This window comes from Peromyscus eremicus, chromosome 7, assembly GCF_949786415.1.
Source record: "Peromyscus eremicus chromosome 7, PerEre_H2_v1, whole genome shotgun sequence".
Lineage (NCBI taxonomy): Eukaryota > Metazoa > Chordata > Mammalia > Rodentia > Cricetidae > Peromyscus > Peromyscus eremicus.
Genome location: NC_081422.1, coordinates 11,152,560 through 11,296,241, shown reverse-complemented (window position 1 = coordinate 11,296,241; position 143,682 = coordinate 11,152,560). Strand labels below are relative to the sequence as shown.

At 45.2% G+C, this 143,682-nt stretch overlaps 5 protein-coding genes and 1 pseudogene across 8 annotated transcripts; 3 read left to right on the top strand and 3 right to left on the bottom strand.

Annotated features, from left to right (window-relative positions):
* Positions 1 to 9,371: 9,371 nt before the first annotated feature.
* Gpr83 (G protein-coupled receptor 83) lies at positions 9,372 to 18,022 on the bottom strand. Of its 2 annotated transcripts, XM_059266659.1 has the most exons (4): positions 17,639 to 18,022; positions 13,745 to 13,870; positions 11,456 to 11,589; positions 9,372 to 9,996 (listed from the first exon to the last, which is right to left on the bottom strand). In XM_059266659.1, the coding sequence occupies exons 1-4, from the start codon at positions 18,020 to 18,022 to the stop codon at positions 9,372 to 9,374; spliced, it is 1,269 nt and encodes a 422-aa protein (XP_059122642.1). The 2 variants fall into 2 exon arrangements, with proteins under 2 accessions (XP_059122642.1, XP_059122643.1); XM_059266660.1 differs by lacking the exon at positions 13,745 to 13,870.
* A 20,885-nt stretch (positions 18,023 to 38,907) lies between these two features.
* Mre11 (MRE11 homolog, double strand break repair nuclease) lies at positions 38,908 to 93,943 on the bottom strand. Of its 2 annotated transcripts, none has more exons than XM_059267339.1 (20): positions 93,815 to 93,943; positions 93,091 to 93,204; positions 91,524 to 91,656; positions 87,335 to 87,495; positions 82,624 to 82,711; positions 81,234 to 81,375; positions 77,937 to 78,051; positions 74,142 to 74,327; positions 71,995 to 72,166; positions 68,471 to 68,551; positions 66,012 to 66,138; positions 64,482 to 64,585; positions 62,510 to 62,683; positions 59,789 to 59,851; positions 53,598 to 53,820; positions 52,109 to 52,189; positions 49,348 to 49,406; positions 48,041 to 48,105; positions 43,518 to 43,593; positions 38,908 to 39,976 (listed from the first exon to the last, which is right to left on the bottom strand). In XM_059267339.1, exons 2-20 carry the CDS (start codon positions 93,108 to 93,110, stop codon positions 39,920 to 39,922), a joined length of 2,127 nt encoding a protein of 708 aa, XP_059123322.1. In that variant the 5' UTR covers positions 93,111 to 93,204; positions 93,815 to 93,943; the 3' UTR covers positions 38,908 to 39,919. The 2 variants fall into 2 exon arrangements, with proteins under 2 accessions (XP_059123322.1, XP_059123323.1); XM_059267340.1 differs by having other exon boundaries at positions 93,761 to 93,872.
* Positions 90,260 to 90,661, bottom strand: LOC131914582 (large ribosomal subunit protein eL34-like; annotated as a pseudogene).
* Ankrd49 (ankyrin repeat domain 49) lies at positions 93,935 to 98,961 on the top strand. Of its 2 annotated transcripts, none has more exons than XM_059267342.1 (3): positions 93,935 to 94,104; positions 95,716 to 96,064; positions 97,100 to 98,961. In XM_059267342.1, exons 2-3 carry the CDS (start codon positions 95,807 to 95,809, stop codon positions 97,559 to 97,561), a joined length of 720 nt encoding a protein of 239 aa, XP_059123325.1. In that variant the 5' UTR covers positions 93,935 to 94,104; positions 95,716 to 95,806; the 3' UTR covers positions 97,562 to 98,961. The 2 variants fall into 2 exon arrangements, with proteins under 2 accessions (XP_059123325.1, XP_059123324.1); XM_059267341.1 differs by lacking the exon at positions 93,935 to 94,104 and adding an exon at positions 94,117 to 94,488.
* A 9,865-nt stretch (positions 98,962 to 108,826) lies between these two features.
* C7H11orf97 (chromosome 7 C11orf97 homolog) lies at positions 108,827 to 123,987 on the top strand. Its single transcript, XM_059267338.1, has 4 exons — positions 108,827 to 109,050; positions 112,440 to 112,544; positions 120,887 to 121,012; positions 123,689 to 123,987. Exons 1-4 carry the CDS (start codon positions 108,912 to 108,914, stop codon positions 123,691 to 123,693), a joined length of 375 nt encoding a protein of 124 aa, XP_059123321.1. The 5' UTR covers positions 108,827 to 108,911; the 3' UTR covers positions 123,694 to 123,987.
* Positions 123,988 to 137,339: 13,352 nt separating this feature from the next.
* Fut4 (fucosyltransferase 4) lies at positions 137,340 to 139,557 on the top strand. The gene has a single exon (XM_059266658.1). It carries the CDS (start codon positions 137,340 to 137,342, stop codon positions 138,639 to 138,641), a length of 1,302 nt encoding a protein of 433 aa, XP_059122641.1. The 3' UTR covers positions 138,642 to 139,557.
* Positions 139,558 to 143,682: the final 4,125 nt, after the last annotated feature.

The following is a 143,682-nucleotide window of genomic DNA, read 5'->3' as shown; positions in this document are numbered from 1 at the left end:
ATATAGGTAATTCTAGAAAAACTCAAGAAATACACAAGGTGAGTCACGAGCATACCACAGTTTCAGAAAGCAACAAAATTCTAAAGCAAATCCAAAAAGCTGCATCCCAGCCTAGACCGATGGGAGCATGCCAAACAGACGTGGGGCCTGGGGAGATGGGTTTTCTAGAAAAGCCTACAATGACTTAAGCAGTAAAATAAATGAAACAGCATTGCTACAGCCCAAACAGTTACAGTTACAGTCTCTAGTGATAGGAAGATGGTCAAGAAGTAGAAGCCATGAATCTTCCATGTAACAGAATTACAAACAGAGATTAGGAACTCACAGAGACCCACCTGGCTCTGCCTCCCGAGTGCTGGGGTTAAAGGTGTGCGCCACCACCGCCCAGCTTATGGGGGCCATTCTTATTCAAACCATTATAGTCACACGGAAATCCTGGGAGCAGAGCCTCAGTGAGACAGTCATAATTACTATTGGTGGTGGTGATTCATGTCCAGTGTTCAGCTTTGGTAGGATGTGATGAGAACTCACTTTGTGTTAATTATCTTTCTCCTAGGGAATCATGGGAAATATCACAGAAATCCCAGTCATGTGACATTCTGCACAAGCCCTCAGACAGTGCTCCTTAAAGTTACTGAGGTCACCAAAAGCAGGATAATCTGATACTGTTCTCAAGGAGGCTCAGAATGTAAGTGAGCTGTAGTATTCTGATGGGCTCCTGAGACAGAAAATGGCTGTTCTAACAGCATGGCATGTGTAGCTGTCATGGTATCGCAGGCCTGTAAGACCAGCACTCAGGAACCTGAACAAGAGAAAAACCTGGACCACAGAGCAAGACTGTCTCAAAACAAAACCTTAGGGAACACGGAACATAAACTTGTTAAGAATGACTTACCAATATTAGATAGTTAACTGAAACACATACGATGTTGGCATTCAGGAAAATTAGTTATGGTATATAAGTGAGAATGAACTGTACTGGCTTTATAATTTCCCTTAAGTCTGAAGTTTTTATTTCACAAAGGCATGAAACCTCTTCATGTAGGAATGGGGAGAATGACATAGTAAAACTTAAAACTATGATAGAGTGAGGCACTAAAATTGAGTAAATCACAGGGCTATTCATCAACACTGTTGATTCATTCATCAGGGCACCTGTGAGAACCTGGTGCCTCCAGTCTACAAAAAGCGATTCTTGCCAAAGACGTATCAGGCAAAAGTCACCTTCTTCAAAGAGAGCGGGAAAGCTGGCCAAGGGGTGACAGCTACCAGCTTGATCATCTCTCAGGGATTTTAACACAAAATGACCAAGCTGTTGCAAGGGGTAAAGGGGGAAATACAGTCTATAAACAAGGAAAGGAAAGAGAAAAGGGGGAAAGGGGGAAATACAGTCTATAAACAAGGAAAGGAAAGAGAAAAGGGGTAAAGGGGGAAATACAGTCTATAAACAAGGAAAGGAAAGAGAAAAGGGGTAAAGGGGGAAATACAGTCTATAAACAAGGAAAGGAAAGAGAAAAGGGGGAAAGGGGGAAATACAGTCTATAAACAAGGAAAGGAAAGAGAAAAGGGGGAAAGGGGGAAATACAGTCTATAAACAAGGAAAGGAAAGAGAAAAGGGGTAAAGGGGGAAATACAGTCTATAAACAAGGAAAGGAAAGAGAAAAGGGGTAAAGGGGGAAATACAGTCTATAAACAAGGAAAGGAAAGAGAAAAGGGGTAAAGGGGAAATACAGTCTATAAACAAGGAAAGGAAAGAGAAAACATAGACATAGTTCAAAAACGAACTATGTAGCTCGGGGCTGCAGAGATGGTGCCTCAGTAGAGAGCACTTGCTGCTCTTGCAGAGGACCAGAGTCCAGTGCTCAGCACCCACACTGAGCAGCTTATTACAGAGGGATACGATGCCTCTGGCCTGAGTACCTAAACACGCAGGCACATGCAGGCACACACATGCATGTATACATACATACAAATCTTAGATATGTAGCTATACTAGGAATACAAAAAAAATATTTAAATTTAAAAAATGAATAAGGGAACTAGATTCAGGCAAATAAAATGAGTTAAAATATTATTAAAAATCACAGAGGGTGCAACCCAGAGACACACAGAGATGGAAAAGAAGTGAGGCGTCAAAGAGGATCCGGCTGTGCTAGTGAACGAGCACCTGGAGGGAGGCAGGAGGATCAGGAGTTCAAGGTTATCCTTGGCTACAAACATGAGTCTCTGAGGCCTTTGAAAAACTAAACAACAACAAAACAAACAAGAAAAGGAGGATCTAATACAATAAAAAAAATAATAACAAGAGCTACAGAATGAGAAGGGAAAGCAGGAAGAGCTAATATTTGAGGTGATGTTATCAAGTGAGTTTGCAGAACTGAGAAATAAAAGACAAATCCTCAGGGTAAAGGATTAAACAGAATTCTAAACAAAATAAACTGAAACAAATACACACCCACAAACTTAGTAGCAGAAGTCCAAATGTCAAAGACAAAGAGGAAAAATAAATAAATAAAATAAAATAAAAGCTGCCTACGAGGAAGCTGGCAGGCATGTTAAGTGAAATAAGCCAGGCACAGAAATAAAATGACAGCTTGTGGCCCTAGCTTGTGGAGTCTAAACATTGGGCTCACAGAGCAGAGCCCAGAATGGTGATTGCTATGGTGAGGGACATGGGGATGTGAGAGAACTGTGATGTCAGTTAAAGGGTGCAGAAGTCCGTGTCAGGGACAACACAGCACGGTGACGTCAGTTAACACCAGCAGACTACAGACTTGAGAAATGCTAAAACAGTAGATAGGAAATAAAGACTCACCACAAGCAACTGATAGTTATGTGAGACAATATCTACATTTTTGATGGCTATATAAGATTAGAAAATTTAAAAATAAAGTAACATAAAACACTTCCTACAAATGAATGCCACTCAAGTAGCAGACCCTTGTCACAAACACTAGCTGTCAGAAGCAACACAATCATGTCTTCCTAGTACTTAGGAAAAGTGACAGCCAACTTTGTTTTCATTATGCAGCCTATGTGTCAGATTTCTGCTATTATAACAAAGTACCCGAGACAGTCAGCTTACAAGGAGCAAAGGTTTATTTTGACTCTGATTTCAATCCATTGCTGGCTGACCTGTGACCTGTGATGAGGCTGTAGATCATGGTAGGGGTGGGACATGATGTGGAGCAGAGCAAAGGGAGAACAAGAGAAGAAACTGGGCGCCCCACGTTTCCAGTGACCTACCTTCCTCCCATTAGACCCCACCTCCTAAAGGTCCCCACTTCCAGAGAACTAGAGCCGCTAAGATCAACCCTTTGACACGTGAGCCTCTGGGGACCCTGATCCAAATCATAGCTTGTTAAACTGTCATGAAGACATTGCTGCTCAGGGAACCAAACCTCCACCACAAGTCAGTGTACCTGAGCTATAAAAAAAAAAAAAAAAACACAACAAAACCACTGATAAACAACAGATTTGTCCCCCACGTGGAAGCAGGATATAGACTTTCAAGAAAATGCATCTGAAGTTGCCTTTCTTCATGGATTTTGAGACACTGAGGATCAGGATGGCATTGCTGGATGAGGAGGCACTAGTCTCATGGCACAGAGTAAGCAATATTCTCTCCAAGTGACTGGACTTCTGAGGTCATGGGATCAGGAGAGCTGGGCTCCTGAGCACTCACTGTCTGTTCTGTGATCGACTTCTGAGCTGCCAAGCAGAGCTGAAATACTTAAGCAACTGACAGATTCCAAGTGTGAGAGCGGTTCATGCTAGGGAGAAGTCCCTGAAGTCCCTCCTCTCTAGAAAACAGTGAGCCAACGCCACAACACATCCTTGAAGAACCACGGCACCTGTGCCAGCATCCACTCTTGAGCCGCGCAGAGAGAAAGGAAAGCATCAGGTTTTGCAGCAGGAGATAATGGAGCCCCAGGCTGGTGGGCAGAACTATGGCCCTCCCCCCAAATGCCCACCTTTCAATGTCCAAGCCCTGAGAGTATTTTCAGGATGAGGTGGGTTATGTTTGTAAATGGATTTAAGATTTTGAGTACACTGGATTACCCAGGCGGGGGGAATACAGTCACACAACCCTGAAAAATGGTGATGGAAAATCTGAGAGAGAATCCAAGGGAAATGTGGTCACAGAAGCAGCTCAGATTCAGTGCTGCTGGCTTCGAAGTTGGAGGAAGGAAGCCAAGCAAGGCATGCATGTGGCCTCTGGAAGCTCGGAAGACCAGGAGGCCTCCCCCGGGACCAGCAGAAAGAAGCACCCGGTGTGTGTCAGACTTTGCAGCCTTGATGAGCAATTTTGTTGTTAAAGCCACTAAGACTGTGGTAATTTGTTATAGCAGTAATTTAAAACTAATTCAAATGCCTTCAAAATTGCAAGAGAAAATTATTTTAACCCATTACCTAAATTCAGACACACTACTGGTTAAGCATGAATTTAAGCCCATTTTCAGACAAATAAGGTCTCGAAAAACCTGAGCTCCTAAGCACCTTTTCTTGGGGAAGATGTGGTCTCCCAAAATAAGGGAACAGACGGAGACAGAGGGCACAGAAGCAGCTGACTTACCCTGGAGCAGGTAGGGTGGAGGCCCTCAAGAGCAGATGTGGGTGTGGAGAACAAGCCTGTCATCCGGGGACTGGAGGAGGCCGTGGGAGCTCTGATGGCCCAGCATAGCCAGCAGGGTACTCAGCCTGACTCTCACGAAGGCTCCTGTCCCACAACAGATCTTCACTATTGTGAAAGATCAGGGGAATTAGTGACAATGACGTAGAAGCCAAGCGAAGAGCAGAGGCAGCTTCAACTCCAGGCAAGCAGGTTGTTTTGAGAAGAAAGAAATGATTGCTCCATCCCTGTTGTCATGACAGTGAGCTCTACTTGCACATTAAAAATAGTTTTACCAATTCTTTAAGAATTTCGTACCTCCCCACACCTCCCTCTAACTTTCTTTTTAAATCATCAAATCCAATGTGTGCTTCCTATATACTCCTGGGTGTGGGGCCATCGCTGGAACATGGTCGACTAACCAGGGTCACACTCTCTAAGAAAACCAGCCCTCATTCTCCCTTAGCAGCCATCAGTTGCCAATAACCCTGTAACTAGGGGTGGGACTCCGTGACTCCCTCCGCACTCCGTTCTGGGATTCTGTCAGGCCAGATCCCTGCACAAGGCTTGTGCACGCTGGTAGAACACTGTGATGGATTCGTATGTGCAGCCGCCCACTGTGCCTGGGAAAAACACTGTTTCAACGTGGTCCTCTACCCTCTTGGCTCTTACTGACTTTTGGGCTCCTCTTCTGATATGATCCCTGGACCTTAGGAGAAAGGGCGTGATTGATTTGTGTATTGTAATGATCCAGATGTGGGTGTGGCCTGGGCCTCCGGCTCTCTATTTCAGTGGGTCTGCTATTTGGGCCTTTTGTTGGTGGGTTTGATGGTGTGCAGGCCACAGAGTCATGATGAGGTTAATTGCAGTCCTTGGTCTATGGCACACTCTAAGCAGAGTCCAGGTGTGACTCTGCTCTTTCCCATCTGATTAGTGATTTGATTAATTACTTTTAATACATAATAGATCCCCTACTGCCCTAAGCTAGAGCGAAAACCTGGAGAATAACTCCTATCTAGCACTATGGTCCATGTCCTGTCCTGAGACCAACTCTTCACCCGAACTGTGATACTCAATGTCATGAGTTTCCTGTCTGTGGTACCTTGCTGTCTCCTCATATGCAAACTGAGCACCTTAAACTCTTCACCAATCTGACAATGGTCCCTGCTGGGTTGGAAACAGACATAATGGAGAGGTTGTTGAAATCAGCCACTTTGCCCCTTCAAAGCTGCAAACAGCACAGTCTGCGAGACTGTTTCTGACAGCTCAGGAAGAGACTTAGCCCAAGCTTTGCTGAGGTGAAATACCACTGCTTTGCACCTTTTTTTCCTCTTTTCCCTAACTACTACTTGAAATGAGAGAGAATTGGCCCTAGAGGGAGCATGGAGATGCCAAAGATGCTAACAGTTGGTCTCTCCGGCACCGGAGCCTGGCAGCGTGGGCTCTGTGTTAGTCGTTTTGCTACTTGATGTTGCCAGATACTTGACACAAGTAACTTGAGGATGGGTTTGTTTCGGCTGGTGGTTTTAGGATGTAGCCCATCAGGGTACAGAGACGTGGCGGCACACGCTCCAAGGTGGGGAGAGCTGCTTGCTCACATCACACCTGATCGGGAGGAAGGGAAGGGGGAATGCTGGCACTCTACCAGCATTCTCCTTTCCTCTCTTCAATCAGTCTAACCCCGCCCCCGCCCAAGGGATTATGCTGCCCACCTTAGAGCGGGTCTTCCTTCCACAGTGAATCCTCTCTGAAAGACCCTCATAGATGCACCCAGAGGCTCAGGGTGGTTACTGACCTTAGCAACCTGCCAGTGTCTCACAGGTGCCAGCAACATGGGAATGATTCTTGCCAGGCCTGTGCTCTGGAAGCAGCCACGCCATGCTGCCTGACCCCTGATCTGCTGATCCCTGATCAGTGGAGGCTTTAGGACTCATTCAAGGGTTTCCCAAAATATGTAAATCAAGCCCTAGTTTTTAGGGTTGCTAACATATGTTGCCCTCAAATATAAAATAAAACCTTGCCATCAAGACACTTTGGAGAATATGGATCAAAATAAAAACACAGGATTCTTTTCTACACTTTCACAGAACTTGACTTCCTAGACGGCAATATTTTTCAGTTTAGAGTGTGATCTTCGGAAAGTTATCTAGGTTTGCTGAGCCTCAGTTTCTTCCTCTGAGACACAGAAATGCTGATGCGCAGCCCACAGAGTGCGGGGAGGGTGTGACGATGAGCTTGAAGGCTCTGGCATCCACTGGATGAGGAAGCCTCCGCAAATCTGAGTTTCCATCTCTACCACTTTTTGCTCTTCTTTTCAATTTTCTTCTCGGTCATTGGATCACCTTCGTTTACATCTGTCTTTAAAACTGACTTTATCGGTTGCATGGGATGGCATCAGGGTATTTCTCTACAGAGGACCTCCAGGCCTAGGATGGCATCGATCACGGCACACCCAGGGAAGGCTGTCTACCGGGTACTGCTGTCCAGCAGCCTCCAGTAGCGGCTGTGAGTCTCTCCATCAGCAGAGGCAGATGTAGCTCAGAGTCCAAGCAAACAGCACAGATGTATCACCACCAAAGCGGACATGGCAGCTCCTGACAGAGTCCGAGGTCTCTCTGCCCTCTCTTCACCTTCTCTGTGCCCAGACTTCCTAAGCTAAAGTCCTGGGCTTTGCATTGAGAATCTCCATGTACTCTTCGTGTAACCCATGCCAACCCCTGTTTTTAAGGTTACCGACTGGACACGGTCACCAGTCCAAGAAGTACAGCCTGCACACAGAGTAGAGCTTTTACTGAGCAGAGAGTGATTTACAGTAAAGCACACTTTACAGCATATTGGACAAACTCGGCTTCACAAAGACCACATTCACAATTACCAGTCACGTTTGCTCAGAAGCGTATAGGGGACCAGGGCAGGGAGCAGACGGGTACCATCGGACCTGAGGCCTAACTCTGTGATATGGCACTATCTCTAGCTGCCCTCAGGGGGGCGTGACTGGAGCTTTTCCCACAATTCCCCGGGAAGACACACTGTAAGAACCTGCTGCCTGTCCTCAAACTAGTAAACTCTTTATGGTCACATGGAAAATGTAACTCACAGCTACCAGCTGAGATCACAGACACCAAGACAGATGCAGAAGCTGTGGCCCCCAAACCCACTTTATGTTTAGAAATCTCCTTCTGCCCTCTCCAAGTCACTAAAAAGAAATCTGCTGTTCTGTGGGGGGTTTTTGTTTTTTTAAATCTTGGGAATTTTCTAGCATTCTTGTGGATAGACTAGTCTAAGAAACTTCCACCGTTCATTACAGGGAAGCAGAGGTAACCAAGCTGTGCTGCAGTTAGCAACTGAGAGTTCTAAATAAGTCTTGGAGAAGCCTCTTCTCCCTCAGACCTCAGTTTCCCACTCAGCTCCACCAAGACAGTTTGTGTCTGAGACTTCTCTGTGACAAGACGGGAATCTGAACCAAGCACAGCAGCCACAGAGGCTGCTCTGGACCTGAGGTCCCAGAATCTCTTCGTCCCACCGGACACAGCGCTCTCTGGGTGATACTGGAGCCACTGAGACCACATGCAAGGTGACGAGCACACTGGCTACCTGGAATGCGATTTCTCTGACAAATGGGCCCTCACGGAATAAAGTTGCTTCAAGAAGCCTGTAGGTTTTGGAAAATGACACATGAATTTTTCAGGTGATGCTGACAGGGGAATCTTCTTTCAGGAATTGGTGTGAATAAATTTCATCTTTCGGACAACAAAGAGAAATGTCCTGTCTAGACAGCTCGGGCAGATGAGGTGTCTGAGCACAATTATTTCCAGCTTATTGGACAGAGAGTTCCCTCATTGCCCATGAAAACAGAACAGTGCTTCACCGCATCTCATTTCTGAGGGCTGGAGGCCAGGGATCCCACCTCTCAGCTCTCCTGTGCTCAAAGTCCATCTTGATGGCTGCTACCTAGGACAGGGCCGGGCCCCACCCTCCATTGCCACTAGAAGGAGTCAGTCTTCAGCTTGCTCTCCCCTCTTCTCCTCAGTTGTGCTGAGGGACCCCGTTCATCATGGAGGAGTTCAATAGCACTGTGATGTGCCCCATTTCTTGCTAATTATCACAATCTAAATGGACACATGTAGTTTAGGATTTTAAAACTACAAACACACAGGCAGGCACACAGAGGGCCAAGTTACAGACAAATTCACAGCACATTACAGGCATTTTTACAAATTGATGGGCTAACAGGGTGATCTTAATTCATTTCTGTACTTTCCTGAACTTTTAAAAATGGTGACGCTAATTAATTTCTCTTTATTTTAAGAAACCAAAATGGGTCCTATCTGGTCACAGATAGAGCCACTGCCATTGAATATCTGTGATTACACTTGGTCCGATAACTTTAGAAAGCCTTTGAGTCCATTCTTCCTGACTTGTGAAGCTGTTTTCTGGGCACATGGGTCAGACCCAGCAATAGCATGACTCGGGTCCCCCTGCGGGTGCTCAGTAGTAGGAGGGACAAGGTGGCAGGTGCTGGGCAGCAAAGTGGTGGACTGAGCCAACCTCTTTTGGAGCTGAGGCGGCTTTCAGAGATCTTGCTCAACAATCATTACAACACCTGTGGCATCTTCAAGATGGTTTGCACATCAGATGGGGAAGGAAGCTGGATAGGTTCCTAGGAACTCAAGCATCTTCCTGCTTCTGCAGGACCTTCCAACACTGTGAGCATTAAGCTGGTTGTGAGTGAGCCCTTCCCCACCTCTTCCTGCTTCTCCTAACTCATCGCCACAATGGGTTCCACAGAGGAAAGATCTGTCTTCCCAGACTTGATCTGGGAAGAGGGCAGGTGGTGACTGGCTAGCGGAGCCTTCCGACTGTGGCTCTTCTCTGTCCATGCCACCCTGAAGGAAGGAACTGGGGAGGGCAGCCTGTCTTCCTGAGGCTTGGGTGGCCTTTGGCACATGCTCAGTAATGCCTTTAGCTCAACTCTAAAGTTCTCATTGAGCCAGCAGTAGATGAAGGGGTTGTAGCAAGTACTGCTCATGGCAAACCAGTGGAAGGCAAAGTAGAGGGCGTTGTTGGTGTGGATGGCCTTGCTGGACAGGAGGAGGACGTAGCAGTTGAGGGGGAACCAGCAGAGGGCAAACAGGACCACCACAAGCACCAGCATCTTCACAGTGGTCTTCTTCTTGCGTCGCAGGGCGAGGTACTGCTGCGTGGTCACGTCACCAATGGTGTTGCACAGCCACAGCTTCTTGGCCACACGGGCATAGGCCACGGAGATGATGAAGAGTGGAAGGAGGTAGAGCAGGATGAAGGTGGCCAGGTCCAGGTACTTCCAGAAGAGGTCAGCCGGCTCTGGGAAGTCCGGCAGGCAGAGGGAGCGCACAATGTCCTCACTGGACCAAGAGGCAGGGAAAAAAGATGAGGACAGGGCAGGCTATGAGTGGGGAAGTATTGCCACTTCCTGCCAAGGAATGCTGGCCTCCCTACCCCAGGCTTAGGCACATCTGTTACGGTCTTTTGACACTGTGGCCTAATCATCCCATCATGCTTCAGTCTCCCCACAAGGTAGGGCATTTTACAGAGGTTGGGAAGACTCCAGACCCTGTGCCTCCTGAATTTGACATCATTCTCTGCACCTAGTGGGCCCCACAGATATTCACAGAATGAATCAACGAATAATGAATGAATGAATCAATGAAGGAATGAAACAGCAGTATTCCTGCTCAGAAAAGCATCACTTTCTTGGGGAAATCTTAGAGTCCTCTTTGTACTCAGCTCTCACCCCAAAGAGAAACTGACAAATCATTAAAACAGATGAAAGGCAGGGAAAATACGTGGTAAAGTAAACATGTCTCTAGCCGTGTCTATGTCTTATTAACTTTTTACACATTCTAGAAAGAAATAGAAGAAGGGAAGGATCTGAATCACTGGGAACCAGCTGAAACCACTCAAAGCCCCTGCTTTGTTCACCGTCTGCGCATAGGAACTGCAGTATGTGATGATGTGGACACATGAACTGCAGGTCTGTGATGATGTGGACACATGAACTGCAGGTCTGTGGTGATGTGGACACATGAACTGCAGGTTTGTGATGATGTGGACACATGAACTGCAGTATGTGATGATGTGGACACATGAACTGCAGGTCTGTGATGATGTGGACACATGAACTGCAGTATGTGATGATGATGTGGACACATGAACTGCAGTATGTGATGATGTGGACACATGAACTGCAGGTCTGTGGTGATGTGGAGGCAGTGAGTCAGGTGTTCAACTCAGACAGATCTCAAGTTTCAGAATGAGCAAGCTCTTCCTTCCATTCAGTCTGCATTGAGACAGGCTATAATGAAGCAGATTGTAGTTTCTTAAACTGAGTGTTTGAAGGAAGGAGTTTCTCGTTTGGCGAGAGTATATGTTAAGGACCAAACTGGGTATTGGCAGAGACACCTGTCTCGGAATCCTGCCTCACCAGCATATACTCATGTTTATTTTGATTCTAAGTTCTGCAAGACTTGAAGTCTTGCTCATTTAAAGCAAGGCAGAGTGGAGACCCATCTCAGTCTGTATGAGCACACGCCTCCTGGTGGCAGAACTGATAACAACTTCCTTGTCCTTGCCAACAGCCTGGAGAGTAAGGCAGAGCTAAAGTTAAGAAGAGTGGGGGGGGGGGGGGGGGACCAATACAGAGACTAGGCATGGGCTGGGAGCAAGAACAATTCAGTAAGGCAGGTACCATATCAGGGGGGCTCCAGTCGGGTTCCTTTGATTGTGGTCCAGGTCCATTCTGGAGAAGCCCAGCATGGTACAATCTCCCCTGTGACCCTCGCTGCTCCCCGGAACATGTCTCACCTGTACTTGAAGGTAAACAGTTTCTGGCAGATGGCATGCGGCAGTGAGAAGAAGGTGGCCATGACCCAGATAACAGCAATATAGATGACGCCCTTGGTGATGGAGATCCGAGGCTTCAAGGGGTGCATGATGACCTAGGAAACAAGTGAAAGGCGTCTCCACTCGAGTCGGAAACAGAAGAGTGCAGGCGGCAAGGCTCAGGGTCAACTAAGGCGGGTCTTGTTGACCAAAGGTTGAGCACCCTTTCCATTCCTTGGTGGCCCCTGGGCTGCCCCAGGAAGCTGAGGCATCGAAGGGAGGTCCCTCTCCCCACAGCTCAACTCCAGGGATGGGAAGAGGGCTTCGCGTGGACTCCGTGGCTCCTGGCAGTCCCAGGGCTTCTTGCGAGTGAGAAGAGCAGGGTGCAGGGAGGAGGGTACAAAGTTGGGAGAAGGGCCCCGGGCTGAGCCCACCTCCTGGAGATCTGACCCATCTTTCAGTGGCTCCAGACCCCGGGCGCTATCGAACGTTCTGACCACAGGGAGCAATTTCTTGTCACCCACTGCAGAAAGCTGATTTGATGCCACCACTAAATCCCAACTCAGACTGGCTTCCATGCACTTAAAAGGAAGCCAGTACCACAGGTGTGGGGCCAAAATGCAGCTTGGAATTGATACTGTGCCAGCCAAACAACTCTCTAAGAAGCTTAAATAAAGAAGGAAGTTGAAAGCATTTCCATTTGTGAGGCTGGGTCCTGTGGCAAAGGTACGCAAGAGCTCTGACTGAATTAGTGAAGGTTGGCCAGGGATAAGGAATAGCTGTGTACAGACTTCTCTCAGCTGGCTTTGATGCACCTGCACTGTATGAAGACCTGATTCTAACACGATCATGGCATTTTGGAAATAGAGAGAGATCTCAAATTTGGGCAGTCCATTCCTCGTCTGATGGGCAAACTCCTTCAAGACTATCCTTATCAAGTTGTCATCCAGATGCACTTAGATGTGACTAGTGACATGAGACACCGTGTCCTAGGCAGCTCTGTCCACTTGGACCATTTATCTCTACTAGAAAATCATTCCTCACTCTGAATGATGCTTTGAAGTGTGAGTCTTTGAAGACATTTCTCTGTTGGCTATTAATGCTTCTCGGGTCATCTCAGAGCAAACCTTGGTTCTCTTTGTCCTGAGAATACTTATCTTGTGGGTCTGCTTAAATCATCACAGAGGAGGACAGACTAGTAGTCAGACCATGTCTTGGAGCTCCAGACAGATGTTGGTCCTCATTTTAGTTGTTCACATGGTCATGGGAAAGCTATGTGTGTACATTTCTGAACCTGTTTCCTGATTTAACACGGTCTAATCTAGCAGTCCTCAACCTGTGGGTCATGACAGGAACTGAAACACCACTCAGTAGCAAAATTAAGTTAAGCAGCAATGAGCGGAGTAGTGGTGTCACAGACCTTTAGTCCCAGCACACACTAGGGAGACAAAGGCAGGCAGATCTCTGTGAGTTCAAGGCCCGCCAGGTTTAGAGTGAGTTCCAGAACAGCCAGGACTACACAGAGAAACCCTGTCTCTGGAGAAGGAGGAGGAGGAGAAGGAGGAGGAGGAGGAGGAGGAGGAAGAGGAGGAGGACGAGGAGGAGAAGGAGGAGGAGGAGGAGGAGGAGGAGAAATGGAAATAATTTTATGGTTGGGGGTCACCACAAATGAGGAACTGTATTAAAGGGTCACAGCATTAGGAAGGTTGAGAATCACTGGATAATCAACAATGTGCTCATGGGTCACGGAGTTGGTAAGTGCAATGTACCTGGCCCAGAGCTGGCCTCTTTCACAGTGGATGTTCTTGGGTCCTCTTTGAGTGCCTAACACCATGGGGCATTAGCCCATATACTCACTCCTGTGCTACCACACCCTACTTGCTCCTGGTACTGGGACACCCGGGCTTCTGCTCCTCCTACACAGTCTGGGCCAGAGCCTCTCCATCTCCCACTTGACAGCCTTCTCCGATCTGTAGTTATTTGCTTCTTCCTTTTCATCTGTGATTTTCTAGGTTTGACTTTCTATCACCAAAAAAATTCATTAAATTTAGAGGTGGGAAATGCCAGCAGTGAGTCTTCACTCCAACAACAAAGTGGAAATAACCTTTGCAACTACCAGAGGGTTGACCATCCCTCATGTCCTCACCAGAACTGATCATAAGGAGCCAAGTGTATACACTGACAGCCGGGTTGAATGAGTCATGAGAGTATTCCCTACACACGCCAGGCAGGCACAGCCGGAGGGGAGGATGATCCAGGGGTGGGCCTCACCTGATGCCGATCCACAGCAATGGCTGTCAGTGTCAGTGCTGAGACATGCAGAGAGCAGTACTGGGCAAAGCGGCTGACATGGCACATGCCCTTCCCAAACACCCATGTGCTGTTCACAAAGCGGACCTGTGGGTAGAGTACAGACATCATGCTCTGCAGCCTTGGCAATAAACTCGGATTACCTCAGTTTTCCCATTTGCAGAAAATGGTTTCAAAATCTTTACCTGAAAGGCTTGTTATGAGATCTGTAAAGATGGGAGAAATTGCCCAGCAAATTGTTAGAAGGTGATTACTAAAAAGTGGAAGCTGACATTTTTAAGTGTAATAAAATTCTTGGCTGAATGGAACCCAGCCTAATGGGGAAACATCTCCAAAAAGTCACAATATACTGTGTCGACTGTGCTTAGAAGGTGTGTGTGTGTGTGTGTGTGTGTGTGTGTGTGTGTGTGTAAGTGATGCAACTCAGAGCCACACACAGTGTGCATGCGGTCCACCACTGAGCTACACCCCAGCCCCATGTTTATGCCCATCCTGAGACACCTGGAAAGGTGAAGGTTAGGGTGGAGAGAAATGGGACCCTGGGGGGGGGGGGAGACAAGGTCCTCCTTCAGCAGCATGCAAAGCTGTATGCGCTCACTCAGGCCTGGGACAGCTCCTGTGAGGAATGTCTTGTGCCCAGGAGAGATGGAGCATCAATTCTGACCAAGGCATGTCTGATCCAGGAGGGGACTGAATGTAGAGCATGCCCAATAGAGGGTCAGATACAGGGCAAATGGGTCACCAGGTGGCGGTGGAGTGGGCAAAGGGAGAAGCTGGCAGCGGAGACAGAGGAGGCAGTTTAGCTGGACAGGAGTTCTCTCACCACTTGGATTTACAGGGGAGGGTCTGCCACTTGGTGCTGTCACCTCAGTGGACCAGGAGGTGAAAGACAGGTCAGAGGGTGGACCAGCCCTGACTGATACACAGTTAGGCTCTATTTGGTATCTGAGGAGCATCCTCTCAGGAGGCTTCTTAGCCCTCTCAGCCAAGAAATATTCCAGGTGCTGCGCTGAGGTCTAGACCACGAGGCTTTCCCCAGCAGAGCTGATCGTTGCCACTCTGGGGTCTCTGAGTCTTCACCCCTTGCGTCTGTGAAGCAGGCTCACACTTTCACATATAGTGATGAAAACCATACCTGATAGAAAACAGGTGTAGAGTAGGTACAACATGCCATCATTAGCAAGTACCTTAGCATCTAAACTGCCATCATGACTACACGGGGACGTGTAAGATGAGCAAGGACTCACGTATGTGGAGACCAGGATAAAATCCATCAACTGTGGATCAGGGGCTGTTGGGAAACGTGGAGTGGGGTGTTTGCCTGGCATGTGTACAGGAAAGTTGGGTCAAGTTTGGCTACATCTCCACAGGGAAACAGAAAATCCAGGGCTTTGTCCTGTGGCTGGGAGGAGCCATTGAAGCTACAGAGCAGGACATCCACAGCCCCTCTGCCTCCCACCCACAGTCAGCAAGTGAGCCCACCTAAATCTCTGACGGGCCACCCCCCTTGCTACCTCCCAGGAGGCCCCCCGCTCTTGATCTTGCCCCCACACACGGGGGGAACACTGCTGCTGGCTGTGAGACTCACCAGACAGACACGGGTGCTTCAGGAGGTCCCAGGCCTGACACACCTGGTCCAACCTCTCTTTCTGACCCACCTCAGCTTCCCTTGGCCCGCTCTGACGTGTCCTTTGTTTCTGCCTCTCCACCTTCACCCAGCCACTCAGTGTCCTCTCAACACAAGGTGAACTTGAGTGGCTCCTCTCTTGTGTTCCGCCTGCCCCCTCGTCTGTACTGTCTGTACTGGTCGTTCGTCTCAACCCAGGAGATCTGGCTCTTGCAGAACTGTTGAAATGTCACGTCCTTTGCAAAGTCTCCTTTGACCCTCTGGTGAGTCAGAAGGAAGGCCTGCCTCCTCCAGGCTCCACTACACTGTCCGCGTGTCTCTGTCATGGGAACCATCAGCAAGTGTTTGTTATCGTCTCGGTGAGCAGAGCCAGGCTTCGTGATGACTGCAGTGAGAACAGTGGCTGGAAGAGGGGCCCAGGAGGAGGTTACTGTCACCAAGCAGCCAAAGTCAATGCCTTACCCTGTGGGAAGGCTGTGCTGAGAAGGTGGAGGGATTTGAAGATCCCCTCTCCCAGTACTCACCACCTGTGTGCACATGGCGACACCCTGGAAGCTCTAAGGGAGCTTGGACTGGGGAGGTTCCATGGGTCAGGTTCAAAGCCAGGCTGCTCTAGTTTGTCATGTAGGAAGGATGGAAAGTCCCTTCTCACAGGAGGTCCCTGGGGCATTCAGCTCTCAGTTGTCACTGCTTCTTTGTCCCCTCGTGTCTACATATATCTAACCCTGCAGCCTGCCCCTGAACAGCAGCGACAAGGCCCTGGAGCCTTGCAGCTCTTATCCAAGACCCACCCCAGCTTGTCCTTTCTCCGATGAGAAGCCCAGGGAGAAGCCACAAGAGCCAAGATGTAGCTTTTCTAAGGATCAGGAAGGCACAGGGGCATTATTGGGAAGCCCTTATGTCCTTGGTCGGTGCCTAGAGGCTGAGTGGCCACCGATCGGTCAGTATAGGCTGAAGAAAGTTGGTGTCTCAGAGTGGTGGAATCAGAATTTGAGTCATGAGTCCCCACTCCACTGGTGGCTTAGTGGACACAGCAGTGGACTTGAGTGCAGTGGCACAGTTCTCCTGGCTCTGCAGGCGGCCTCAGACAAGAACTGGACTGCGGTGCCTTGGTTTCCTTATCATATTATGTGAATATGCTCTCATAAGGGAGAGTGGGAGAGAGAAGGAGAAAGCTTTGAAGATGGAAATTTTGGAAGGACATCACATGGGCCAATGGACTTGCAAGGATCTATTCATCTTTTTGTTGTCTATTATTTGTGTATGAGATTAGATAGATAGATAGATAGATAGATAGATAGATAGATAGATAGATGATAGATAGATAGATAGATAGATAGATAGATAGATAGATAGATATTCTGCTTGGCTAATAATTCTAATAATAAGTCATTCCATACGTTGAAAGGGATGTAACTCTGCTATAGAGATGAGCTGTCTGTCACTGGGATTGCTCAGCCACACCCTCATTGTTTCAAACTGTCCATGAGCTCCCTAGTCACTAAGGGACAGAAACAGCACCAGTAATGCTGAAGAGCAGAGGCTTGGGGAGGGAGCCACTTGCTTACCCTGTGCAAATGTCCCAGGCCCCAGGCTCCAGGCCAACTCCATGTTATTCCCTCCCAGCACAAGCCTCCCACAGGGCCTCCCTGTCAAGCCACCAAGGAGACACAGCTTAACCCACCAGCATCTAGAAAGATGCTTCAGACTCCATTAACAACCAACACCTGCTGCTTCTGATGACCCAGCAGCACCCAATGCGTGGGAGGCAGGCTTTTCACAGACTGACTTGAGGGACAAGAAGTGACTTAATAGCCTCTGCTAACATTTCGGGGACCTGATTTACTGTTTGCTCATTCCAAATGCCGGTGACCAGGGAGGTTACACAGTGAACGGTCAATCCTTCAGAGCCAACTGCAGACACTTGACTCTGAGTCAGTGCAACCAACTGCAGAAACTCTGGCTTGGAAAGAAAGGGGGGAAAGAAAGAAGAGGGGTAACAGGGGTGGAAGGAATATTGGTGAGTGACAGGAGAGAAGAGACACGCAAAGATTAAGACATGAAGACAAGACCAAGGCTGAGGTGACAGAGGAGAGGAGGTAGAAGGAGGAGGGTGGAGAGCCTGGGGATGGTAGGACTGGACGAGACAGAATGACAGGAGAGAGAGGAGAGAGAATAGACCCAGTGCTTCAGGAAAACAGAGGCAGCCCTGGAGGGCCCATCCTTACCAAAGTGAAGGGCGTGTTGAGCAACGTAATCATGATGTCTGCCACTGCCAGGTTGACGATGAAGAGGCTGGTGGCGGAGTGCATGCGCTGGTTCTTGAAGATGACATGACAGACTAGGACATTGCCAAAGAGCGAGAAGATGATGATGAAAGAGTAGGCCACGATGAGCAGGGCTTTCACCGTGGGGTTCTGGGACTCGGCCCCGTAGCGTCTCCTGCCCACGAAGTTCTGCCAGTCGGAGAAAGTGTAGTTGGTCCAGAAGTGCGAGGCATTGGGCCCGGTCAGGGATACCTCCATGCTGGGATGCTCAGTGCCGACCTGCGGCTGCTCAGTGCCTCGTACCGAGGACAGGAGAAAGAACAGCAGGACAGGAGGGACCGTCATGCCCAGCCACTGTGGCTCCGGGGCGCAAGGGTCGGACTCCCCACCGGGCTCGGTGCGTGAAGGCTGGGCGCGGGGCGCTCAACGCACCGGGCTACAGGGCTCCGCAAGGCAGAAGGAAGCAGGACGCGAGGGGCACGGAGCACAGAGGAAGCCCCGACCTCTGAGGAACCTGGACCACGCCGGGTCCCGACTGGAGAGGCAACGGAGATCTTCGGGGAGTCGGGACCGCAGAGGGACTCGGGATCGTGCGGACTGCCACCCGTCTCTGTCACCCCAGCCCTCGGTGGCGCTCGCCCCGTGTCTCGCAGCACTTTTATACCTCTGCTCCCGCAGCGGCCAGAGCGCCTCCGCCTATAGGGCTGTGCAGCGTCTCTTCGCTCCCGTGACGCGCTCGGCTCGGCTGCCCTTCTCTCCGCTTGCGCTTGCGGCACCGCAGTCCCCAGCGCAGCCTGCACCGGCCCCCCAGCACTGCAGCCCGGACTCGGGCCGCCCCCTCCCTCCCGCTCACCAGCTTTCTGTACAGCAAGCCAGGGAACAGGTGTAAGCAGCCTTGGGGACTATGTGAGGTCACACTGCAAGGCTGGGTTTGTGCAGTCAAAGGACCCACCACCTTGGTTTCCATCTGAACTGTAGCCTTGGCACATCCCCAATACTGAGGTGGCTCCTGATCCAAGGGGATCCTTGGATGTGGCAAATCCTGAAATAGACCTGGAATATTTCCTCTCTAGCTAGCCCTTAGACACACTGAAGGGCTTAGTCAAGGCCTATTGCTTCACTGACAGCCCTTGGGAATGTGACATGGGTACCGATGTCTTTAAAGGAAACTTCAAACACTTCTTGACACATCCAAGAAACGGAAGAAATAACACACAGCGGGCTCTGTGTCCACTCCTCTGCAAACAGTAGCTTTGCTGCCATAGAGGCCGGGAAGCTGCCCTAAAAGGGAAGCTGCCTCTCAACCACCCACCGGCTTCTCCTGTCAGACTCCAATTTTGTTAAAAATTATAGTTAGCACACAGAGTGGGGGGTTTCATTATGAGACTCTCATGCATATATATCACACTTCATTCTTGCTCACCCTCCTCCTGGCTTCCCATCACCCCTCTTTCCGGTCCCCTTCTTCTGGCAAAATAGTTCTTCCCACTTGCACACCATCCGTACTTTGATTTGCTCTCTCGGCCTTCACCGTCCCTCCAGGGCCTCTAGGTCTCTTTTTACTTTTGTATCTACCTAATCTTGACAGACAGTCCCCAACTCCTCATTCTGCCAGTTAACCCCCTGGAGATTTTCTAGTCTCAGGTGGCTCCAGTGAGCAATCCTCAGGTTGGGACTGGAATACAAACGTCTCCAACATAGGTGCCCTTGGGTCACTTGGACCCATGAAAGCATGCATTTTGTCTCACTCAGACCCTGAAAAGCCGGCCCTTTCCATCAAGGCTTCACTCATCTCTCACTATGGACCTTCTCCTGGACAGTGGGCGTTACCCTGTGCACTCTCTATAGCTCCAGGGACACAGGCCAAACTCTCTTGCTGATAAGCAATTTGAAATGGGTCTAGTAAATGTCACCACCATAAAATACAAGATGCACTTATCTGGGTTGGAAAGAGTCAGGGAAGTCTTTCCATGCTGAGTGACACTTAGCCCAGTCCTTTAGGAGACAAGTCACGGCAGAGGCAATGTGGGTAAGAGAGAGTTTGGAGGAGAGCAGTAGTGTGACACAAGGTGGGAACTGTGGACCGTGTGGGAGAGAGGGCAGGGACCCAAACTTAAGGGTGCGCTAAGGATATGGACAGTTTCCTGAGAGTGATAGCAATGAATGGTGAGCTTGACGTGATCTGATCTGCATTTTGGAAAGGGCGTGTCAGCACGTGGGGTGGGTGTGTGCAAGGCTGTGGCTTAGAACAGGTGGGGAGGCTGTTCAAGTGACTGAGGAGCGCCGCTGTCATCCGGCCCTCAAGGTGCTGGCAGGGGCTGAAAGGATGACAGATTGGAGGGAGGAATCAGGACGACTGTCCGATTTTCAGTTTGGTTGAAGTAAGTCCAACATAAAAACCATAAAGAGGGTGAGGCTGGAGAGATGGCTCAGTTAAGAGCACTGGCTGCTCTGCCAGAGATCGTGAGTTCAATTCCCAGCAACATCTATAGTGGGATCTGATGCCCTCTTCTGGCATAAAATTGTACAGGCCAGGTGGTGGTGGCCCACACCTTTATTCTCAACACTCAGGAGGCAGAGCCAGGCGGATCTCTGTGAGTTCGAGGCCAGCCTGGTCTACGAGTGAGATCCAGGACAGGCACCAAAACTACACAGAAAACCCTGTCTCAAAAAAAACAAAACAAAAAAAAAGTACATGCGGATAGAGCATTCATAAACATAAAATGGACAAATAAATCTTTAAAGAAAAATAATAAAAATATTTTAAAAAACACTAAAGGATCCTCCTTTGATCTCAAGCCTCCCTGGAGTTTTAGTCCACATTTCTCCATTATTTTATCAGCAAGTTCCAGAAAATATTCTCATTTTCACATTGCCTTCATCTTTTAAGCCACTACACTTGGGAGCAGGACGGTGAGAGGAGGGGACTCGCCCAGTCCTGCAGATGGACCTGATAGGTCCTACAGGTTTGGCAGGTTAGAATAGGGGGATTGTATGACTGATCCTAAGGGAAGGCTTCAGACAGAATAAGTAGCAGTTACTTTGCCAAAGTGGGTCTGAGAAGCAGAAGGCCCCTGGGTAAGTCAGTTTTGGTGCTGCAGATAGAAGCTGCACTGTTGTGCTCTAGGGAGAAAGGATCTACTGAGCATGCCCAAGAGGAGGCATGTAGTCCAAGCCGTTTCCTCCTCCTGCACACAGCTAGGCTGGACCTCTGAGCACTCCCCGATCCCTAGCATAGCAACACAGTTTACCCTGACTTTGCAACTACCTGACCTTTGACAAAGCAAGAGCATCCCTTCGCCTAACCCCACACCAAGGCTGAGCTAGTCCATCTTTCTTCAGAGGCTTCTTTGTTAGTCTGTAAGTTTCCATCACACTGAGCTGATGGGGAGACAGGAGCTGTTCTTAGCAAAGGAGCCAACTCCTTTTGTGCATTCTGAATAAAGAAATTGAGGATGTGCATATATGCAGTCAGAATGTGAAAATGGTCCTTAGACGTCTACATCTCTAGTCCTGATTACACAAGCAAACACACCCAAGTGCAGAGTCTAGGGTTTATTTCAAGTGATCTTGAAGAATCATAGTCCATCACTTTGTAAGACAAAAACTTAGAGGATACCACACAAAGGTTCAAAGAGGTGTTTCTAAATTATAACAATAAATAAACATTCAAAGTGAAAAGAGAAAAAAAGTTAAAACAAAGAATTTTCTGAGAATCACATTGTGGCAGTTTGAGCAAGAATGGCCCCTGATACACTCATGTATTTGACTGCCTGGTCACCAGGGAGTAGCACTACCTGAGAAAAGGAATTCAAGAAAAACTTAAGCACTGAAGGAAATGATTAACAACAGAAAGCTTATGCAGATGTAATTCAAGGAGGGGCCATGTTCCAGCCCCAGCAAGGAGCAGAACCTGGCAGCTTCAGCCATGTGGCTCTGGCTTAAGAATCAAGGATACAAGAAAGGGACTGCAGAGTCTCCCTTTGAGGCTAAGGAAAGTCACCGAGGCCAGGCGTGTGTCAGGGGTGTCCCTGCATGAAGCTGTGACAGTGAAGCCTGGATGATGGTGGAGACCCCAGATGTTGGGGAAGTGAGAGCTGGGCTACCTGCCAAGGAGAGCTGCTAACAGGGAGCAGAACCAGACCAAGAGAAAGAAGTGCTTTGCAGTCAACCAAGCTGAAAGGAGTTGGAGATCTGAAGATCTCTTTGATATCGGACATGAAGTGCAGAGTTCTGTGTTTGCCCTGCTGGTTTTCAGTCTTGCTTTGGTCCAGTATTTCCTCACAATGCTCCCTTTCCTCCCTTTTGGAATGGTAATGTATATTCTATGCTATTGTATGTTGGAAGTATTTGATCTGCTTTTTTATTTTGATTTTACAGGGGGTTACAGTTAAGACATTACTATAAGCCTCAGAAGAGACATTGGACTTCAGACTTTTAAACAGTGTTGAGATGGTTATAGACTATGGGGACTCTTGAAGCTGGACTGAATGCATTGTTGCATTATGTTATGGCTACAAGCCTTTGGGGACCAGGAGGTGGAATGTGGTGGTTTGAATAAGAACGCCACCATAGGTTCATATATTTGAATACTTAGTCACTAGAGAGTGACACTACTTGAGAGGTATTAGGAGGTGTGGCCTTGTTGGAGGAAGTGTGGTCTTGTTGGAGGAAGTATGTCATTTAGGGCAGCTTTAGGGTTTTAAAAGCCCATGCCAGGCCCAGTGGCTCTCTCTTCCTTCTGCCTGTGGGTCTGGGTATAGAGCTCTCAAAGCCTGCTCCCAGTGATACACCACTTCCAAGGCCACACCTATTTCTTTCCAAACAGTTCTACCAACCGGGGACTAATTATTCAAATATATGAGTCTATAGGAGCCAATCACATTCAAACCACCACAGGGGATTTACTGTATTGGCTCATACAATTGGAGGCTAGCCAGTATGCTGGGTGAAGCAAAGAACCTGGATAGCTGCTTAATTCAGAAGCAGGAAGCCTCCAGATACGGGAACCAATGACACACAGCTCAGCATGAAGCTGAAGGCCTAAGACTGTCTGAAGACATGCTGTTTGGAGTCTGCAATGGAAGGCTGAAGAAGGTGGAGTGTGCTGTCCCTAGTGACAGCAGTGGACCAGACACACCTACTCAGGAAGAGTGGAGCATGCACCTGCTGGCTGACAGCCTCTTCTAGTCTTATCCATCTGGGTTGCCCCACCTAAAGAATGGCTCGCCCACATGCACGGTAGGCCTTTCCCCAACAGCTTCGCAGCATTTCAGACCTCTCCAGAAGTGCCTCCACAGACACACTCACAAGTGTATGTTATTAATTCCCTCGGCATCTTTCAATCCAGTCAAGCTGACAATCACGATTACCCATCACAGGTGACAACATTCCGGCAAAGGAACCAAATAAGCCTGAAATACTAAATGCTACTGAAGAAATGCTCAAATATATGCAAAAAAGTTAAATAAGCCCAGAGGCCAAGCAAGACACTGGAGCCAGAGTATAAGAGGATGCTTAGTGTGCAGAAAAGGAACTATACCCAAGGCCTGCCTACAGTTTGTACATCCAAATTGAACTGGACATGGTTAGCACATTCCACTTTGGGTGAGTCTCACTCTGCAATCTCAGTTGGCACAGAGCTTGCTCCACAGAACAGACTGGTCCCACATGTGTGGTGATGCTTCTACCTCTGCCTCCTGAGTGTTAGAATTACACATGTGTGCCATCACACTCAGCATTAATTTGTAATATATTAATATATAGAGGAAATTTTGTGGATGTATGAATGATGCTCACATGTGCATGTGTGTGCATGTGGGTGGTGTTCAGGGTGCCATGGCATGTGTGTTAGGGATGTATGAATGATGCATGTGTGTGTGTGTGTGTGGGGGGTGTTCAGGGTGCCATGGCATGTGTGTTAGGGATGTATGAATGATGCATGTGTGTGGGGGTGTTCAGGGGCCACGGCATGTGTGTTAGGGATGTATGAATGATGCATGTGGGGGGGGTGTTCAAGGGGCCACGGCATGTGTACAGGCCAAAGGACAATCCTGAAGACTTGCTTCCATCCTTCCACCTTTACTTGGGTCATGGGGATAGAACTCAAGTCACCAGGGTTACACGACCGTCACCTTTACACACTCAGCCATCTCACAAGCCCGCTTTCCACTTTTACGTGTAAGTTTTATAAATGGTGGCATGAGTGTTGAGCCAACTCACATCAAAATGTCTAATCAGTGAAGTGGCGTAAGGTGTTTGCATCCACGGCCTGGGTTTCCAGGGTACCATCCTCCATGATCGGCTTCACTTGGTTCAAATGTATCTTTTGGGTAACCCAGCCACCTCTATTGGTTTATCATTCCATCACCACCAGAGACTCAAGACCTGTATCTCACTGGCCATCTCTCTGCAAAGCCCAGACCTGTACTTCACACTGGTAGCTGACCAGCCATTTTCACCTAAAATACTCACACTCTTAGTGGGAAGCTGCAAACTGGACGCATCCTCTCCCATCCTTCCCTTACTTTCTCCTAACTCTCCCTTCTCCTGTCTAACCTAGTGAGAATTTTGGATTACCCGCATCTCATCTGTTTTTTGATGCACTTGAAAATGCTGTTTCTACACTATGGTCATTGCCTCTGCTACGGGAGGGCCAGAAACACCTTTGTTCATTTTGTGTGTGTGCAAGTGTGGGTGCATATTTGTATACACATGAGCATACGTATGGAGGCCAGAAAACAGCCTTGGTGTCAGTCTTCTGGCTCTATTCACCTTGGTTTTGAGACAGGACCATCTTTCTCTGGGACCTGGAACTCACCAACTTGGCTAGGCTAGTTGGACAGCGAGTCTCCAGATGCCCTGTGGTGGGATATCAAACCAACCTTTCTATGAGTTCTGGGACTCTAGCATGTCCTCAGGCTTGCACGAGCACTTTGCCAACTGAGCCACCTGGAAGCAAACCAATTCCTCTCTTTTTCAAGACCCGGTTCTAACGTGGCCTCCTCCCTGAAGAATCTCTAAACCCCTTTACCACCAGACCGAAGGACAGGAAGGCATGGGCTCCCAAATCACCCTGTGTGGTGGTACTCTCTAACACAAGAGCCCGTCTCTCACACTCCTGTCCTTGTTGTCAGCTTGCTGTAGCTACACAACTCTTTCCCACCTCACTGTGAGTTTCCTCAGGTCCTAACACCATCTCCTACATGCGGTGCAGAACCCAGGCGGGGCATATCCGGAGGCAGGCAGGGTACCAGGCTGCAAACTATCATTTCTGATACTTTGTCTATCAGGTAAGCTATCGTGTTGCATATGTAAGAGGACCAGAATTCAAATCCAAGCACCCACAAAAGCCAGGTGTCGTCCTTTGAATGACTGTCACCCCAGAATAGGGGGACGGAGACAGGAGGATTGTTGGGGAGCTGAGGATTACTGGCTTCCAGTTTAACTAAAAACAAACAAAGAAGTAAGAAATTGACCATGAGTTCCAGGTTCAGTGAAAGAGTGGCAGAGGACATCTGGCTTCCCGTTTGGGCCTCCATGTGCACGTACACCTGTACAAATATGTGTGCATATACCATACACATGTACACTCCGTACACATACACCACATACATATACCTCACACACACATCATACACCCCTACATACTTGTACATGAAAAAGTTAAAAAGCAGATAAACCTCCATCTTCTATAAATGACTATTTTCTGATTCTGCTGCTAGTTAACCACTTGGACACTTATTCACTTGATCTTGCAAAGACACAGTCCCTCTAAGGCAGAGCCCTGGAACTGATGTCACAAGGAATTACAATTCCATGTTGACACGTTCTCTTCGGCATCAGCTCTGATTTTATGCTAATTGCCATTGAGCTATTTTTCTACTTCAGTTATTCCTGCTGTGTGCTTTGTTTCAAATAAGCCCCTCAGAACGTGAGAGGATAATTACTCGGGATTTTTAGGCCACTTGAGTAATGCTGCATTTTACAGAGGAAGAATGGTGATCAAAGTATTTTAAAAAACAACAAATCAAAATTTTGTTAAAGCTGTTTCTGGGTGGGGCTGGGGGGATGGCTCAGTGGGTAAAATGGCTTGCTATAAATCCCAGGACCTGGGTTCAATCATGAGTTCTGATTGCTAGAAGCTGTTCTCTGATCTCCACGTAAGCACCAATGGGTAGATGTGCAGTCATCCTCTGAAGATGAAGCTATACCTGTCACTTGACACACGCTTTAGAAAAAATGCTTTAATAAGACTTTTTTAAAAATACCATTTGGGGGGCATTAATTCTGAACTCCAGGAAGGAAAACTTGTCTTTTTTCACATTCATTTTATAGACTTCTATTTTATAAGATTCATCTGTGATAAAGACAAATTCTAGCAATTATATCTGAGACTCCTGCTTGCAGGCAGTGGACTGAGAATGGCCACTGTGGGGTTGGAAGCCTGATGACCATGTTTCAGAATTAAGAAAGGCTCACTATGCAGCAAACACAGATCAGAATGTGAGTCAGATTTTGGCCCACCAGTCAGACTATTCCAAAAATTCACTTGACATTTTGAAAGACTGTAATTAAGGGTAGAGTAATAGAATATAATTTAAATTATGTGAGAAAAATAACCATACCACTTATATGACACCTAGTGGCTTAATTGCTAAATAAAAATTCTGAACACCAAGTGAGTTCCTCAAAGCTCCTGGACTCCTAGCTGGACTCACCCTGCCCTCTCCTCCTGGACTCCTGGCTGGACTCACACTGCCCTCTCCTCCTGGACCCACTGGACTCACCCTGCCCTCTCCTCCTGGACCCACTGGACTCACCCTGCCCTCTCCTCCTGGACCCACTGGACTCACCCTGCCCTCTCCTCCTGGACTCCTGGCTGGACTCACACTGCCCTCTCCTCCTGGACCCACTGGACTCACCCTGCCCTCTCCTCCTGGACCCGCTGGACTCACCCTGCCCTCTCCTCCTGGACCCACTGGACTCACCCTGCCCTCTCCTCCTGGACCCGCTGGACTCACCCTGCCCTCTCCTCCTGGACCCGCTGGACTCACCCTGCCCTCTCCTCCTGGACCCCGCTGGACTCACCCTGCCCTCTCCTCCTGGACCCCCGGCTGGACTCACCCTGCCCTCTCCTCCTGGACCCGCTGGACTCACCCTGCCCTCTCCTCCTGGACCCCGCTGGACTCACCCTGCCCTCTCCTCCTGGACCCCGCTGGACTCACCCTGCCCTCTCCTCCTGGACCCCGCTGGACTCACCCTGCCCTCTCCTCCTGGACCCACTGGACTCACCCTGCCCTCTCCTCCTGGACTCCTGGCTGGACTCACCCTGCCCTCTCCTCCTGGACCCACTGGACTCACCCTGCCCTCTCCTCCTGGACCCACTGGACTCACCCTGCCCTCTCCTCCTGGACCCCGCTGGACTCACACTGCCCTCTCCTCCTGGACCCACTGGACTCACCCTGCCCTCTCTTCCTGGACCCCGCTGGACTCACCCTGCCCTCTCCTCCTGGACCCCCGGCTGGACTCACCCTGCCCTCTCCTCCTGGACCCCGCTGGACTCACCCTGCCCTCTCCTCCTGGACCCCCGGCTGGACTCACCCTGCCCTCTCCTCCTGGACCCCGCTTGACTCACCCTGCCCTCTCCTCCTGGACCCCCGGCTGGACTCACCCTGCCCTCTCCTCCACACCAGCCTTTTGTTACATGGTGTAATAACTGGCTTTGGTGGCTTCCCTCACAGCTTTCTTAAGGGGAGGCGCCCGCTCCTGCCTTTTATACCATGACTTGGCATGATGTCTGGCACAGAGCCAGCTCTCACTAAACACTTAATGTAAGAATATAAGAAAACGTAGACTCTGTTGAAAGAAAAGCATGCGAAGTGTTCCGAGAACCCCAGCAGAGCTGCGAACTTCCCCCCGCCTCTTTGAGCACACATGGCTGTTCTGTAGGAAGTACTGGAATAAACTAGAATCCTCTCTGCAAGCCTCTCCTGTCAGAGTATTAAAAGCCTCTTTTTCCTGGATATAAATGGTATTTGTGAAAAAAGAAAGCCCTAGAAATACCAAAGAACATAAAGAAAACCATCACGGGGCTGGAGAGATGGCTCAGTGGCTGAGAGCATGGCTGCATTAGCAGGGGATAGTCCACTTCCCAGCATCCACTAGCTCTAACTCCAGCTCAGGGGCAGTGATGCCTTCTTGTGTCCTCCTCAAGGCACCTGCACTCAGGTGCACACTTGATTTTTCTGTTTTTTTAAGGCCCCACAATCTTACCAGTAACATTTTGGTGTTCTTTTAATGTTTTTTTTTTTTCTTTCATATACTGGAAATGCAATTTTATCAGTTTCATGTCAGGGTTATATTATTCTTAAGCATTTTCCCCATTCTCAAGTTTTTCTCAAAAATTTTAATTCAAAGATTAAAACTTAAGAGAAATGAAAATTTTCTTATAAATGGCTGGATAGGCTGGGCGGTGGTGGCGCACGCCTTTAATCCCAGCACTCAAGAGGCAGAGGCAGGCAGATCTTTCTGAGGTCCAGGCCAGCCTGGTCTACAGAGCTAGTTCCAGGACAGCCAGGGCTATACAGGGAAACCCTGTCTCAAAAAACAAACAAACAAACAAACAAAAAGCTGGATAGTATTTTATCTTGTGGAATACCACAGCATAATATAGTTTTCATTGTAATGAATAATGCTTGGTAATGTTTTTATATCATCTTTCTAGACTTGTTACATGGAGACATACATTTATCTCCCAGTCTCACTCATTGCCTGATCCAGATTAGAGGCTGGGATAGAGTCCAAAACACACAATTCTAGGTAACAGAGATGAAATGTTCTAAGGCTTATGATAATTTGTTAGATTGCTTGGTAGGAAGGATATATCTTTTTACACCCCCACCAGCAGCAGGAGAGAACACCTCGTTCACTGTACCCCACCCAATACTTCATCATTACCCGATTCAGTGAAATGCATTGTAAAAGGATGCTTCTCTCCATTCTGGGCTCTAAAATCCTTCCTCACCCATAAGCTAATGGTGAGATGCCTGGTCAGTGAGACCTGGGCATTCACCTTCCGGAAATTAGAGTTGTATGATTCATCCACGTCGGTTTGGGAGCACTGCTTCCCCTTAGTCAACAAAAATTCTCACCTTAGTGGGCTTTGTCGTGATCCAGGCCAGGCCTGGCTCAGAGAAAGAACACAGCTTTATTAAATGTTTTAGACTAAAAGCTAAGGCTCACTGTTGGCTATTTTCTAGTGCCCGGTGCACAGCTGGTATTCAATACTGAAGGACAAAGCTGTATATTCATTGTCTTAGTTAGGGCTTCTACTGCTGTGAAGAGACACCATGACCATGGCAACTCTTATAAAGGAAAACATTTAATTGGGATGGCTTTCAGAGGTTTAGTCCATTGTCATCATGGTGGGAAGCAAGGTAGCACGCAGGCAGATATGGTGCCGGAGAAGGAGCTCAGAGTTCTACATCTCAATACACAGGCAACAGGAAATGCACTGTTACACTGGGCACGGCTTGACCATAGGAGACCTCAAACCCTCGCCTACAGTGACACACTTCCTCCAACAAGCCCACACCTACTCCAACAAAGCCACACCTCCTCATAGTGCCACTCCCTTTAGGGGTCATTTTCTTCAAACCACCACATTCATGTTATGTTTTGGACCTGAAATGTCTCCCAGAAGCTCCTGTGTTGAAAGCTTGGTTCCAATGCAACAAGTGACCCAAGGAGGTCTTTGAGTCTCTCGAATTGGTAGAGACCCATCTTCACGGATGGATTAACCACTGGTGCCTTCAAATCTTCATGGCAGATGGCAGAAACTCGGAGGTGGGGCCTGGGTAGAGGAGGCAGGTCCCGAGGGACATGCCCTTGAAAGATATATTTGGTCCCTAGCCTTTCTGGCCACCACGAAGTGAGTTTTTCCCTATCAGAGAAAGCTACATGATGTTCTGCCTCTAACAGATAGAGGCCTAAAACAATGGAGCCAGTAGGCATTCGGTTCCAGCCTCTGAAACTCTGAGGGAAAATGAACTTCCCTTCCTTCATATTTTGCCAGTGGTGAGATGCTCACAGACAGGCAAAGATGGTGTGCTACTTAAAGTTGACAAAGTCCTAGGCTGGTTAGCTTTTTGCATTTTCAGTCTTCTGTTTTACCTTCATATCCTTTTGTTATTCAGCCAAGCAATGTGATGAGTTGTTACTACATCTTTGAATACAACCTCACACCAAGACCAACACTTCATATCCAAGAGTTTGTCCTAAAAGAACGAGGCAGTGTGGTGATATATTGTGTACCCAAATACATTGTGTACCCTAATAAACTTATCTGGGGATCAGAGGACAGAGCCACTAGATTAGGCATAGAGGCAAGACAGTGGTGGCACATACCTTTAATCCTAGCACTCAGGAGGCAGAGATCCATCTGGATCTCTCTGAGTTCAAAGCCACACTGGAAACAGAGCCAGGTGTGGTGGCACACACCTTTAACCCTAGCACTTGAGATCTCATGCCTTTGCTACCAAGTATTTGGGAAGCACACATGCCTTTGATCCCAGCACTAGGAAGGAAGGAAGATGGCAGGGCACAGAAAGGTATATAAGGCATGAGTAAACAGGAATTCTTGCTCTGGAGGCTGAGGAGTGGGTAAGATGAGGTTGGCTATGGCTTGTTCTGTTTCTCTGACCTTTCAGCTTTCACCTTAATATCCAGCTCTGGGTTTTCTCTATTAATAAGACCATTTAGCAATTCGTGTTACGAGGCAGCCATCCACAGACATCTATTGTTAATCCCAAAGATAGGAGGGAAAAGATCACTGACCAAAATCATCATGGCCAAACTAATTTAAGCAAGCCATTAATTAAAGCAAGCTTTTTATTCATGTGCACAGGCTGCCTCCCCATAAGATGGAGTTCAAGAGGTTAGGATTGGATGTGAGAGCAAGGCTTTTACAGCTCATGGGTACAGGTTTCCAAACAGAGGATTTGGTGGGCAAAACAGGTGGGGTCACAGGAGTAGAATCATAAGCATAACTAGTTAGTACTAATGACTCCCTGAAACAAAGACATGGTTGCAAGGTGGGCATAACAAGGTGGTCGTAACAACAGGTAGTCACAACAACCTTTTGAAACAGAGACATAGTTGCCGTTCCTGGAACAGGCAGTGCAGACCCATTTGTAGTTACGGTTACAGTGGGGCAGAGCCCAATCCTTGAGAAACAGATTTAATCACAAACAGGAAGGAGCCTAATTTGTCTTTACTGTAAGATGACTTTCAAGCCTAAGATGGAGGCAGGTTGGTTCTTGAATATCCTTCTGCATGCTTCTAGTTCTTTTCGGGTCTTGTAGAATACCACATATTTTTAATATTTAAGGGAAAACCAATAGATGTGGTGACACCGATTACAGACTCACCTAAACCAGCTGGCTGCTGCTTACATCTTCACCGTTTATGAGAACTTGGTGAAGGGCACCAGCAGTTCCAGCTTGGTGTATGCTACGCAGCCCATGTCATCTGAAATGCCTTTCTCCAAGAGACAGCCCTGTCCTCATTCACCTTACACGTGCCAGGCCTTTAGAGATGAATCATGGTCATAGGAGCTCTTTATTTATTTCTGCATAGTTTCTGTTCAAATTTACTTTTGGATTTGAGGCCAATGTTTTCAGTTACAAGTCATGATAAGTTATGCTTCAAGCCTTGGTGAACTGGGGAAGTGTGGCCATGTGAGAAGAATGGGACTGGTGTGGTGGTGCATGTCTGTAGCAAAGGTTTTAGTCTAGGGCTGGCTGGGCTGCACTGTGAGATTTTGTTCCAAAAGTGGGGTGGGGACATGGAAAAAGCTAGCTGAGCAGCAGTATGCATCTGAGTCCTGACTACAGAAACAATGTGTCCATCTGCCTCAAGTTCTTGCCCCCATGCTTCTTCTGCCATGATGAACTGTATATACTCTTTAAAATGAGCCACAGTAAGCCCTTCCATGCTCAGGGTGCTTTGTGCCAGACATTTGACCAGAGATGAGAAAAGAAATTGATACATCAGTCTCAAAAGAACAGGGGAGGGCAGCAATGCTTCACAGGGGCTGGAGGGAGGGGGGATGCAATGCTTCACAGGGGCTGGAGGGATGGAAGATGCAATGCTTCACAGGGGAAGGAGGAAGGGGGATGCAATGCTTCACAGGGGCTGGAGGGATGGAAGATGCAATGCTTCACAGGGGAGAGAGGGAGGGAGGATGCAATGCTTCACAGGGGAAGGAGGGAGGGGGATGCAACGCTTCACAGGGACTGGAGGGATGCAATGCTTCACACAGCTGGAATTATTTGATGTTTCACATGGCTGAGAGGAGGGAAGGCAGACAAGGTTTGGCTATGAGAAACTACATAATTCTCTCAACTGGGCTGTGTTGCAAATGGGCAAACGAATATTAGCTAGTCAGTGGGGCCGGCAGCATTTCAGAGGGGAAGTGGAAAGAGTCCAGTCAGGATGGAATGCTGCTAAGCCCACACTACAAGCTTTAGCCCTGGGGAACACATTATCTTCTCTGTCAAAGGAAATGTCTAGTAAACCCTGGGAACAAGACCAAGGTTTAAATTAAGCCAACTGCAATTGTCAATAACTATGAACCATAATAAAGCTGAAATGCATGAGATTTTTGTTAAAACATTTTATTAGGTCACAGTAGTGCATGTAATTATTAAATGTATTTGAAAATCTAAAGAGCCTAGAAGTCCCAAGGCGGCTTTTAAGAAAAACAAAAGTAGCAAACAGTAGTCTCTCAGTTAAGCACTCATTATAAAACTACATTAATTAATTGTAATTCATTTCAAATAGGCCTTGAGGAAGAAATAGGATTAAAAAACATTGGTGTAGCCGGGCGGTGGTGGCGCACGCCTTTAATCCCAGCACTCGGGAGGCAGAGCCAGGCGGATCTCTGTGAGTTCGAGGCCAGCCTGGTCTCCAAAGCGAGTTCCAGGAAAGGCACAAAGCTACACAGAGAAACCCTGTCTCGAAAAACCAAAAAAAAAAAAACAAAAAAAAACAAAAAAAAACAAAAACATTGGTGTATACAGGAACTCAATAACTGAGGCAGCCCAGCGGTTCACAGGAAAGAGTGGCCGTCTCAACAGACGGTGCCAGTGTATCATGTCTGTGGACTAGAATGAATGAAACCTGATCCCTACCTCACACCACACATAAACATCAATTCCCAGTTCAACAGTGAAGTGTAAAAGGTAAACTTTAGATAGACTCCCAGAAGGCACATAAAAGAATCACCTTTATGGTAGGGATGGCCTCCTAAAACAGATGTAAGAATATTAGTCATTACTAAACTGGACAAAAATCCAACTATGAAATTAAATCGCAAAGATGTAGGAACAAAAGATAAACCTGACTACATTAAACACAAATTATTAGGGGCTGCTGAGATGGATCACTAGATAACAAGCCTGACAACCTGAGTTCAATGTCCAGGACTCATGGTAGGAGAGAACCAACTCCTGAAAGTTGTCCTCGGACCTCTGTGCACACAGGCATAGGCAAGGACTTTGTGAAAGGACTTCAATAGCATAGAAAACACTCCCAAGAACTGATAAATGTGATTATAAGAAAATTTAAAAGCTATACATAAAGAAAACAACCACCAGAATGAAGAGATAGTTAATGGAATGAGAGCACACATCAAACAGGGGGGCTGATATCTTTAAGATAGTGTGAAAATTAAACATAAAAAATTCTAACGCAGCCAGCCAATAAATGGGTTAATGAATGGATAACCAGTTCTCAACCAAAGAAACAGAAATGGCCAATAAATACTTCAAAAATTGTTTGGTACCTTTAGCCATCATGGAAATGCAAACTAAAACCGCTTTCTGATTCCATCTCAACCAGTCACAATGGGCACAGTCAAGACAACAAATAACAACAAACGATCATGAGTGTGTGGGGCAAGAGGAGCCCTCGTCCACTGCCGGGGGAGTGTGAACTGTGCAGAGCTGTAGTGTGTGGGGCAAGAGGAGCCCTCATCCACTGCCGGGGGAGTGTGAACTGTGCAGAGCTGTAGTGTGTGGGGAAAGAGGAGCCCTCGTCCACTGCCGGGGGAGTGTGAACTGTGCAGAGCTGTAGTGTGTAGGGCAAGAGGAGCCCTCATCCACTGCAGGGGAGTGTGAACTGTGTAGAGTTGTTGCTGTCAGAAGGGGAGAATTCTCAAAAACTACAATCGAACTATTCCATGGCCGTGCTGTATCCCAGAGACTGCTGACATGTTCACTGGTCCACTAGTCACAGTAGCCAGGAAATGAAATCAGCCTAGGGGTCCATCAGCAGATAAATGGAGGATAAACATTTTTATCAACTGTAATTTTTTCAGTTGTAAAGAAAAAAAGAGATTATGACATTTCTAGAAAAACTGACGTAACTGGAAACCACTGTTGAGTGAGATAGGTCAGGACAGTGCCATCTTCTCTCGCACGTGGGAGCTGTGTTTAAAGGTGTGTGCGTGTGTATGTGTGTGTGTGTGTGTGTGTGTGTGTGTGTATACACGGGTGTATGCGTGTGTGGAGATCATGAATCGAGAAACAATATCAGAGGAGGGAAGAAGTCGTCTTTGGGGAAGAGAGATAGGGCAATGGAAGGCCTGTGTTAAGAAGGCTTTGAGGGACTAACAGGGAAGGAGGAACCACTGGGGGAATGTGCAAAGGGCACAGTGGGGAGGAGCAAATGAGAACAAAGTGTAACTACGTGTATGACAACGCCACGATGAAATTCCTTACCCTGTAATCTAAAAAAGAAAAATCAGTAAATTCTAAAAGTGAGCGGACGTGCAGCCGGGGATGCAGCAGCTGCTGCCTAGCAGACAGTGCCCAGGGTTCAGTCCTGAACAGACAAAGCTGACACTGATGGCACTTTCACTCCTTTACAGTCAAATGAGGCGATGGTCTTCCATAAAGAATCATTAAAAGCAATTAAAAGATCTACCCACGTAATTGGTAAACTGGGGGGGGGGGATTAAAAAACCAACACCAAAAGCTCCCGGACTACTGCTATTTCAAAAAATAAATAAAAATGAAAAATCAGGAAAATCGTAAGATTATCAACAATATCAACATATTTTTCTATCCAATGGGAACTAAGATCTCCCGCAAATGGACAAAATATGTGACTAAGCAATCCCCCAAGAGAAACAGAAATGGCCCCAGACACATTCAGCATGCTCACTCACGAGAAATGCAAGACATGGTGGCACCGAGAAGCCGTTCAGCACTGCTGGTTGAGAACTAAGAGCATCATCAGAGACTGGGAGGTGTGGAGCACACACAGCCTCACACTGCTGCTGCGGCCTCTGAAACGGGAATTCAGCAATACCAAGCAAAACAACGTCTGCATTTACTCTTTTATTAAGGGATTGAACTTCTCAGAACTTCCTCTAAAGAAATAACTTCAAAAACTGTGAATACACTAACACAACTAGCATATATAAGAATCAGAACTGTCATAATGCACAAACCCAGGATAATAAGAACTAGTGGTGTTTAAATTCAAGTGTATATCCAAAGCTACAAAGTGAGGAAGATCTGTATAAGATATTAAGCAATTTCCAGGGCATAATACTCAGATTAAAAAAAAAAAAGGCCTCTATCTATTATAGCAAAAATCTTTTGTGTACCAAAGGGAAAATGATAAAATTATTTTGGCAAAAAAAATACAGAAAAGGAAAATTTAAATGGAGCTAGTAAATGACACTAGGTCGGCAGACAGGAGTTCAGAAGATCTGGGTATGTATTCACTGGTTCAGAATTTAAAAAGTAGGTTAATGTTTTACATAGCCAAAAAATAAAACTAAACCCCAGAGAGAAAAGTATGCTGTGCGGGAATTCCTGGAAGCAACTGCTTTTGAGATCCACTATTCATTCCATGGTTATACACAAGAGAAATCCTTGCTTCCTGAGAACATCCAATGCAGGTGAGAGGAAAGTAAGTGAAGGGCTTCCACCTATTCTGCAAAGATCAAAGATAAGTCATACCTGCATCAATGTATGGATATGTCTGTAGACAAATCATTTATGCCCTATGTATGGATAGAGCTGTATATAAGTCAGACATACTGATGTATAGATATAGCTGTAGATAACTCATACATATGCCTATGCATGGCTATATCTGTAGATAACTCACACACACCTATGCATGGATATATATCTGTAGATAACTTATACATATGCCTATGCATGGATATATCTGTAGATAAGTCATACATGCACCTATGTATGGATATATCTGTAACACTCACATATATATAGTAAAATGGGAAAAAATTTAAATTAAATTTAAATGAGGGATTAAGTCCACTTGTCTCACCAACTTTCTATAAAATTAGTATTTCAAAAATTTTAGGGGGCTAAAGTATAACTCAGTGGTAGAGTCTGCAGTGGACCCTGGGCTCCATCCCTAACAAAACCAGAGTAATCATAAACTATCATCTGGAGTTGAAGCACCCATGCAAAGCTTATAGATGAACAATGAAATGAGAAGTCGCTGCGCCAGTCACTGGGGTCTTCAGGGGGGAGGGGCAGGCTAAAGCACTAAATGTAAAATACACACCCTCATTTCCTGGGTCCTATTCAAGAGAAAAGCAGCTGTGAGTCTCACCCTACTGGCTACGCCCTTATTTATTTATGTATTTCCTAACTCTGGAAAAAATGAGCTGAGTCAGGCATCTGCCGCCATCACTTCAAACACATGAACAAGTAGAGGGCATTTTAAAGATTGTGGCATGGGAAATGCTTCCCTTTAAACAGGCTCTAACAAACTTGAAACTAACAGGTCTTGTGGTAAAGGAACTTAAGCAGTCACGAGGCTACACAGGAGCTGACAGAGAGAAGCGTGGCCTGGGCTGCCCCATGAGACACAACGCCCCACTGCCGGCTACTGGACTGTACAACGAACACCCAGGGCCCTCTGAAAACTGCCTTCACTTCTGACATCAGGAATGGCACGTCACACCCTTCCATTCGACAGACTGAGCAACGGCACTTAAATCACCTGTCAGGAAACAGTGCGGTTGTCCTTAAGACAGGTCGCGGTGGTTTAAAACAGAGGCTTCTTTTGTAATGTTCTAATGTCGGCTCTGAAGACCTCAAAGCACAACCCGGATTAAGCGTCCGATAGAAACAAAAAAGTGCACCAGCTCAGTTTGGAAGAAACGTTGCTTCTAAAATTTTACATTAAAATTTTTTTCATGCCAGGAGACCATTTTTACTCAATTTTTCTAGTGAAGGATTTTCTTTTCCCCTTTATGAAGGCATCAACTGTCAATTCTTCTTAAACCTTTACATGTAAAGCTTACCAAATGAGCCATTCTATGTCATGGGTGGAAACAGGTGAAATACAACCTGCACACACAATCAAGGATAATTACAGCTTTGCTACACATTCTCAATTGTTGCAAAACTCAGAGATTTGCTGTTGAAACACCCTAAGTGCCTCCAACAGCAGAAGCATGACTGTACAGCCAGAGCGAGTGCTCTGGATTGCAGACACGGGCTTCCCAGTGGCCATCACATCCCACTGGCTCCAGGCAGCAGCACCTCCAAGTCTCACTTCATAGTTAAAGGCATGGCTTTTCTATAATTTTGTCATAGCACTTTTAAAAGTTTATGAAGTAAGTCTTCTGTGTTCCTGGATTAAACTTGGCCTGTCCAGAGGCTTGACTTGTAAGCAGTGAGAGGCACAGTGCACTCTCCACATGTACTCATAGGAAGCATTGCCAGGGAGAGATGGACGCTTTGGTTAGCATAAAGGACAAAGGTCTTCCTCATTGTGGATCTATCACATCCTCCAAAAGCAAATGGAAGCGCTCAAAACCCAGACTGATCCAAGGCATCCTCGGGAGGCCCCTATGAAAGGACAAAGCAAACCTAGTTCTGTGTCCTTGCCTCGCCCAGGGGCAACTTGTCAAGGTCTGGGCTGGGGCCAGGACCCTGAAGGAGTTAAGGTTTTGGTTCCTGGGAACGTATCTTTTCCCCCTGTAGAGGCTGGAGCATCCTTTCCAAGGCTGCTGCATGCTCAGTCTGTGAGGACTTGAGCCATCCTGTGTTCCCCTTGTGCAACATGGCTTGATTAGTTCATCTCACTTGACTTCAGCTCACTGCTTTCCACTCTGTCCCATTTTCTCCCAACAGACTATATACAAGATGTTGTACTTAATAAACTTAGCATAAAGACATAGCTTTGCGAGACTTCCCAAACCCAACTTTACTATCATCTTGATTTTCTGAACTCTTGGCACTCCCTCTCAGAAACCTGTCATGGAAGAACAACTTGTTGGTCCAGGTCAGAAGACCCCATCCACCTAACACCCACAGATTTTGCTGCCTCTAAAGAAGCTCAAGGCTTGCTTTGTGGTACAGCCGATTACACAGTGACCTTCAATTAAGAATGTCTCCCCTTTGTACTTACCATACTGCTAGGGTGTGATACATGCTACTTACATTAAAGATTTCCATGCTCTCACTTGCCAGGGCTCACTTCCCCTAACACTATCAGTATCATTCTATACCCTAGCCATGGTTTTTAACAGAAGGAAAGTCTCGATAACCTTTCCAGGAGCCAGCCAGTGATTTTAGTAATCCAAGTCCTCACTGTCACTCACCTGGGAACATGTCACTGGCACACAAGACAAGCCACCAGCTGATGCTGCCCACAACTCAGTGTCAGAGAGCACCCCCAGCTCTCCACTAGCCTCCACCCCAGAGCTCCACACTCCAGGTTCATTCCATTCAAATCTGGGAATACTTTGTATTTAAAGTGGTAAAGACGTGGGAGAACTGCCTGAAGGGATGTCACAGGACAGGGCCTTCTGCTGTCAATGCTCCTGGCTGACAATCCTGTGCTCACATCAGTTACAGAGCATGTTCTAAGCAGATCATTAGTGTTGGGTTCTAGTTCTGACTTAGACCACTTCCAAGACATTGTGGTACAGGGGCACTGCTGTTAGGTGCTGGGCTCCAGTACTCGGTGAGTTCCAGACAGGATGAACTCAATGGCCATGAACACTGTTGAGCCCAGGCACTAGTGTCTATGAAGAACGTCACACAGCTGTGTCAGTAGGATCCACATTTTCTCAAGGAGTGGTTGAACATGTTTGCCTCATAGAACGAAAAGGACCAGCAGAGGTCTTTAGAGTATGGAAGAATAAATGAGATTATTTAACTCAACTCTGAAGGGGTAACATTTTTATTTCCTTTCTAAAACAAATATGAAAATATAAACTTAATATAAGCTGTTTCAGTCAGTTTTCAGATCATCTTTTCACAGATGTTTTGTAACAGCCAACACCATGATAAAGTATTGCTGGTGAGGAAGCTTGGCATTCATACTAGGTTGTTGTACTTCACTATGTCAGTCTGACCCAATCACAAAGGTCAGCTGGCTGCTTTGCTTAAATTAAGCCTTTCAATATTTTTAAGACAGAAAAATTCTCTAATCCTTTTCCACCTGACAGGTATGTGAGAGAGAAAGAGAAAGTGTGTCATTAATGATACAGATCAAGAAAATGACTACCATTCAATGGGAATATAACCCGAATCTCTGCTACAATGTGAACAGAAAAAATGTACTTAACAAAAACCTTACACTAACTACTGAAATACAAGGCCCTTCTAGGCCCCATTCTCAGTGCTGATCCTCTAGTGCTGAAATCCACACACGGTGACAAACGTGGGCTCAGGCCGCTCTACAGAAGGGCCTGGCTTTTTGGAGATCTAGGAAATAATTACAACACGAAGGGGCCAGGTCTGTGAGCTTTCCTGTGAACTCTGCTAGCTGTGGCACAACAGGTTGACAGTCTTTGATCATGAAGCAGAAATGAAGAATGGAAGGTTTTTCTCTAATCCTCACTCAAGAATGGCATTTTAGCAAAGCTCTGACAAGCAGGAAACACAGTTATTCAGGAAGTTAACATTCTCAATATGGCAGAGCATCCCCAGAGAGTGCCAACAACCAGATTAAAGACTAAGGAGAAGCAGCAATCTCCTTACTATTGGACTAGGAAATGGCTTAATGGAGTCCCGTTTGGAAACAACGAAGTATCAGCCCATACACTAGCTACCCCGTCGGCAGACCTTGCAGACTCCTTAGCTAACGGCACAGTTAAAACATCTTCAGCTGTAGAGTCAGCATGCGGTGCTTCGATTTCTGCTGTATTACAAAAATCATGTTCCATTAAAAACATTATCTTCGGTTTCTTCTTAGAGAACTATTGCTCATGAAAGGGTCGTCATCATCGTCCTGAAATGACACAAACATTACGTCAGCGACCACTCATCCTCTGCTGAGCCAAGACAGAAATTCTTCTTATGCAAAATAGCATCAGGGAAATCACATTTATTTCACCTATCTCCTCTGATACTGTGAGATGTAAATGCTCAAATCTTTGTGTATTAAAATAAAAATCTACCAGGTCCTGTGTGAGACGGAATATATCTATAAAATACAATGCACACATTTCTCCAAGTCACAAACCTTAATAAAGGCAAACAAGATGTGGGAATTCCAGGACAGAAAATATTCAAGTCATTTCTATTCCATTTATGAAGTTTTCTCATTCACATTATTGAGAAACCCAGGACAGAAAATATTCAAGTCATTTCTGTAGCTAGAGTTTTCCTGCCTTGCCCACAGTCAGGGCAAATCTCTCTCACCCACCAGTCCCACAGCCACTCAGACCCAAGTAAACACAGAGACTTATATTGCTTACAAACTGTATGGCCGTGACAGGCTTCTTGCTAACTGTTCTTACAGATTAAATTAATCCATTTCCATTAATCTATACCTTGACACATGGCTCGTGGCTTACTGGCATCTTCACATGCTGTTTGTCATCGTGGCGGCTGGCAGTGTCTCTCTGACTCAGCCTTCCACTTCCCAGAATTCCCTTCTCTGCTTGTCCCGCCTATCCTTCCTGCCTGGCTACTGGCCAATCAGTGTTTTATTTACTAACCAATCAGAGCAACATATTTGACATACAGAACATCCCACAGCACATTTCTATTCCATTCGTGAAGTTTTCTCACTCACATGCTGTGGGATGGTCTGTATGTCAAATATGTTGCTGATTGGTCAATAAATAAATCACTGATTGGCCAGTGACCAGGCAGGAAGTATAGGCGGGACTAACAGAGAGGAGAATTTAGAGAACAGGAAGCTGGGTGGGGGAGACACTGCCAGCCGCCACCATGACAAGCCGCATGTGAAGATGCCGGTAAGCCACGAGCCATGTGGCAAGGTATAGATTAATAGAAATGGATTAATTTAAGCTGTAAGAACAGTTAACAAGAAACCTGCCACGGCCATACAGTCTCTGTGTTTACTTGGTCGGGTCTGAGTGGCTGTGGGACTGGTGGGTGAGAGAGATTTGCCCTGACCGTGGGCCAGGCAGGAAAACTCTAGCTACACTCACATTAATTTTTTTTTTTTTTTTTTTTTTTTTTTTACTATTATGTGTATGTGCACGCACACACATGCATGGTAGTGCGCCCTGTCAGGACAACTTCATGGAGCTGGATTTCTCCATCCACCCTTTGTGGGCTCCGGGGCTCACACTCGGCTGCCAGGCTTGGCTTGTGCAGCAGCTGCTTCACCCACTGAATGGCTGGCCTCAATTCCACTTATCACTGTGTCTGCCTTCTTGAAAGTCACAGGGAAAAGCCCCAAGTCTGAAGGACCATGATTCTCGTTTCCTGTCACCCACTTCATGACAGAGAAGATTGCTCTCAGCCCAGTGGAGGAAAGAGCCGAGCAAAGCTGTCTTTCAGCTACTGCAGAAAAAAGTAGATGGTCTATTTCTGGTGTTCCCAAGGTAATGGGATGTAGGCTACAAGCATGGTAAGAATAAATATGAATATCAGCCATTAAGAATTTAATGAGAATGAAAACAACTAACTAGATCTGTGGCACAGGTGTGTCATCCCAGCTGCCAGGGAGGCTGGGATGAGGCGGGAGGATCACACGTTCAAGTCCTGTTTGGCTACAGAACGAGTTCAAAGTCTTGGTAGCTGTGTGAGGCCCTGTCTCAATATAAAGACAAAAAAGGCTGGCGTTATAGCTCAGTGGTTGAGAGCTTGCCTAGCATATGCCAGGCCCAGGGTTCAAACCCAGGTCATAAAGCAAAAAACAACTAGCAAGCCTTATATAAAGCCTAATTATATAATCTGATGAAAGACAGTAATAAATGAATTGTACTTTATAGCTACATATTTGAAAGATAAATTAATGTTTATAAATTTGTTTCCACTAAGATGTTAGTAAAAGCAAGTGACTATTTAGTATTAGACTTTACTTATGACATTAACAAATCTATGTTTTATGAAGTTCTCTAGTGAGAAATGGATGCCTTGAGGGTCACAAATTCAACTGTTGCTGATTCATTTTCTGTACTATGAAAGGCAGGCCTTGCCAAAGACACAAAGGAAAACTGTAATGTGCCTTCAGTTCTCTGTAGGTAAATGCCAAACAGTATATATACATTTTCTTTTCTTCTGTGTGTATGCACTTTTGTGCTCAAGTGAATCTGCTCATAAGCCCCTGGGATCCAGGCATCCCCATATCCCAGTACTGGATGACAGGGATGTGTGGCCATGCCCAGCTTCTGTGTGAGTGTCACACATGAGGTCTCAGGTCCTCCTGCTTGTGCAACAGCCATCAGATCATCCCTCACCCCTTGGTGTACTCTTTTTAAACTACCCTCCATGGACATCAGATGTGTCCCTAGCGGCAGCAACATGTCACCACTCAACAGGCACCCTGAATTCACAGCCCAAGGCCAGCAAGCCTGGCAATGCATGACAAACTCGCAGCTAAGACTCAAGGAACAGGACCACAACAGCAGATGCTCTGAACAGTCGGGACACACACCGTGGACAAAAAGGAAGGGCGGTCTGCAAGTGGCATAAGCCAATCACACAAAATCACTGGGAAATTCCACGACACAAGGATGCACAGCAGACCAAGTCAGAGAAGGGAGAGCACAGTGGTGAGTGCCAGGGGCCGGGGACAGCGGTAGAGACAGAGTGTGTTTAAAGGACATACTTACGGTTTTGTAAGACAAAAGTTCTTAAGGTCTGTTTTACAACACACATCTGTTTAATACTACCAAGCTACATTTAAAATGGCTAAGACGTGATTTTCCGTTATATGTTCTCACTACAATCATAATTTTTAAAAAAATAAAAACTAAATGAAAGGGAAGACAGGCTCAACAAAAAACATCTTCTACAAAGCTTGCAGAGGGTCAAGTGGCAGCCGTATGGGAACAGGAAAGGCCAGGGTCCCGTGTCTCACAGCTGTGCCCTCTTCATTAAACAACAGATGAACACGGGGGAGGTGTGCGCACTTCCTCCCACTCCTCGTGAGTTAAAGCCCGTGAGAGCTGGGTGCAGACCACACTCTGTGCTTGCCGTGTACCTGTGCTGAGGAAGCATTCTGTCCAGGGTGTGAAACATGGGGAGTGCATTTCACTGGGTAACCTTAAAAGCCCTACACTAGCTTCACCCCACTGTCCAAATAGGAACAGCAGAAGCTAAAAGAAAAAAGCCAACCCAGCTCTGATCCGTTAATGGGACAAATGAGAGCAGAGTGAAGATTGTGCTTTAAAAACCCACAGGCCTTTATGGGTAATTACACTGATGGGCACGTACTGACTTTCAGCATTACAAGTCACAGCAAGGTTATCAGGGGGCCTAAAAACACAAGCTGCAGTGCTTAGCCAGTGGTCTCCACTTACATTTCATAGACAGTTAAGGTAAGAAAAAGCCAATGACATGACTATTACCTCATCTGACTCAAAGTCAACTCCCTTGGCTGTCTGGTTCTGGGACATCCGTTTGCTAGATGCTGTGCCTGGCCACCTGAGGAAGAGAGAAAAACCAAGAGGGAATGAGAACACTGCAAAAATGCACTACTAGTTATACGTGTTTAATCCCATAGCAACCACTGAGTAGAAACAACACACAGTTCCCTTTAGTACATACAATAATTTTACGTATCTATGTGCACTAAGAGATAATATACTACATAGACACAGTGTGTGTGTATGTGCATCCTACAAGCTCTATTTCTCTGAGGAGTCCTAAGAACAGCACTACCTATTTCTCAATTAGTGAGTGGTTTTACCATAAACATTTTCTAATAAACAAAAAAACCTTAATGGTAAGAAAACCATTTTCTAGCTATGTTATCCCTTCTGCACCTAAATTCCCTCATCTGTCAAATGGGGAAATGTTGGTTTTTTTAAAGAGCTATGTGCTACTACACTTAAGCACTAGGCCATGGTCTGACATGTTAGCACCACCCAAGTGCTGACTTGTATCACTACTGTAGGGACCAGGTCCCCTTCACAGCTGCACAGAATCTTGGGACAAGCTCACTGCTCTCCAGAGCATCTCCGCCACATCCCACAACACTTGTTCTCTTCCATAAGCACTCACAATCAAGGGTCTGAATCACAACATTTCACACAAAATTTTGAACTAATTCAATCATCCTTAATGCAGTTGTATGTGTTCAACCCCTTTCAGGACAATTTAAGTCACCTAAGTCTGCAGTCTTATCAAAATCTGTTATGTACCATCAGACCTAATAGAACATGAAAACAGTAAGTATTAACAAAAGAAAAGGGATGCCGGGCGGTGGTGGCGCACGCCTTTAATCCCAGCACTCGGGAGGCAGAGCCAGGCGGATCTCTGTGAGTTCGAGGCCAGCCTGGGCTACCAAGTGAGTCCCAGGAAAGGCGCAAAGCTACACAGAGAAACCCTGTCTCGAAAAACCAAAAAAAAAAAAAACAAAAAAAAACAAAAAAAAAAAAACAAAAGAAAAGAGGGCTACAGATGATTTTCTTTTTAAGGAAAATACATACATGATATATATGTACCAGGTACATACAGTGTCCAGAGGCCAGATGAATTCTCCTGGAACTGAAGTTACAAATGGCTGTGAGCTAACATGTGGATGCTAGGAACCAAACCGGGTTGTCCACAAGAGCACCAAGGACACTCAACTAGCGAGCTATCTCTCCAGCCCCCTTGATCATTTTCTACATAAGTAGAAATTGCTGTGGGATGTTCTGTATGGCAAATGTGTTGCTAATTAGTCAATAAATAAAACACTGATTGGCCATTGGCTAGGCAGGAAGTGTACACGGGACAAGGAGGAGAATAAAGCTGGGAAGTGGAAGGCTGAGTCAGAGAGACACTGCCAGCCGCCACAATGAGAAACAGCATGTGAAGATGCCGGTAAGCCACGAGCCATGTGTCAAGGTATAGATTAATGGAAATGGATTAATTTAAGCTGTAAGAACAGTTAGCAAGAAGCCTGCCATGGCCATACAGTTTGTAACCAATATAAGTCTCTGTGTTTACTTGGTCGGGTGTTTACTTGATAGAGATTTGTCCTGACTGTGGGCCAGGCAGAAAAACTCTAGCTACAAATGGCGCCCAATGTGGGGCAAGAGTTTCCACCTAAAAACTGAAAAAAAAAAAAAAAAAAAGAATCTAAAACGGAGCTAAAAACAGCTTCCTAATTGTCTCTCTCAAATGAGCGGCAGCTGCTTGTTTGAGCTACTTGTGGGTTCCTAGCGTGCATGCTGGATGGGCAGTATGGCGGGAATGAGGCCTCTGCAAGTGGCACATTAAGCTGCATGGTGGATTTAGCCTTTGCTAGTACAAAACAAAAAAAGAGGTTTTGGGCTACACACTGCTTGGATAAAAGCATAGACCCACGACAGCTCCCAGAGCCGGTGGTAAAGTACCACGGCCATGTTGGGAAGCTGAGGTGGGCAGAGCCAGCAGCCACAGCTGCTACAGTTTAAAGCAATAGATTCACAATAAGACAGATTCAGATGTAATAGTTTACAATGTGTGTAAAATATATGTAGGCTTGAAAGAGACAAAAAAGGTGATATATAAAGTTATATAAACAAATACATAGTTTTAAAAAATAAAGTCTTTAAAGAGACAGTAAAATTAATATAAAAAATAAGCCACGTAAAGATGAGTATTACACCGAGAATCTGGATTGTGTTGTCTTTGGGATTTTTAACTGCAGAAAAACATTTGATTGTAAAAGCTGTTGAGTTATGCCAAAATGTATATTTTAAAGGTACCTTGACTTCAAAATTTGGATATAAGGATATGTTGCTTTGGAAAGGAGACTCTGCTTTTGTTCCCACAGAAAGCCAAAGGCTATGGATTTGTTCCAGATTAAGATACATCAGGTTTGACCAGCCAAGACCCCCTGAAAGGTCTCCGATGACACCATGGCCCAGATGATCCAACATCCAGAACAATTTGAAGGAAACTGGCTCAGACAATACAGCCTCATGGACTATTCCATAATCCTAAAATTTTCTTTGTGTCCCCATAAGATATAGTGCCCCCCTCCAGCAGGAAGTAGTAAGAGAAGCTACGCCCAAATTCCCAAATTATATGTAATTTTACTTTGTTAAGGTTAAAACCTTCCTTTTTGAAAAAAAAAAAGGGGGGGGAAGTGCTGTGGGATGTTCTGTATGGCAAATGTGTTGCTAATTAGTCAATAAATAAAACACTGATTGGCCATTGGCTAGGCAGGAAGTGTACACGGGACAAGGAGAAGAATAAAGCTGGGAAGTGGAAGGCTGAGTCAGAGAGACACTGCCAGCTGCCACGATGAGAAACAGCATGTGAAGATGCCGGTAAGCCACGAGCCATCTGTCAAGGTATAGATTAATGGAAATGGATTAATTTAAGCTGTAAGAACAGTTAGCAAGAAGCCTGCCATGGCCATACAGTTTGTAACCAATATAAGTCTCTGTGTTTACTTGGTCAGGTCTGAGGCTGTGGGACTGGCAGGTGATAGAGATTTGTCCTGACTGTGGGCCAGGCAGGAAAACTCTAGCTACAAGAAATTTTTATTAATTTTTAAGTAACAGTATTTGCCTAAAATGTTAATACATAAAATTGTGATTTTTAAATATTCCAAAGTGAGTCAATTAAGTATTCCAGAACTGAGTAAGTCTACATCAGCCTCTTAAGTACTCTAGAGTAACTCCATGTCAGCCAGGTAAGTACTCCAGAGTAAGTCCACATCAGCACATATGTACTTCAGAAGAGGTCCAGCCACCCACGTAAGTACTACAGAGGAAGTCCAATCAGACATGTAAGTCCTCTAGAGTAAGTCAACATCAGCCACTTAAGTAATCTAGAAGTCTAGTCAGATACATAAGGACTATAGAGGAAGTCCAGTCAGTCACATTAAGTACTCTAGAGGAAGTCCAACTAGACACATAAGTACCCCAGAGGAAGTCCAGTCAGACACAAAAGTACTCCAGAGGAAGTCTAGTCAGACACAAAACTACTCTAGAGGAAGTCCAGTCAGACACATAAGTACTCTAGAGGAAGTCCAGTCAGACACAAAAGTACTTCAGAGGAAGTCTAGTAAGTCACAAAACTACTCTAGAGGAAGTCCAGTCAGTCACATAAGTACTCCAGAGGAAGTCCAGTCAGCCACATAAGTACTCCAGAGGAAGTCCAGTCAGCTACATAAGTACTCTAGAGGAAGTCCAGTCAGTCACATAAGTACTCTAGAGAAAGTCCAGTCAGTCACATAAGTACTCTAGAGGAAGTCCAGTCAGCTACATAAGTACTCTAGAGAAAGTCCAGTCAGTCACATAAGTACTCTAGAGGAAGTCCAGTCAGCCACATAAGTACTCTAGAGGAAGTCCAGTCAGTCACATAAGTACTCCAGAGGAAGTCCAGTCAGCCACATAAGTACTCTAGAGGAAGTCCAGTCAGCCACATAAGTACTCTAGAGAAAGTCCAGTCAGCCACATAAGTACTCTAGAGGAAGTCCAGTCAGTCACATAAGTACTCTAGAGAAAGTCCAGTCAGTCACATAAGTACTCTAGAGGAAGTCCAGTCAGCTACATAAGTACTCTAGAGGAAGTCCAGTCAGACATATAAGCACTCCAAAGTTCCTATCAGCCTTTTCATGTGTTTGACACAGCTCCATGTACATAAAGCACAGAAAAATTTATATAGCAATAAACAAAGCCGAAATCCAGAATTAACAAAAGCATTCTCTATTACTGAGAAGACAATCTTTCCTGAAGAAGGGAGCTGGGTAATAAAGACAAGAAGACATGAATCACAGGCTATTTTTCAGAAGAATACACACAGCAATGCTGAATCATACTATTATTTTTCATTTCTAATATTATGCAGATGAAAAGAATTCTATTTATCCTCTCTAGCATAGAAAGGTATATTGCCACGGAATTCTGGATCATTATACTTTTGTTTTTGAAGGAGGTCCCTGGCCTACCTTTGATCAGCCTTGGAACTGGTAGGAAAAATGTCATCTTCATCAGATTCATCCACCTCAATAGTCTACAGAAGGGAGAAAACAAAGCAACGAGTTCATCCCAACATATGAATTCAATGATAAAATATCAAGACGCACATGTAGATACGTGTACAGACAAACTACACAAACGCTTGCAGTCAGCACAAAGCTCAGCCGTGTGTGTGTGTGTGTGTGTGTGTGTGTGTGTGTGTGTGTGTGTGTGTGTCTCAGTGATAGAACAATGTCTAGCAGTGAGGTCTGATCTCCAGATCAGGGAGAAAAAGACCCATCAAAGTCCCTCTTCCTTCATAAATGTAATTCACTGCTCCAAGGCCCACTTCTCTCCAGGGCTCCTAAAGGACACAGAATGCCGAGTGACTTACACAAGTGCTAATGCATCCCTGCCCTGCAGCTTTCTTCCAGGTTCTGACAAAGTGATGGACCTTCAGTATTTCAGCTCCAAGATTTTCTTTTCTTAAGTAGCCCAGGCTAGTTTCAAACTTGCAATCTCCTGGCTTCTGCCCACTGAGTGCCGAGATTATTGATTTGTGCTACCAAACCCACTTATCAGATCCAATTTTAAATAAGGTATCAGGTCAAGAAGTAGCAGATAGGTAGATATTAAGTGTTAGGAGCCAGCAAAGATATACGTAATTCTATCATGCTCTATGGTTTGTGTTATCTTGATATGTGACAGGTATGTGCTGTGTTTTCACCTAACTAGAGTGCAGATGAGGAAGGAGCCAAGGACAAAACTCTAAAGAGCAGCATGCAGGTCAAGGGCTCTGCTACACACCTGCAGGGCACAGGATGTGCCTTCCCCAAGCAGAACTACCTGGCACAGGAAGAAGCGTTAGGACTTAAGATACGTGGATTCCGACAGTGAGACAGCAGGTCAGACCTGTCCTGAATTCTCTTTCAGAATCCCAAGGGGCAGCAAGGCCCATGTTAAATCTGTAACGGGACACAAGGGTCCCGAGACTTTCTCTGCTCAGTCTTTAGTCCTCACCAGTATGAAAAGAACACCTCCACTCGAGGAACACACCTGTGTCAGGGTGTAAAGGTAGGGCCTTTAGTTCGGCAGTGTTGCCCTTTAAAATGCTACCATACACACAAAACTAATGGATTTCTAATAATGTGAACCATTGGGTTTTGCTGTTGGTTTTAAAAGAGCCTAAACAATCATCAAGTTCTCACCAGTGTTGATGTTCACACTTCGTCCCCATTAGGAAGTCCATAACTCAGAAAACAGATTATTAAAATCAAATCTCTAGCAGTTTTCTTACCTCTGAGTAATTCTTCGTGGCAATGTTTCTGGAAGGCTGCTGTCGAGTAGATCTGAAAGCTATCATGGAAAAGATGAAATGCCTGTTACACAGTTCTCAAAACAACTCAAAAAACATCTGCTCACTTCCTCAGCTGAAGGATTTTAAAGTCCTACCTACAAAAACCTGGAATGATCAATTAGAAAATGATTTATATATTCTGGAGTCTGAAAAGCTGTGAGACTATATCCACGTGAAGCACACAGAGTCCGCCTATCTATCTCACATTTTCCCAGCTTGTTCAAATACAGGAACAAGCAGGATTCACACATACACTCGCCTCAGAAATACTTCATAAAACACACCTGGGAGATGAAGACTTATCACTAGCCATCCCACCCTCGCAGCTGACGCAGGTTCCCGAGGCCTCACTAGCTCTCACTCCTCTTGTAGCCACACTGGGCACACGAGAACACAGAGGGAGTTCAATGATTCATATATCCTTGACACCCTGATAAAACTTCCCTTAAACCCTTCCATTCTGCTTTACAGAAACCTGAGCTTTGGCTAACCTGTCCCTTCTTGTCACTTGACATCAAAACTTCCAATAGATCCAAACACCTGGCTGAGGTCCGTTTTCTCCTAAGCACATCCAACATAGCTTCTCCAACACAACTTCCACTCTCAACAGGGCAAAGACAGACATTTAAAAGCCAAGGTATCCTTCAGAGTGGAGCCTTTCTACCCAGCCCAATGTCATTACTGCTCAAGCTTCCCACCTCACATTCCTGTCGGATCCTGTGCTGTCTGAGAGGAAGGTGAAAGGCAGGCACCCAGGTCCCATCTGCTCTCTCATTCACTGGCCTCACCCCACTTGCTAAAATGGAGAAACAGGGCAAAGGAACAGAAAGCCGGGGAGCATGGTGCTTTCAGAGAAGGCTCTGTCAGTACTTACTAACAGTCCCCAAATCCTGAGGTCCTGGAAATCAAGAAAACTTTCTTTTGATCCTGAGTGGACAGCAAAGGATGAAGGGATGCTTATGAAACCAGTAACGTTACCAACGACACACTAGGCTTTATAATGAAGGCCATGTGCTTCAGCAGTTCAGAGGTCTGGCCCTGGAGCCAGACCCATTCTGACTTCCAGCCACAACTGCTGCCAGGTTCCTTAGCTTAGTCTCAATTTCCCCACCTGAAAAGCAGTGCCAGTAGCTCACACTGAAAACCACTGAGAGGATAAAGAGGTGCTTAATGCAAATTGCTTTGGCAAGCGCCTGGCAGGAAGCAGGCTTCCATACACAGAGCTATTAGCATGAAAACGAAGGAGGGGCTCAGGGCAGTAAATCACACAGAAAGGCAGTGGCCATGGGTGTTTTTTATCTGCTCAGTCACCATCCTCTTCTGACTAACTTGGGGGGGGGGGGGACGACACATCTAGCTGCCAACTCTTATTTATAGCATTTAATTTCTTCTTTTCCCAACAGCAAACAATCTTGTGTTCCATGGAGCTCGCCTAATTTCACCTGTCCACTGCTATGCCTACAGTGGACATCTAGAAGAACAATTTCAATGATGCATCTTCCTGGGGTGCTGATGGCCAACACCTCTAGGTTAAAAACACCATATGCATATATACATGTAACCATTAATGAAAAAAAAATTTGAAAGAACATGAGGGGGTATAGGGGAGGGTTTGAAGGGAGGAAAGGGAAGGGTGAAATGGTGTAATAAATACAAAAAATAAAAGAAAAAAACATGAAAGATAGAAATATGAAAAAAATTCACCAAACTTAATGTGATAAAACCGTTTTGTGTATCCATGCTAAAAAAATCAGTCATGTCTCGAGGAACAAAGGAGACTAATGGGATCGAGGAGGGTGACAAGGAGGTGGAGGCGGGGGATGTGCTGAACAGCTAGACGGGGTTCAAGAGCACAGCAGAGTGTCTGAGGGGATGACAGCTAAGGCTTTTCTAGACACAATGAGACACATCTCTATGAACTCAATGAATCCTAAACAGGATAGAGAAGAACATCATATTTAGATTTCATCTGGCAAAGCTGCACAAGACCCGAGTCAGCAAGCTAGGGGAAGGAGAGGTTACTAGGAAAAGGCAGCAAGCTTAAGTAAGAGCTGATACCTTAGCAACAATGGAAGTAGGAAGAGACACTTTAAATAATTAAGTTGATCATACACACAAAAAAGCACTCTTTTTCTGCATGCCACTGTTTCCTTTTTTATGCAGTAATAATTTTTTTCTAAGTACCTACTGGTGCACCAGGCATTGAGACCCAATTGTTTTACCAGGCAGGTTTATTACCTCAGCTTAGTCCTCATGCACACTGAGAAGGTCCGAGGACATCCTATCAGGAAATGACTTCTGCCGCATGCTTCTCTCATCCTCACCCACCCTCGCTGCCCTCATTTCTCTATGTATTTGGGAATCTGTCAGAAGGGAAGTGAAGCTATGCTGCGGAAGTTAACAATCCATTAAAAAGTTAGAAAGCTCCAATAACTCTGATGCGCGGCAAAGATTTCTCAGTTTTTCGTGGTGTTTTCTCAGTAGCGTAGAGATCTATCTACTAGAGCTTGGCACGAGCAAGGCCATCGCTTACTGCCAGGCAGCATCTCCAGCCCTAAGAAATATCTCTAAAGAATAATTCACCCTGTCATCGCAACAGCTACTGATTACAGCGAATGCGCTACCAGTGAGAGTCACTAACGAGGCCCCTTTACCTCTCTGTGCCGGGACTTACAAACGTGTCACCACGGTCTATACTCACCGTCTAGAATGGACATATTTCTAGACGTCGATGTTGTGGCCTTTGAGCCCCTGCCTTGAGCAGCCGTCTCCAGCCCAGTGTCTGCAAGTAGAATCACAGGGTTCAGTAACAGTCCCTTGGCAGCTCAGTGAGCACAGCGCAGGAGGAAAGCTCAGCAACGAAGCATGCAGTGTGGGTGAAGGAGCCCCAGAGCCTGCGGGTCAGACTGAGACTGCGCTTAGTCACTCTGGTCCTCCTTTACAGCTTAAGGACACACACTGTAAATGTAAAGATGATAAAACTAATCATGGACAGACTCTTCAGAGCTCTTGGTTGGTTGGTTGGTTGGTTTTTGAGACAGGGTTTCTCTGTGTAGCCCTGGCTGTCCTGGAACTTATTATGTAGACCAAGGGGACCTCAAACTCACAGAGACCCACCTGCCTCTGCCTCCCAAGTGCTAGGATTATAGGTATGCACCACTATGCCCAGCTCTTCAGAGCACTTATATTAAGTCACAATTTATGGTACCAGCTCATATCCTCACAGATACTCTTTAAAATTTTTTATTTGCCGGGCGGTGGTGGCGCATGCCTTTAATCCCAGCACTTGGGAGGCAGAGCCAGGCGGATCTCTGTAAGTTCGAGGCCAGCCTGGGCTACCAAGTGAGTCCCAGGAAAGGCGCAAAACTACACAGAGAAACCTTGTCTCGAAAAAAAAAAAAATTTATTTATCTCTTATCTTTATGTGTATGTGAATGTGTTTATGTAAGTTTATGTGCCCCACATGTATCAGGATCCTGTAAAACAGAAAAGGGCATAGGATCCCCTGAAACTGGAGTTACAGACAGTGTGAGCTGCTGTGTAGGTTCTGGGAATTGAACCCAGGTCCTCTAGAAGAGCAGCCAGTGCTATGAGCCCCTGAGCCATCTCTCCAGCCCTCCCATGGGTAAAGATTCAATAAAGACAAGTAAGAACTGTTCCTAGTGACAGATTTATGGATCACACCAGGAAGTCACTGGGTGGCCATGTTCTGTCATCTGGGCCACCTCAGGACAACAGTGCCAGCGACAATAACAGTTATGCTGTGACTGCCTTTAGAAATCAAGTTGTTTAGTTTTCATTTTCAAACAAGCTCCTGGAGACTCTAAGCACTGTTTCTTCTGATAGTAGCAGTGTTTTTATGACCTGGAGTTGCAGTTTGCTAGCCATTTTCCTTCATTCACATTTCTGTCATTCATGCTCTCCATCCATGAGAAGTGCAGAGTGAGGCTCTTAATTATAGCTTAGAACAACTAAACCCTATGGTGCATGCGGCCAGTTACAATTCACCTGACCAAGGGTGCATGTCACAGCTGCACTATAGCAGCTGTGACACATCACGGAAATAAGTAAAGAATTGTTTTAGAAACCAAACCTCATTCATAATTCAACTCTGACCAAAGGACACGATTTGGCACTCCTCTTCTAGCTTTGCAAGTCTGAAGTGTTGAAAGGCAAAGATGAAAGCTGACCTCGGCCTCTCTGGGACCCTCCTCTTGGTGCGGCGCTCTGCCCTCGGCCTCCTCTTCGCCCTCGGCCCCGGCCCCGGCCTCTGCTCGGCACTGCCGCCGACAGGCTGTCATCAGAGTCATTCGCCGTCTGTTCTGTTCCATCACAACTCAGGTCGTCAGCACTGAAGGCCGAGGCGGAGTTCTCTGACTGCTGCGATCTGAGGGCCCGGGCCCTGCTCATGGCCTGTGCAGCAGGGACGGCACATCAGTAGAAGCAGCATCTTCCTCACCACTCATCCAGTCACAGGACAGGCATCCAATACTGTCCATACTATACCCACTAATACTGTCCTGCACACCGAGTGTGCTATACAAGCGGAAAGGACTGTTCTACCAATCACATTCAATTACTTGCACTACAACCTGCAGGGGACCTCTTACAAGGGTCTAAGGAACTCAGTTTGTAGTCAGCACTTGCAGAGCCAGAAGCCATGCTGAAGATTGCTCCACACCCTACACAAAGCTTGTAAAGATGATCATGAGCTTCGTTTTCAGAATGAGCTCAGAAGAGGAAGAGGAGGAGGAGGAGGAGGAGGAGGAAAGGAGAAAAAAAAACACTTGCAAAAATAGCTCTACCTCTGAGAGGTGAAATTTTAGGGTTCATTTATTTTCTTTCTTATTTTTCAATATGACATTTCCCCCTAAAATAATACTTTCATACTCAGAAACACATGAATAATAAGTAATCTTATAAACTGTTACAAAAAAAGGCTTCTGAGAAAGAATTAACATCTTAGAATAAAGAATATCCACTTTCTTCATTTTGTAAGAAATCCAGAAAAGACAAATTTGAGATTTAGCCAAACACTCTAACTCTAAAATGAACAGATTTTTCATTAAAAATAGAATGAAAGCAAGTTGTGCCCTGACCTCTTCACCAAATCAGTCAAAAATATAACAAAGGGAACAAACCCAAAATAGGTTTTTAATAAAACTAGAAAACAATTCAAGCCCACAAACACTGCCTCTGAAGAGCAGTTATTAAATCCAGGCACCTGGGGGAAGCTGAGAAGTGAGATGTCTCAAGTGCTGAAACACAGCTCCCCCAGCCGCTACAATTATCTTTCTTACCTAAAAAGCAAGTTGTGTCTAAGAGAAGGAGCCCAGAGAATTCTCCTGCTCCAGTAGGACACCACTGGAATGAGAGGGAAGATGTGTGGGCAGAAGGCAGGCAGGCCAGGAAGGGAGTGCTGGGTGAAGTTGCAGGACACGGGGTAGGAAGGAGGTAGGTTAACTCAGTTTCCACAGGTTAGGAAGGCTCAGGAGATGCATGGCTCAGTAGACAAAGTTAGGATCTGAGCTGAAGCCCCAGCAACCATGTGGAAGCCACTCACAGTGATCCACACTTAGGATTCCAGCACTGGGGAGGCCCAGACTACTTGGAGCTCCAGGCCACCAAGACATGCTGTCTTGTGGGGGGGGGGGGGGGGAGGGGGGGGATGGCTTGCTTGGTAAAGTGTACAAGCGTGAGGACCCAAGTTTGGGTCTCCAGAACCCACATGAAAAGCTGGGTACCACTGCATGTGTCTAGTGTCCTAACACTGGGGAAAAGGCAGACAACAATCTCGGGAGCTGGCTAGCCCAGCCAGCTCAGTGCAATCAGTGAGCTCCAGGTTCAGTAAGAGGCCCTGTCTCAAAACATCAGGCGAGACTCGGAGGAGGATGCCCTATGTCGATCCCTGGCAGACACCCGGAAGGTAGCACCGAAGAGAGACATCCAAGATTGTTCTCTACACACACGTCCACACGTGCAAACACAAGGCTAAGACAAATAAGTAACTTGTAATGCAAGTCCTGAAAACAACCTAAAGAGACCCAAGAAAAAGAGATGGCATCGACAGTCATATTATACAAGAAATTTTTGAGAAAATTATTTGAAAACACCATCCAGGAGCTGGAAAGATAGCTCAGAGGTTAAGAGTGATGGCTGTCGATGCAGAGGACCTGGGTTAGATTTTCAGCACCCACAAGGCAGCTGACAACCATCAATAGTGCCATTTTCAGGTAGTACAACTCCCTCTTCTGGCCTACCTGGATACCAGGCGAGCTTGTGATTCACAGACATACATGCAGACAAAACACCCATACACATAAAGTTAAACAAACAAACAAACAAACAAACAACCACCAAGAAAGTTTTACAGGTGAGCTAGGCAAATTTCCAAAGAACAGAGCTCACTGCTATTTCAGCAGAGCTGAAGCACAGAATAAATGCCCAGTTCCCCAAAGGCAGCCCAACAGGACACAGACACAGCGCTGACATACAAAGAGAAAACAACCGAACCGGGCTTACGAATACAGCAGAGTCCAGGAGTACCCAGGCATGTAACTAACAGGTTTACAGTGTGACAGCAGGACAGGCAACACAGGGTGACATTAACACAACCCCACAGACAGAATGCAGAGAGGAAGCCCACGTTCTCCCTCCCCAGATGCCAAAAGGCTTTAACTTTCCACTAGTCCTGATTTAAGCCAACAGTCTTCAGGAACAGGTGAATATTTATTCTACATGAGAAAAAACACTAAGTATGAAAAGGAAAGGAGAGGGTAGGGGGAAGAGAGAGGGAGGGAGAGAGGGACGCAGAGAGAGAGGGAAGGAGGAAAAGGGGGGAGAGGGAGGGAGTTATCCTCCACCCCACTATAAGCAGGTGCTCCACATGCATACTTTATAAACATTAAAAAAAGCTGCCCATTGGGGATTTAGCTCAGTGGTACAGCACTAGCCTAGCATGTCCAAGGACCCAGGTTCAGTTCTCAGCTCCAGGAAATGGGTGGGGGAAATACTCACTGTTAAGAAACAAACACGGCACCAAGAAAGAAGACCTTGCCCCTAAGATGCACAAATATCAATCTGTAGTACCACAACATGATGAGAGGGCTGTGGGGAATATGCACTCATGGACACCAGTGATTAGAGGCAAGCAAGTACCACACCTCTACAGTAGCAGCGATAGCCAGCAGCATTTAAAAGCCCAATGTCCTACTGCGATGCTTATTTTTGAGTGGCCAACCACAATTTCTGAATTGTCTTTTTTTCTTTTTCTAAATACCACCTTTATTTTCATTTTCTTAATTATTATAGTCAGTATTCTAATTCACCATTTCTGTGCAACAGCTCGAAATTTACTGACTCTAGGATTTATTCATCATCTCAAACTGAAACTCCCCCAAGTCCCTGAGGACCGCTGTTCTGCTCCAGTCCTATGACTTCATTGTCCATTTGAGTGGCTTTTTCCCACTCAGTGTGCATTCAGACTTCATGCACAACGGCACATGTGTTAAACTGTAATGATGTGCTAACATTCCCTTGCAGAATACATCTTGCTTATCCAATGGGCTATTGACAGACACCTGGCTGTGTCTAACCTGACTACTGTCAATCACACTCTAAGAGCACTGCCATGAGTATCCATTTGAGACTCTATTTCCAATCCCTTGGCTGTGTACTTAAGCTGGAATGTATGGGGACCACATGGTAAGCCTGTGTCTGATCTCTCTTAGGAAAGGCCATATTGCTTTCTGCCCCAATGACACCAGGTCCACCTACCAGGAGGTACAGGGCTCCACGCTCTCCACACAGGTGTCAGTACTCATACTTGTTCTTCCTGTTCATATTCTCACCTCTCTCCCTGGGTTTCATTCTTGCTTCTCTAATGTGAGTGGTGCCATTTCTCTGCATGATGAACACTTAGAATCCTAAGTGCTGGTGGAGCACTTGAATACCTTTGAAAAGATGTATCCAAGGCTCTTGTTCATTTTTAAGTTGCTGTTATTGTTGAATTTTAGAAGCCTTTTTTAAAGCAATGTAGACACCAACTTCTTGTATGTATAATTCATAAGTATTCCCTTCCATCCTGTGAATCCCCTTTTACTCTGGATGGGGCTCAGCATCACATTTTGAAAGGGTGTACCAATCCCATCTAAATTCAGACAGGACCTAAGAATTTATCAGCCAGAAAATCAAGGACTGTGCGCCAGACTAAGAATAGCCTTATATTTTTAAAGGATTCTAGTGCGTAGTATGGAGATCACGGTAGCCTATAAAACCCGATCTTTACTGGTCCTGGTCCTATGTTTCCAAGTCAACGTCTGTCTAAAGAAATATTTGAGTTTTTCCCATGTGAACAAGGAGCTCTATGGAATGTATTTTTTTTCCCTCTAAATAAAAGGACTAATACTTCTATTTGTCTCTTAAAATAACTGAAGCATGGTACTAGGATTCATATTCTGAGCTCAAAGATGCTGACAAAGCTGTGAATTACATCTTGGGAAAGTGTCAACTCTATTACTCAAATCCTAAGTAGGATGCTGAGGGTGAACACTTGGTCAGCACCCTATACATTCTGGAAGTGCTTACTGCTATGGTTTAATATGCTCTTGTTAGAAAATGTTGTATGTATATTTCTAACTAATAAAATATCACCATGCTCTCCAGACTTCAGTGCTACAAACGTCATCCACAAAGTCACACATATCAACAGCATGGTCACTGCATCATGACGTCAGCCCTCATGAATGGATTAACCTATTCATGGGATTGGTGGATCCCTGAGTTTTACAGGAAGTGGTTCTGTTATGTAGGAATGAAAGCTAGCACATTCACTGCCTCACTGTGCCATGCCATCCGACACATCAGAACCCTGAAGGAAGACTCTCATTAGATGCTGGCACCATGTTCTCTGGCCTTCCCAGCTTCCAGTACTGTGAGCTCAAAAAATTTCTATAGTTTATAAATGATGTGGTCTTAGGCATTTTGATACAGCAACAGAAAACAGACTAAAAAGCTCAGGAAATCCTGTTACCTGTAAATGTTTTAAAAATACAGCTAAGTTTTAAGTTGATTTTATTCCTCTGAAGGACTCCCATTTGAAATGTTACATTTCCATAGAAAGTATTTACAATCCCTATTACTTATTTATTTCTTTTTATTGGTGATAGGGATGAATCTCACACCCTCGCAGACGCTAGGTAGGCATTCAACCACTGACCTATGCCCTCAGCCCCAGCTCTTATCCCTTTAAAAAGACTAATAAGAAACTAAGGTTAGTGGCTTCAATCCCAAAGGACTCAATGTAAAAAGTATTTTCATTATATGTTCAGTTAAAAGGGGAACCGAGATTAACCAGATGATCTAAGAAGCAGGAAATATTTCTTTCTAGCACACTCTTTTCTATTTTAAGAGCACCCTGTAAGATTAATACAAATGGAATAAACGTAAGTGAACCAACCCTAACTAGTTGTTTTCCCCTTAAATTTCAGAGCACAGCCTATGAAGAGCACAGCAGGTGCATCTGGGCAGACAGCCAGCACTGAGTTTGAAGGGCTTGGAGGTTTCTGATTTTAACCGCTCACTAGTCATGCAAAATGTCATGATGACCTGGACCCTGGAAAAGACACTGGCTGGCACAAAGTCAAGAGTTCAAGGCAGGAACATGTTCAAATTCCAGTTCTACCATGTGACCTTGAGTCTGGTCTCAGTCTCCTCATTTGTCAACTGGGAGATGACAGTGCAAGCACAGTATATACCAAACATAATAAATATCTCCTTCACACACCTCACTGGCTGCACAGGAAACTCTGTGGTCAGAGACCAGACCTCTTCCATACGTGTACTCCTAGTAAAAAACAGGATGCTCACCACAATAGCCACAAAAACTGCCAATGGAAAGTAATCTAGACAAAACCTCAGGAGTCAATAATGTGTGAAATAACCATGAAATGGTGGCAGTAATCAAAACATAAACACACAACCAGAAAACTAGAGTGTACACTTCAATCCTGATTTCAGCACGCACTAGACGGAAGCCCGGAACTTCAGTAAGCAGTACCAAAACTTCTTTTCCTGACACTCAAGGAGACTGAGGATTTCAACGTTCCAACTCAGACAGAACTAGATGTCATTTTCATTAGTGAGGACTCTGAGTCTGCCCCCTCACACGTACAAATACATTCCAACAAGGGCAGAGGAGAGAAGGGCAATGAATGACAGCCACACACTTGTCACTGACGTGAGCTGAGCTCCAATCAACCAGGGCGGCCAGAGGCTTCACTCCCAGCCACACACCCTTGGGCGAGCTGTCCAAATATACCCACTGGCTCTTCTGGTTCACAAACCAACCTATGGACACAATACACTACAGCCAGAAAATTACCTCTCGAACTTCATCGTCTTCTTCGTTGGTATTTCTCTGTCTGCTTTCTCTGAAACGCCGGACCTAGACCACAATAAAGAAAGTTAGAGCCGGGCGGTGTTGACGCATGCATTTAATCCCAGCACTCAGGAGGAAGAGGCAGGAGGATCTCTGTGAGTTGAGGCCAGCCTGGTCTACAGAGCGAGATCCAGGAAAGGCACATAGCTACACAGAGAAACCCTGTCTCGAAAAACCAAATGTCTCGAAAAACCAAAAAAAAAAAAAAGTTATTAAAAAAAACAAAGTTAGACACTGTGTATGTCCTCACAGCAGAGCCAATCAGAATACAGGTGACAGAAGGACAGAGTCATGGGCAACTTGATGGTTTTTTGGTCTGTGCAACTGAAAGACTGAAGCATTCACTAGAACTCTACCGGGAGAGCAGGACAGAGAATGGGCGTTTTGCTTGGGAGATCTGTTCATCATATACAAGGAAGACACTGTGAGCTGTGAACATCTGGAGCTCAGAGGAAAGGCTTGGGAGAGAATTGTGAAAAGTCACCACCAAAGCCAAGAAGCTGAATTAAGTTGGAAAGCGGGAATGTAGATGGAGGGGTCCAAGGACTGAGCCCTGGAGAGTCTAGCTTAAAAGGACGGAGAGATGAAAGTTACTGGAAAGAAAATTCTCCATCAAGGAGCGAAGAAAGCAGCCTAATGTGTGGAGTCCTGTAAGACCTCTAAGTTAAAAGTGCCTCAATAAGAAGTCTGGCAGCAGTCAAAGTAGGTCCCTGACAGGGGAGCTGGTAAAGTGAGTCACAGAAAACCATGACAAGGGCAGCTTCACTGGAACCATGAGTCAAAAGCCAGCATGGGAGCCAGGCATGGTGGTACTCATCTTGAATCTCAGCACTTGGGAGGCAGAAGCAAGTGGATTCCTGTGACTTCAAGGTCAGTCTGGTCTACATAGTGAGTTCTAGGGCAGCCAAGACTACATAGAGAGACTTGTCTCAAAAAAAAAAAAAAAAAAAAAAAAAAAAGATCTGACACAGTAAGGCATGGTGCTGTGGGTACCAAGTGCTGTCATTCACATAGAATGCAGGTGGAGCAGGCACAACTAGAGGGCACCGAGTCAGGTAGGAGACAGACGGCTAGACATTGTTTTGATCCTCACAACCGTGGAGGAGACTCTATTATTCATCCACTTTACAGATAAGGCACAGAGAGCTTAGAGAATTCAAGGATCAGCACACAGGTAAGGCTTTTGACTCTGAGCACAGACAATGTAGTCCGGAGGCCATGCTCTTGGCTACCATGACATAGAGACACAAAGACACAGACACACACACTGTGCAGCTCAGAAGTCAGTGTCACTAAAGACAGAACAACCAAGCCAACACATCTAGAGTCACAGAGTGAGTGGCACTGGGTACACACATGCTCTGACTTGAACAGCACTTGGCATTGAAAATGCTATTTACATATAACACAGCAAAGCTTTAAGAGGGCCATGCTAAATGCATTAAGATGAGAGGTGAGGGACTGTGCTTACAAAATAGTGTTTGGCCTATAGAGAAGGTAATCCAAATCTGTAACCATGATGTCTGTCAGTATGTTTGGAACCTCCAAGCATCTACTCACACTCATGTGTGTGATGAAAATGAGTGTGTCAGTGAGTATGGCTCTGCATCCTTACAGTCCTGTCTGCCTGTGACATCATACTGAAAATACCTTTCCATGTCTTTCAAACACATACTTTGTTGTTTATTTGAGACAGGGTCTCATGCTGGCCTGAAAATCATTATGTACTGAGGATGGCCCTGAACTCCTGATCCTCCTACATCCACCTTCTAAACACAGGGGTTACGAGCATGCCACTGCACCTGACCAAACTCCTAATAGCTCACAGCTACAAAAACGTGCAGATTTCTACATGACAGTGCTCAGTGAGCCAAGGTTCCCAGCTATTCCCCACTGAGGACAGCACTAGCAGTAATTACTCTGTCTTGCGGTTTTCTCAGGACAATCCCCGGGGTCACACTATGGAAGGACTGCTCAGCTTCCCAGTGCCCACAGCCATGCTGCTCTCATGAAGCTGTTCCAGTATGTCTCTCCAGCAGCGCACTTACTGCCAGTTTCTGAAGTCAAACTGGACAAACAAAATCCATTCAATATTAATGGCCTTCGTTGACTGTGATTAAATACCACCTTCTCAAGCTTGTTAGACATTTCTATTTTCTTGTGAACTCTCTTTTCATGTCTTTTGTTCATGGCTCTACTGAAATGTTTAATGTTTTCTAAAGCTTTATATGAGCCTTTTAATACTATATTGAAAATGTTAGCCTTTTCTTTTCTCCATGTTCATACCCTTTAATTTTTCTTTTTGACATGCCAACATTTAAATTTCAATGTAACCGATGGAAGCCTTTTCTCTGTCGCTCCTTGACATGCAGAGGGTAACATGCTCTAGGTGAGACTCAGTCAAGACTAATGAAAAAGTGAAAAGTCAGCAAGTCTTCTCTGCAAGCTTTACTCTGAAGCACTCTCGGGAGCTCTTACAGACACTGTCTCTGGATAGAACCAACCTGGACTCAGCACCAGCCACATGTCAAACTCTACTGGGTGCTGCCGAGACATTGTCTAATTCACGCCTCATTTTATCCCCTCAACTTTATAGGTGAGGACACCAAACTAATCAGACTTAAACAGCGGTCAGTCAAACACAAAACAAAAGCTGGCAGCTACCTCTTCATCGATCTTGTCTTCCAGAGCATCGATATGGCGTTCCTTGAGAAACCGCTGTGTTTTCTCCAGCTGGTACTTCACTAATTCCTCGATGGCATCTTTCTCCTCCTTGTCCACAAACTCTTGAACTGCTTCACCCATCCCTCTTTCTGTCAGCAGTGAGAGCTGAACATTCTGCATAAGAAAACACAAGCTGCTCGATGCACAAGTTCCTCATGCAGTCACTATCCAAGAACGAAAATCCATCTGTTATGGGGAAGATAAGCTGGGGGTGGGGATCAGCAGGCAGCACTTGGCCAATGGCTAAAAAGTAAAGAGCCAGGAAATGGGAGGGCAGCCAAAGACAGCTGCGGCCTGAGAGGTCTACATGGCTGAGAGTCCCCAGAAAGAGCCCGGCATGACGACCAGAACGAGGCGAAACAAGCCGGGAGGCAAGATGATGGTTGTCAAAGTCTCCCACCTCACCCTGGGACCTCTGACTATGTTTGATGGTGACAAGTCTGAGGCTGCAGATGGCAGTGCGGCTGTTCATCATCTGACTGTAACTATGGAGACTGTGAGGGGCTCCAGGCAGCCCCATATAATCACAGGGCTTCAGAAAGGAGACGCGGGAGGCACAGGTGGGAAAATGGACAGAGATGCAACACTGCTGGCTGTGCACCTGGACAAAGGAGACTCAGCCAGGACAACTGAGGACTGCTAGAGACTGGGGAACGTTCAGAAATAGACTCTGTGAGTTCGAGGCCAGCCTGGGCTACCAAGTGAGTTCCAGGACAGGCTCCAAAGCTACACAGAGAAACCCTGTCTTGAAAAACTAAAAAGAAAAAAAAAGAAAAAAGAAAAAGAAAATGTGGTACATATACACAATGGAGTACTACTCAGCAGAGAAAAAAAATGACATCATGAAATTTGCAGGTAAACAGATGGAACTACAAAATAGCATCCTGAGTGAGGTAACCCAGACTCAGAAGGACAAACATGGTATGTACTCACTCATAAGTGGATACTAGATATAAAGCAAAGGACAATCAGACTGCAACCCACAGATCCAGGGAGGCTATAAAGCCGTAGGATGACTGTGGCTTATAGTAAGTTTTGGTTTTACCCAATCACTGGGCAAGCTTTAGTGAAACATTTCACTATTAGGATAAGAATCTGTACCGTATCAAGCTGATGAAAGAAAATGCTGGCCATACTTTCAGGAGGGGAGGTTAAAATCTTTTTAGAATATGGATTAGCCTATAGAAAAATGTCTGCCGTAAATCAAACAGTGAAGGGGATGATGAACAGGAATCTCACTTACACGACTTAAGTAAAACACAGCTTTCTGAACAGATGAAGATAGGTTTCTTCTGTATCCCAGAATCTAATCAATATTTATATGTATAATTCAGCTATTATTTGGCTTAAAGGGCTTATTGGGAAACGTTATCATTTTTACTATTTTCTACAGAGAAAATATTTTCCAGTTTCAAATAAACGTGGACTTTTGAATTATAAAAAAAAAGAGAGAGAGAGAGAGAGAGAAAGAAACAGACTCTCCCTCACAAGCGCGAGAAGGAACATGGCCCTGCTGACACCTTGCTTTCGGACCAGAGACCAGTGCCGTTTCTGACCTACACAACTGCCAGGTAACAGATTTGTGCTTTTTCAAATAAATATGACTAAAGAAGTCCAAGTAGCTTTACTATGGTTGTCTCGGAAAGAAAAAAATGTAACTAAAGTAAAAACTACATTCCCACATAAGATAGAAACTTAGATCAAGACTTACAACGGAGACCCAAGAGCAGCACAGTGCCATCAGTTGTTCTGTTAATTGTATCAGAATGTCCACCCAACACTCTGACACAGACTACCTCACACTGCGTACTTCAGAGACGCACCGTGGAGTCACTTTACTTAGGGATTGTACACACGCCACACTAAAATCTGCTGTCAGCCATGCTTAAAACTGTGAGCTGTAAGGAATTACCTTCTCTGCAGTCTGGAAATACTGCTTCACCAGGTCTTCTACTCTGAGTGTCGTTCCTTCTGAAGCAGGTTTTGTGATAAGTTTCCCAAAGTTGATCTCTTCACCTACAGGAAGGGGCCAGGAAGAAATAGCAGCTTCTATAACACACAAATAGTCAAACTCTCACCATCTCCTTGGTGGCTCCACATCAATTTTGAGGCAAAAAAGGGAGGGGCCTCAAATTTGCTAATTGTCTTGGTGTTATTTTGGGTTTATTTCCTTTTCCACACAGTCCATACACTCTTTCCCCATCTTTAAGGACCATGGTTACTGCCACTGTCCTCCTAAGATTGTCTCTAGACCCTTCCTCACCACATAACCCTTCAGGAAGTATGAGTCCAAACACTCTCACAAGAACAGAGACATCACTTGCTTCTTCCACTGTGACAGAAAGGGGATGGGCAGAACTTCCAGGGCCCATGATAAATCAGAGTACCCAAAAGGGCTGCTGACGTCACCACCACACCCCACCCCCAGTTCAAATAAAGGAAGCCACTTTCACTGACAATGCCTCTTATAGACTGGCTCTCAGCCCTGAGCACCTGTCAGCATTCTGTGCGAGCACTAGCAGGAAGTATGCTCAATGCACTTCTGCTGACTTCCTGTGCAGGGCAGTCAACCAAAGCGCAGCAGACACACAACAGTGCCTGCGATGCAGAGACACCACCTGGTGCACTGCATCTCTTGCCAGGTGGACAAATACCTTTTTGAGTTCCAGGAGCGTCAATACTTCTTTTAAATACAATGACTACTCTGCATTTGCCAGACACTGCGTTCAGGCCATTTACAAAACAAGTCCAGTTTTATGCATGAGGGATCTTAACAGTGGAGAAGCTATTAATTTACACCATGTCACATATGCAATCAAGTGGTCAAAATAAGAGACTTTCAGTTAAGACAAATCCACGTGACATCATTTCCACCAAACAACTCAAATTTAATAAAAAAGTATTCCCAGGCCAAAACCTACTGGGGATAAAACTCAAACAGGCCAAGGTTCTGTCAAGGAACCAACAAGAAGTAACTGACAGTTACTTGTGGGACAGTGCAGGCCCGAAGTCCCAGCACTCAGGACACTGGAGAAGGATCTAGAGTGTGAGGCCAGAGGCTACAGAAGAGCAAGTAAACAAACAACTAGAAAATACCCCAAATGCTCATTTTCAAAAGATAAAATATTCCCTTACATTTTTTTGTCTAACATTACAAATACTAAAATGTCTACTACTATCTTGCATTTATTTTACCAAAGACTGATTTACACAAATCCCAACAGAGCGTTCTTTAACTCTTTTTTTTTTTTTTTTTTTTTTTTTTTGGTTTTTCGAGACAGGGTTTCTCTGTGTAGCTTTGCGCCTTTCCTGGAACTCACTTGGTAGCCCAGGCTGGCCTCGAACTCACAGAGATCCGCCTGGCTCTGCCTCCCGAGTGCTGGGATCAAAGGCGTGCGCCACCACCGCCCGGCGCTTTAACTCTTTAAAATAATGAGTTTACCTGTTTTTCCCTTTTGTTCCCTGTGCCTGAAAAAGTGGATGACATCTTTGGGGTTAGCGACGCGATCCACAAATTTTTGGCTAAAGCGAAGAACACTGAAAGGTTCAAAGCCTCCACTGTAGTCCACCTGGAAAGACAGGAAACAGTGTACCAATTTTTGAGAAATGTACTTTTTTTGCATCTACAGTTTGGAATCTATAGTCTGGTATCTACAGTATTTATATCGCTCTAAAAGCTCAATACTTGTATCTTTCCAAACTCATGTCCTATGTTTAATGGTCATGATAATGTTAAACCACTTGTCCTACTGACAGAATCACACTCAGAAGGTGAGGTTTATACACTTCTTGTTTAAGAGAACAAGGCAATGCCATCCCAGCTTGCTGAAATGTACTCTGTCTCCTGTGACAGCCTAGGTACTATCTGAAAACAAGGTGGGATTCTTAGGTCAATTTTTCAACTTTCAAAATAAAGGGATAAACCCTGTACTGGCTGGGTTTGTGTCAACTTGACACAAGGTAGAGTCATCCAGGAAGGAGCCTCAGTTAAGGAACTGCCTCCATGAGATCCAGCTGTAAGGCCTTTTCTCAACTGGGGACCAATGTGAGTGGGCCCAACCCAAGGTGGGTGGTGCCTTCCCTGGGCTGGTGGTCCTGGGTTCTATAAGAAAGCAGGCTGCGCAAGCCAGGAGAAGCAAGCCAGTAAGCAGCACTCCTCCATGATCTCTGCATCAGCTCCTGCCTCCAGGTTCCTACCTGTTTGAGTTCCTGCCCTGACTTCCCTCAGTGAAGAACAGCAATATGTAAGTCACACAAACCCTTCCTCCGCAACTTGCTTTTTGGTTGTGGTGTTTCGTTGCAGCAACAGAAACCCTGACTAAGACAAATCCTTAACAAGATAAAACACCTTCAGTACACATGTCAGCCTATTCACCTGTGTCCCAGGGAGACATCTTCAGACTGGACAAAGACAAGTGCTAGCACAATCCAGGCAGTGAGAAATTCCACATCCGGGTTCTGGGAAACGACTACTTACAGTGGTTTGAATGAGATGTCCCCCATAGTCTCAGGCTTAGCAGGGGTGGCCTTGTTCAGGGAAGTATGTTTCTGGAGGGAGGCTTGAGAGCAAAAGGCCTCAAGCACTGCCAACTGCACTCTCCACTTCACAAGACGTGAGCCCTCAGCTTCTACGACGGCCACCATGCCTGCCACCTGCTTCCTCTGCCCCAGCAGCAGGGACTCTAACCCTTGGAAACCATATTTGTCTTCACTGCCGTAATTACTGTGGGAACCGCCCCCCAATGTGGACAGCACTTTCTGGTAGGAGTGCAGATAAAAAGGGCAGGAAGACCATTCACTGTTTCCTCCTTGCTGCTGAGTTGACTCATCCTGTTCCTGCTGCTGTCGATTCCCTTGCTGATATTAAACGAGCATTTCCAGGAGCCCTCCAGGTCTTCTCCGGATTGCAGTGCGGAGGCACCAGCCTCCTGGGCTGTGCAATTCCAGGGCTCTTGGCCTCTGCAGTGTGACACTGTGACTACTCTGACCACCGAGGCACCAGCCTCCTAGACTGAGCACCATCAGGTTCTCAGCCCCTCAAGTGTATCCCAGGACTTCTCAAATGGTAATGTGCAGATAAACCTCTTGGGGACCTTGTCAGAAGGCAGCAGGGTCAATGTGGGAATTCCACATTTTAAACACTGATGACACGGCCACACTTGCTGAGCACCGGGACTTACAGATAAATAAGAGTCACTACCAAATGCTGTTAAAACCTTAATATGCCTAGACTGAAAAGAAAGCTAAGAGACAGGAGGAGCTGGAGATAGGGAGGGCCTGAGTAACTCAGGGTCAAAATTGAGGTGAACTCAAAATTAAAGGTTACCTGCTCCATCAGAGCTTGATGATGGTGACCTGAGGAACAGAAGTCAAAGGACTGCAGGCTATGTGTGTCTGAGCACATGGAAGATAGTCAGAGAAACACAGTAGGGCTGGCGGAAAGGAAGCCGCTTTGGGACAACCGCAGGCCCGCTCCACCCTGTTTATATCAGAGTGAGAAAGGCAGGCAGACAGTGCAGCTCACAGGAACCAGAACAAGAAATCCACGTAGGGCAGGAAGAGTGTAACGAAACCTTCTAGTTGAGATCACACAGACCATCGGGCTGTGAGGCGCTGCAGCAGGGAGGTGAACAGATGGGACTCCTCCCTGGAGCCTCAGCAGGGCCAGTGCCCGGAGTGGAGCAGACAAGAAACAAATCATTTAGGAAATGACCGACTGAATAAAGTACCAAACCTACCAAACTCACCTGAGATTACGTTAAGCCGCATGGCTTCCCACTTTTGCCTCTGGGGTGACTATCCTCTCACTACTTTAAGCATTTAACTTACTACTTTTCAGAAAAGCATGTAAAGTCTGCATTATTATGGAAACTAGTGAGGCTGAATTCACGAAGGACCTACCCGTAGTCGGATAAGAGGCTTCTCGGGCTGCAGAGGATTCCCCAGCCGTTCGCGCTCAGCATTTTCAAGCATTCCTTCAATCTCAAAATAAAATAGCAAGTGTTAAATTTTGTGTAAATTGGTTAACATAGTTTATATTACTGCTACTGATGGACTGGCCTGACTCCATCTTAAGGATGGAGGCCACTTTGTTATAAGGTCAGAACAAGTTCATTACTGTTTGCTGCCAAAGTTGACCGTGCTTTACCCTGTTTCTGGAATTTGTCATGCTCTCTACCCTATGGAGTTGACTCACATACTGAATACACCCTGATAAGATGTTCTGCCAAAGAACGTTAAAATATTCAGCCAAGTTCCTACGTAGCCAAAATTCCTCTGGAAATCCTCCCTTCCTCGAAAACCCCTTCATACTGCAGTTTGGGGACTATATAAACCCCACCTTCTCCTGTGTTCAATTCTGTATTTTCAAACCCCACTTCAGGGAGACAGCCCTATCTGCCAGAAAATAAATCTTGCTTGATCTGATCAAGGAATGGGTAATGGTCTTTACTCTCATTCGGTGGGAATTCGGCAAAACTCCATGACCACCTTGGCTTCCCATGTCACTGACAGCATCTTCTGAACACACCTTGTGGTGCCACCACCAACACCATCCCTTAGCATTTTTCTTTTTCAAACTTTCTCAGCAATTTTTCTCTCTCTAATGTAACTCCTTCACAAGAAAATGTAAACACTGATTCTGTTCCAATTCTCTACTCATGTTTCAACATGGGCTCCCTCGCTTAACTTTAAGTCAAATGAATCAAGGTTTTCAGTGGCATCATAGACTCTGCAGAGATCTGTAGGATCTTGGAATGTTTACCTTGGAACAGTTCAAGTAAACAAGATGAGTGTTTCCAGTGCCTGAAGCTGCCTCATGCTGTACCGGGTCAAGCTTATGACGTCTCAGAGATCCCAAAGCAAAAGCACTTGTCCTATATTGCCTCAGAGAGAGAGCTAAGGTCTAAGAGGGCAGATTTTCATTCCAACATGTCTTCCTAATGGCTGCAGTAGTTTGTCAGCCCGAGTTCTTCTCCAAGCCTGAGATTTTATAATGCTCTACTGCTCTCCCTGCCTCCACCTGCCACACTCTGGGATTACAGGTGTGCAGCGCCATACCCAGCTCCTCACCTCCTCAGCAGTATCTGGTGCTGCTGCCAGAAAGCACATGGAAAAGCAGGTAGTACAATCGAGAGAGTGGGGTGGAGTGTCTACAGTCTACAGCCACCTGTGCGGGTGACTCTGCTCCTGGACACAGACAGCTTCAAGGGCGAGGTCTGCTCGGCCAGCTCGCAGCTCAGCGAGCATGCATGAGCACCCATGAGCCAGGCAGCACAAGGGCTACACAGAAGAGCTAAGAGGCTGGGCATGGCGGCACACCTGGGTCCCCACATTCCAGAGGCACAAAGACAGAGTTTAAGGTATCAGAGTGAGCTCCAGGCCAGCTTAACAACAGAACAAGGCTGTTTAAAAAACAAAAAAGTTTAAAATACCGAACACTTCACACATGGCCTTGTCCTCACAGGTGTGAGGATAACAACAGGACTACTGACCATATCAGAATGGCCAAGATGCACACAGCCTGATTCTCTGCTGCTAGCAACCACTCTCCTCTCTGGATTCTTAGGACTCTCCTAAGGGTGGGGCATGCTGGGAATCCTGGCACTTGAAAGGGACAGACAGGAGGTTCACAACAAACTCACATTCCAGACTAGCCAGGCCTCAAGTCAAGAACCCATCTCAAAACAGAAAAAAGAAAAAGAAAGCAAAAAAATTGGAATTTAGGAGCAGGGGTTGCAAAGGAGGTGATTTCAACCCTCAGAGAACATTTCACAGTCTGTCTTATCATGACTGCGGCGGGGAAAGGGATTGTGATGGCTAGTTCTACATCAACTTGACACGGCTCGAGTATTCTGAGGAGGGAACCGCAAACAGAGAGGCTGCAGCCCTAGTCAGCCGGATCTGGGAAGCCAGTCACTGTGGAACTGCACACACCAAAGCTTTTCAGTTCTGCAAGCCACACAGGATGCTCCTTCAGCTGTGACACTGGCCAGTTGCCTAATCTGAGGTCCAGTTTGTGGCAGAGATCATGGATTAGGAGGCTAATGCAGTCAATGGCAGAGAAATTGTCTAGCATCTGTAAAGCCCTGGATTCAATTCCTAGAAATAACAACAGGAAGGGGAGAAAGAGGGAACAAAGGAAGAAAAAAAGAGAAAATGGGAGGTAGAACTTACCCACACATAGCACTGTGAACGGATTAAATGATACACACAGAAGCAGTCAGTACGCATCACTGACCGTCATTATCATCCCATTTCTTACCTTCCATGAGACTACGAAGTACAGGCAAAGCCGGCAGCGTATGGACTGAGAAAGTCAGCAGTTACGGCTGTCAAGCTGCCGGTCTGTATGTGATAAACTGCACAGCCCAACTACGGCAGGGCACCCAGAACCTCGGAGGCCGAGGGAGGGCAGCCATCTACAGCACAAAGGGAGGCTCAATTTTTTTTTTTTTTTTTTTTTTTTTGGTTTTTCGAGACAGGGTTTCTCTGTGTGGCTTTGCGCCTTTCCTGGAACTCACTTGGTAGCCCAGGCTGGCCTCGAACTCACAGAGATCCGCCTGGCTCTGCCTCCCGAGTGCTGGGATTAAAGGCGTGCGCCACCACCGCCCGGCCAGGGAGGCTCAATTTTATTTGGAGTAGTTTTCAGGGTGGGAGGAATGTGTAATGGAGATGAGAGAGGTGTGGGACCATAGTGTCCTCCCATCTCCAAAGTCAATGTCTGCCTTCACAAGGAAGATGAACCAGTTATCAAACACGGACCAAAGTGAGGAGATGGATGTGTATGCTCTTTAAAAGAAGTTCGAGGAGAATTAACTAACATCTTCTCTATATCTATCATTCTTCTATGTAAAAAAAAAAAAAAAAAAAAAAAAAAGTCCACTTATACTTCCCCTTCTAAGGCTCAGGGGACATCGAAAAAGAAGGTGCAGAAGAACGTAAGAGCCAGAAGACAAGAATGGCTGCAAAGAATCACCTTGTGGGCGTGACATAACTATTACGATCATAAACTCACTGCAGCTGCATCAGGTTTGCACAAGACCAATAGTCACAGATCAACTGCTGGATACTGGCGGATTCTGGAGAAGGCAGGGGCAGTCATCTTCAGAGCCCACCAGGCACCAGGGTAAAGCAGATGGCCCCATTTAAACTCAATGAGTCACAAAGCAAAAAGACACAAATGCGGAAAGATTTGGGGGGAGGGGGCTGTCAAGGGTGAAAGGGAGAAAAGGGGGACATTATACACATGTGTGAAATTGTCAAGGAACAAATTTAATCAGTAAATAATCTACTTAAAAAACGAAAAGACCTCACTTCCTGCGCGCCAGTGGTGCTGCAGCTTCCCTCTGCTCTGCTCAGCCCTGTGACGGAAGCTCAGTGATTCTCAAACCACACGGACATCACTGCTGTTCTTGCAAAGTTACCTTCTCCAAGCAGAAGCTCTGGATGGCCTGGGTCACCTTAGGGTTGTCGGGGTTGAAGAGGCTCGGGTGGTTAGCCAGAACCACGTCCTCCATGAAGAACTGGCGCACTGTGCGGAGAGGCAGCTTCTGCATGTTCATCTTCCTGCCTTTAATGCGCAGCAAGCCCACGTGTCTACGGAGGAACCAAGAGCTCAGGCATAAAGGAGACATCCTCAGCAGGATGGACGCATCATAGCTATCAACCAGACATGGGGGCACATGCCTGTGATCCCAGCACCCAGGAGACTGAGGCAGGGGGATAACAACTTAGAGGCCAGCTGTGACCCTTCTTAAACAAACAAAAGGCTCCATTTTTCTCTTAGTTCTTATAAAATACTCTTAAAAATAGATGTTTCTATCAATTTAACTTTAATTTTTTTTTTTTTTTTTTTTTGGTTTTTTCGAGACAGGGTTTCTCTGTGTAGCTTTACGCCTGTCCTGGATCTCACTCTGTAGACCAGGCTGGTCTTGAACTCACAGAGATCCACCTGCCTCTGCCTCCTGAGTGCTGGGATTAAAGGCGTGTGCCACCACCGCCCGTAACTTTAACTTTTTATAGTAGGAAATGGCAAACATTCTTCTTCGTAAGAATAAAATGTACTCCTCCATCATCTCCTGTCTGAGCACAGAGAGTTTCATAAAGGAAGAAACCTCACAGCAGTATACTAAAATGCTACCCAGATCACGACAGAGCCCCAGGAAAACCCAAAAGCCCACACTCCACTGCCATGCTCTTTATCCCAACGCTAAGATAACCATCCAAACCTGAGCAGATCACTGGGTAAGACCTTCCACAGAAGCCCAGTTCACGAAATGTCAACAACTTAAATTGAATTAGAAAGCTAGGCACCGTAACACATTCTTTAATTCCAGCACTTGGGGGCAAAGTTGGGAGGACCCTGAGTTCAAGGCCAGCCTGTCCTACACCGTGAGACACCACCTGAAAAGCCACCTCCCAGCACGGACCCCAAAGAAATCAGATAGCTGCAACAGTGTATTTACAGGAAGAAAAGGCTCAGCTAAGTGACTTCAGGGGATGTGCTCATGTAGAGACTTGGCCAACTGCCATTTGAGATGCCCAAATCTGAAGCTAATCACATCTGAGTAGAATCACATTCTAGGAGTGACCCTGTGAGGCTGCAGAACTGTAGGCTAGAGAGAAGCAGACATCCAGGAACATCGACTTGAGGAAGGCCCTGCATGAGCCAAGGCTGAACTGGGATGTTTACCCCAAATGGCTGTAACCACAGCTCCATTAGAAGAGTGACACAGATCATGGTGGCTTTCATGATTGCTCTCTGTGGTGGTCACCCTGTGTTCCCTGTCACAGAGGAAGAGGAAAAAAAAGAATCTGAGGCCCAGAAGAGACCTTGGCAATTAACTAGCTCAACCTCTGCCTTCCCTTGGTAACTGAGCAAGACCACGTCCAGGCAAGCTAAATAGAAGTTGTTCAAGACCACAGAACGTACAGAAAAACCGTTTCCCCCATTTTACTGTGGGGAAAAAAAATGTATGCACAGCAAAGTCAGAACTTTGGTAGAGAGCCCATTTTACCCAATTCTTGTGTTCTACTGTGAGGCATTTTATTAAATTAACTAAATTATCTACTCAGCTACCTACCTACCCTTCCCTATTATCTTCCACCGTATTTTGTATATTTGTCTTTCAAAGTGAACTATGGATATCTGTACTCCTTCTCTTAAAGCAGCCAAGTGTTTGTTTGATTTTTCATTTTTTTATTTACCTAAAAATAAATGAGACAAAGTGGAAAAAAGGCCTCAAAACCAAGAAAACAGTGCAACTACAATAACCAACCTTCATACACAAAGAGACCTCAGGGGAGGAGGGATGGCTCAGTGGGTTAAGTACCTGTCTGCAAGCCTGAAGACCTGAGTTCGATTCCCAAAACCTGAGCAAGGGGGAAGAGAACTGATTCCAAAGCTGTCTTCTGACCTTACTGCGGTATACGAGCTTCCTCTCATACACACAGTAATGAATGAAATCTAAAAACTAACTAAGCTGTGCCCTGCTGTCAACACCATGGATGTGGGGTAAGCGGGCTACAGCCAGGATGTCTTAAGAACTGACTTAGAAATGTAAGTACTTACTTCTTCACAGCTTCTCCAGGGGAAAGGGAAGTCACCACTGAGCTTCCAGGCTGAGACACATAGAAGAGCTGCTGCTCATTTTTCGTTGGGCCAATTTTACACTCGTGCTCATGGCCCCAGATAACGAGGTCAATGAAGTCATCCAAAAACTGTTCTGGGATGAAGTTGGTATTTCCATGTTTACTCCTACGCCAAGATTTAAGAGCAGAATATAAGTTCACAGGAGTAAGGGAAATTCCATCTTAGGTCTACACAGATCTTTCTTCTCTATCCTTGTTAGAAACTGCCCAAGGGATGGGTATTGTATGGAATTCCAAAGCACAGGTTTACAAACTTGCAGGACATAATCAAGCCAGAGGCCTGACAGGAAGTAGGAAGAGGACAGGTCTGCACGGAGAGGAGATGGCAGAGTATACACAAGGAAAACAAGATCTGTCCACTGCAAACCCACAAGCGGACCTGATCACACACAACCTGATCACACACCGCAAACCCACAAGCGGACCTGATCATACACCGCAAACCCACAAGCGGACGTGATCACACACCACAAACCCACAAGCGGACCTGATCACACACCGCAAACCCACAAGTGGACCTGATCATACACCGCAAACCCACAAGCGGACCTGATCATACACTGCAAACCCACAAGCGGACGTGATCACACACCACAAACCCACAAGCGGACCTGATCACACACCGCAAACCCACAAGTGGACCTGATCACACACCACAAACCCACAAGCAGACCTGATCACACACTGCAAACCCACAAACGGACCTGATCACACACAACCTGATCACACACCGCAAACCCACAAGCAGATCTGATCACACACTGCAAACCCACAAGCGGACCTGATTACACACCGAAAAAGAAGACAGATTTAAAAGTGAGTTAAGGGGGCTGGAGAGATGTTTCAGAGGTTAAGAGCACTGGCTGCTCTTCCAGAGGTCCCGAGTTCAGTTCCAAGCACCCACATGGTGACTCACAACCATCTGTACATCTCTTCTGGTGTGCAGGTATACATGCAGACAGAACATTGTATACATAATAAATAAATAAATCTTAAAAAAAAAGGTGAGTTAAATCTAAACTTCATAATAAAATAACAAACTCCTAAATGGGTCCAGTGACTTAACATCATCTGTTTCTTTTACTGACTATAGAAAGGACTAAAATGGTCGTTTTAACTTAAGAGTTTTCAGGACACTGAAATGCGGTGACCTCATTTGAAAGCTGTGCTTAGAATTAGCAGGATAGATCCCTCACAGAGGAGGAATCCATTGGAGGACAGAGTGCCCAGCAGGGAAGGGCAAGCCAGGACGGCACTACAGTGCCAACAGCAAAAAGTGTAGAAACTCAGCGAGATGGAAAGAGAAGTTAGGAAAGCAGCAGAGGGCCTGTGTGCTGTGTGTGTCTTTGTGTGGGCCAAGTGGGGGTGTGTGAGGAAAGCAGGGCACGCTCACATGCTGCACAGTGCCATGGTGCCTTCACAGAGCACACAACCCTTTCTGGCAGAAAGGGACAATGGTGCCGGCAGCTTGCTGAGAGACTGCAGACAGTCTCTGGCCAGCGTCAGTCTCCCTCCTGCAGCAAGAGCAGAGCTGGCCACTAAAGAGTGGAAATAAAGTAGAATGCAAAGGCTGGAGGACACACACCCAACTGAGCAGTCCTGTTTTCCAGAACTCCGACAGATGTAACAACAGCACATGTCCGAGAATGAGAAGGGGAAGAGATGAATCCAAGTGTCTAAAGAAGCACACACCCAACGCTGAGAAGGAAGCCAGGAATGAAGCAGTACAGCTTTGAACCTGGCATCCTGACCAGATGTGAAGGGCATGGACTGAAGTCACAGACACTGTAGTCTCATGTGTTCCTCACAGGGATGCAGGTGAGAAGTAGCAAAGGTTCTCTGTGCCCTTTATACAACAGTAACCAGCAGGACAAAAACGGAGTTCAGCGGCAGAGCACTTGATGAGCATGTGCAAGGGGACACATGTGCAATGCACTAATAATCCAGGCTTCCTCTAGGAAAAAAAAAGTCACAAATATGCAAAAAAGAAGACAAAAATGGACTGTGCAGATCTGGATTAAATTAGAATCAGCATGAATTTATGGTTGTGTTTTTTGTGCACATACATACAGTTGAGAAATTAGATATGTTTAAATGTGTAGTTACTATACTTTAACTCTGTTCACTGAGATAGCTTAGAGATCCAGCATCAACAAGCACACCCAGAGCTCACATAAATGCTACTTCTAAGTACTGCCAATAAAAGCCATCAGAACCCCTAGAGAAGTGGATGATTCCAAGGTGAGGGCAGGAAAACACAAGATTGGACTGCAGCATCTTATGAGGTCAAAAATCTAAGGCCATGTTCAACAAATAAACTAATAAACACAAACACACAGATATTCTCTCTCTCTCTCTCTCTCTCTCTCTCTCTCTCTCTCTCTCTCTCTCTCTCTCTTCCTCTCCGTCCTTCCCCCCTGCCCCCATAAAGGCCAACAAACAGCACAAGTCTTATACCACAATGCTAACTACTGGACACAGTCACCCTGCAGGCTCAAGTTGGTCCACAACAGTATCATGGAAAACAAGGAATTCACGCGGTTATAAAGTATCTTCCTCAGATACTAATTTCAGAAGAGAAAATGAGAACTGCACTGAGGAGCGAGGTGTAGTACACCCCTCGATCAGACATGAGCATCACCATCTTCTGCGGCGAGATGTCACACATAACCCTCAGCAGGGCTCTCCACCTCCCATTATGGCTTAATCTTTCGGAATAATGGGTTTTCCCTCCACCTTTCCCTGTGTGGTGCAAGGTGAGGCAGAAAAGGAAACCGCTCAGCAGTGGTGTAAAGGTTCAAGGAACTCACGCATACCAAAGCACACTTGAGACACAGTCTCCCACACCTAAGTCTGCCTCCTGAAGAACTGCACTGACCCAGCACTTAGCCTAAATGACTCAAACACCCTGCACGGTGAGGCCCACATCCCTGGAGTCTTCTTCAGACTTCCCAGCTCTGTCTCTCTCCCCTTCCAACTTCCTGCAATCACTCCTACCATGGTGTCTCACTTCTCCACTGTAAGGATCACAGGACACACCATGCTTCCTCTGGTTTCTCTTCTTCCCAATCTATCGTGGACTCTACAAACAGAATAAACTATCTACAACCACTAGCAAAGACAGCTGATCTAGCTATGTTTCTGGAAGGGCATTCACACAACATACACAGCACACACAAACACAGATGTATAGAGGAAGTGCTCAGTGCATCAAATTTTATAAAGCAAAAAATATGAAATAAAATGCTCACTAACAGAAGAAAAATACAACTACTGATCAGTAACACTTCTAAGTACCAGGAAGGATGAAGTTCAGTAATGTAATATTAAACACTTGCTGTCTAGGACACACAGCGATTCCTAATATACTAAGTATCTTCTATGGCTAATACAGTAAAGCACATGGAATGATTAATTCACAACAAAAATAATGTTTCCTAAGGGATATGAGGAAGCAGATGGGATAGGGCAGGGTTGGCAATGTTCCACTCTTCGCTGCAGCAACGTGTCTGTTAAGGTTACTCTCTGTCTCAGCCATTCTGGGCACACATTCTTTCACAGGTATTAATTCTCATCAACTGGCTTCAGTCTGAAGTCACACAAAGCAGTGACGCCCTCTTGAACTGATCCTGGAGACGGTGAAGGAGTCAGGCCTTTACTGACGGCCTGTGCAGACAGGTCTTGAGAACCTCGGTGCTCACTTAGAGTGTTTTACCTGTTCTGATGAATCACAAACAAGTTAAACCACGAGTGCTCGTCTTCCCTTGGTCTCAGCATTGTCACTTTTTTATTGACGAACATCCGGTAGAGCCTTTCATCTGGAATGGACCCTGTGCAGGAACACAACACTATTTTAAAATGGTTTTCCTACTATGTATGTAAAAGGTGGAATAGGTTTTACTTCTAAATTACATATTTTTCAAAGGACTACATTTTTCTGTTCAGATATATATATCTGAATTCTGGAACCACACGAATAAATGGTATCTACCAACAAATGCTCCAGGCTCATGCACAACAACACTCAGTTGCAGTCCAAGAACACTTTCCACTTTGGGAATCAGGATAATATGTAAAGATTCCTATGCTTACATTCCCACCAGAATGTCTAGTAACATCATCTCTCATCCCTTCACATGAATATTAAGTAAACGCGCTTTTCAACTCTGATACGCCATATAACATGCACAGAAATGAACACTAAAGGGGATGAGAGTTTCTAAAATGTATTTTAAACTATTATATATACTAGTTTGTGCTTTTTAATAATTCAGTGATTTTAAGGAATTCTTCCTATACTCAGAGGCTTGCCTTGGTCTAGTAGAAGACACCAAGAAAACAAGTAACAAGTAACAAGACAGTAATAAATTGTCATCATCATGTCAGAAGGAAAGGCCAAGCCACGATCACAGAGAGTAACTGTGGAGCTGGGGAGGGTTGAACAAGGCTGCTACTCCACACTCTGACTACAGAAGAAAAGCCAGTGACTGGATGCAGAGAAAGCTGAGAGTAAACAGTGAGGTGGACACAGGACAGGCAAGCCCAGCACACAAGGCCTGCAGTGGTGGTAGGAAAACCCGCATGCTAAAGAACTCCCAGTGCTGGTAAAACCTGGAGACATGGCTGACGGAAATCTACAGTGGCAGCAGCCTCCTGGGACCGAGTATGTGGACACAGCCAATGTCAGCGTACGGGGAACAGGAACCCCACTTCTGCCCCAACAGCCCCAGGAGTAAGAACTAAGGGGGATACAGGGACAGTAGGCTCCAGATGGGCATCACTGAAGGGAGAAGGTGGAGGTGGGGCTCCAGAAGAGTCTGAGGGTGCTGAGAACTTGCTGATAACAAAGCATATGCTTCAGGTTTAGGACGGAGCAGACGCCAGTTAAGGAGGACAGAACAGAATGGTAACTCAGGAGGAAAATGGATCACTGAAAAGGGGTGCCCCAGATAACAGCCAAGACACAATTCAAATGTAAGAGCAAGCCATTTTTCAGAAGACACAATACCCAATACTGCAGACACTAAAACCGCCAGTGGCCTTTTAAAAATGTCTATCCCCTTCATGTTCTATCTCAAATTCAGACATAAAGCACAATAAATGGGCTTTACACATTATTTCTAGCCTCAAAAACACTTGATATAAAATACACAGAATTTTAAAAATATGTTCTTCAAAAACAGTGTTTAGGGGGCTGGAGAGATGGCTCAGATTAAGAGCACTGGCTACACTTCCAGAGGTCCTGAGTTCAATTCCCAGCCGACCACATGGTGGTTCACAACCATCTATAATAAGATCAGGTGCCGTCTTCTGGCCTGTAGGCGTATACAGGCAGAACTCTGTATAAATAATAAGTAAATATTAAAAAACAAAAAAACAAGTGTTTATTTTTTCCTTCATATATAATAAAGCCTAGCAAAAAGGTTTTCCTACAGAACACTAAAGAAATGGAAAACAGAAGCACCAGGAGTAGTGGCGCACACCTTTAATCCCAGCACTCTGGAGGCAGAGGCAGGTGGATCTGAGTTCAGCCTGGTCTACAGAGTGAGTTCTAGGACAGCTAGAGCTACATAGCAAGGGCCTGTCTTGAAAAAACCAAAAACCAAACAAATAAGAAAGGAAGGGAAAAAGGGAGAGAGGGAGGGAGGGAGGGAAAACAATGAAATTGACAAAGTGTGTGTGTGTGTGTGTGTGTGTGTGTGTGTGCATGAGATATGCAGGTAGAGAACAGAGGTCAAGCTTGAGTGTCATTCCTCAGGTACCATCCACCTTGTTTTGAAGACAGAGCCTCCAACTGGTCTACAGTATCCTGATTTGGCTATGCTGGCTGCATAAGGCTTTTCCCCTCCTCACCTCCCCAGGGCTGGGATTACAAGCACATAACAGCACACCCAGGGTAAAGCAGATTTCTGAGTCTGCTTTAATAATAAGATGTCAGTTGGAGAGCAGGTGCATAATGCGAGCCACTAATGACCAGATATAAGGTTTTCTCTCAGTCACATTGAAACAAGTAAAACAGCAAAATTAATTTTAATGTATATAATCTGTAATAATGGGTCTTCCTCCATCTCCTACATCCAGAGTGTCACAACTCATAGCTGCCAGATTTTGTCTCCTAAACTAAAAAGGTCAGTGTCACTGTACTCAACAGGATGCTTGACCTCTCATACACTTCTACGACACCAAAATGCAGTTTCTGCCAAGTAGTGTGCACTTCTATCATCCAGCTTTGTAAATGTGACTCTAAAGAAAAGGTCCAAAACAATAAACAGAAACTAAGCAATGCTGCTGGTTTTGTTTTACTATTGGGGGGGGGGGCGCAGCTCCCAAATAAATCACAAATGGAGACTTAGCCTTAGCTTGGCTAGTTTCTAGCCAGCTTTCCTTAACTTATCCTGTCTACCTTTTGCCTCTGGGTTTTTCCAGTTCTCTTACTTCTGTAAATCTTACTCTTATGCGTGACTTGCTGTGTAGCTGGGTGGTTGGGTAGATGGCCCCCAGAGTTCTCCTCCTCCTCTGGCTACTACTTCCTCTCACTCCTCCATCTCTTCTCTTCCTCTCTTCCTTCTATTTATCCTCTCTCCTCCCAACCCCACCTACCTCTCTCTCCTGCCTTGCCATTGGCCATTCAGCTCTTTATTGGACCATCAGGTATTTTAGACAGGCACAGTAACACAGCTTCACAGAGTTAAACAAATGCAACATAAATAAAAATAACACACCTTAAAATAATATTCTACAACAAAGCAAAGTTTCATTTGCTTGTTTTTTCTACCAAAACTGCCATCAAATATGAATAGCTATCAGTCCTTAGAAATACTAAAATCATTTTTACCAGAGCATTCCACCAGCTTTTAGTTATCAATAAGGAATAATCAAATTTGTCTGACTTTTCCTCCTTTGGAAGCCCCTTGGGTCCAAACTATCTCGAAAAGTGCACTTGCCAACCGTCCACACATGACCGACTGACGTGGACAATGGAACGACCATCTGACCTAAGCCAGCCACCTACCTAAGCCATAAAGAGCCAGCTTTGTGCTTCCTTTCTGCAGCAGAACTGGACTAATGTCAATCTTCTCCACAGACATGGACCGTCCAAAGTGATTCACAAACCCAGCACAGCTTAAAATATCCAGGGCGCAGAGGGCATCTGCCTGTTTGAAAGTTTCAAAGAGCATTGAGTGTGTCCACAGAAATGGATGGTCTGGGTGAGAATCATACCACCTGTCTACGGTTTGAGCGAGCATCACACTCCCACATCAAAAGCACACTCTGCAGACCACAGGTTAAGTGTGTCTTGCTCACAAAACTTGAGATCAAAGTGTTTTCAGATTTGGGGTTTTCTTGACTTTAGAATGTCTGTGCAGATCTTACCAGGTGAGAATCCCAAGGTGAAAAACCCAAAACCTAAAATGATCTATAACCAAAAACTTCTGAGTTTCCACTTTGAGATTTTTTGTAGCGCTTTTAGCTTATTAATTTTTGAATTAAGGACACTAAACCTGTAATTACAAAAACAGATTATGGCAGTGTCTTCTCAAAACAAAATCTCAATGTTGAGCAGTTGCTACCTTCTTCCAACTACAGATTACCCATAGCAGCTGAAAGCATATAGCAGATGCAAAGCTAGTATCTGCTCACTGTCATGATACCTTGGCCTTTAAATACAAAATAAGCTGTGAAATAAATGCCTTGGAACACGAAGTAGGCCTTTTATACAATGGATTGTTGGGGTTTTCTTGGGGGGGGGGAGCACATATAACCATAGACTAAACTAATGAGTTAGAGTGATGGAGAAGACACAAAGCTACTTTGTATTAGGACTGCCAGTCTTCCATATCAAACAGGGAATAAAATAAGTAAATCTAGATTTAAAATACTAAAGAAAAAGATCCTTTTTTACGGTGAGAATCCAGGAGCTCAAGTATGCTGAGGAGTTCTAGGTAGGCAGTCACTCCTACTGCCAGGGACTCACTGTTAGCAAACTCCAAAGGAACCAAAGCAAGGCGCCAGCAGGCCCTGTGTCAGAGGCTGTAATTCTAGCTACTACAGGCTGAGGCATGATCACAAGCTCAAGGACAGCCTGAGCAACTTAATGAGATCTTGTCTCAAAATAAAGAGTAAAAAGAGGGCTGAGGATGGTAGAGTTATTGCCTGGCATGCATCAGGCCCTGGTTTCCACCCTTAGTATTGCAAGGAGAAAAATAGTGTGGCTCTATCATACAATTCTTACTCCATATTAAAAAACAAACAAGCCAACAAAGAAATATAAAAACATCATTAATGATAATAAATTAATTTGACTTCATGGCTCATTTGACTGCAAATTATTAGAAAAAAGGGGGTGATGCTTTGTACTAATTCAATGTCATTCTTAAGATTCCAATGGAATTTGTAATTACCCCTGTGGGATCATCATGGTTGCCATGGATACTAAACACTGGAATGGAAATGTTGAGATTGCCATCCTGATAGTTCACCCATGGAAACCTTAAAAGAAAACAAAGAACGAGAGTTTCTGTGAGGGATAAAGGCAGTTTCCCCAAAACTTTCCTTCCAAGCAGTAATGCACTAGGCAACTATAAACCCTTATCTGCAGACAATCCCTGCTCAGTGCTGGAAATAAACAGTTAAATTATAAAGTATATGAATGTCTAAGAATAGACAGCTGGTAACTGGGAAGTTAACAGGCGTCTCCTTATAGTTCGGAGGAGGGGAAAAACAATCTGTGCTCACACAGTGGTGCTGCTGCTGCTGGCCTTTTGGAATCCAAAACACCAAGATTTGTAGCCTCTCACCAGCTCCACTGCCTCCCCATCTGCAATGCAGTCCCTGCCCGTTCCTTCTCCCAGCCATCAGGCGCCTCTTCTCTGTGACAGTAGGGTGAGCAATTTCTATTACATCTTTCGAAAATTTTACCTATATAAGTATAAAAAAGCACACTTCTCCTTCTTACATATGTTAGCACAATATGGCTTTCTGTCCCTGCTTAACCTACTTTGACTCTTTCCACAGAGACCCTGGATACAAAGAGCTCCCCTCAGCTTTCTGCCAGCTGCATGTACTCCTGTATAAGGCTTACTGTATAGAGTGTAAGCAGGTCCCCGCCATTTAGACTCTTTCTGGTCTTGTTTTCCAAGTGATGCCACAGTGAATGTGTACCAGAGATCATTCCTCCCAACCTCAGCAGCATGGTTATTATCAACCCTTTCAATCTACACCAGAGGCTCTGAACTCTGCCACAAGCTCTAATTAGCTAAAGATCTTTTAAGAAACACCACTGCCCATGCCATACTCCAAGAGACTGCCCAGTTGGCATGGAGACTGGACATGAGCACCTCAGCATCCTAGGTAACTGTAATGTGCATTGAGAACTGTCTGCCTACACAGTGTCCATGAGCATACACTTAGGTCGACTCATCTGCTGCCTTACAAATGAGACAGAGCCTCTTGACAGACATTAGTGCTCTTCCATTTCTGTGTACTACGTACACTCTTTGCTTACGTTTTAGAAACTAATGGACTTCTTAATCAACAGAAAGAAATATTCACTGGAAATTCAGCCTGAATTTGTGCTGAGATGCAAGTACTCTTCCTTAGTGAACTATGACTTTTAAGTGTGCTCTGGGACTCTTTTGGCATAAATATATTTATTTTTAAGAACATAAACGTATCAATCTTTTTTTGTTCTAGCTCCTGGGTTTTGTACATGACCTTTCAAATGAATTCGAACCACAAACAGTTTGTAATATGAAAGAGTGGGTAGCTGATTAGTGGGGAGTTAATAGGCCTCTAAGATTTAACATCTTTGTAGGAGTCACTCTCTACAGCAAGGAAGAGATGCTTTTACAAAGTCCTCTACCTACAGACTTTCTTTAATACTTAATAATTTCTTGTACAACTTGCACTGAATAATAGGTATTTCCCCCAAGGTGTGAGCTGGCACCTCCATCAAAGACTAACTGCCTGTGACATGAGGCTCTTTCTGGAGTTCCTAGTCTCTCCTATCTCTCTGCCAGTTCATGAATCACATTCTTAATCACTTATAATCTGATCAGGCTACTTGATCTTTCCTTATTTCAGAATCGCCCTTCTGTGTTCTTCCATTTTTCCCATATGACATGAGGAAACCAGAACAGGAAATTAACCAAAATGCAATGTAAAGTGACGAAGTGAAATTAAGTGTTCCCATCAAAAAAGTAAAAGATAAAAGCATTCAGGAAAAACAATGGCAGACTATTGTTTGAAAAAGTAACAGATAAGAATTTCCTGAAATTAAGACAGATCTGGGAGCACACACTTTGAATCCCAGAACCTGGGAGGCAGAGGAAGTCAGATCTCTGTGAGTTCAAATCCAGCCTGTTTACATAGTGAGATCCAGGCCAGCCAAAAGTACATAGTGAGATCCCATTCCCCACCCCCCCAACCCCCACCCAAAAAAAAAAAAAAGGAATGAATTTCCTGAAATTGCTAAAAAAGAATTCTTAAGTTAAAATGCAGGAGGAAGGGTTGAGGAACAGAGCTCCATAGTAAACTGAGCCTCGCATGTGAGGTCTTGAATCAACATTCAGCACCACTATATGAGCAAATGAAAAGTGAAGTGTATGATGAAACCCAAGCAGGTAAATAGAATCCAACCCACAGCTAAAGGCTGAAGATGATAAAGAATGCCTTGGTCACCCAAATGCTCTCTTCAGGTCAAAGAATATTCTTAACAGTTTTCTCGCTAACTCAATCTCCATAACTTATGTACCTGGCACAGCGTGTAAGTGAATGACTTAGTCATGTGACCATTAAATGACAGAGCCAGAGTCTAAACGGACACCATCCAGAACCCACGCTCTTTTGGGAGCTGGGGAGAGAGGCCAGATAGGCCTTGAAGTTGATGCATGTTCACATTGGCTAGGACGCACAATCCTCCTGCCTCTGCCTCCAAAATAATGAGATTACAGGCATGCATAACCACATCCAGGGAATCCATGTTTTTAACTACCATGCTTCACTGTCTTTCCAGCAATTAAACTGACATCAGATTCCACAGCAATTAAAAAAAAACAACAAAATTAAGGGCTCATCACTCACACATGCCTAAAGAAAACGACTTCACAGAGAAGGTAGGCGTGCACAGTAGTGCACACCTGTGATCACAGCCAGCAGGGACACTGAGGCAGGAAGATCAAGAGTTTGAGGCCAATAGGGATATGCAGAAAGATGCTAGAGAAAATAAAGAGGCTAAGGGAAGGAGCTCAGTGACGGAGGTAGTTGGACACATATCCTCCCTCCAGAGGCAGATTTTAATCCTCTTCCACTGAGTGTGGCCTGGACTTAGGGACTCACTTCTAACCAAGAGCAATGGAAAGAAAAACGGCTTTGCACTGGAGAAACCTGAGGACCTTGGCCTAATGACCAAGGTCAACGACACCAGTGACGTCAGGCAGAGGTCACAAACATCCTAACACAGAAGAGCCCTCCACTTCAGTGATACTCTCTCTTCCCTCCAAGCCCACAATCCCTGTCTAGAAGAAACAAGAGGAGAAAGCAAACGAGAGGTGGTCTACAAACACTAACCAGTCAGTACCAGGGTCATCAAAGACAAGGAAAGAAAGAGAACCTGACACCATGAGTGACTAAACACATTTTACTAAAATATAATGTGGTGTCCTCACAAAACTGAAAAGGTAAACAATGGCTTGGGGTGGGGACAGAGCTCAGTGGTAGAGTATTTGCTTAATATACACAAGGCCCTGGGTTCCATCCCAACATGGCAGGTTGGAAAAAAGAAACCTTTACTATGTAAGGTTTTACTAATCTTTATTCACCTCTAGATTACTATAAAGTCTATATCCAAACTCTATCTGGCAGCAGCAACAACAAACTATAAACACATCCAAAAGAAAATGACTGTGGAGAGCCTAAGCCTTTTACTAAGCCTAAGAATGCTCAGTAGTTAGCGTACATAAGAAACTTGTACATCATTTCTTCTAGAAACTGCCTCATCTATAGCAAGCTTTAGGAAGTGAAGGGGGAAGGAGTAAGAACATTTAAAAGAAAAGGGATTATGGGAATCTAAGCATGATTTCAAAGGATTCTGAAGTCTGAAGCCAACATTAGCTACTGGCTGACAGAACTAAAGCTTAGGGCCCTTTTCGCTTTATAGAAATAGACTACAGCAATTCTTGTTAAAAGAAAGAAAGAAAAAAAAGAAAGAAAGAAACTTGCACAAATCATGTCAAAAGATAAAAAAATACCACCGGGCAGTGGTGGCGCACGCCTTTGATCCCAGCACTTAGGAGGCAGAGGCAGGCAGATCTCTATGAGTTCAAGGACATCCTGGTCTACATAGAGAGTTCCAGAACACCCAGGGATACACAGAGAAACCTTGTCTAGAAAAAGAGAGAGTGAGAGAGAGAGAGAGAGAGAGAGAGAGAGAAAGAGAAAGAGAAAAAAAGAAAAGGAAAGATAAAAAAATACCAAGTTTTAAAATAGAAAAAACAAAACCAAACAAACAAAACCCAGAAGATACCAAAGACGATGAAAAATCTAAGAATAAACTTCGGCCCAACAGTAGTTGAGAAATACAAATTAATGAAATGGTATACAGAAAATTCAAAGAACTGTATTTACTCTGGGGACTGCCTAGAATGGAGGCAGCAGAGCTAGTAGATAATGCGTTGGGTGCACCACCATGACACAGTCTAGAATCACCTGGGAAGAGTGTCAGCGAAGGACGGTCTACTGGCCTGTGAACATGTCTGTGGGAAATGTTTGTTTACAGTAATTGATAAAGGAAGCCGTAGCCCACTGTGAGCAGCACCATTCTCCAAGTTTAGTCCTGGACTGTATGAGACTAGAGAAAGCTAGCTGAGCAGTAAGCGCACATGTATTCATTCTCTCTCTGCTCTTGGCTATGGATGCAACAAGCTGCTTGAAGTTCCTACCTTGGCTTTCCCAAAATGATGGACAGTAACTTGGAATTGTAAGACAAATAAACCCTTTCCTCTTAAAGTTGCTTTGTCAGTATTTTGTCACAGCAATAAGAAACAAAACACAGACATGTATATTATACAGAAATCATACCCAAGGAAACCTTCCCTCAAACATAAGTGTACTTACCTACTAAAACCAAAGTTAACTGACTGGTCACTGATGATCTCAAACTGCACGGGGCGATCACCCATACAGTACTTCCTAAGCAACTCCAAGCAGCTGTGCAGGGTTTTCCTGGAGGGCTTGTTTTCATGGAAAAGATCACCACCTAACAAAATAAAATCCACCTAATCAACAGAAAACAGTGTTAAAACTAGTAAGTTTAAGGTAAAAATTGTTTAAAGTACAGAAGAGATAGATTTCACAGCCTGATGTGATCACTTAAGCCTTCTACTTTAAGAAACCAGTCTTAGCAACATAGTGACATGAGATTACTGGATCAATTTTAAAAGAGGGGAGGGGCAGCCCAGTGGTGTAGTTGGCCTGTCACAGATGACATCCACAGTAAGCCCTAGGTTCAATCATAGCACAAAAGAATGGAGCTAGACAGAAAGGAACAAAGATTGCTAGTTTTCAATTATTCAGAAGACAAGGAAACAGATCGCTATGGCTGCACTAGTCAAGGGAACTTTAGTATGTCAGCTTCGGGTTCAATGAGACTCAAAAAATGGGGTGGAAAGAAACTGAGGAACACATCCAACATCAACCGCTGGCCTCTACATGCACACATGCACTCATATACCAAGATGCAATGCACTCTGGAGTACACACACACACACACACACAAAGAGCTTTAAAATATCAAGGAATGCCAGGCAGTGGTGGTGCATGCCTTTAATACCAGCACTCGGGAGGCAGAGGCAGGCAGATCTCTAAGTCCAAGGCAAGCCTGGTCTATATAAGGAATTCTAGGACACCCAGAGCTACATAGAGAAACCCTGTCTTGAGGGTATGGGGGATCAAGGAACAAAGGAATAAAATGAGACTAGCTGGATGACAAGGGTCCATAAAAAGAGAACTTAAAAGTCAAGAATTTAAATTTCAAAAATAAATAGTAAATACAGTAAAAAAAAAAAAATCCTGAAAGATAAATATGTACTTGGAAGATTCAGCATGAGAGGGTGTGCCAAGAAGGGAATCAGGAAACGGGGTAGAAATGAACAAAGCAGAAACATCCAGGCTCGGGGAGAGGTGCTTTCAAAGCCAGTTACCAAAGAGCATGCCCAGAGTTCTGTAGAAGGGAACAGGCCTCCTTAAGTTTCTCTCCCCTAAAGGAAAGGCCCCAGCTTAACAGAACATAAAACCAGCATACTCAGCCAATTTCTAAGGGTCCTACAGCTTCCTATATCCTCTCAAGGTGCAAGTTACAGAGTTCAAATCCACTGGGAAAGACCAAAGACTTAATCTACACTTAGATTAAAACTAAATGAATTTCTCACTGCTAGCAGAAGGACAACAGCCTTAGAGCCAAATCAAGAGCATGTCACACCATAAAGGGCCAGAGGAAGGGTATTTAAAGGTGGGCATCACAATGGCCTCGCTTCAGTGGAATCCAAGGCTGCCTGGGAAAACTGCTTTACTACCCTCACTGTCTTTCACTCCCCTCACACAGGATAGAGGACACTGCTTTGTACCCTTCCCCACAACAAGAATCGGTTTACAAAAGCCAGAGCGAGCACTTATCTCCTAGTAGGCACACACAGCATTCCTTCATTCTTATCCCACAACTGTAATATCATTTTGGGGAGGATCCTAGAGACCCTGGGAATTTTAGGGCAAAGATCAACAGCTATTAAGGGGGTAACTGGTACAGAGTTAAGTTTTCTTAGGCATCACACAAAAACACATTACTAAGCAACAGACTTTACTGTCATAGAATTTCTCCCATAGGAGAACAAAATAAATGATATGTAAACAATAAAGTAATTTCATGAGGCCATAATAAAAGGCAGCATAATGTCACAGAGTGCTTGGAAGTATGAAAGAAAATCTCTTCAAAAAGGTAAAACATGGTTGCGCATGGTGACAAGTGCCTATAAACCAACATTTAGGAGGTGGAGGACCAGAATTTCAAGGTTGCAGCCAGTATGAGTTCACAGGCAACATGGACCATGAGACCATCTCAATAAAGGCCCATTCCACACCCCCCAAAAAGTAAAATATGAAGTGAGATGTCAACCCTGCCCAAAGCCAAGTGGTAAATCAGAAAAGCTGACTTATAAGGTTATAGAGAAGAACCCACTGGTGTGGACCAGGCAGAGCAACCAGAAATCCTGAGCCCTAGGAGGACCAAGGTCAAGTTATAAGGATCCAGACTCATAGCAGGAACCAGGTAGCATTCAATATAAGAATCCAGAGCCCTGGCAGGACCAAGGTCAAGGCATAGCCTTGTATGTGAGTCTGAATCTAGATTCAAATGAAGGCTTCTGGGAAGGTTTAGAGCACAGTGACAGGGTCTGACTGAGGATGGCATTTGCTTTGGCTATGATGCTGAATACACTCAGGAAGCAAGTGTGAAGCAGAAAAACCAACTGGAGTGACTGGACTCCGGGACGAGTGAGACAGAAGCTCTGCTGGTATTGTTATGGCCGGACAGGACAGTGAGGAGGGCTGTAGAACTAACTCCAGGGACACCAGAGGTCTCACATGTAAGCTGAAGGGAAACTGCTGGGGAGGCAGGGCATCTGTATGTTTATTCTCCTGCTCCCTCCTGGGCTCTGTGGACAGGCATCGACCTGCTGGGACGCTCCCCCACTGCAATCTCCAACTCTATCCTGGTGTCACGTCAGAGTTCCATACCTTCCCGCATGACAGATTCTCCTTCTTCAGTTAGGTGGTTTTTAGCAATGCCACCATCATCTGCCCAGGTTCAAGAGACCTGACTAATTTTCAAATCCTGAGAGTGAATGTATGTACACCTTCTCTTTGTAACTTCTCTCATATTTACTTTCTCTTTTCTACACCAATACCACCAGTTTTGGGGATTTTTTTTTAGTTTTTTTTTTTTTTTGACCAAGCTTTGACCTGCATTATTTTTAAAAAGCTGCATATTTATTTCACTTTCTGACTCTGTTCTTGTGCCTTCAACACTTAACACAACTATTTTCTACTCCTCAATAAGGAAGCCCACTTGATCCTGTCATGGACACACTTGGCACACATGGACCCACTGTAGGCCCTGCGGGCACGCTTCGTCTTAGACAACTTTATAAGGACTTTTGGTCTCACAGCACAAACCCCTCGAAGCCTGCCTGGACACACACCGCATGCAGATTTAGGTGCTTTCCCAACCTTCTTGGTATAAAGGTAAACAATCCTGTTGCCAGGGGTTCAAGACAGCTTAGTTTTGTTAGAGGCTATATTGTAGGAAAGCCTACAGCGAATACCATCAGTTTTTAAAAGCATTAAAATGCTTTCCGATATCTGCTGCAACACCAGGCCACCAGAAGACATTCTACTGCACAGGGCACAAACTGAGTCTAACATTTGCAGCTCTCCTCATTAATACAGCTCAAATACTCTCAGTTCCAGGGTCTCAATCATACAGTTTAAGCTGGCCTCAAAGTCACTTCCTGTCTCCACCCCCCCACCCCCCCACCCCCCCCACCCCCCACCCCCCCCAGTGTTGGGATTAAGGTATGCCACGACACTCAAGTTTTATGTAGTGCTGGGGATCAAACCCAGGGTCTTGTGCATGGTACATAAGCACTCTACCAACTAAGCTACATTCTCAGGCCCACAGGCGAGCCAAACCAGTCACCTAACATACTCCATGTTGTCTTATACCTACGCCTTCATTTCTGCTCACACTGAATGTCCATTCTGTGTCACCCAGCATTAAAGACTGCATCTCCTTCAACACATGTTAAATGTCACCTCCTCAATTAAGCTCATGTGACTAGTCTCATCTAAACACCAGTCTCCTCTACCTCTGAAGTCCCAGGAAATGGTGCTTCTGATGGCCTTTCCACAAATAACCCTGTACTTGATTGTTTGGACTTTTTTGTCTCACATTCCAGTTGGCTATATGTTCTTTGAAAACGAACAGCATCTTTTTATTTCAGGTAGAAATCGCAACAGGTTAGTGTATCATTAAACACCTTATGTTTCTAAATTTGAAGGCTATTTGTCAAAGTAGTTTCTGCTCCAATTATGAACACAAAGTACTCAAAATTTTAACTGGGCTTTTAGTACATTGATATTTAGCCAGGAAATGTGACTGCGTGAGATTACACAATTAGCTCTAACTTAATGGAAAAGAGCCTGTTATCCAAGGAAGTACAGTAGAATACACACAAATGTAACCCCAGCTCACTTCATTTTCCAGGGCAAGTCTTAAAATTTCATCAAGTGTCACAAATGTATCATTTCCTCTAACTGCATCTTTCTCCATAAATCCAAGATGAATATCAGTAGCAACCAGGATTTTAAATGTGTCTTCATCGTCACTGTATAAAAAAACAAAATTCAATGCAATTCATTAAAAGGATATTCAAGCAAATGGAGACCTAAACATGAAATAAATAATAGCAATTGTAAAGCAAAATCATTTTTCTAGCCTCAGACTTGGCACAAGTTTGCAGTACTCAACAGATCTTTAACATCACAGTTTTCCATTTCGAATTCAATACAGAGCAGGTGTGGGTGACATTTCTAAGTGTTCCCTGTCTGCTCTGAAAATTCATAGCCTTGTTAAAACCAGTTTTATACACTCTCAGATTTGTTCCCTACTTTGCTACACAAAAACCTAAAGGCTTTGCTCCCTCATTATCTGACTTACACATTCCTGGGAAAGTCATTTAAAAGTCTTCCTCTCGGTTTAAGAGTAGATTTTATACTGAAATACTGGTTGCTTACATCCCAAACCCAGAAAACATCTGCCTGACTCTGCTCTCCACAGTTTTTCAATAATTTCACCAAGTAACAAAATAGAGTTGTTTAAATCCAAACACAATTTGACAAAGGTATTTTCATGTGAACCAGTAGCTTAACCGTAAGTTACTACTCTCACTTAACTGTTATAACACCCACTAAACTTAGCGTTAAGTTTGGTTCTTTAAGATACTTTCATATCTAAGATCTCATCTCAGTCCCCACATGCAAAGAGGCAGGCATGGTCACTATCTCTGAAAAAGAAAAAGGACAGACACAGAGATAACTCATTCACCATACAACTAGTAGCAGAAACAAGACTAAAGGGCATAAAAATGTCAGGCTATCTCCACTGAGTTATCATGAATTCAAAATACAACTCCACGACTCAGAAGCGTCAACAGTTGTGTGCATGAGTCCTGGCTGTTCGTCAACAGTTGTGTGCATGAGTCCTGGCTGTTCCACAAACTTTTCAGCTCACACAGCTACACTTCTCCTGAGTATGTGCATTTTCACGTAAATTCTCTCAATTATTCTAGTTACACAAATGAAAAACAAAACAAGGCAAGCCCAGAGAATTGCTGACCTTCCTAACAACACACAGCCAGTTTTGACCAAGAACTTGAAACCAGAGTGAAAGATACCATCCATGTGCAAGCCCCTCCCCACAACTTAACTTCTATAGTCCTTTTATTTCCATTTCGTTCAAATTAATTCCAACTTACTCAATACTATAGCAACTTACTCTAAAAGACTACTTATAGACTCAGCAATTTAAACAAAGCATAAGAGCATGAGTTTTCCTGCACGGCCATGTAATAAACTACTGCAACACACTCCTCTAACAGCTCCCTCCATATTATCTTTTTGATAATAAACACACAATATGCTCTTTTAAGCATGCCAGGCATGTTTTTGGTGATACTCTGTTCATTATCAAGTTCTGTGCTGTTTTTCTTAAAGTGCCAAGTTTTCTCTTAAGGTCATCACAGTTAATATGTCAGGCTTACAGTGGATCTGTGGGACTCATTTTTATGGTAGAGCTCCTCTGAGGCCAGGTTCCTCTCCAAGTACCCTGGGGTCCTGTGTTCAGGTATGTCAGAAAAGCCACCCGATTCCAAATTCTAAAAATAAATATTAAAATACACATTTTATAAAGGTTGCATGTATTTCACTAACGTGAGTTCAGCTGAGGAGTAAACTTCTTAAATAAGCACTGGCAATTTTGAGAAAGACTAGTTTTCATCTTCAACACTTACTATAATTGTTTCATGACCTAAGAATAAGAGAAAGTCATTATCATGACTACTTCTCTCCTGTTTTCCTCATGAGATTGATGTGTAGTAAATCCCTGGACAGAGAGGTTCAAACGTCACTTTACGTGCATAAATTTAAGCTGCAATTACGCAGGGCTTTGGAGGAGAGGCCACCACATACACTTAACACTAACAGGGCTTTTATGGGGCAGCCCACATTTAAAGCTAGAATAAATAACCAAACACGTGGTCTGCGTGGAGCAGCTCTCAGAGCCAAGGTGACAGCTCGGAGTGGGCACTGCAAGCCGGCGCTGCCACCACAGACGACCCTGCACCCGCGGGACTCCGGGCCGGAACGCAGAGCCCGCACCCCTCCCGGTCCACCCGGCCCACCCGGCCCTTCTTCCTCAACGGCCCCACGCACTCGGGGCTTCCGCCGTGAGCCCCCACGCAAAAACCGGATCGAGGCCTAAGTTACCCCAGCCTGGACTCATCAGAGCCCACCAGCGAGACCACAGGTCATCTCCAGCTCGGAAAAAAAAAGGGCAGGAGTCACCAGAACAAGAACACCGCAACCAGAAACCTGAATTAGGCGCGGGAGAGCCGCGTCCGTCCTTCTCGCGAGATCCATTGATGACGTCGGCGGCACAGGTCTTCCTTAGTCTCTCACTGGCTCCAGAATGGCTCCTCCCCCTTAAGGAGCCAATCATAGGCAGCAGAGGGGCGAACCCGGAAACGATGTTCTCTGCGAGGTTCTCTCTGTGGAAGGTGAGGCGGGTGTCCGGAGCGGCGGGGCGGGCAGCCGTGGGTGGCGGGCCACGTCGTAGGTAGCACCGAGGCAGCCTCTTCGATTTGGGATTCGGAAGCCCTCTCCCGCTAGACGAAAGGCCTTTCTTCCCTGCCTCCCCTGACGATCGTCCCAGAATCTCCGCCTCACCACTTTTGCCTTGCTTGCTTTGTGTGCTGAGAGAACCTTGGAGAGAGTGCAGTAAAAATAATGTGGAACTTTGAACTAGATCAGACCCCAGCAGGTCCTGATGTACCGCGACTTGTCTTAAAACTGTCAGAATCTCCGCGCAGTCCTCCGAAATGGGGCGTGGGGCTCCATCTCACTGAGATAAGAATCGGAACAGTTCGTATCTCTCTGAAAATGTAGGGAACACCCTATTCCTTCATAATAGTATGCATCAAGTTTTATACCTTGAATCAGGAGATACATCTGGGTTTTATTTAAATTAAATATACCAAAAGGATTATATGTAGCTTACATCTGAAACGGTAAAGTCAGAATCAGTATGAGTTTTCATAAGGAAAGCTGTGGGAAGGGGGCTGAAACCTGTGCTGTTATATGTTGGTAATGACATGTTAAGCGTTTAATGAATTGACCTGACATATAGTAACTTATTAGAAAATAGTTTAAGATGAAAGGACATGAAAACTGCAAGAAAATAGTTCTGATAGCTCTTTTAAAACATGAGTCTAATCAAGACCTTACAAACCCCTTAGTGAAATTTAACATTTTACAATACAGTTATAGGCCCTAAGAAGATACAGTCATGATCTTGTCACTAGTAATGAAGCTTACTAGGACAACAGAATGTTAAACACATGGAATTAAGTAGAACAAAATCATGAGGAGTATGTATAACTGACTAGTTCCTCTTAGAGGCCATTCAAAGCAAAATTAAATGATAGGTCTTAAGTTCAATGATACAAATAGTTCTTAATGCAAGTTCCATACAAATGGCACAGAAATCTAAGTTGAAGGTGGTGTATCCTTAAAACATTAATGGCAGAAAAATATGAGACATAGCACCTCAGAGAACAAACATTAGAGAAATCTTAATTGGCTCAACAGAGAATGAAAGTGGTAACATTTGAAAATAGCAAAGTTCAACAAATATAGTTAAGAGACTGATAAATGGTTTGCAATGTAACTTCTCGTTTTCTTTAATTGAAGTTTATATTCTGGGTAACTCTTTAAGCTGATGTCAATTTCTGAATTAATGTGGCAGGCTAGCAGAGTAATCATCTCTGCCCACAGGAACACTTACATCTTTTAGGACTGGGTGAATTATGACCCTCCTGTGTACTCACTGTACCTGGACTCCATCCATCTTAACATACCTAAATTAATAGAGTCAAATTAAGATAGTGTAGCCCCTTAGTAGAAGAAAACATTTTTTAAAAAAAAAAATAAAGACTGTAAATGATCATAAATAACAGAACCCTCTGAGGTCAAGTATTTAGTAAATCTAATGGGTATTATGAGAGAGCACCAGAGTTTCTGACAGCGTATATTTGTCTTGTCTGCAAGGTTGGTATCCATGTTGATGATGCCCGGTTAACAATGTCTAACACTTACATTTGTGTTTTCAGATTGGAACAAGTCAAACAATGCGGACATAATTTGTCTCAAGAAAGACTGCCGTAGTGCTTGAAATGCTTTTTATTTAGAATAGTAGCAAAAATGGAAAAAGAAAAAGTAAGGGATGGTGAAAAACCAGACCTAGAAAACTCTTTGGACTTTTCTGAACAGTTTAATCAGCTTGAATTGTTGGAAACCCATGGACACCTGATTCCCACTGGTACTCAGAGTCTCTGGGTAGGAGATTCTGATGAAGATGAGGAGCAAGAGGAAAAACATGAAGAGTGGTATCAATTGCAAGAGAAAAAAATGGAAAAAGATCCAAGCAAATTGCTTCTTTGGGCTGCTGAAAAAAATCGGGTAAAAAAAAAAAAAAAAAAAAAGAAACCATTACAGAGCTGGAAAAGCATTTGGTTTGGAGTCCAAAGACCTGCCCCTGAACCTCTGTCTTTATCTTTGGGCATATTCCACCATTTCTGACCCTTTTAATTTTTTGTCTTTAAAAATGACAGCTTAATATTTGTCTCATGTAGGAGTGTCAAATGAAATAGTGTGTATAAAAGTGCACACTACATTATAAACGACTAGGTGTTGGGAGGTTTGGGGGTAATTATAAACAACCCTCTGATTAAATCATTAGGATCACTCTGTAGGTAAGTATCGCTAAGGATAGGTAAGATAGAAATTAACTTAGAGGACAACTCCATCAAGTGTCTAACTGCACTTATTTAGTCCTCACAGAGCCCTACAAGGAAGGCAAGGCGTGTTTGCCCAGAGTCATCCAAAAACAGTACCCCAAATCAGTTCTTCCCGCTTGACCATTTGTACTTAATTTTACTAAGTTCTCCCATGTCTGTGTTGGTAAACTAAAAACTGAAAGGGCTTTACACTTTATAATAGCTTTTAGATCCCAGAGTACAATGTATTTTGCCAGAAGTCCATAGACCAAACCTTGATGCCCAGCAACATGACATGTCTGTGAGCTTGTCTGTAGGAGGAGTTGAGCTCTTTAGTCTCTGGGCTGCTGAAGCATCACTTTATTCTACTGTTATAGTTTCATTTTTATTTTTTGGTTCATATACTATGTATATTGATATAATCTGTTATAGGAAAGTTAAATTTGCTTCACAGGTGAAATATACAGTTAAACTGTTCATCTAGGGCCAAAGCACTGGGTAATAAACGTTTATTAGAGTAGGATTAATGTATGGTGTGATATTCAGAGAATCATTCTTGAGATGCACCTGAGTGTAATGAGCTGTAACTTGTTCATCACTAGTTACCTTCTCCCCCTAAAAGAGAATCTTAAAGTCTAAAGCCACTGTATGATGTAATTATCTTTGTTGACTGTTTTGCTTTGAGTTGGACTTTTTAAAGTTCTCTTTTTTTCCTTAGCTTGCTACAGTGCAGAGACTACTTTCTGAGAAGGCCACTGAAGTAAACACTAGGGATGAAGATGAATATACCCCTCTTCACCGAGCAGCCTACAGTGGACACTTAGATATTGTTCGTGAACTAGTGGCTCAGGGGGCAGATGTTCATGCAGTGACTGTGGATGGCTGGACACCACTGCACAGTGCTTGTAAGTGGAATAACACCAGGGTGGCCTCTTTCTTACTTCAGCATGATGCAGACATCAACGCCCAAACAAAAGGCCTCTTGACCCCTTTGCATCTTGCTGCTGGGAACAGAGACAGCAGGGACACCCTGGAACTCCTCCTGATGAATCGCTACATCAAACCAGGGCTGAAGAACAACTCACAAGAAACTGCTTCCGATATCGCCAGGAGGACAAGCATCTATCACTACCTCTTTGAAATCGTGGAAGGCTGTACAAACTCTTCACCTCCGTCTTAATGGCTCTAGTGATTTTCTTAAACTTCAAAGTACCAGTGCCTCCTATGTATGAGATGTAAAATACCCCATATAGAGAGCAGATGTCTCACTACAGAAATTTTGTTGTATGCATCACAGTTTTCTTCCAGGTGACCTGCCCAACCTTGATGTCAAATGTTTTTGAGAGGTGTTTGGATGCATCTGTGGTGAATGATGCAGAGCTTGTGATTTTTATCAGAGGTAACTTTAGCTGGACATAGGTAATACAGAAGCTAAGGATATTTTTTTGGTGCTGATCCAAAAGAAAAGTATTTTTAAATATCCCATACCCTGGGTGTTTGTTCAGTGTTTAGCATACTGACTTGTATTTTTATAAGCTGAGATGACTCCAGATTCTCACCTTCCACTGGTGCAGCTCCGCTCTCTTCTCTGCATCTCCAGCTGCTTTCATTCTAAACAGGAAACACTAACAAATTAGTGACTTACATCTTTGGAAGTTTCAAAAATAGTGGACCGTTTAGATGTTTTGTAAAATGTAGGCCATTTGGAGGAAAGCAGTTAGGGAGATGTCTAATCTTTGAATGTTGTACACTGCCTCCCCCACCACATTCCTCATAATCCTGTGGACAGTCCTACCTCACCCTGGTCAACCCATGTGATCCTTCTTGTTATGACCAGTCAGTGTCTCCACTTAGACATGCACAAAACTGAACTTTGGTCCAGGAGATTAAACCTGCCCTCCAAGGGTCCACCTGTCTCTCTCCCTGCTGGATTGGGCACTCCTTACCTAGACTCATGAGTTCCAGGAAATGTCCACCACTACCCCCACAGCCCTCATTTTCTACAAGCCATGACGAAGGGACAAGGACTTGGAACAGCGAGGAGTGATTGTCACACGGGACAGAACGACAAGAGCCTCGGGCTTTCTTACAGAAACAGGCGTGTGAATAGTGACACATTGTGTAGAAATAGAGGGTGAGCTCTGACACTGCAGGAGGCGTGAATTCTTCTTAACTTGCATATAACTTCACAGCATCTGTGGCACATTTTTTCAAACTACATTAACTTTTCTTCTCCTGGTGCCTGCAACATAGTTTTTGATGGACTCCCTAGCCCCTCTATTCCCAAAGGGTCTTCTCACCGTGAGAACTTGAGTCCTAGGGAAAGGCCACTGGGGCTCATCCTCGTTGTCAACTTAGACTCACCTAGGAGATGCACCTCTAGCATGTCTGAAAGGGAGTTTCTAGAAAGATATAACTGAATCGAGAATACATACCCAGATGTGGATGGCACCATCACATGGGCTCAAGTCCCAGATTAAATAAAAAGGAGAAAGTGAGCTAAGAACCATTGTTTGTCTCTACTTCCTTACCGGGTACAGTGTAACCAGCTACCTCACACACACTGCCATGCCTTCCTCACTGGGTACAGTGTGACCAGCTACCTCACACACACTGCCATGCCTTCCTCACCATGATGACACTGCCTCTTACACCATATGATACATTTTTCCTTAAGGTGGGTTTTGTTTTGTTTTGTTTTTTAAGTGTTTGGTCACAGCAAGAAGAAAAGGAACACACTAAAATAGTTGTCCTTTCTAATCTCATTTTTAAATGACCTAATTTTGTCTTTTGGGCTCCCCTGTATAACTCTGTAACTTAGATTAAATAATGATTGTTTAATCAAATATATGTGGAGGTGAAGAGTTGAGTCAGTATTAAGAGCACTGGCTGCTCTTCCGGAGAATCCAGATTCAATTTCCAGCACCCACATGGAGATTCAACCATCTATAACTTCAGTTGCAGGGAATTCAAAATCCTATTCTGGTTTCTGTGGGCATTGCATGTACCATGTGGTGGACAGACATGCAGACAAAACACCCACACATATAATTATCTTTAAGTATATGCAACAATTTATCAGAACAGTATTCGATTATCTCTTGAAAGCTGATAAATGAATTGGGTTACATGACAGTCTCAGAAATGAGGATAACTTCAGAAGACCTGGGGCTTGAATGTGCCTCTGTTCTTAAGTATCTCTGATACAAGGGCTTTGGAAGGAAGTGGAAGGCAGCTTTCTTTTAAGTCTAAGAAAGTGACAGAAAAAGTCTACACACATCTTAGTAGACTACTAAGCAAGGCTGCTAGTCACCTGACAGTCAAGGAGCTTTTGGCTCTAGCACTATTTGGAAATGGGCTGTATGCCTGCCTTTATCTTAGTTTACTGTGTAAATACAGAGCCAAAGAAGCCTCTGTATTTAAAATGTTTAATTTTGGCCTTTTAAGACAGAGTTCTGTGTAACCCAAACTGGCTGTCTATCCAAGGATGATGACCTGGTCCTACCTCCACACTTTCCTTATTCCTAACAGGGAGCTGATCTGACTACTCTTTATAGAAAGCAATGGGCATATATATAGAAGTCCGTTTTCCCAGAAGTCCATTGTGCTTGTTTGCGTCCTTCAATTTTCTTTTAACATTTTGGAGACTCCTGTCTCCAAAAGGCCCTCACTTTGGGTTCTGTTACATACCTGTACTTTCCAGTTTATGCAGGCTAAATAGCTCAGTTTATAAGCAAAGTTTTCTTTAATCTTGGGGAATTATTCCAAAGAAGTTTAAACTCTTAAATAACTAAGGGCTTAATCTTGATTAATGTAAATGCTTAAGGAAGAAGTAATTTTTGTTATTGTTCAGTGGAAAAAAAATTCATAGGCCCACAGTAAAACTAGTTGATGTTGCTTTATCAAGTCTGACACAGTTCCAGAGAGTCTTCCAGCCCACAACCTATCACAGTGATGTAATTTGTGGAGTCCTTACACTGGAGATCTGAGGCCATTATTTCTAGTTGATGATATCCCACTATCTACTATGCTAAAGATAGGACCAAAAGAAGTCTAGAGGCTGCCTGAGACATAGCTCTCTTACCAAACCAAGTCTCCAGAGTGACTCCATCATACATGCACACAGAATGGATGATTGATAGACTGACAGGGAGATTACAGGTTATCTTCATCCTACCTGAAGTGGCTCTAGGATCCATGGAGCTGGCTGTTCTGTAATACGGTCCCCAACTCATCCACAGTGCCTTTTTCTCTAATAAGGGGACAGTATAATCCTGTGGGATTCCTAAATGTTCATGTAAGACAGAATACGTTCTCTAAATCAACTTGAAATCTGTTAAGTTCAGAAGAAAGAAATGATCAAGTGTAGACATTGGTGATTTTAATTCCTGGAAACTTTCCTTTAAAACCTCAAATTTTTACTTCTGAGAACCTAAGTAGGACATCTAAGTCAATGCTATTTGTGTAGAAACATAGTATAAGCCTCATAAATAGCTTTAAGGGAGTTTTCCTAACAGCCACAATAAGTGACAAACAGCCAAAGTAAGTGACATGAATTTTTAAGAAAACATATATGTAAACCAATACATCTAAAATGCTCATTTCAACATGAGATGCATATGTAAAAACTGAGGACTGGAGAGATGGCTCAGTCGATTAGGGTTTGCCACCAACCCTGAGAACCTAAGTTGGATTCCTGGGACAAATATGGTGGCAGGAGAAAACTGACTCCCAGAAGCTGTCCTCTCCTGCACACATGCACATAGCAGGCACACACATAAATGAATGAATAAATAAATATAAGTGTTATTTTTAAATTGACACATTTTGCTTTTCATAGTACATTTTCAAAGTATAGTGTGTTTGTTTTATTGCACATCTTGATTCACACTAGCCGAATTTCAAGTTCCCATCAGCCACACTAGGGTGCTGGCTACTGCATGGAACAGACAGGTTTAGGTACCCAACATAATCCCTAGAGCAATGGTTGGTCTCATATCAGATATTTATATTATGATTCATAACAGTAGCAAAGTTACAGTTATGAAGTAGCAGCACAGTTTTATGGTTGAGGTCGTCACAACATGAGGAACTGTATTAAAGGGTTGTAGCATTAGGAAGGGTGAGAACCACTACTCTGGAGGCTTTGCAGGCTGTAAATGGACAAGCCTGAGATTAAGCCTGTGCTGTGGGATGGTCTGTATGTCAAATGTGTTGCTGATTGGTCAATAAATAAATCACTGATTGGCCAGTGGCCAGGCAGGAAGTATAGGCAGGACAAGGAGGAGAATAAAGCTGGGAAGTGGAAGGCTAAGTCAGAGAGACACTGCCAGCCACCACGATGGATGAGAAACAGCATGTGAAGATGCTGGTAAGCCACGAGCCATGTGGCAAGGTATAGATTAATGGAAATGGATTAATTTAAGCTGTAAGAACAGTTAGCAAACTGAATCGCCACGGCCATACAGTTTGTAACCAATGTAAGTCTCTGTGTTTACTTGGTCGGGTTTGAGCGGCTGTGGGACTGGGAGGTGAGAGAGATTTGTTCTGACTGTGGGCCAGGCAGGAAAACTCTAGCTACAAGCCTGTGTTTAGTTGTGATTGTGTGTGACTTCAAACAAATAAATACAGGTCTTTCTTTACCTTGTTGAAATATTTCAAGGAATACATGCAAAATAAAATGCTTATTCATTGCATTATAGTTGCTTTTGCCGGTATTTCAGGAAGACATGCCTTCCCAGCCTAGGCATTTGCATCTTTGAAGACTGACGACAGCTCTCTTTTCTCATGCTATCGTTTCCTCTCACACATTTCCAGTACAATTAGCAGCATAGAGCTTCTCTCAATAATTCAAGTAACTGGACTTAAAGAAAAAACTCCTACCCCAGTTTCAAAGGCTCCATCCATGTATCAAAGGTTTCTTCAACAGAAAAAATAAGGGAATGAGCAAAATAAGAAAAAAGGAATAAGCAAACATTTTAAACGGAAATAATTACAAGGACTGGAGAGAAATGAGATTCTGAGAGAAAATGTACCTGAAGGGAAATGCCAGGTCTTGAATAGGTTATGGCTCATTCTGTTTGCATCCTCCTGAAGCCCCTCCCTCCCAATTTCCCCCTTTTTTAAAGATGGATTCTTGTTAACACAGAGCAAATGAGGAAAAAAATCCATAAAAGCATTCATTCTATTTCATCATTTTATTCATTAAAAACGCAGTTTCATTTAGTAGTCCTCATTGTGAATTTAGTGACACACGGCCACATCCTCCAGTCCTCACTGTGGACTCAGGGACACAGCCACATCCTCCAGTCCTCACTGTGGACTCAGGGACACAGCCACATCCTCCAGTCCTCACTGGATTCAATGATATGGCCACATCCTCCAGTCGGTCTCATCTCTGCAGGGAGATTGTAGGCTTCAGAACAGGCCTAAGGAAAGAGATAGCTCTCCCAGGCTGAATGCAAGCTGCTACTTCATTTGTTTTTCTTTTCTTTGTGAGTACAACATCCTCAGCATTTCGTCTCTATGGGAGGCTCGGGAGTTGAAACTGGAAACACTGGAGAATTGTATTGAGCTCAGGAAGGACATGGATCTTTTCAGATGCCATGAGCTCCATTTTCACGCATGGCCACCCTAACATGGGAGCATTTTAATAATAATTTTAAAAATGAGGGTCTGGGGAGATGGTTGAGAGGATAAAGTGCATCCTATGCAAGCAAAAAGAGCTGAGTTTGCATCCCCAGAACCTGCATAAAACGCCGGGTATGTAGCATGATGGCACACACCTGTAATCCCCACACTAGTAAGGCAGAAACAGCAGAACCCTGGAGTTCACTGCATCCAGTCTAGCGGGAAAAGCTATTTTCAGGGTAAGTGAGAGACTCTGCCTCAAAAAATAAGGCTGAGTATGACAGAGAAGATATCCTAACTCGACTTCTTAGACGAGGTCACATGCACACACACACAAATTAAAATAAAAAGAAGAGACCTTTCTTTCCCAAGTTGTTCTTCGTCAGGACGTTTTGTCATGGCAACAGAAATGGAATTAGGGCACTAATTACACACTTTAAAAATCAGATAATCTGCGATTCTACTTTAGATTTCTTATATTTCCTTGATGAACTTGTTCAAACACCAAGCTAAAACATACTGTTAGGAAAAGAATCCTGCCCAATACAAGGTTGTTTTGGCCTCTAGGAAATTTATCCCTTAGGTCAAATGAGTTTCTTTTTTTTTTTATAAAATTCTGATTTCTGTGATTCAATAGAGATCATAGTCACATTGTGATTTTCAATAGTTTGCATGATTGGAAATGTAAATTTTATTGTGTTACTGAATAAAGTTGCAATGAACTTTACACTGACTTGTCTCTTTGAAAAAGAAAGGGGCCGGGCGGTGGTGGCGCACGCCTTTAATCCCAGCACTCGGGAGGCAGAGGCAGGCGGATCTCTGTGAGTTCGAGGCCAGCCTGGTCTCCAAAGCGAGTTCCAGGAAAGGCGCAAAGCTACACAGAGAAACCCTGTCTCGAAAAACCCAAAAAAAAAAAAAAAAAAAGAAAGGGAAGATATTACCCAACAATAAGTGTATGTTGTTAGTCTGTCAGAACACAGAACGAATCCACTCCCTTTCACCCTGGAAACTACATTCTTACCCCACATCAATGAGCTTACTTGTTTTAACCACCTCACAGAAGTACAATTACACAATAAGAAGTGAATTTCACCTTGGGGCATAAAAACACAAATAAGCAACAGTCGTTGTGATGAAAAGCAGCTGGTGACTCACACTGCCTGGTTTCAAGATCAGCAATGGGACAGCAGTATGAGGCAGGGGGGTAGCAGTGGGTGGCAGCAGTCAATGGAATAAGGCCAAAATCCAGATGTAGATAACAAGTTGACTTTTTTTTCTTCAAATGAATGTTTCTCTGAGGTGAGGGGAAAGAACTCATTTACAGACAGAAAGACAAATCCTAGATTTGTCTAGTGAAATGGATAACGGCCAGAATGCAGAATGGCTGGACAAGGGATCTCAAGGCTTGCTAGAACTTTCTACCTACTGATTATAGTGGTATTGAGGTAGGCATGACTTTCAAAAACGGTCTGCTTCCATGGTCCTTTGAGCAGAATGCAGGTCTTGCACAGAAAGCATAATACAATTACATTGGTTTCTTTTTTGTTTCATTTTCTTGTTTTTTCAGGACAAGGTTTCTCTGTAACCGTCCTGGCTGTCTGGGATCTCACCTTGTAGACCAGGCTGGCCTTGAACTCACAGAGATCCACCTGCCTCTGCCTCTCAAGTGCTAGGATTAAAGGCATGCACCACCAGCGCCCAGCACATTGGTTTTGTGAAATAGTACTGGTTGGCTTGACCTCATGGCCGTCTGCTTCAGCCTCCAGAGAAGACTGGAATTACAGGTATGGCCACCACACCCAATTTCAGTGAGGATGGTTTTTGAAGGTAGATATCCAAGGATGACTAATTTTATCCGCTTATTTTTCTATAGCAAGTAGGGACGGACACATAATGACCTCCTGTCCAAATTCTAGGAAGTATATTTTCTTGGATGGTTTTGAGTTCTTGCAAGTTACCAAAAAATTGTATTTTACCAATTCACTGGAGTTTTAAAATCCCAAGCAAACAAGCCCTTGTAGGAAACAGCTTCCCCATTAATAGATGAGGAATTAAAGCCAACTGCCCTGAAATTTAATCCACTTGGAAACTTGCAATAAATTTGAAATGATGGCTACTGACTATAGAAGGAGGATTGGTTGGCTTTGAGAGTAACTTAGGACAGTAGGAATTGAGATGAGACGCTGAAGCAAGTATAAATCAACTTCTCTGAAGAAATACAACAGCAGGAAGTACCCCGTTACTTACTCATTATTCAAAACCTAAACAAGCAGGTAAGAGTTCTTGAGACCTGTTCTAAACCTAAAGAATTAAACATTAATTTAAATGCATCCACCTAGATTTTTACTCAAACACTATAAAGCCATGTGATTTAATATATTAACTTTGGTAATACAATAGCTTTTGTTTCTTTTGCTAAAGACTGAGTTATGTGCTTGTGTGCATTTGTGTGTGTGTGTGTGTGTGTGTGTGTGTGTGTGTGTTTGTGTGTTTTGTTAGATTAGGTCTTTGGTTTTGTCTCCACCTAGTGGCCATTTTGGTCTTTTCCATTTCATTACAAAGAGGGTAAACCAATTACCCCGTTTTTACAGCTAAAATAACGTATCGTATACTTTTTTTTGCCAATAATTTATACACAAAAGAGTTGGAAGTGGCATACACATATGGTGATTAGAATTTTTTTTCATTTTTCTTTATTAATAAATTTTCTGCTCACTCTACGTACCACCCACAAATCCCACCTCCTCCATCCTCCCACCCTGCAGCCCTCCCTCCCAAGCCACCCCACATGCCCACATCCCCCAATTCAAGGAATAGGGAGCCCAGCACATGGAGCCTAGGCAGATCCAAGCCCCTCCCCACTGCACCAAGGAGGCACAAGGTGTCATACCACAGGCACCGTATTCCCAAAAGCCTGCCCATGCACCAGGGACGGATCCCTATCTCCCTGCCTGGGTGCTCCCCAAACAGTTCAAACCAAACCCAGAGGGCCTAGTCCAGTCCCATGGGGGCTCCACAGCCACTAGTCTACAGTTCATGGGTTTCCACTAGTGTGGCCCATCAGGTGACTGGAAATTTTAAAAGACAAAGCCATACAAGAGAGAAGAAATAAATTACCTAAATTAATGCAGTTACTGCTACCCAAAATTAAATAACCTCCAAGTCTTTGATGTTGGAGAAAATAGGAAACAAGAATTGTGTGATTCTTTATTATTTAATCAAATAAACTACATGGTTTTTTATGAGTAAAATTTCAAACAAACTTTTGTTTTCTAACTAAAGTATGTTAATTGTTAACTTGTAGAGCTACACCAAACATACAACAAAATTTAGAAACCTTGATGAACTATACAAAATGAACAAAACTTGTATCTACCCTCAGATCAAGGTGCAGAATATAGCTGATGTCCCCAAAGCCTGTCTTGCACACTCTCAGTGTTTCCTTAAAGCTAGCCACTGTTTTTACTACATCATCTTTACTTAATTTCTACTACACCATGGAATAATTTACATTGTACGACATCACATCTGGGGAATTCTCCCACATTCCTACATAAAGAAGGAGCTTGCTCTTTTTCATTGTGGTATTCTAAGAACACAATAATTAATAGGTACATCTTATTTCAAATTCTTTCTCGAGCCTTTGGGGCTCTGGTGAATGGTGTTGCTGGGAAAATTCTAGCGAGTATTTTTGGTGCACCCATTCCACAGTTTAGTATGTGTCTGATATTAGGACTCTGAAGTACTTACATTCTTCTTTAGTAAAAGCGGCGGGGGGGGGGGGGCAGCTCTTCAAATTGGTCACATAAACTTACACTTTTGTTTTTTGACAAACTCTCACTATGTTGCCCCAGCTGGGTGCAAACAATCCTGCCTAAACCTCCATGGCCAGCTCAGATGTCCCTCAACAGTAGAGAACCAGAGCCCAGTTGCTATGGTGCCCCCAAGCCTGGCGACTGCTGCTGGGACTGTTTCCTGTTTGTGGGTTCAGCAACCACTCTGGTTTGGGGAAGTCACATCTCCTTGCAGCTTCCATAGCTTGGCCTGATGACAAACGGTGTCGCTTGTGTTCCTCAGCTATTGGGATCTCCTCTTTTTGTCATGTATCTATGTCTGTCTTTCTCCATGCTCTTACTGATTTCCAGGCCCTATTCATACTGATCTGTGAGAGTTCTTTATATAATCTGGTCCTGATTATTTGTTAGCTAATGTGTTTCGAAAATGTTCTCCCAGTCTGTGACTTGACTCCCCACATTTTGTTTTGTTTTGTTTTGTTTTGTTTTGTTTTTTCGAGACAGGGTTTCTCTGTGTAGCTATGTGCCTTTCCTGGGACTCACTTGGTAGCCCAGGCTGGCCTCGAAATCACAAAGATCCGCCTGGCTCTGCCTCCCAAGTGCTGGGATTAAAGGCGTGCGCCACCACCGCCCGGCGACTCCCCACATTCTTAATAGTGACTTTAATCAAGAGGGTATCTTAATCTTTATGTTCTCTGACTTGCTGTTTTCTTTTGATTAATGTCTTTTATTGCTTGCATAGGAAATTGTTTCCAACCCCAAGGTCGTGAACATGTTCAATAGATATTGCCTAGAAGCCTCAGTATTCCACCTCTATGACTATAATCCTTCTAATCTGCTGTTTGTGTTTACAATACACCAGGAGTCAAGGTGTTTTCCAGATGAACAACCAATTCATCTAACACCACTGCTCAAAAGGCTCTTCTCTTTCAGTCACACCCCACACCCACACCCACTTTTGTTTATATCTGGTGCTCATCCACGGTTAGGTCAGTTTCTAGACCATTCTCTCCCACCAATGTGGTTTAATGGTTGCAAACATGAAATTATCAATCAAGAATAAAAGTGGGCTGGGCGGTGGTGGTGTCGGCCTCTAATCCCAGCACTCAGGAGGCAGAGGCAGGCGATGTCTGGTTACAAGGATCAGTGGCAGGTGTGCAGCGTGCATGTGCAAAGGTTTGTTCTGGAATTTAAGGATGGGAGACAGGCATGGTGGTGCATGCCCTTAATCCCAGCACTTGGGAGGCAGAGGTAGGTGGATCTCTGTGAGTTCAAGGCCAGCTTAGTCTACAGAGAAAGTTCCAGGACAGCCAGGGCTACACAGAGAAATCCTGTCTTGAAAAACAAAACAAACAAAAGAAGAAGAAAAAGACTAAAAAGTGGGATGCAGTAAAGACAGCCATGTGGGGGAGGGCATCTCCTGAATTTGTTAAAAGCCTTGTCAAATTATTTAACTTTCTAAGATAATGCACATTTAACTTTGGCAAAAAGTAATGTAACTTTTTAATAACTTCGAAAAGAAAAAACGGAAGTAGCTGCTCCTTCAAACAAACTCGATTTTCTGACTCACTTCCAATTCTGTGGGTTTGTCACCTGTAAAATTGGTGATTTTGTGAGCTGACATACACTGTGAGTACAAAACTCCTCGGAAACTACAGTTATTTAGTAACTCACAGCCCCAAAGTTATGAATTCATAGTAGGGAATCACGGTCCTGGGCCGGTGGCCCATTCCAGCACTCACACCTTCTATGTCCCAGGTGGTGACCAATCCTTGGGGCTTTGGATCAGACTTTGCTGAGTCACACCCCAGTTTTGTGGCCTTCGGCACTTTCCCAAACCTTTGTGGCTCTCGGTTTCCCAGTCATGCAACTGAAGCACCTCCCTTGAGAAGTTGGGTCTGTTGCGTGGGTCTGTATCTAAGGAATCGCAGCGCCTGACTACACGTGTGGTGTCGTCCGCTCACCCAGCCCGGGAGAAATTAGCAGAGCCCTGGAGGCCCGGAGCATCCGCGGTCACTATGGCAACCTCAGACGCCTCGCGTTCCAGAGCAGCCGGTGGCGGAGTTGGGAGGCCTGGTGGCCCTGGGCAGCGGAGACCCCAGTGGCATGAGGCGGCAGGAGGCGCTGGTGGTGACGGCAGGGACAGCAGCGGAGGCGGGCCGCGACGGGGAACAGCCGAGGCCCACAGGGCTGGGGTGCAGGGCTCGTATAGAGCCCGGCGGCCCCCAAGAGCCCCGCCAACAATGTAAGTTAAGCTCCAGCCTCAGACCATGGCCATGGGGTCGTGGGGCCATGGGGGACCAGTGACAAGAAGGCTGGGGACCCCAAGGATGGAACTGGGTGGAGCCCTGAAGATTTCCAGGGAAGGGGTGGAGAGCCGCTGTTTGGCAAAGACAGAGATAAAGACACTGGCAGAAAGCACCCCATCCTCTGGTGCGGGAGCCTCCAGATGCTCTGGCTAATCTCCAGGGAGGCAATCAAGGAGGGGTGTGTGGTGTGTGTGTGTGTGTGTGTGTGTGTGTGTGTGTGTGTGTGTGTGCAGGCCAGAGAACAACTCTAGGTGTCATTCCTCAGGTCCATCCAAGTTTTGCTGAGACAGGGTGTACCACTGATCTGGAAGTTTTCACGCAGGATAGGCAAGACTGAATGACTGGCTGTCTGGCCAGTGAGCTCCAGGGATCAGTATGCCACCCTACCAGGCTTCTCTTACTATAAAACATAGCAGTTATACTAGCCCACAGGTAACTATGAGAAAACAAACAAACAAAAAACAACAACAACAACAACAAAAAACAAGTAAGATACCTAGGTGCATTTAAAAAAAAAAAATCAGTATCAACCGTTGTTAGACGTCAACAAGCCTGGCAAACTTCACCCAAAACAAAGCCTAGAGCTACCCAGTTTTCAGCAGTCCTGCCCCCTCCCCCATTGTCCCGCACATGACAGCTTGTTGACCAATCAATGAAGCCGATGAGGCAGTGTGTGGACTTCTCTCTTTTTTTCTTTCCTCTGTCTCCAGCTGCTCTCCCTCTCTCCTGCCCGTCCTTCTTCTTAACTGAGGAAGGACTCTTCCTCACTAGCTTTTTATCAATCAGTTTTCAAGGCTCCACAAATCTCCTGCAGTTTCCTCCGGGGATTCTCTTGGCTGCCACACTGCAGTCTACCAAGAGACCTGCATTCTGAGCAGGCAGCTGTGATCCTGTAGACTTTGCCTCCTTCCTTGCCCAGTCACTTCCTGTGAAGGAGGCTAAAGTAACATGCTGCCTTCTACTCACATGACCCCTAACCTTTAGGAAACAAGAGTGAGGATCTAAACGTGTCTGGCCGTACTTTTTCTCAGTCTGGGGTGTGTCTGAGTCCCCACCATCAGAAGTGGCTGGTCTGCACTCAGGACAAGTACACTCCTGCTCTCTGTTGCTTAACCTGGAACAAGAGATGCCTGCCATATCTTTGTGAGATTAGCATCAAATCTTAAATAGTAAAGAATTTGCTTGAGTTCTCTAGGGCTCCTTGAATTGTGACAGGAAGCCATGTTTACAGACATGTATGCAGCAGTGTGGTGCTAGTCTACCTGAACACACCTCTGCTGTCCGTCTCTTATGCCAAGCTCGGTTCTAATATTCCAATGGGTGGAACAGAAAGACTTCTGCCTCTAAGTATTGATGGCTGGTTTTCAAAGACATCAAGCCATCAGTTACACAATAATTGTACACAACTATGCAAACGAAGCAACAATAAATGAAACAAGAGAGAAAAGAAAGGCTACTAGGCAGAAAAAAAAAAAAAAAAAGACAGTTCTAGGTTGCAGAACCAGGGAATCTTCCCCAGGAACTGGCATGTTGTAAAGCTGACACTTAAAATGTGAGTGGCAGTTCCTTAGGCAAAAAGTCAGGAGAGAGGCTGGTCAGGCAGAGGCGACATGCAGAGGTGGGATCTGATAGAAGGGCTGGTGAGGGGGGCTGAGCACGGAGAAGCCAACAGTGAGCGGAGTCTGCAGACACCCCAGGCAGGAAGCATACGGCGCTTTTGTCCTCCGAGGGTTCTGCTCTCTGGGGAGATTGGAAAGAAGGCAGCAGGGCACTGGGAACAGATGCCAGTCCTGGGCAGGGGCAGCTGTGAGAGGTGGGGCTAGCCTCAGGGGCCAGGGAGAAGTCCTGAACCTTAATCTGTGATTAGTCTCCATGGGTTTAATCGCTTGTTTATTTTAAGATTCATTGTATCATTTCTGGGGGGGGGGGGCGGTCACAGCGTCCAGAAGAGGGTGTTGGATAATCTGGAGCTGGAGTTCCAGGCTGCTGTGAGCCACCCTGTGGGTGTCAGAAATAGAATTCCAGTTCTCTGCAGGAGTAGCAAACACTCAATTGTAATCTTTTAAAATGGAAGCTAGGGCTGCTGAGGAGAGGCTGAGTGGGGGTCGGGAGGTGAGGCTGGGGATGCTGGGGAGGCTGAGGGAAGGCTGGGGATGCTGGGGATGCTGGGGAGGCTGAGGGAAGGCTGGGGATGCTGGGGAGGCTGAGGGAAGGCTGGGGAGGCTGGGGAGGGTGAGGGGAGACTGAGGGGAAGCTGAGGAGGCTGGGGAGGCTGGGGAGGCTGAGGGGAGGCTGGGGAGGCTGGCTTAAGCACTTGCTATGCAGGTGTGAGGACCTGAGTTCAAACCTCAAGAGCACGTAAAGCCAGACACAGAAGCATCTATTTGTAATTTCAGTGGTGAGATGGGAAGCTACTACAGGAGATTTCCTGGAAGTTTCCAGAACACATAGCCTAGCACGTATAGTGGCAAGTAATAAAGAGACAAGAGACCCTGTCTCAAACAATTTGGAAGGAGTAGACTGAAATCTGAGTGCCCTTTCATTTCCACATACACGCTGGAGCATATGCACGCGCGCGCGCGCGCGCGCACACACACACACACACACACACACACTCACTCACCTGGAGTGTAAAATCCAGGCACAGATCTGGATTTTACCTTACTCTTTACTCTGTCCTCATCCCCAAGGAAACGTCAGGAACAGAGTAGGTCTTTAATCAGAAGTCATTGCTGGGCATGGTGGTACATGCCTGTAATCTCAACACCAGGAGGCTGAGGAAAGATGGTCTTAGGTTCTACAGCAGGCTGGGAAACATAGGAGGACCAGTCACAAAACAAAGCCAACAACAAGCCCTGGACCCCTCCTTATTGATAAGTGAAAGTTCACGAAGGTAATGAGAACATTTTGTATATTTCTTCATCATACCTGAGAGAGAATCCTGAAGCTTATCCTACACACTCAGGAATTACACAAAAGTATGAAGTCCTCCAAACCAGAAGTTGTGATGAAAGAGATCATCCCAGCCGGGCGGTGGTGGCGCACACCTTTAATCCCAGCACTTGTGAGGCAGAGCCAGGTGGATCTCTGTGAGTTCAAGCTCAGCCTGGTCTACAGAGTGAGATCCAGAACAGGCACCAAAACTACACAGAGAAACCCTGTCTCAAAGAGGGAGAGAGAGAGGTCATCCCAAGAGAGAGCCTGCAATGCAAGCTGTCTATTTCTAAGGGATGAGAGGCTGTTTTTTAAAAAGCTATTCATACAGGAGTGATGGCTGAAAGGCTGGGTAGAGCTGATGATAAGCCAGTTGTGAATACCTTTCCAGGGAAGACATTTTTATACTGCGAGCCCCATAGAAGAATCAAGGAGGTTTTGGAGGAAGAACTTTCTATCAAGAGGGATGAATGCCATGTAAAAAGCCCACCTGCAGGTAAGCCACCAGGAAGAGGGATGAATGCCATGTAAAAAGCCCACCTGCAGGTAAGCCACAAGGAAGTGTATTTGCTAAATGGATATGAATTTGTCTATTTGACGGCAGCGTGGTTATTTTATTCCTGATGAAATGATAACCATCAAGAGAAGTCAGTTCCTGGGAAATCTTAGCTTTTTTTTTTTTTTTTTTTTTTTGCCTATGTCCAAATCTACATGTAGAGGAAAACGAAGTAGATTTTCAATGTATGTTTTTCTGTCCATACTTGTGAATGGTGTTCTTTCTATTTAATAGTAAGTAGAATGTTTCACATGCTTGGGACACACAGTAACATTTTCAGATTATCAATATTGATTTGCTCAATGGCAGGGGTTCCCAAATGTTACATTGTATTGGTTACCCGGGAGTTCGTTAAAAGCAGCTTCCTGGACCAGATGCCTAGACTACCGAGTTCCCAGATGGTCTGGTGCTCCTCATGCAGAGACTCTTCCCCGCCAACACTGTTCCAGCAGACTGTGAGCCACCGAACTAGGTCAAATCACCCATGGATTATTTTAGAAATACACAGTTCATGAGTCACTGATACCTCTCAGGATAGGTCATGTGATGTCCATACTCCCTTACAGACATCATTCTGAGATGACAGGCCCCTCATGACCATGATTCCTTTTCAGCAACTGATCATTTGCAGAGTACTTCCCGGCTTTCAAATAATCAGGGTTTCATTATTTGAAACGGGGTCCTGAATTTGCCAGAGGAAATACCTAGGTCAGTAAGATGGCTCATGGGGTAAGGTACCTGCTGTGAAAGAAAGCCTGTTGACCTTGGAAGTTTAATCCTTGGAACCCATAACCCCTAAATTCCCTTCACGTTCCTGGTGTACAATACCCTGACAAAAGAAACTTCAGCAGAGAAAGCTTATGTAACTCACAGTTCTGCGTCACAGTTCACGGCAAGGACGTTGAGGCAGGAACTTGAAGCAGCTAGACACATCCACAGTCAAGAGCAGAGAGAGGAAACACATGCGTGCACACCCACTACTCAGCTTGCCCTCTGTAATTTAGTCTAGGACTCCAAGCCCAGGGGGTGATGCTGCCCATTGTGTGGCTGGGTCTTTGCATGTCAATTAACATAATCAAGACAGTCCCCACCAACATGCCCACAGGTCAACCTGATTTTGACAATCTCTCATTGAGAGTCTTCTAGGTGATTCTAGGTTATGTAAAGTTGAAAATTAGAGCTAATCATCACAACATATAAAGGTGGAAAGAGAGAATCAGCTCTGTAAAGTTGTCCTGTGCCCTCCACATGCATGGTAAAGCGCATACATTCCTTCGCACACATACATACTAATAAAAAGTAAAATAAATGGAGGAACCATGAACCTCAGACTCCAGTGTTCAGAGAACTGGCCATAATCTGGGGTGGACTGTTCTGGGAAGGTGGGGCCCAGTCCCCTTAAGAGTTTCTGACAACCTCAAGGTGTATCATTTAGACTCCAGCCCACTTTGTGTTTCTAAGGAGTCATGGTGTTTACTTTGGGGACTTACTGTATTGCCAATGACACAGAGCATCTTCAAGAAGCTTTAAATCTACTCTAATGCTGTGAATAGATGTAGAATGACCTACCGAGCCTACGTGCACTATGTTCTTGGTGATTAAGCAACTTTTTCCAAGTAATTATTCAGCTTTGTTGTTTTTAAGGACCACATAGAAGCTATTTGCCTTACATAACCTATTTGCCATTCTCTGAGGAGGAAACAAATGTTGTATCATTCTTACTGAGTGCATTTGACTATGAGACAGCCTAAGAGAATAGGAAATAAATATTCATTTTTTCTAAGTATTTTCAAATATTCAATTAACATGCAGCTATCCAGGCTGCATTTTTATAGCATCCACCAGAGGGCACACAAAGGTACTCTTTTGCCTAGAAAACTTTCCAAGTGTTTTAAAGGGCTAGTCAAGAATAAGGAACTAGTACCTAGAGAGGGTGACAAACTCCTCCTGCCTAGCAGCAGTGTGGGCAGCCCCTAACTAGCCACCAGGCCTTCTAGCAGAGTGTGCGGGGACAGACTGATCTTTGAACACATGATGACAGCTGTAGCTTCTCACACATCATCACTGACAGCCCAGATTCTGCATCCAGCTTTCAAGTATGCGGTAGTAGCTATGTACAGATGCTACCAGTGAGTGCACATGGCAGGCTGCCTCTGTGCCTTAGTCATCCTTTGTCCCTCCTCTTCCCTGTTGTAAGTACACTTTGGTCCCCATGAGTTTGCAAACATTTCCAGATTGCAAGTAACCTCTGAAGACCAAAGACTGTGACTCCTCCAGCACATTCATATTCCCAGTGGCATCTGGCACAGACATCTACCCCTTTTTTCCCTTTGAAAGCCTCAACGTGGCCTCGAGGCCACCAAGCCCCATTCCCCTGGCTCTGCTCCTATCTCTTTTCCACCTTTTCTCCCTAACTTCTCTGCCTCCACTTGGCCTCTAAAATATGGATAATTCAGCGCCCTCCCTGCTTTTTCGAGACAGGGTCTCTCTATGTAGCCCTGGCTGTCCTGGAACTCTCTGTGTAGCCCAGGCTGGCCTCAAACTCCACTGTGGTCTCCTCAGTCTGTTCTCGACACAGAAACCAGATGGTTTACAAGATGAATCATGTCAGCCACACTCAAACCTCTACAGTGTCTTTTCACCATTTAAGATTAAATTCTGGTACTTGGGAGGTAGAGGCAGGAGGATCAGGAATTGAAGGTTGTCTTTGGCTATATCACAAGTTCAAGGTCAACCTGGACTACAGAATATCCATCTCAAAAAAACTGAAACAGACAAACACTAGAGTAAGTCACATTCTCCTGCTCTGGGGCCCTGAAAGATTTTTGGGTTGTCTCAAATTATGCAGTAAGTGGCGGAATCACACTCTAAATTCAAGTCTGTCCCAAACCCATTAACTTTCTACTCGGGATGGTGTCTGGTGACACACAGCCATGACCAGTGGGGTTTGGGCCACTCCTTACTGACTAAGAGTTTAATGTGCCTGATGCTTCTTCCCCAGGGTCTATGACTCTAAGCTGTCCTGGCTTTCTCCCTGGAACACCTGTTTTTGATGTTATTCCTTAAGAACTCTTGGTACCCCCCCTTTGCCCAACATTCGGGTTTTCCAGGATGATATCCACCATCTTCTAGTCTTGTCCTACTCACTCTCCCGGAGTTCCTCCACTGTGACCTTACTAGAACACTCTTGACATACGTGTCTCTAGGCAGACTCTCTCCTGGGTGGCCCTTAAGCACTCAGGACCAGCATGTCTAGGACAAAACTCCTCCCACCTGACCCCACCACACCTGGTCAGCTTACTCTTCCCCTGCATCAGTATCCACTAAGTGACAGGGCCACTCCAAAATCCCCTCCCTCTGCAGGCAGCAATAGCCTACATCTAATAAGGCTTAGTTTGGATCAAGATCTCAAACCATTGGCCATATGCCAAGTTCACCCTTCAAATATTCTATTTTCTCTATAGTATAAACTTTATCAGAACCAGTTGTCAACATTAAAAAGTCAGGCCCATGCCTGTAATCCAAATACTTGAGTGGAAACAGGGATAAGCAGGGGTTCAAAGTCATCTTGGCTACACAGAGCTTGAGGCCAGCTTGAGTTATATTAGACCTTGTCTTAAAGAACCAGAAAAGGTGGGCTGGAGAGATGGCTCAGCAGTTAAGAGCACTGGCTGCTCTCCGAGAGGACCCTGATTCAATTCCCAGCACCTACATTGTGGCTCACGACTGTCTGTGACTCCAGTTCCAGGGAATCTGTCACCCTCACAGACATACATGCATGCGAAATACCAATGCATATAAAATAAAAATAAAGAATTCTTTTTAAAAAAAATAAAAGAAGAATCAGAACCAGAAAAGGGGCTGGGATACAACTCAGTTGTAGAGCACTTGCCTAGAATGCACAAGGTGCTGGGTTTGATCCCCTCCCCCCAAAAGTCCTGTAGATTCGTGTATCTATAATGTATAAGGGGTTCGTTACATACCAGCAGGCAGGTCAAGATCCTGGGAATCACTGAGCAGAAATCAAATCTCTTGAAGTTTTCCTTCCCCTGGTCAAATCTCTGAACATGTTTACACAGGGAAATATGGGAGATATGGCTCAAAACCGGCCTTTCAAGTCCTCTCTGTTTATCACTCAGTCCTCACACAGCCAAAAGGATCAAAAACATACTTTTAAAGATAAGTTTAACTTCCCTGTGAGATCAACCTGAGACAATGGCTAGACTCTCTAGGGGGTAGGGAAAGCATGTGTTGTTTTATAATTTTTATTATATTTTATTTCACTACTTAAAATTTTTATCTTTTTTAATTATTAAAATTTTTAAATTTATTTTACATATCAACCACAATATTTCTCCTCCCTCCTCTCCTCCCATTCCCTCCCCCACCTCCTTTCTACCCCTTCCTCCACTCCTCAGAAAGGGTAAGGCCTCCCATGGGAGTCAACAAAGCATGGCATATCAAGTTGAGGCAGGACCAAGCTCCTCCCCGCTGCATCAAGGCTGAGTGAGGCATCCCACCATAGGGAATAGGTTCCAAAAAGCCAGCTCATGTGCCAGGGACAGATCCTGGCCCCCCTGCTAGGGACCCCACAAACAGACCAAGCTACATAACTGTCACCCACATGCAGAGGACCTAGGTCGGTCCCATGCAGGCTCCCTAGCTGTTGGTCTAGTGTCTGTGGGTTTCCCCATCATGATCTTGACCACCCCTTGCTCATATAATCCCTCCTCCCTCTCTTCAACTGGACTCTTGGAGCTCGGCCCAGTGCTTGACTGTGGATCTCTGCATCTGCTTCCATCAGTTACTGGAGAAGGTTCTATGATGACAATTAGGGTAGTCACCAATCCAATTAAAGGAGAAGGCCAGTTCAGGCACCCTCTCCACTATTGCTAGGAGTCTTAGCTGGGGTCATCCTTGTGGATTCCTGGGAGCTTCCCTGGCACCAGGTTTTTCCCTAACACCATAATGGCCCCTTTTGTCAAGTTATTTCTTTCATTGCTCTCCCTCTCTGTCCCTCCCCCAACTCTACCATCCCCATCCCTCATGTTCCCATCCCCCATCCCCTCTTCTCTACTGCCCCTCCCCCCAGTTTACCCAGGAGATCTCATCTATTTCCCCTTCCCAGGGTGATCCATGCGTCCCTCTTTGGGTCCTCCTTGTTAGGTAGCTTCTCTGGGGTTGTGGATTGTAGCCTGGTCATCCCTTGCTTTACATCTAATATTCACTTATGAGTGGGTACATGCCATGTTTTGTCTTTCGGATCTGGGTTACCTCACGCAGGATGATTTTTTTTCCCTAGTTCCATACATTTGCCTGCAAATTTCATGATGTCATTGTTTTTCTCTGCTAAGAAGTACTCCATTGTGTAAATGTTGTAGATGTAACCAACCGTCTTATTAAATAAGAAACACAGAGCCGATTCAGAGAAGAAAGCCAAGAGGTCAGAACTAAGAGCCTTACCCTTCCTGCTTCTGCTATCCTGCTTCAGCCAAGAGAGCTCTCCGAAAAAGAGGCCTACTTCCTGTGTGTATGTCTTTAAATAGTCTAGATGTTCTGCCTTCTCATTGGTTGTAAACTAAACACGTGACTGCCTTGTCATTGCCTGTATGTACCGCCCTCCAGGTCCTTAAAGGCGTGCACCACCACCGCCACGCACTTGCTATGGCTCTATAACTCTGACCCCTAGGCAACTTTATTTATTAACATACAATTAAAATCACATTTCAGTACAAGTAAAATACCACCACAAAATGTACCACATTTTCTTTATCCATTCTTTGGTAGAGGGGCATCTAGGTTGTTTCCAGGTTCTGGCTATTACGAATATGCTGCTATGAACATAGTTGAGCAAATGTCCTTGTAATATGTTTTATAATTTTTAAATTTAGAATAAAAATCCATAGAAAAAGGTCTCTGGATAGAAATGATCCAAGGACACGAGGAGAGAAAAGAATCTAGAAGGTTCTAGGACAGAATCTGCGTCTTTTGTGCCTGCTGCTCTCTTCCCTTCCTAGACAGGTATGCCAGCTCTGAGGCCTTTTGGCTCTGCCCCTGCCTTGTCCTCCGGCTACCTTCTTAAAGCTGCATGCCTGGAACACAGGGAGGTCGCTTTCCCCAAAGGGCAGCTGCCTCTAAGGCTTCAGCGCTTCTCCTGTTCCACTTGCATACCTCACCTCTGGTAACTTCTTTACCCAAACACTACATCGAATAAACAGTGTTGTTAATAGTTTTTCTATCAGCCTCCATCTCTGAAGCAGTAATCACTTGTGCACAACTGTATTTGACTTGGAGGTTTTTAATACTTCTTAGCATCTTCGTGTGTATTTTGAGTGTTTTCTGTTCACTTATAACCTTTAGCACTCCAGTAAGTGCATCAGAAGGAGCAGAGCCAAAGAAGGTTGATGCAACACCTCATATCCAACTCAACGTGGCTGGTCTGCCGAACCCTGCCTCAGAGCCTGAACTGCTTTCTACCGAAATAGGGCAAATCTGTAGCTATTATTGATCTCTCACAGGCTGTCTTCACCTGCTTTTGGGAGCAGCGGCTGGGAGAAGCCTTTCCTCTCTCTAGACAGGACAGAAGAGGAAACCGGCTTGAGCGGGAGAGGAGATTTAGGTTAGATACGAGGAACCCTTTCGGTTTGTAAGATCGTGACAGAAAGAGATTGTGAAGTCTTCCTTTAAGGACCTAGAAAAAGGATGACACTCATCTCGACAGGCAGCTTTAGCTACTGCCCTGGTGTAGCACTCAGTTTGGCAAGCCCTCTGAGCGGCAGCTCTGGAGATAGAGTCAGAGGCCACCCCTGGACAGTAAAGTCACTGTCCTCGTGAAGATGATAGCAACCTTTTGTTGAACACAAAGCACTCTATATCCATCTCATCCCCATCGGAGAAGAACCTTCCAAGGTGGTATTATTCTCCTTGTTTCAAATCTAAGGAAGCAGACACAGGGTTTAAACAGTTTGTGCAGGGCTCCCGGCTGGTGAGGGGAGAGCTGGGCCTGAAGCCCCACTCTGCTCTGAGCCCAGAGACTGCACTCCTTCCTAGGCATTACTTACTGTGCAATCTTTTAGGGAGACACCAAGTGTCATGGGAGTGTCAGTGAGACCGCTGTGGACGGGGAGCCCTGGGTCTGTGGAGAATATTCAGCAATACAATTTACATGCTCAAAGTCAGAACAAGAAGTCAGCAGCTAACCTGAGCTTACTACCTCAGTCAGCGTCGGCTGCGCTTTTCTCTGTGGTTAAATTGTCTTAGAGAGGGTTGCTGTTGCCGTGATAAGCTCCACAAGCAAAGCAACCTGAGGAGGCAAGGATTACTTCAGCTCATTACTCTCAGGTCACACTTCATCAGTAAGGGAAGTCAAGGCAGGAGCTAACGCAGAGGCTGTGGAGGGATATTGCTTCTGGCTCACTCTGTGCTTTCTCATATACCCCAGGGCCACCTGCTCAAGTTTGACACCACCTACTGTGAGCTGGGCCCTCCCTCATTTATCATCCATCAAGAAAATGCCCCCACAGGCTTGCCCATACGCCAGTCTAGTGGTGGAATTACTCAGTGAGGTTCCTCTCCCCCAGTGACCCCAGCTCGTGTTGCACTGACATAAAACTAGCCAGCACAGAAGTTAAAGAAATACGTAAACAGATGATTTTAGGATACGGAGGGGATCCAAGTACAAAGCGTTAGCACACAGCTTTAGTAATGCTTAGACATGTGCTAACATGCAGACACCCTTTTCAGGATTCCAGATCTGACATTTGCCGAGTGACAGTACAGACACCATTTCCCAGGTGTTCAGCACCATAACAGCAGGAGCCAGTGAGTTGTGGATTTTTCATGGGGACTTTAAGCCACACCTGGCTCACGGCTTTTAGGAGATTTCCTCAGTCTTGTGAATGGTTTTCTTATTTGTGGAAATATTTCTACTTATTGAGGGAATTAAATTAGAATCAGCTATGGAAAACTGAATAATATACAGAATTTATTTTATTTATTCTTGATTCTTTTGTTTTGCAATATGTTAGTGTATTGACTTGCCATGTCTTTGTGGAGACTCAAATGTAACAGCATATAGTGGTTTAATTCCATGCAGTAATAGTTGGATGCATGAAACATGTTAAAGAATAAATAGATGAGAAAAGCCTAGGGTGGCTTGATTAATTAAGTCAAATATACCTCTTTGACTTAATTAGTTGAAAGGAAAGTACTTTTGAAACACTTAGTGCTGGGAAGAGAATGCACTACTCACCGTCATTGTCTTGTTTTTAAAATGTTCACAGTGGCCCTGGATGGAATTTGGAGCATTAAAAGGAATCTCCCTGTGGGAGGCATGATACCAGGACAGCAGAGCAGAAACAGTTCACTCCCACAAGCCAAGTACTATTCAAGGCATGGAGGGCTGAGAAGTAAGACCCCTGTTCCCTTGACTCCTACAGGCGCCCTGGGGGGACTGCTCAGCTTGCAAACAAGTGGCACACCACGAAGACCCTCAGCCTAAAGCCAGCCTCCCTGCCTTGCTTCTGTCAGGTCACATTTTACTTATCTGCTTTGTCAACCTGGGACTCACGCAGTTCGGCTAAGAAGCACACCTCTACAGACAGCAGAGAAGTTCATATCTAGACTTACACATCTGACTCTTTTCTTTACTTCTTATGCACAAGAATTTCTTGTACACAGGCAGGCTCTAAGGGAGGCATCCAGGGCATCCCTTTCTTCTGAACGTGATGAAAGGGAGGTGAGGGAATTAAGGAGGGACTTGCAAGTTTTTTGCCCAGGCGAAAGTTTCACCTTACTCGAGGTACGTGGGTCACCTGCATAGTGCACTCTTCAGAAGACATAAAGCTTAGACAGAAGCATTCCTCACTCCTTACTGTCACAGTGTCTATTTGTCACAACATCTGTAGCAGAACATGGAAAGGAGACAGGGGTCTTGACATGGGAGCAATGTGCACATAGTGTAGGGACACATAGCTGGTACGTGAGTCTTGAGTCCTGCACATCAGTCTACAACTGGGAGGTGACTCTGGGTGGAAAAATAACAGCACACAGAAGCCAAGCATGGGTGTCCTTTCTTTTTTTTCTTTTTAAAGATATTTTAGTTATAAGTGTGTGTGTGTGTGTGTGTGTGTGTGTGTGTGTGTGTGTGTGTGTCTGTGTCTGTGTTTGCTAAGTGCCCACAGAGGTCAGAGGTCAGAAACAGGATTAGATCTTTGGAAGCTTGAGTTAAAGTCATTTTATGATGTAGATGTTGGGATCCACACTCCAGTCCTCAGTTAGAGCAGTGCATGTTCTTAATAGAATATGTGTTCTTTGTTTTCTTTTTCTCTTTTGTTGTTGTTGTTGTTGTTGTTTGTTTTTTTAAAGACATGATTTCTCTGTGTAACTTTAGAGCCTGTTCTAGAACTCACTCTGTAGACCAGATTGACCTTGAACTCACAGAGATCTGCCTGCCTCTGCCTTCCAAGTTCTGGGATCAAAGGCGTGCTCCACCACCGCCTGGCAGAATATGCATTCTTAACCGCGATATGAATCATCTCAACAAATGCTATAAACACTATTGTTTCCTATTCTTAATATGTTATTTTATTTAAGCATTACACCAACCACAAGGAATAGACAGAATCCATTTTTCAGATGAGGATATTGAGGCACAGAAAGGCTGAAGAATTTATCCGGTGCTACTTAGCTATTGAGAAGAAGTTCTTGCTTTGAATCCAGGAAGTCCATCTCCAGAGCCCATGCCATCAACCATGAGGTGCTCCTGTGCCCAGAGCCCAGAAACTGGGATATCTACTGACCCTAAGTGACATGTGGGCACAACACAAGTACCACAAAAGAGAAGGCCAGGATGGGTTTCTGGGATATGGATAATGCAGCTACCGAGAACTAAGACATAAGAATGAAGGACTTCTAGAATAAAACAAGACTCAGCCACAGAGCATGGGGTGGCAATAATAAAGCAGTTGCCATTATTTACCACATGCAAGGCAGGACAGCAAGCATTTTACATAGTTTCATAGCCCACATGATCAAAAGCTAAGGATGATACGCTCCATCTTCCAGGCAAGAGAATTTGGTGACAGAAAGGACATGATCCCTATCTGAGAGATAGTGTAGTAGAAATTACCAGCCTAAGCCCCTCTGGCTTCCAAGACTGTGCCATAACCCACTGGCCAGCTGCTCACTGGACAATAGGGTGGAGCCATCAAGTCACATAGCTATGGTTAACCAGGCACAAATACCAGGGCTGTGGCAAGGCAGCATTAGAATCTGAGAGGTGAGCACATTTACAACCCACAGAGAAATCAGTGATTTTAGTAAACCTGATTTAACCTGTAATCCCTGGAACTCACTGGCCAGGCCGCCCAGACAAATCAATGAGCTCCAGGTTCAGGGAGAGACCCTGTCTCAAAGAATAAGGTGGGGACAATCCAGAAACACTGACACTGACCCCTGGCCTCCATTGTCACATGTACATGTGTGTACACACAGTCTCATGCATACCTCCCCCCCAGTGTGTGTGTGTGTGTGTGTGTGTGTGTGTGTGTGTGTAAGATAGTGTGACTCTCCCAAGTTTACAGTCATGGCTATCAGCTAGTCCTGAAGCCTACCTTCGGGACTCCACAGCACCTGTCTCATCTGTCCGTCCTCATTACATCCCAGGGTTTGTTCACCTGCTCTCATCACTGGCTTAGTCTGCACCATGCTAACAAACCAAAACAGAAAGGAAGTCATTTAGCCACTGCTAAGCCGGAACATGCCCGTGAATTACGTGGGTTCCTTATGACAACTCGATTATGCTTCAAGTCAGGCGGGGTCCCTCCCAGGCGATTTCAAGACAGCACCTGAGTAATGCTGACACTGCCCAGAACCACACTCCAGCAGGGGGGCTCAGTGGCTGGACTGTGGCTCAGAACGCAGCACGTGGCTTTCATAATCTGCTCTGCATGTGGACCACCGTGAGGATGGTGGTGCAGTCTAAACGCTTGGGTTCAATCTAACCAAACTTGGGTTGAAACAGGGTTAAAGATCATCTCCCCAAATAAAACACTTTTGCTGACATATTCTTTTTCTCACTCTAGGATAAGATGGACACATCCTTCCACAGAGATGGAACTTTCGTTCTAACGTCCAAAGACAGACAGAAACTCAAGCTTGTTTCTCAATCTAAGATGTATGAAAAAAAGTTTTTTAGTCTGTAATACCAATATATAAATCAGTCCAAGCCACAAAATACTATTGGGAAAATGTGCTAAGAAAAATATACTTGTTTTTAGTTTTCACAGTTGGGATGTATTAAGCTTCTGTTCAGCTTATTCTATTAAATGTATCAAACAAAGGCACAGCTCTTCATTTCAAATTAAACATTATAAAATCGAAACTCTACTTGTAGTGCAATGGGGTAATCCATTCCCTGTTTGGTATAGAGGGTGGTCCAGACATGGGTGACCCAGAGCAGAATGCACAGTAGTGAATGACAAATGAAAGAGCTTTGGTTCAAAGACAATTATTTTCTTACAGCTCAGTAGAGTTCGTTGTTTCTCTAGAGTTTGCTTACTAAGGGTGAGGAGCCAGGCTATCTATCTATCTATTACATTACATGGATAGATTATATATATATATATATATATGTGCATATATATATATATATATACATATATAATCTTATGAGTTTGAGAAGAGGTTAACGAGAGGAGAAAAACCCTTTCACCCACTTCACCGACAGAGCCACAGGGTATGGAAAAATTGGAAGATAAAGAAACGTGAAGGAGGGCAGGAGAGACAGCTCCACCACTGAGAGCATTTGCTGCTCTCACAGAGAATCCAACACTCACACAGTGAATCTTAACTGTCACTCCAGTTCTAGGGAACCTGACACCCTCTTCTAGCCTCTGTGGCCACTACAAGCATGTGATACGTAAACATACGTGCAGACATAACATCTACACACATAAAATAAAAAATCTAAAAAAATTTTAAAAATGTAAGCTGGGCGGTGGTGATGCATGTCTTCAATCCCAGAAAAAAAGATTGTGAAGGAGGCCTACCTGGGAATGTAGCTTGGTGGGTAGAGTCCTGGTCTTGCATGCCTGAAGCCATGGTTCTGTGGTAAACATTGGGTGTCCAGCGCTTGAGAGGCGGAGGCAGGAGGATCAGAGTTAAAGATCACCCTCGACTACACAGTGAGTTTGAGGCCAGTGTGAGCTACATGGGATTAACCCAAACAACAACAACAGAAATACAAAGGAAAAAACGTGGAAAAAACGTAAGCTTTAGAGTCATGAGCAGACACTGCGACATTCTACCCCTCTTCTCCTCCGCTTATTTTGGTACTTGTTTGACATCATGTTGTAGAGCAGTGATTCTCAACCTGTGGGTCATGACCCCTGTGGGGCCAAATGACCCTTTCACAGAGGTCACATATCAGATATCCCACATATCAGATACCTATATTTGATTCATAACAGTAGCAAATTTACAGTTATGAAGTAGCAATAAAAATAATTTTATGGTTCAAAGTCACCACAACAGGAGGAACTGTATTAAAGGGCCATTAGGAGGGTTGAAAACCACTAGAGTATATGCATTTATTATTCTGTTTAATGGAACAATGCTTAACTTCCGATTCATTTATGCATTATAAATAATTACACAAAAATGTGTATAAAGTTGGATGTGGTTACTCCAGCCTGTAATCTTACTGCTTGGGGGCTAAGGGAGGAGGATTGCCAAGAGTTTGAGGCTGGCTTAGGCTACATGGTGAGTTCTAGGTCAGCCCAGCTACAGAGGGAGACCTCTCAAAACAACAGCACATTGTACTTAATTTACTCATGTGTTGGTCTGTTTGTTAGGAGTCTGGGCTTTTCCGGTTTTATACTATAATGTCAGTTGTGATTTATCTGACAGTAAAGACTCTGTCTCTCTAGAGTTTTCCAGTTTGTGCGGCTGTGTTCTCCCCCCGAAACATAGGCTCACTTAAGCCCACTCAGTTCCCATTCTCAAGTCCAGCTCTGCTTCTAATGGATTGAAGTGAACAGCAATTTGCTCTCTGGTCTGCCCTGCCCCTGCTTAGAAGTATCCACACTGAAACAGTCGGTGTCTTGAGTCAAGATCCAACCTTTTCCAGACTAAATACAGAATTTTCCATTTAGTTAAAGCGCCCTGAATGAGGTGTGTGTGTATGACAAGGGGTGGGTGTGGGTGTGTCTGCAGCCACCACCATGTTCCGGAACTCGTCATCACTGTTTACTTAAAAAACAGCACCGTGAGCCAGAAGTGGAAGTCCAGAGACTGCGTCTTCAAGTGGTCAAGAAACACCAGAAGCCACTGAGAGGGCAAAGCACCGACTCATCCTACAGGTCTAAATCGCAAGCTCCCAACTTCCTTCCCAGCGATGTCCTTACTGTGAGTGTGTGCACGCAGAGAGAAGACACACCGGCTTAGAGTCACCCAGTAGAAATGACACCCTGCTCCTACTTAGGTTCCCAGTGTGACCTTACAAACATGCTCAGAGGTTTCCGTTCTCACTGCTTTACTAATAAACAAGTCCTCCACCCCACACCCTGAATTTCCAGGTTTGCTGCCTGCTCTGATCTGCCTCTAATGCTGGCAAGCACAGAGCTCCAGGCATGGCCTTCTGCTTTCTGTCCTTATTACTCTAGGGCCAGGCTGCTTTTACAGTTAAACACCATACTTATGGTCGCTGCCTCATTTCCCAAGCAGACAGATGCACAGGCTTTTGAAAACCAGCATCATTTATAATATCAAGCAACTACCTCAATATCCAGCACATGGGTGATTTTAAGAATTATGGTTTGATGTAATACTTTGGTGTTGCATTTTAAATAAACATCTCAGAACAGAACATGGGCCAGAGAGATGGCTCAGTGGGTAGAGCACCTGCTGTGAGAGCTGATGTCCTGTATTTGATCCCTGGAACCTGTATAAAGCAGATGTGGTAGTGAGCATCTGTGGTGCTGGCACTCTCAGGGTGAGGTAGGAGGTGGAGGCAGGAGACTGTCCCAGAAGCTTGGGGGCCAGACAGCCTGGAGAACGGAGCAGAAGAGCAGAAATAAGAGACCCTGCCTCAAAGCAAGGCGGAAGAATGCAGTCTGGACGTTGTCCTTGGAAGGTCATGTTCTTCCCAGCCCTGCTGAGCCTCCTCAGTTCCCACCAGAGTGTTACCCCAGCACCAGGAATACACCTTCCTCCCAAGGGCTTACCACCCATCTCCCAGTGTAGCCAGAGTACCCACAAGTCACACAGATAAAGATTAGAAGTAAAATCATAAAACCCAAACAAGATTACTCAGCTCATTTGGACCGAAAGCCTTTGGAAAAGCCGCCTTCAGAGCCTTGCTTTGAAAGGCTCTGCACTTTGCACTCTGGTTTATGATCTCACCACCTGCATTTCACGGCTGGAACATTTCTAGAGATGGAAGTTATATGAAGAGGTTTGGGACTTTGTATTCATAAAAATATACATTATACTTTATAGCTCACACTTTTTTCCCACGTAGCCATTCATTATGACTATTTCCCTAGGTGATACATGCTTGCCTTAATTGTGACTTTATATGTTACAATGATTTCATATATTTTCTGTGTTATATACTGTGTCATGATATGGCTTTGCCTGTGTAACCATGTAACCCTTCTGTAGGGCCTTCTACCAACGTTTCTAATCTGACATTTTAATTTCCCATCCACTGAGGGGAATCACTTCGGTTTTCTTCAGTTCATACTTTGAAAGGAGTAAGCCAGAAGGACTTTGAGTGAAGACAAACTAATTTGGCTGCAAGGAAACACTGGTCATCACAACAACTCCCAACTCCTTAGTTCTCAGAATGCTACAGGCTGGTTACACACACACACACACACACACACACACACACACAATGTTGCAGGCTGGTTTCTAACACACACAATGCTGCATGCTGGTTTCTAACACACACACAATGCTTCGGACTCGTTTCTAACACACACACACACACATGCACACACACACAAAGCTTTGGACTGGTTTCTAACACACACACACAATGTTGCAGGCTGGTTTCTAACACACACACACACATGCACACACACAGTGCTTTGGACTGGTTTCTAACATACACACACACACACACACACACACACAATGCTGCAGGCTGGTTTCTAATACACACACATGCACATGCACACACACACAATGTTTTGGACTGGTTTCTAACACACACATACACTCAATGTTGCAGGCTGGTTTCTAACACACACACACATACACACACAATGCTACAGGCTGGTTTCTAACACACACACATACACATACACACACATATCCCACAGGGAATTGGAGATCAAATGAATAAACCTGGTGGACACAATGGCACATGAAACAAGCCCATTCATGGAGTGACTAATTTGTCAGGATTTTAGTTCTTTTAAGAATTTAAATAGTAGCCGGGCAGTGGTGGCGCACGCCTTTAATCCCAGCTCTCGGGAGGCGGAGCCAGGCGGATCTCTGTGAATTTGAGGCCAGCCTGGGCTACAGAGTGAGATCCAGGACAGGCACCAAAACTACATAGAGAAGCCCTGTCTCAAAAAACCAAAGAAAAAAAAGAAAGAGAGAGAGAGGAGGGGGAGGGAGGGAGGGAGGGAGGGAGGGAGGGAGGGAGGGAGGGAGGAAGGAAGGAAGGAAGGAAGGAAGGAAGGAAGGAAGGAAGGAAGAAAGAAAAAGAATTTAAACAATCAAACACAGAAGGAGAGAACTGAATGTGGCTACCAGGTGCTGGAGCGGGGGTGGGAAGGGAGCACAGCTAATCAACAGATACAGGAACTAGGGATCTGACTCAGACAATAAACTGTTGGCTTTGTGAGCACAAGGATCTGAGTTCAAATCCTAGGTACCCACATAAGACCTGGGCACCACAGTGCATGTCTGTAACACTAGTGGAGACAGGAGGATCCCGAGGACTCACTAACTAGCCAGTCTAGCTAATCTATGGGTTCTAGGTTCAGTGAGAGACTCTGTCTCAAAGAATAAGGTGGAGAGCAACCTAGAAAGACACTTGATATGTACCTCTGGCCTCTGCACACTCATATATGTGCACTCGCGCACACACATGCACAGACCACCATCACTATCACCACCAAAACAAAGTTAAAAACTTTCAGATGCAGGATGAGATAGTTTTGTGGAGCTGTTAAGCATGTATAGCTACAGACAGCATTATTGTCTCACTTAAAAACCTGTTACAAGTGCATACCTCTTGTTAAATGATCTTACTACAATAAAATAAACTTGGAAAAAAATCACAAGGGACTAAAATTCTGATTCAACCTCATTGTGTGTGGACAGGGCTCATTGGCTGGTGGACTTCCCTGTGTTTTAAAACTGAAGGACTCCTCAGCTGCCTTTACTTTGTCTATTTTAGTTACAGTTCTTGCCAAGGGCACGTGTGTGGCCCAAGAGCTTCCTTCTAATCTATAATTGCTCATTTCATCTCTGTAACTAAAGCAGAGAAAGGATGGCTCTGGCCTCCTGCCTCCCGCATATGAAACTTGCTCCCTTTTAACCTGGAAGTTTTGTCTGACCATCTGACAACCCTTGCTGAGAAGGACGTAAAGGAAGCTGAGCACACATTGAGACGGGTGCCTAATAAAGTATCTAGCCAGGCACATTGGTAGCCGGCTACTCGGGGGCTGGGGTGAGAGGATGGCTTGGGCAGCAATGGAAAGACAGGTTCAAACTACAAAACAATATTGATCAATGGGAAGTAACGAAGGAGTCAAGGTAATCGAGGACGTCAGCCCAGGGGTGGCAGAGTTACTCCAGGCTAAGCCATGCAGTCAACCTTCAGACTCCTATGTGGCATGGCTTCTAATGTCAATCTTTAGACTCCCATACGGTATGGCTTCTAATGTAACCTTTAGACTCCTACATGCATTTTTCTGAAGTTGTGATTCTGATGAATGGGTGAATGTGACACCATGTCCTGTGAGGGCAGAGATTTCTGTTTGTTTACTTACACCCCATGTGCCTGGCACCTAGCTGGCTTATGCGTATTTGTAAGCTGAGTGTTCAGAAAATGTTTTTCACCCTTGCCGAGGAGCTGTCTGCATTTATTCTGCCATTTTCTGTGCCATACAATAATTAATAGGTCTGTTATCTTGTTTGCTTTATTCCAAGTGCTTGTTAATCTCTAAGTGGCCCAGGGCGCTTTTGGAGGAAGGACCACAGGAATGGGTGTGATGGGGCCTAGCCGATCCTCCTATTGTGCTTATTAGCTGCTTGAGAGAGAATTATCCCACTTAGCAGAGGGCGTATTGTTCCATTCTCTTCCCTGATGTGTGCTCTGGGTCTGTGGGAGAACTGGAGGTCTGATGGTAAGAGGAGGAGGCTAGCTGAGACCCCAACCGCCATCTACAGATCACCAGGTAGGTGGCTGTCCAAGTTAGGGGCTAGCCACCTTGTGGAACAACGCACAGCTGCATTGAGTGGTATATACCACAGTAAGACCAAGCCAGATTGGTCTAGAGTCCCGAAACAGAATGTGTGGCAACTCAAGGAGACTTGGGTTGAGGGAACACTGCTGATTAGATTTGGTCAGTCATTACCGTTTTTACTCAACACTTACGAGGCCCACGTGTAGTCTTAGCCATTGCCTTATAGTTCAAAGCCTTTTGCATTATTTGAACACCTGCAGAAATTGAATTACTTAACTAGTAACTCATGAAGTACAAATTAGTAGCAATGCTCACTCATTTATTTGGTGAGTATTCATTAGGCACAAGCCATGTGCTGCACTGTGTGACAGTAACTCATGTACACAGTATCCATGGGTGTTTGTAACGTTAAAATAATTTTCTTTTTTATTAAGAATTTCATGACATTACATACTAACTGTTTGGAGAGGTCTAGGAGGTGTGGCTTGTTGGAGAAGTATGTCACTGAAGGTGGCTTTGGTGGTACTGTTTGGGGAGGTTTAGGAGGTGTGGCTTGTTGGAGAAGTATGTCACTGAAGGTGGCTTTGGTGGTATTGTTTGGGGAGGTTTAGGAGGTGTGGCTTGTTGGAGAAGTATGTCACTGAAGGTGGCTTTGACAATTTCAAGGCTCTTGCCATTTCCAGTTTTCTCTTCGCTTCACACTTGTGCTTGAAGATGTGAGCGCTGAGCTTTCTCTCCTGCTGCCACACCTATTACTTGATGCCAGGATGACTCTTACCCCTCTGGGACCCTGAGCCCATATAAACCCTTCCTTTTAAAAGTTGCCTTGGTCGTACAGTTTTTTTCCGAGCAACAGAAAAGTAATTAATACCCACAGTAATTATGAGCTTCAGAGATATACCCATCTGTTTCCACCAAACTTGACTGACATGGAAGATAAACAACCCTTTGTCCCTTGCCCTGCCATCACTGAACTTGTGGATATATACACTAGGCATGAACAAGCACAAGCCCACCTTGCTGAGTCCAGGAAGAGTCTCTATGTCTCTTCAGGACTCAGGTTCCTCAAGGGAGGCTGGGCTTTAGCTCTCTTCCCAGTCAGAACAACTTTGTTTTGAGTAAGTCTTGTATTCCACATCCCATAACTTTTATATATGATTGCAAATGACCACTACCTCAGGAAAGAGTTGTGTGGAAGAATGTAGAGGTGAACAATTAGAATGCTTACAACTGTGCAAATATTTCTGATTTTGCCTCACATTTCCCTATGTTCATTTTTCCAAACACTCAAAATCCTTGAAATACCAGTTCAGTTGAGGAAGAGTACAGGTAGAACATGCGTGCATGAACTGATATGCTTAGAACTATAAAGTAAATGCAACAAATTCTTATATTGGCTAACAACTTACGGTTAGTGAAATGGTTCATTTGAACAAAAACGAAAGGCACATGTGTTCATTTTATTTTTCTATCAAGAATGGGGCAGAGACTAGATGGCTCAGTGGATAAGAGCCGCTACTCAAGTATGCAAAGTTCAGATTGCTATGTAGGATTACAGGACCTATGCAGGGCCAAATAAAGTAGCATGCATCTGTAATCCCAGGATGCATGGTTCAAGATGGTAGGCAGAGGAATCCTGGAAGCCTTACAGGCCTTACAGGTCAGCTGGCCTGATGTATATATGAAGTGGGGGAACAAAAGATCTACTTCAAACAAGGTGGAAAACCTAGGGTTGTCCTTTGACCTCTCATATGCATGTCTGCATACACACACACACACACACACACACACCCCATACTCACATGTGTACACACATACACATCACACACACATATAAGCACACACACAACCACCACCAACTTCAACAGAGAATATAACAGGGCAGAGGAGAGTAAATTGTGGGTTGATGTTCACCCTAAGCAATTCCTAACAACTTTTAACTAATTGTTCTTTCCATACCTATTCCCCAATTAGGCAGATAAAAAAGCACCTGACGTGGAAACAACCTGTTTGCCTTTCCTGCCTCACCTGCTCACGGGCCCTTCCCCTTTAGGATAAGCACATAACTTAGTAACATAATCACTAACATAAAACTGGACTTTGAACTGCCTCTTTCTCTCTTCAGGAAAGCAACTGTAAGTACATTTCAGAGGTCTTGTCTTCAGTGCCAGAAACCTTACACCCAACCAAAAATAATCAGTGCCTTTGAGAGTAGCCCAATTCTCATAGAGTTTAGGGACAGACTGAGGCCATTAGAACATATTCTGAGGCTTCCACAGGAAATACCACTTTTCTCTGGTTAAGTAATACTAAGGCAGACTTAGGAAGAACTGGCGTGGTCTTAGTTCAAATGATCTCCCGATGGGGCATGGTGGCATATACCTGTAACCCCAGCACTTGGAAATGGAGGCAGGACAATCAGCTTTGGCTGCCCAATGAATTGAGGCCAGCCTGGGCTCCATGGGACCCTGCCTCAAAACACAAAACAAAAACAAACAGAAAAGTCAAATGACCAATTTCCATGGAAGGAGAACAAAAGAATTTGTTTGAATTTAGGAATTACAGTTGTACTAACTCCTTTCCCATGGATCCTGGTCCTATATGAAACTGGAGGCAGACAGGCAGCCTTTGCATATTGTGAATTGATTCCTTCCACTTGACTGTTGGCCCATGAGTTACAGTGTGACTCTCTATACAAACCCCAGCGTCCAAAAGCCCTTCCTCTTTAACTGACCAGACTGTTATCTTCATGCAGACAATTGAAAGCTGACTACCCCGAGCAGTGTTCTGTGAAAACCCAGAGACTTCTAACTGTACAAACTGAGCCTTGTTACTGAATTGGGACGATTCCCAAGGAGATTGAGAGCTCATTTAGACCAGCCTCTTCATCTTCTAGTAAAATCTCTTACATATGGGAGGAGGCACATTTTTGCCCAACTCACATCCCTTCCCTCTTCACATTATCTTTGAAGGAACTACTTTCTACCCATTTCAATTCCATGAAATTTAGATGGGGTCTTTTCTAGCTCTTCAAGAGTCCACATCCCCCTGGTCACTTGGTCTGGGCTACATCAATCTTAGTGACCTAATTGAGTTTGAATTCTAATTAACACATGTCTATCATTTTCCACTGAAAGCTTATGGGGTGTCTTAAGGACAGTAAGCCATTCCCACAGTCACATTCTCTTGAACCTGGTCACTTTCTCATAGGGAACAAATGCTGACAGATGATTTCAGCAACACACTAAGGGCCCCCATTTATCCATTTGTCCATTCAGTGGATGGTCACTGAGGTGATGACGGCTGCTAGGTGATTGGTTTGGTGCCGTGGATGGAGCTATGATTGAAGCAGTCACCATCCCCTCCCCATGGAACAACACACATGTGGGCACACCCAAGGGGTAATTTCCACTGGACAGGTATACGTGGGCATCTAGAAAGAAGTATCTTCCCAGAGTACCACTTAGGTACCTTCTCTAATGCCCTTCCTCATCCTCATAGCTATTGCCAATTTAGGCCTTCTTTTGTTCACATTTGAATTCCAACAGTAGTTTCTGTTGAATAAAGAGAAAGAACAGCAGTGGTTGGGCTGGAAAGGCCGCGGACACGTAATTCTCTTCCGAAGATGCTGTTCATTAAGAGAAATGACCTCAGGCCATGAGCAGGCATCAAGGTGGCAGGAAGGGCATCAGGAAGAAGCAATTCAGTATATGGGGTTATATTGATAGCATCATACAAGGTGAGAAAAGCTTCCATTTAAAACCTGGAGAGTAGCCCATGGTGGTGGCGCTCACCTTTAATCCCAGCACTCAGGAGGTAGAGGCAGGCAAATCTCTGTGAGTTCGAGACCAGCCTGGTCTACAGAGCAAGTTCCAGACAGCCCAGCTATGCACTGAAACCTCATCTCAAAAAACCAACCAAACAAACAAAAAGTCTAGAGAGGAGCTTCATTGAGAGAGGGGAGGGGACGCTGCCAGAAAATGATGATAGAGGCAGCCAGAGGAGCCTCTATGGAAAGCAACAAAATAAATATCAGACTTTTATGAGTTTGGGGGTGGGGAGAGTACTACTGGGAAGCTTCACATGGAGACATGATTTAATTCAATATAGCATATGTGAACAAGAGCACGGAAGAGCCAGAGACCCTAAATTGAAAGCTGTCAAGTCATATTGCAGACTGCTTCTCAGTCCTCTTCCAGAGAGCTGCATGGAGGCGTGGCCTGACTCTTCAGGCTGTGGGATCTGGCCTAAAGGGGCAGATGCATGTTCTCACAGCATTCCTGTTGAACCCTCCCTTCTCCTCCGCTGTGTGTCACTCAACTCATCCTGTGCTGATGGCATAATGGTTTTCTGGGAATATAAAAGAGAACATCTGAAGGGAAAAGCCTGTTGTATTTCCTTAACCAACACACCTGTTCAGCAGAGCCTACGTGTGTGATCAGGCCAGTTTATCAGGAACCCTTCTGTCCATATAATTACCCCCACATATGAGGAAAATTTCACTTTCAAGTTTGAATCTCATGTCACTTTCTTGCCTCCAGGTTGGACACACAGCTGCAAAAACATCTCAGCTCTTTTTCCCTCACATTAATTGTTCCTACTTATTCCAGTGGGCCTCTTCCCTAGTCTCAGTGATCCCTTCCCTCCCAACTGTCTGTTCCTTAAAACATGCTGTTGGTGCCTTTACAGCTCTTATGTTAATAAACACTAAAAGCAAGCCAGGCCTAGGGGTTCATGCCTGCAATCCCAGGATCTAGAAGGGAAGGCAGGAAGATCACAAATGCAAGGCCAGCGTCCAGCTCTGTGGTCAGCTCAAGGACAGCCTGGGCTATAAGAGGCCCTGACTCAAACAAAAATAGTGGGAAATTACTGAAACTTCTATTTTCAAATAAAAATTCTTGAACTGCATTTTTTACTTCATTTTTTTTTTTATTAAAACATTACCCTAGAAACACCATAAAATGTTGTAGGGTGTGGGAAGAGAAAACTACTAGACAGGTGAGTCTAAACTGTAGGAGTTGCCACTGCGTTGCTGAGTGCTGGCAGGAAGAGCCACCAGAACACACTTCTAGAAGCTTCTACACTCCACTCTTGATTTCCCAGGACCCATGTGGTGGAAGGAGAGACTCCATTGCTGCCTTGTCCTCTGATCTCCCTGCGCGTGCCATGGTATTCAAGCATCCCTCCCCCTGCACACACACAAAATAAATGAATGAAAATGTAATAAACATTTTAAAAGTTAAAACAAATCAATGAAAATGCATCCAAATGGCAAATCCGGGTGTATTTCCTGTACTGATGATAAGAAGGGCTGTGCTTCCGACATGTTCTCCTGAACTTATATGGATACCACACTTAGGCTGGAGCTGCTGGCTGCACAGCAGGGGTCTACTAAAACTTTTCTCAAAATTGCCTTCTTGCCTTAAGTCAGCTCCCCACCCCCACTGTTAGAATTCTACCTAATAAAGGCTGAGTAACTTAATAAGAGAGGGTCTAGCCCAGGAAGCCACAATCTAGCCCTGGGGCTAAGCTTCCCAAGTGATTGCAGATGTGGATGCCTGGTTGTGACTGGATACATGTGACGGATTGACACAGCCTTTACTGGAGCACAAGAACATGCATCTGGTTCATCATTTTAGAGTCCCAAGTATTCTGCACTACCTTCCTGGGAGTAGAAATTGTTTCTTAGGTGCTTAAAAATAGTGATCCTCATTCACTCAGCTAAGAGTAGAATGTTCCTGAAACACGGGGCCTCGGTGGTCATTCATGGTTTATTCATTCTCAGCCCTGTAGTAAAAGGAATGCTGTTGGGCAGAATCGTGTGCGGCGGGGGGAGGGGCGGGGGAACCGAGTTCCTATAGTTCACCGGGGTTGTATCAGAGACTCATGATAGAAGTTACGTAACTCAAGGAGTATATAAAAGGCACTCAGCCACACTCACATCAGTAGGTATCAAATTTCTTGTGAAAATCTGAAAACATCTCAAGTTAGAATTAGTTAAATTGGGGATATATCCCTGTGGCAGTGTGCTCCACACACCTGTTTGTGACTTGTCTGTTTATATTTAAAAGTTCTTATGTGTCCCCTCCCTGGGCGGTGGTGGTGCACGCCTTTAATCCCAGCACTCGGAGGTAGAGCCAGGCGGATTTCTGATTTCGAGGCCAGCCTGGTCTACAGAGCAAGATCTAGGACAGGCACCAAAACTACACAGAGAAATCCTGTCTCGAAAAACAAATAAACAAAAAAGTTCTTATGTGTCATCCTTACATTTGAATACTCATGTCCAGAAATCTAACTGTTTTGGGGGCTGGAGAAATGGATGGCTCAATGCTTCAGCGTACTCGTTGCTCTTACAGAGTATCATATGGTGGCTCACAATCATGGGGATCTGATGCTCTCTTCTGACCTCCATGGCACCAGGCATGCATGTAGTACACATACAGGCAAAACACTCGTACACGTAAAATAAAACAAATCTTAAAAAAAAAAAAAAAGAATCAGACTGTAAATATATGGGTGGAGAAACCGAAGCTAACTTAGATTGCCTTACTGGGTAAAGTCACATGTACGATCCGTTTCAGTGAAATAAACTCCTAAAAAACTTTTTTTTTTTCTTTTTGGCTGGGGAGTCAAAAAAAGAATTTATTCCCATAACTCAGATAACACTTTTGCCTTCTGTCCTGTGATGGACCCACTAGCACCTTTTGGAATGTTCTTGGGACCTGTCACACTGCCCTCCCTGGCTGGTGTCTAACTCTCTTACTGGCCTGTTTCGCAGGCCCACAGGTCTGGACTACATTTCAGCTGTTCTAGGGCTTGAGTTCTCCCCCTCCTTCCCTCCCTCCCCAACACCTCCACCCCTCGCCCGGGGCGTCACTGGCCGGGCACAGGGCAATACGGAAGGAAGCTGATTCTGCTCTGAGTTCTGCAGTGGAATCGCATCCCTCCCCCTACCACCACACCACTCCCATGAGACTTCTGGGTTGATCTCGAGTCCACTACTCTGAAAGGCGAGGGCTCAAGCCATCTAGGCGCGGGGACAGCGGACGCGCACCGAGAGACCGCGACCCCGGGTGAGTCTCCAGCGGGGAGCGGTCGAGAAGCCCAGGAGTCCCGGCTGTGCAGCAGAACCAGCGCAGGCGCAGCAGGAAACGCCCCGAGCCAGGCCCGCAGGTCTAAGGGGGCGAAGTGTCTGGGAGGGACAGGGTGGCGCCTGGCCAGGCTGTCCACCCCGCTCACCTCTCCCCGGACCTGGGCGGAGCGCGGCACCGCCCGCGGGCCTGCGGATGCCTCGCCCGCCCCCTCCATGGCCCGGGCCGGCCGCGAGCGGCAGTATGAGAGTCGGTGCCGCCCCTCGCGGTCCGTGGACGCGTGGCGATCCGAGGCGGCCGCTCCTGGGCTCTGCATGGGGACGCCGGGAGTCAGGCGACGCGCACCGCGCGGAGGCTGGCGATTACCCCGGAGCTCCTCTGCGCTGGCTGCAGCCGGGCTGCTGTGCACCGCGTTGACCGCCTGCATCTGCTGGGGACAGCTGCCGCCGATGCCCTGGGCGTCCCCAGCCCCGCCGCGCCCGGTGGGCGTGCTGCTCTGGTGGGAACCCTTTAGGGGGCGCGGCGGCCACCCCAGGCCTCCCCCTGATTGCAGCCTGCGCTTCAACATCAGCGGCTGCCGCTTGCTCACCGACCGCGCGGCCTACGGGGAAGCTCAGGCAGTGCTTTTCCACCACCGCGACCTGGTGAAGGGACCTCCCGACTGGCCCCCGCCCTGGGGCGCCCAAGTGCGCACGGACGAGGCTCTAGAGCTACATGTGTTCGACGACCAGGAGGGAGCGGCGATGCTAGCAGGCGAAGCCCAGGAGACCACAGGCTCTAGACCTCCGGGTCAGCGCTGGGTGTGGATGAACTTTGAGTCGCCTTCTCACTCCCCTGGGCTGCGGGGCTTGGCTAAGAACCTTTTCAATTGGACGCTGTCCTACCGTGCCGACTCGGATGTCTTCGTGCCCTATGGCTTCCTCTACCCCAGGAGCCATCCAGCTGACCAGCCGCCAGGCCTGGGTCCCCCGCTGGCCCGCAAGCGGGGCCTGGTAGCCTGGGTTGTGAGCCACTGGGATGAGCGCCAGGCCCGGGTCCGTTACTACCACCAGCTGAGCCGGCACGTGTCTGTGGATGTGTTTGGTCGGGCGGGACCCGGGCAACCAGTGCCTGCCAGCGGGCTGCTGCACACTGTGGCCCGCTACAAGTTTTACCTGGCCTTCGAGAACTCACAGCATGTGGATTACATCACTGAGAAGCTGTGGCGGAATGCCTTCCTGGCCGGGGCCGTGCCAGTGGTGCTAGGTCCTGACCGGGCCAACTATGAGCGCTTCGTGCCTCGTGGCTCCTTCATCCACGTGGATGACTTCCCTAGTGCTGCCTCCCTGGCTGCCTACCTGCTCTTTCTTGACCGAAACCTGGCTGTCTATCGCCGCTACTTCCACTGGCGTCGGAGCTATGCGGTGCACATTACCTCTTTCTGGGATGAGCCATGGTGCCGGGCATGCCAAGCTGTGCAGATCTCTGGGGACCAGCCCAAGAGCATCCACAACCTGGCAGGCTGGTTCGAGCGCTGAGGCCACTGTCCTGTGAACTGACTGCCTCGCCTTGGCTGAGTTTTCTAAATACCCAATTTTGCTTGATGGGAAAAAGATGAATTACCAACTAATATTATTTAGCACAAGGATGGGATGGGGAAATTCCCAGGTCCTTGTGACTTTTTACGGAGAGCTGAGCTGGTTCTCTGTTAAGGGGCAGTGGTGTCCTGGGCGAGGAAACAGGCCTTTCCTTACCTACCACGCATGTGAAGAAGTGGCTTTTCTTTCTGGCCACGGGCCTTAATGGGGGTCCATGTGGCCTCTAAATCTTAGACATATTTGTTCTCTGACCCGTGGTTGCTTGGACCAATGAGGAGCAGACTACTGTTTCTGAAAGCAGGTGGGTATGAGATAGTGGTTTTTTCTGTGATGATTGGATTCCTCAAACTCTCCCATCGTGGAAAAGATAAGCCATTGATTTCCTTCACCAGTTATGTGTGTCCCAGCCTGTGAGTAGAAACAAGAAGCAAGATTATCCTCAGCGGAAAATCAAGATGAAGATATGGGGCCACCTCACCTCTCACTAGAAACCTATTCCTTAAAAGCTGCATTTAAGCGACACCCCAAATTCAGGGCCCTAAGGGAGTGCAGTATTTAATGGAAATAAATGGGAAGTCCCTTTATAATGTGAATGATCATCTAATTGTTTCTGATGTCTATTTTCCTGTAACCTGGATTAAGAAAACATTGAAAATACAGATATGAAAAAGCACACACAATCTTCTGGTCCTTTTCCTAACCAGTGTTTACAAAGGGAGAGACATAAACGACGTCATGTCCACGTGATTCCTCGTGTCTCTGGGGCCTGAGATTTAAACTGGAGCGTTAGCCCTTCAGCGGTGTTGGCACTGCTGTGCAGAGAGAACAGTGAAAGAGACTTTGGTGAACTATGGGTTTGTGCAAAAGGAAAAAAAGCTACTTTTGTGGTGTCTGTATGTGGTGGTTCTGTTTCTGTCCTTTGTTGTTGTTGTTGTTGTTGTTAAATGGAACTGAACTAGTGCCTTCAACTTAATTGTCTGTTCTTTGTTAAATGCTAAAACCGGCAGGTTCCCCTCTGAATCTGCACCTCAGTACACTGATTCTAGTGCCTTTGAGCCAGTGCTGTGGGACCAGTCTTGAAAATACACTCATTGACTTTCCACATTCAACAGACGTCAGGGTGTGCCTGCTCCTGCCAAACACTGGGCTTGAGCTCCCAGGAAAGCACAGAAGGAAAGCTCCGCTTTGGGGCTTCCATAATCTACCACAGCCACAGTGAATACGGATTTTAGTGAAAAAAAATCACCATTCATAAATCAGAAGGCCTCATGGTATTAAGTTAGGACCATTAGTCACTGTTATGGGCAGGGTCCAAGATTAATTATCTTATCCAGAGTTCTGCCCCTGTTCGGTTAGGACAGTTGTCTGAGTCTTAGATCAGGTTCATGTCCACAAGCTTTTGTTACATTTAAGCTTGCAAAGCTCACTTAGGCCCAGGTGCTTCTCTTCTCTCCCTTCCATAAAGGGGGTAATTAAAAGCTGTGAATAATATTTCCTCCTCCAAGTGTTATAGTGTGGGCAGAACCGCAATTAAAGAACACCAGCCACCCAGCACAGCATAACAAATGTTCTGGGTTTTGTTTGTTTTGGGTTTTCAAGACAGGGTTTCTTTGTGTAGTCCTGGAATTCTCTTTGTAGACCAGACTGCCCTTGAACTCAGAGATCCACCAGCCTCTGCCTCCCGAGGGCTAGGATTAAAGGTGTGCATTACCACACCCAGCTTAAAAGTTCTGTTTTTAGAATGAGTATTGATGAAATACTGGCCAGGGGTCTCAGCATTGTCAGGGATCTACACTGGGCAGTGGGTCAGTTCAGGGCTTGGTGATCTGGTCAGCTTTGCCTTCCGGCTGGGGGAACACTGGGCTGAGGAAGGACCCTGAGCATAGAGTCCATCTTTTGTGAAGTATGGAGAACACCTGCCAATTTACTGTGGCGAGAAAGTGACGATGCCTCACATGTATCGGGCAGTTGGTTAAATATGTATGTATCTATAAGCCTATTTCCTTCTTTCTTTGCAGTGATTTTAGGATGCCCTCATATGCATTTTACATTTCTTGAAATTAAACATCAAGATCTATTACAGAACCAATCTGAAAAAAGGAAGGTTAGTCACACCATACTGTGTATTTCAAGTAAGTTCTTAAAGCTGAGCCATATTTCAGACCGTACAATTCCTACTAAGCTGTATTTCCAGACCAGAAGTGCCTACGTTGTTGTTTTCCTGAAAAAATTGTTTTGGTAAAACTTTGTAACTAAATTGTTATGGATTGTTTCACTATACCTTTTGCATTAAATCCATGTAAAACTAGCCTGTGTTTATGGGATGCTTATTATGAGGAAGAGTGCTTCCGGATGTGCTATGTATTTCAAGTGTATTCTCTGTGATTGTCATGGCTTTATTTTAAGGCAGAAGCTTTCCTTTCACATTGGTCCCAAATGAAACATTTTTACCCCTGGATGACCCTCATTCCATGAGGGAATCTGGAAGGATATTCTCAGAAGCCAGAAGAACTTGCTGGCAGTGTTTAGATTCTTTTGTGTTCCCAAGCCCTTCCCTGACAGTAAGAGGAAGACAGTTAGGGTGCCAGGGTGACTTCAGGAAAGAGCTTGCAATTGGGAGCCAGAACCTGAGACTATGGCTCGGCCAGCATCTGCTTCTGTGGCCTAAATCAGGCAAGTTATTAAGTTCTTGAGTTGTAGCTTCCTTTGTATCTCGTGAATGCCCCTAGGAAGCCATCCTGAAGAGTCATGTGTGTCCAGGCAAAGCTGTAAGGGCTATGCCATCGCAGAAGCAAATCTTTGAAGGCTCTAGGCCAGAGCTTAGCAGACATTTTCTGCATAGGCCAGAGTGAGTATTTGAAGCTCTGCAGGCTGGACGATGTATGGCCCGTGCTCACCTCTGCTGTGGGAGTGCAGGAGCGGATGCAGAACCCAGCAGGGACACTGGCTGCTAGCTTTAGACCTCCGGTCAGAGTTCACCAGCTCAGCTCTGGGTTGTGTGTAGATGATGCAAGACATTTTGGAAACTTAGTTGTTTTTAAAAAGCATAACTTGATGGGCATCCCTTGAAAGGGATTTAATAATTAGGATTTAAGAATTCTGGAGGTGGATATTACTGGGTTCCTAGACCAGCTTTGCAACATTCCCTAGTTGTCTGATCTTGGGCAAATGATTGAGCTTTTCTGTGTTTTGGTTGTCTGTCTCTAATTAAAGGTACTCATGTATGGAGGTACAGAGTGGGGTGAGATAAGACCCTCATCACAGTCCTGGCCCTGAGGATGTGCCTAGAAACTGTTTGCTGAAATTACCTCCAATCCCTCCTCAGAGGGAGATCAGACCCTCTGAAGGGCTTGCTTAAGGTGACAGCAATGCGCCTTGTGTGTGTCACACCCCTTGAGCCGCTGTCACTTGAACTGCAAAATAAGGGGCTGGACAAAAGCTCTCGGGACTTCTGGTTCCACTAGCTCTCATTCTGCTAATTGGCTCCCTGGAGCTCAGAGAGTTAATTGCCCTCTGGTGGGTTCCCATCCAGGATCAGGAAACTGGCTGAAAACCAGGGGATGAGCGGGGGAGGAGGGGAGAATGTGGGATTTAGCTTCAGTTAGTGTGTGTGTGTGTGTGTGTGTGTGTGTGTGTGTGTGTGTGTGAGAGAGAGAGAGAGAGAGAGAGAGAGAGAGAGAGAGAGAGAGAGACAGACAGACAGACAGACAGACAGACAGAGAGACAGAGACTTCCCAGTCATCCAGGAGAGAAGCCAAGTTCTTGGTGTTGAGTTTGGTGAGTAAGGGCATGGTATGCATTTCAGGTCACTCTTGCCTGCTCTTAGGAACTTTTATGCTACGTGGTCTCTTTAACAAATCCAGTCTTTTTTCTTTCTCTCTCTTTTTTTTCTTTTTTGGGGTTTTAGAGACAGAGTTTCTCTGTGTAGCCCTGGTTCTTCTAGAACTATCTCTGTAGACCAGGCTGGCCTTGAACTCAGAGATCTGCCTGCCTCTGCCTCCCAAGTCCTGGGTTGAAAGGTGTGCACCACACTGCCCGGCTCAACAAATCCAGTCTTTGGTAGGGTGAAGTCTGAGTTCACTGGGGCTGCACTGGTTTGCCTGTGTGGTAGATGGTAGATTATCGCTTCAGGCCCTTTCTCATGTTATGGTGACCGGTTTGCAGGGGCACATTCTTGGCTTCCACATGGCTTGCTTCCCCACATGCGCCTGTGTTTTCAACAGTATAGTTACTAGCTTCCTCCTCCACATGAAGTAATGTCAAGTCTGGGTAGAACAAAAAGACTGGGACCCTAGTGGTGGAGTGGCAGGCTGGGAGCAGAAAAGGTAAGCTTTATTCTTTAGAGGGCACAAGAGAGAGAGGAAAATGTGACAGTGGAACAAATACCAGGGATTCTCTTCTGTCCTCTCCAGTACACACGTGGAACACACTCATTTAAGTACCAAAGGGGAAAAAAAATCACCATGGACTTTTGGAAATAATCACCAGCATTCTTTAAAGAAAAGGGGCGGGATAGAAGCACATTTTCATTCCCTTTAAAGCCTTGTAAAACTATTTCAAGTAATATTTAATGAATTGGATTTTTATGACTTTCATTTTGAGATCTTTAGTATTTTTTAAATTACTGTGTCTTGGACCAATGAAATGGTTCAGCAGATGAAGGCACTGGCCGCCAGCCTGATGGTCAGAGTTTGATCTTCAGGCCCCAAATGGTGAGGAGCAAACTGACTCCCAGAAGTTGTCCTCTGACTGCCACGTGTGTGTGTGGCACCTGCATGCCCCCCCCCATACACACATACACAATAAGTCAATAAATGAATGCAAATTTAAATTGCTACGTCTCATCTAATACTATGGTAATGGGAATGTCCCATTAGACCACATGCTAAGTAAGTATTTGTGAAAGATCTTTTCAAAGTAGGAGAAGTGGACTGCTAACAGTTAACAACTATGTCTAGAGAGCCTTCACAACTCAAATGTT

Bases quoted from the DNA above. Each gene is read 5' to 3' on its own strand.
- Gpr83 (XM_059266659.1), bottom strand. From the start codon at position 18,022: ATGACGGTCCCTCCTGTCCTGCTGTTCTTTCTCCTGTCCTCGGTACGA. The intron at 13,871-17,638 runs GTAAGGATGGGC...CTCTACCCACAG, and splicing joins TCAACACGCCCTTCACTTTG to GTCCGCTTTGTGAACAGCAC. The intron at 9,997-11,455 runs GTGAGACATGTT...CTCTTGGTCCAG, and splicing joins CTGTTTACCTTCAAGTACAG to TGAGGACATTGTGCGCTCCC.
- Mre11 (XM_059267339.1), bottom strand. From the start codon at position 93,110: ATGAGTCCCACAGATCCACT. The intron at 64,586-66,011 runs GTAAACTCATTA...CCCTTCCTGTAG, and splicing joins GGAACAAAAGGGAAAAACAG to GTGAAGAGATCAACTTTGGG. The intron at 53,821-59,788 runs GTAATTTTCTGG...CCTGCTGCACAG, and splicing joins AAGACGATGAAGTTCGAGAG to GCCATGAGCAGGGCCCGGGC.
- Ankrd49 (XM_059267342.1), top strand. From the start codon at position 95,807: ATGGAAAAAGAAAAAGTAAGGGATGGTGAAAAACCAGACCTAGAAAAC. The intron at 96,065-97,099 runs GTAAAAAAAAAA...TTTTTTCCTTAG, and splicing joins GGGCTGCTGAAAAAAATCGG to CTTGCTACAGTGCAGAGACT.
- C7H11orf97 (XM_059267338.1), top strand. From the start codon at position 108,912: ATGAGGCGGCAGGAGGCGCTGGTGGTGACGGCAGGGACAGCAGCGGAG. The intron at 109,051-112,439 runs GTAAGTTAAGCT...ATACCTTTCCAG, and splicing joins CCAAGAGCCCCGCCAACAAT to GGAAGACATTTTTATACTGC. The intron at 112,545-120,886 runs GTAAGCCACCAG...AAATGTTCACAG, and splicing joins TGTAAAAAGCCCACCTGCAG to TGGCCCTGGATGGAATTTGG.
- Fut4 (XM_059266658.1), top strand. From the start codon at position 137,340: ATGGCCCGGGCCGGCCGCGAGCGGCAGTATGAGAGTCGGTGCCGCCCC.